General features: G+C 43.9%; 1 protein-coding gene across 3 annotated transcripts; it reads right to left on the minus strand.

The window, feature by feature from the left end:
• Positions 1 to 39,729: 39,729 nt before the first annotated feature.
• Positions 39,730 to 115,499, minus strand: LOC137546876 (mucin-3B-like). Of its 3 annotated transcripts, none has more exons than XM_068269870.1 (10): positions 115,394 to 115,499; positions 79,925 to 80,062; positions 75,227 to 75,313; positions 72,993 to 73,049; positions 66,760 to 66,828; positions 62,453 to 62,509; positions 57,326 to 57,352; positions 51,492 to 51,571; positions 44,272 to 44,334; positions 39,730 to 42,989 (listed from the first exon to the last, which is right to left on the minus strand). In XM_068269870.1, exons 1-9 carry the CDS (start codon positions 115,446 to 115,448, stop codon positions 44,272 to 44,274), a joined length of 633 nt encoding a protein of 210 aa, XP_068125971.1. In that variant the 5' UTR covers positions 115,449 to 115,499; the 3' UTR covers positions 39,730 to 42,989. The 3 variants fall into 3 exon arrangements, with proteins under 3 accessions (XP_068125971.1, XP_068125960.1, XP_068125978.1); XM_068269859.1 differs by having other exon boundaries at positions 62,453 to 62,512; XM_068269877.1 differs by lacking the exon at positions 44,272 to 44,334 and having other exon boundaries at positions 62,453 to 62,512.
• Between the last annotated feature and the right edge of the window lie 28,680 nt (positions 115,500 to 144,179).

Consider the following 144,179-nt stretch of genomic DNA (forward strand, 5'->3'; position numbering starts at 1 on the left):
TGCTTGAGGAGTTTGGGCAGAGTGAGAAGGTGGGAGGGGGCCCCATCCAAAGTTTTGCGGGGGGGCCCCATGTTTTCTAGTTACGCCCCTGGTATAACCTGACAGTCTAGTACCTTTCTACACCCATAACCCCATGGTATAGCCTGGTAGTCGAGTGCCCCCCCCCCCCCAATAATCCCATAATTTAGCCTGATCCATATCCCCCCTTCCAAAATGCTACTTTCTTACTCTGGCTGTTCGGATCTTACCTAGTTACAAAAGTTATTTGGGTTGAAAAAAGACATACGTCCATCGAGTTCAACCAGAGAACAAAGTACAACACCAGCCTGCTCCCTCACATATCCCTGTTGATCCAGAGGAAGGAGAAAAACCCTTACAAGGCACGATCCAATTAGCCCCAAAAGGGAAAAATTCCTTTCTGACTCCAGATGGCAATCAGATAAAATCCCTGGATCAACATCATTAGGCATTACCTAGTAATTGAAGCCATGGATGTCTTTCAACGCAAGGAAAGCATATAGGCCCCTTTAAATGAAGGTATAGAGTTTGCCATAACTACTTCCTGTGGCAATGCATTCCACATCTTAATCACTCTTCCTGTAAAGAACCCTTTCCTAAATAAATGGCTAAAACGTTTTTCCTCCATGCGCAGATCATGTCCTCTAGTGCTTTGTGACAAAAAGCTCATCCGCCAAGCTTTTATATTGCTCTCTGATGTATTTATACATATTAATTAGATCCCCTCTAAGGTGTCTTTTCTTTAGACGAAAAAAACCCAGTTTATCTAACCTTTCTTGGTAAGCGAGACCTTCCATCCCACGTATCAATTTTGTTGCTCGTCTTCTGCACCTGCTCTAAAACTGCAATATCTTTCCTGTAATGTGGTGCCCCGAACTGAATTCCATATTCCAGATGTGGCCTTACTAGAGAGTTACTATTGTAAACAGGAAGAAAAAAGAGAGGACATCCGGGCACCTTCCGTCTTCTATTTTATTGCCAAGTGATCACATCTAATCGGGTAACATACCACTGGTGCGTTCAACTGGTGGTCAGTTTGGTGGTGGTGAACAGGAGGTGAGGGTGCCGGGCATCAGATGGGGCTTGCGACGGCCGTTTCGCGTCTTGCTAGACGCTTGGTCACGCTGTGCTCCAGTGAAAAGGGCGGCGCGCAGACTTCCGGTATATGCGGCGGAAAACCCCGCCTCTTCCGGACGCTGCGTGCGCCTATTCGTGAGAACCAATGAGAGAGGCCGCTGGAAGCCGGATGTCTGTCTCCGGGCAGAAAAACTACATTACCCATGAGGCAATGCGGGTGGAGGGCTGTGGGAGGACGGTATGTCTCCGCCTCCCATATTTACACCAATGGCAAGCAGCGAACGCTGCTGTCTCCATCCTATGGGCAGTAGCCTCGCCGTCCTGCATAAATTTTAGCAGGACTTATCAATAAGGGATGCTTATGTATTTTGTTTTTTGCTTTTAGTTTTTTGCAAATATCCACTCCGGAGTGGGAACATCCGGACCAGCGTATCTCTCGGTGTTGTGTGTTGGGTAACTGTGAATAACAGCATGTTAATTAAAAGCACATACGTTTAAAAACACACAAGACCTGGGGAATTAAGACCTAGCTGCAGCCAACAAAGCGAATTAAGCTACAGAACACCAATTTCAAATATATACATATTAGATAATTTTCTACTGGATAGATCTCAGGGCCACAATAATGATTTAATCTAAACAAACACCGAGGTGGACAGGGGGACCTCAGGAATCTTGGGGAATGCTTATTTAACGGAATCCCCAATTCCAGCGCACCACCACCTTCAATTTAAGCATATAATACACATAAATATCAGAAAGTGACATCATTCTTATCTTACAGATATCAAAGGGGCTGAGCTAATGTTTGATCATCGTTAGGGATACCGTGAAGATAAACAATTTGTGGAAGACTGGACAGAGGCACACCTAGACCTTGCCAAAAGATTGCAAAATATAGTTTTGGCACGCACCACCCTAGAATATAACAAGGTACGTATCAGCAGAACTTAACGATACGAAACATAGATACGAGATTTCTGTTACTAAAGAGAAGTTTATATCAGTGACCTCTAAAATCGAGGAGAGAATAATAAAGATTCAGAACGAAATTAAAACAAGGAAACTGAAAAAATTCCTTCGTGATAAAGAGGACTTTGAAAAAGGCAAGATCTTTAATTGGAACCCACCCTCCATTCCTAGAAATCCAAAGGGCCGGGGTTACTGGACCACTGACTCGGGCACAGATAGTGACCCGGATCAGGGGAAACAACCGAGAAAGCCCCCAAAGAGAAAACCTAAAAAGATTCCCAAAACCCCCAAGAAGGAGGAGAGGGAAGGTCCTTCAGATCCATCATGTGCAGGAGCAGTGGTCCCTTTAGATCAAAAATCAGACGAGGAAGAGGTTACACACGGAGGGAGCTCCTCAAAGGCAGTACATTGGGAAGGGATCAAAGATGTCAAGCAACCTTAGAAAAAGCGGAAAGCCACTGCATAGTGGACAATACACAGCAAGATACGCTACAAGTAGTAAATATTTCAGGGGAATCCATCCCGCAGGCCTGTATTTCCCTTCTCAGTCGAGGACTGAACTTTTGCCCCACACAAGACTTTGATATCGTGGCCTTTACCATCGACCTCTACAAATCAGTACGCAAACTGGTCATCTGCCAGAAGTTTGGCAAGTTGCATAATGAGGCCCAAAACTTAGAGACTATAACGTCTTTAAATTTGAATGAACACCCCATGACAACAGCCAATAAGACAGGTGAGCCGGAGATCTCTCCAAGAGCAAGCAGTCAGGCAGTTGAGGGTGGTATACATCATTTCCCTCAAATGACACAGGGCCTAGCCACTAGCAATTCGGACTCAGGTCCTTTAATGCAGTGGGACCCTACGGATGAGGAGATAGAAAGTTTACTGACAGAACTCTGGGAGGAAGGTGGGAGGATGGATTAATCTAATACCTTAACCACAGATGAATTGGCACTGGGGGAAATCCATTCCTTCAGAGCATGTAGATCGGTACAACCCTTCCCAGTGAGCCCAGGGTCCAGTTTGGACCACTTTTTCGATGCCGTCTTGAAAGATATGAAAGCCCAAATCTATGAACAAACCATCCCAAATCTGAGTAGACAGGAGAAAAAAGCATTGGACTGGTTGAGGAAAAATGACAGGTTGATCATAAGAAATGCGGACAAGGGTGGCAATTTAGTCATAATGTCTGTTCAACAGTATAAAATGGAAGCCGAACGGCAACTTAATGATAGAGACACCTATCGTCCGCTCTCTGGTGATCCAACCAACCAATATCAGTTAGGGCTTAAAGCATTGTTAAATGGGGGGGCTGCAAGGGGGTTCCTGCCAAAAAAGTTGGCGGGGGACCTCATTCCGGCCTTCCCCAGACGACCAGTGTGGTACCACATCCTAAAACTACACAAATCTATGGCTGCACCGCTGGGACATCCCATAGTTTCAGGCTGTGGGTCTCTCACTGAGAGGCTGTCCAGCACCTGGACCATCTTCTCCGTCCCCTACTTGCAGGAGTGCCCTCTTACCTGAGGGACACCCTGGAGGTTCTGCAGGAGGTGGAGCGCGCCACTTGGGTCCCAGGGGACAGACTGGCCACCATAGATGTGGTCAGTCTGTACAGCAGGATTCCCCAAGACCTGGGGGTACAGGCCGTCAAAAATTTTTTACAACGCACAAACAAAGACGAAGAATGTATTGAATTTATTTGTGAGTGTTTGCACTCCGTGTTAACACACAATGCTTTTATGTTCGATGGCCGATGGTACCAGCAGGTTGCGGGGACAGCTATGGGGACCCCAGTGGCGTGCTCCTTTGCGAATCTCTTTTTGGGTGCGTGGGAGGAGTCTGCTGTGCACTCGGATTCCAATCCTTTCCGGGGGCACATCAGACGATGGTCCAGGTACGTGGACGACGTCCTGGTGGTGTGGTCGGGAACCCAAGTAGAATTTGGAAATTTTGTTGACTATTTGAATGTTAACCAAATCAATATGCAATTTACTTCCAAGATGATAGGAGATGAAGTGGTGTTTCTCGATTTGAGACTCAAGGTAGTGGATGGTAGGTTGATCAGTGAGGGATTCCGCAAGCCAACCGCAACCAATTCAGTCCTCCATGCGAAAAGCTTCCACCCAAAGCATGTGGTGGATGCGATTCCATATGGCCAATTTTTACGCCTTAGGAGGAACAACCAGTTGCGTACGACTTTCGAAAAACAGGCGACAGAGTTAGCTGCCAGATTCACGAAGAGAGGCTATGACCCACAATCATTGATAAAAGCTAGAGGCCAGGCCGCTGAGAAAGATAGAGCTACCTTGCTGAGGGGCAGAACCACACGAGGAGAGAAGGATAATAGAATGGTTTTCACTTTCGACTATAACCCAATGGCCAGTAGAATTAGAGAGAGCATTTTCAAACATTGGGGAATGATCCAACAGGACCCAGAATTGATGGGAAAGCTAAAGTAACCCCCTAGGGTAGCGTTCAGAAGAGCCCCAACCCTGGTCAATTTTTTGACCAAAAGTGAATTTGTGTCGCCTAGAATCAAACATTAGCTCAGCCCCTTTGATATCTGTAAGATAAGAATGATGTCACTTTCTGATATTTATGTGTATTATATGCTTAAATTGAAGGTGGTGGTGCGCTGGAATTGGGGATTCCGTTAAATAAGCATTCCCCAAGATTCCTTAGGTCCCCCTGTCCACCTCGGTGTTTGTTTAGATTAAATCATTATTGTGGCCCTGAGATCTATCCAGTAGAAAATCATCTAATATGTATATATTTGAAATTGGTGTTCTGTAGCTTAATTCGCTTTGTTGGCTGCAGCTAGGTCTTAATTCCCCAGGTCTTGTGTGTTTTTAAACGTATGTGCTTTTAATTAACATGCTGTTATTCACAGTTACCCAACACACAACACCGAGAGATACGCTGGTCCGGATGTTCCCACTCCGGAGTGGATATTTGCAAAAAACTAAAAGCAAAAAAACAAAATACATAAGCATCCCTTATTGATAAGTCCTGCTAAAATGTATGCAGGACGGCGAGCCTACTGCCCATAGGATGGAGACAGCAGTGTTCGCTGCTTGCCATTGGTGTAAATATGGGAGGCGGAGACATACCGTCCTCCCACAGCCCTCCACCCGCATTGCCTCATGGGTAATGTAGTTTTTCCGCCCGGAGACAGACATCCGGCTTCCAGCGGCCTCTCTCATTGGTTCTCACGAATAGGCGCACGCAGCGTCCGGAAGAGGCCATGTTTTCCGCCGCATATACTGGAAGTCTGCGCGCCGCCCTTTTCACTGGAGCACAGCGTGACCAAGCGTCTAGCAAGACGCGAAACGGCCGTCGCAAGCCCCATCTGATGCCCGGCACCCTCACCTCCTGTTCACCACCACCAAACTGACCACCAGTTGAACGCACCAGTGGTATGTTACCCGATTAGATGTGATCACTTGGCAATAAAATAGAAGACGGAAGGTGCCCGGATGTCCTCTCTTTTTTCTTCCTGTTTACAATAGTAGCTGTTGCCTCTTCTTCAAGTTGTTGATCCGACGTGCACACATCAGAGCCTTAAAGCATCAAGGGGATACCGGTGGAAGGGTGAGAGAAACGTCTTATTTGCCTGTCAATCTCCACATTTACACCTGCAGTTACATGATAGGGAGTGCCACTCCACAAACGCTGTATCTATATGTGTGAACTTACTAGAGAGTTAAACAGGGGCAATATTATGCTAGCATCTCGAGTTTTTATTTCCCTTATAATGCATCCCAAAATATTGTTAGCTTTAGCTGCAGCGGCTTGGCATTGAGTGCGATTATTTAACTTGTTGTTGATGAGTACTCCTAAGTCCTTCTCTAAGTTTGATGTCCCCAACTGTATCCCATTTATTTTGTATGGATCTGTCTCTAGCAGATGATTCTTAGAAACTAGAGGGTGATGCCTGCTACAGAAAATGGGCCCAGACTCCAAAAACTGAGCAGCCAGAGGAGGTGAGTATTTCTTCGCACTGCGCAACTCTTCCATTGGCTACCTGGGGCAGAGAGGCACCCAAAATCTGGAGCACCCCAAGCATAGGTTTAGGTCTGGGCCCACAATTTATGTTTATGTGTATACAGTCCTTCATTCTCTTGAGGTTGTGACCTTAGTCCCCATTTAGTTAGGGATTCGTCCTATGAGCTTTTTCTGTCTTTATATTTTGGGTACAAGGCTTCCAAATTGGTTGAATCACTCTTATCTTTACTTTTGCTTTTGCTCATTTTCCTATACACAGCAAGAATAAAATAAATATTTACTCAATATAACAATGTGTATTGGTAACTCTGGTATGGGGTCTACTCTTTTATGTAAACGTACTCTTCGTACATCCACTAAAATCAGTGTACCTATTATACAGCCGCCGGGAGATTTGGGCACAGGACCTGGTGGCGCCCAAATTACCGAGAGCCACTATAACTGTAATTCCTATTACAGCCTATGGTGGCTCCAGCTGCGCCCGAAATTTTAATGATAGGTGAAAATTTACTTCCTGCTTTCCTTAGCCAATCACACAAGCAGAGAGATGAAAAAGTTTTTTCTTTTAACACTGAAGGGTTAACCAATGCTACAAGAAAAATAACTTAGAATCATTTGGCTTCTCTAGAACATTATAACTCGCTGCAGATTTAAGCAGAAAGTTAATTTATAATAACACTCAATCGCGGCTTTTGTTTTGAAATGATAGATGCCATACTAATGTTTTAACAAACACCCAGGTTCCCCTTTATCGGCAATCTGCTATTACATTTACTATCATGCCACCAAATTTGAAGTGGTAAAAGTAATTTCACAACAGTGCGCCTAAATTACTATGTTCCCAGTAGTTTCTTTGCTGCGACATGTAATCATTCTGTTGGGAAAATTTGTATTAAGAATTTTGTTCTTACTTGGCTTGTCTGGAAGCTTTAATTTTTTTTTCTACTTACGGTACTTTCCCCCCCCCCCCTAAACAAAGCAAAAAGAAGTGTAGAATGTTGGTGTTCCGCAGTGGAACAAACATGGAGTGTGATCAGCTAGCTGCAGTCCACAAATAAACACAGGGACTCCTGCCAGAAGGCTAAACTGAAAATCATGTTAGTGTTCTTAGATTTAAAACCTGCGGCTCCCAATATGTTATCCTTGGTCTTAAAATATAATAGACCTGTAATGTCTCTCTCATTTGGAGTATTTATATCCGAATGACAGTATTATACTTTGCTTGAAAACATTTATTCTCAGAGGTACCATGCTGGATGATTAATTTGAGGAGGTTGGGTAAATAAAAAATACAAGAAATGAGGTAGAACAAACAGAAGGGATTCGCAGCCCCAGTTGGAATAAAAATGATTCATCACTATGTTGGACTTTTTTCCTGGAAAGCTTTCAGAGAATAATCAAGTTGCCGGATTCGGGAAGATATATTGGTATCACGTGACCACTTGTCATTTGGGTGACTATGTAGTGAGAATTCAGAAAACTGTGAGCATGAGCTGATTTATTTCACAAGGGTTTATCTAGCTAAATGCAAGCACATTCAGGCAAAACTATTATTTCAAGACGACCATGTGCACCTACTGCACGCTTTTTGCTGTTTTACTTTTAGCTAACATGGTGGGATTCCTGTTTGTTTGAAAAGCAACATTGAGCTCTTTTAGATTGCCTATAAAAATAACTTAAAGCCCAACTTCAGCCTCAACTATTTTTTTTCAATTTAAAGAAAATCTATAGTGAAAGAGATATGGGGGCTGATATCTTCATTGCCTCACTCTGCATCGCTTAAAGGGAGGGATTCCATATTATGTTTTCTCAACCCTATTCCCCAAGAAGAAAGATTGTGCATATTGTCTAGGACTTTCAATAAAAATGTTGTAACTTTTCACAGTATTAAATGGTTGATAAAACCACCTAATTCGTTGATAAAAAAGGCCATCTTTTTTCACCAAATGGATGCATTTTAATTCATTCCACTTTGTTATTTTGTGAAAAATCATTTATTGTCACAAAAAATGAGGAAACAGAATGATGATTCCTGTGCAAGAGAAAGGAAATGGTCCAAGAACAGAGCTTTGTGGTATGCCAACAGACAGCAGGTGAGTGGTGACAGTAATGTGGGACTTGGGTAGAAGGTGATACAAGAATATGCTAAGTGTCAGACACATAGGCCTCGATTCATAAAAGTGCCTGCGAGCGGGGAAAGTCGAGCGGGGAAACACCGCTGTCGGTATTTCCGCCTTCAAAGTGAAGAGAGAGTCTGAAGAAACACAGAATTATGGTTCATGACAATGGCTGGGTAAGAGAGAGGAAATGGTTTCTTAATTTTACAGTCAAGAGATCTCTGGCAGCTTTGATGAAGGTTGTTCCAGTGTATTCAAGCAAGAGTATTCAGTCTTACATTAGCTTTGATTTCCAACATTTCAAGACCTTGCAGAGTCTCTAACATTGTGTAGTAGTTGTCTACCAATATCTTTATTCCCATCTTCGACAATCCAGCAGGAGAGTTCACTATCTGTGGACTGCTATTTTCCCGAGGGCTCTTCAAATGGAATGTCGCTTACTTGTTCTTTCCACTCTCCCCCTTTCCACTCTTTCCACTCTCTAAACCAGCATTTGAAGCAATAAAGGATAATCATTTCAGGCAATAATTCTCCATACAGCTCCCTGTATGTGCGGTGGCTGGATAATGTACTGGTTAAGGGCTCTGCTTCTAACACAGGGGACCATGGTGAGAATCTCGTCTCTCCCTGTTCAGTAAGCCAGCACCTATTCAGTAAGGAGATCTTGGGCAAGGCTCACTCACAATGCTACTGCCTACTGAGCGCGTTCTAGTGGCTGCTGCTCTGGCCCTTTATGTCCGCCAGGAGAAAAGTACTGGAGAAATGTTCTGTGTCATGTCTGTGTAACATGGTCAGAGGCATCAATCTCTGTTCAAAAACTGACAGACAGCTTCTATTCTATGGGAGATGATGGGTAAAAGCCAAGACTGCTTCAGACACTCACCGTGCAGCAATGTGTCTCTTACCAGCAGCTGCTGTGTAATGGCATAATGGCATTCATTATTAGGTTCTATAAGGGGCAAGAGGACCTATTTCAGTCCCCAGTTGCCAAATCTGGCATTTTGATTTTGTAACATGAATGGTTTTTTAACTCCAAAACACTCCAAACTACCAGTCACTAAAACAAGCATTATAAATTCCATATAAATATATATACCATCTTTTGCATTGATTTCTTTACATGGTGTTACGTAGAACAGGCAGCTCAACAACAACAATCATACCACCGACTCATATCAACTGCTTTCCGTAAGGAGCTTTGTGTACTGTAGAAGACGTTCTTCTTAAACACTGAGATAGAGTCATCTGGCAAAGCATGCTCTAATAGATGCACGTTCTACAACAAAAAGACTGATTAACGTGTTTTAAACCATAGATAGAAATGCTGCCAGGACTGTAGATAAGATATATAAACACTGAGCAGGAAAACATAGCAACAGAAAAACACATCTGCCTTGTTTGGTGATATGTTGTGTTCGTCATTATTAGCGGCAGAGTAAGTCAAGCACCCCCAGCACAAAAACAATTGTGGATAGAAGAAATTCCAGTCATTACAATGACTTCAAGTATCTCCATGCTGAAGTAAACACTTGAGTTTATTAATCTATGACAATCTGGGTGGGAGTCATTTAAGAAATGCAAACAACAAGAGCGCTAATCTAAAGATGTTATAGGCTTTGTGGGTTTTTTGTACTTTTGCAGCATCAGCTTATTTTTTTTCCTGTAATTTTACATATGCATGTTTATTCAAAAGTCAGATTTTTAGTCATTCTAGTTTGGTATGTTTGGAATACAGCAACCAACAAAACTTGTGCTTTTGGACTGGCTGTTAAGAAACAACTTTACTTGGAACAAAAATGATATCACGATTGAAATGAGAAATGTTAGCTAGAACAGGAGCAGCAGTGGCAACACTTGAATCGGAACCCCAGCCAAATTTTTCTTTCATTGCTGGAAAATGTTAAAGGACCACTCCAGTGAAAAAAATGAAGCAGTTAAAATATGTCAGAACAGACAGGTTTTGGAGTAGCCCATCTCCTCATGGGGTATTCTCTGAGTTTACTTTTAAAAGCATTTCCTGCATGGCAGTTGCTAAGTCTAACTGCCAGAATAGTGTGCAAGTGAGTAAGGAGGCTGGCTGCTATCTTGCCATTTTGGCAGTTAAACTGCCATTCAGGAAATGCTTTTGAAAGCAAAGAAGATCCCAGGAATCCTCCAAGAGGAGATAGACTAGTCCAAAACCTGTCAGTTCTGTCAGATTTTAACTGCTTACTTTTTTTCAATGGATTGGTCCTTTAACTCTATCAAACATTATTAATTCTGAAAGAAGATCCAAAAAACACCATAAATCTGTGTATTATTATTATTGTTTTATATAGTGATATCATCTTCTATGGTGCTGTACAGAATAAAAGCAAACATGGGTGCATAAAGATGCAGACAATGGTGTACAACATTTGGCACAAAATATAGAAAGGGTAGATATTATTAAGCTATGGTGACGGTTGTATAGTGATTAAATGTCCAACAACCTTCCGAGTAATGGGTGAGAATTCTGCCCTTGCAAGCATGCAATCTAAAGGAATAGGGAGAAAACAAGAGGTAGGTTGACACATAAGGTTCTCAACCAGGGCTGATGTATCAGATTATTGTCAGATTATTGTCAGGAGCTCAGTTTAGCCCAAGGCTGAAAATGGAATGGCCCATATTAGGTTGCATATTTGTCTGAAAACATGCTTTTTTTAGGGTACTGAGCATGTCGGATGTGTTGAGGAAGATAATTCTAAAGGAGGGGAGAAGCTCGTGAGGATTCTGTAAATGTGAGTGCGGGTGGGGGGTGATTCTAGAGAAAGAAATTAATGTGCAGAGGTGGAGGTTATGGTTTGGATGGTATTTGGAGACTAGTTGTGGAGAGCTTTGAAGGTTAGAAATACCAAAATTGGCATATGCACATTAACTGAGCAAAAGCCAGCCGCACACATTCACAGAGCATGGCCGACAATAGCTGTATAGGAAATTCCCTAAGGTGAATACTGGCTGTTGGCAATGGTACAACATTTGCCTGCTCAATAGCGAGCAAAGCTGCTGGGTTGATGCATTTACATTGACCGGGGATACATTTTCCACATTTTCCCTGACATTTTTGTAAGCAAAAGGTTTATAAAAAAAATCATATGGTATGATTATTTTTTTAGTAAATTGTATATCTAAAGTAAAACTTATTTCTATTTTTTTTTTTACATCTAGCGATTATGCTGTACGATCGACCATTCGATTCAATCATTTTATTGAATTGAGAGAGAATTGAGATGGAATCAAGTGTGCTCCGGTATGCCCAATCAATGAAAAGTGGCTGATATCATGTTGAATCAACCAGCTTAGTCGATCGAGCAGGATGCAAGATATCGATCGCACAGGAATCGGCTACTGTTTACGTATTATTCAATCGACTCTGAATCGATTTTTGCAATCAGAGTTTTGAGACACAACATTAGTCAGATCAATTAGTGAAGGTCAATCGCATAGGATATCGCTTGTAGTGTGTGGTTGACTAGTTGATCGACCATACTGAAGTTGATTCCCCAACAAAGTTGATGACTTTGTTGATTGAATCAGAATTAAACAACAAGTGTCAGCTCCAAGGCAGAAGGCGACAGCAGCCGAGAAGGACATTGTCCAAAAGTCCACACCAGATTCCAACAACCCACATTATAAGGTTGTAAACGAGTTTGATAGATGTACACAGCAAGGAAATTAACAGCGCTACTTAAAAACAGGCAAGTGCCTACCTGCAAAAGAGTGCAAGCCCCACTTGTGGGGTATAATACACACCTAGCATACACATGACCTGTCTACCACTGGAGGATGTTGGTTTCCTGTAACAGCTTGCATGCAACCTAATAAGTACTCGTCCCTCCCACTGCGAAGAAGTCAATCCTCCATGGGAGGGGCCTAACACTAACTAATACCTAACCTATGTATATGCATAGCCTGGGTGCGGCTAATCAAGTAAAATCGAAAATTGAAAATTGCGCAAAAGGTAGATCAGCGCAACACCAGGCCGCCTCCGAATGGCCTCCATCAGAGATGCGCTGAGCCCCCTCCAGGAACTACAAACGCACCTTGAACCCAAACAGAAGCTCTGCATATACACCAAAAGCATGGCTGTTAAGTGGGAGCAGCTGACCAAGAACGAATTAAATTAGTACATAGCAAGGAAATGAACAGCGCTACTTAAAAACAGGCAAGTGCCTACCTGCAAAAGAGTGCAAGCCCCACTTGTGGGATATAATACACACCTAGCATACACATGACCTGTCTACCACTGGAGGATGTTGGTTTCCTGTAACATCTTGCATGCAACCTATTAAGTACTCGTCCCTCCCACTGCGAAGAATTCAATCCTCCATGGGAGGGGCCTAACACTAACTAAATCCTAACCTATGTATATGCATAGCCTGGGTGCGGCTAATCAAGTAAAATCGAAAATTGAAAATTGCGCAAAAGGTGGATCAGCACAACACCAGGCCGCCTCCGAATGGCCTCCATCAGAGATGCGCTGAGCCCCCCCAGGAACTACAAACGCACCTTGAACCCAAACAGAAGCTCTGCATATACACCAAAAGCATGGCTGTTAAGTGGGAGCAGCCATGGAGGATTGACTTCTTCGCAGTGGGAGGGACGAGTACTTAATAGGTTGCATGCAAGCTGTTACAGGAAACCAACATCCTCCAGTGGTAGACAGGTCATGTGTATGCTCGGTGTGTATTATATCCCACAATGACCAATCGACTGATTTGCGATCGATTTCGATCGATTTCAATTGATCTGGCAGGCTGGAAAATCTAGGTCGATCTGATGAGATTGCTTATCATTTTGCATTGGCCCTAATGGAAATCTGATGGCAAAAAAATGGCATCAGATTGATTTTCAATAGATTTCAAACTGAAATCTATTGGAAATCTGTTCCTAGTAAAACATGTTCCTAAACACATCAGATAGCTCAGAAATCTATCTGATGATCTATCTGCTGCTAATCTAATGAGTGTATGGCCACCTTTAATGCCCATACACACGTCCATTTTTTGTGAACGATGGGTCGTTTGAATGTCCCGTCGTTCAGTCGTTCGCCCGCTAAAACGGGCGTGTGTACAGAATGTCGTTCGCGTGATAAGAGTGAGTTTGAGCGATCCGCATCAACTCAAGTGAGGGTTACATTTTTTGCCACTTAGTAGCGGACTACATGGGCTATTTATAAAAAAAGGGGGGGGGGAGATAACCACTTTAGTTCTTAATTTTTTTCAAAATCTGATATTCACTTAATTAATATCATATATTTGAAAATACAAGCAGGTTTTATTTCCTGACAATGCAGTGTTAAAATATGGAGCCCTAATGACTTATAAAAGTGGGGGTCAGTTAGATCTCCACCAGTAGACCAATAGCCATATCAATTCATGCCGTGGTGATGAAGGACAGCACCACAACGTAAAACCTTGCTCCCCATCGGCCCAGAAACGATCAGCCATCGTGCGAAGGAAACCGGCAATAGGATTTGCTGGTAATCCTCATGCCATGGCAAGGTGATAAGTAGCTCACATCTGCAAGCTACTTATCACCTTTAATAGTAGTAGGGGTAGTAGCAGTAGGGTACCTTTAATAGGATATGGTCCGCAGTCTAAAACTATGCAGGGATCTAAAGCCATATGCACCCTGTGGTGGAGCTCTAGTGGCTCCAGCTCTGGTGGATTTGAGTCCATCAGGAGAGAAGAGCGATAATAGTATTCTGTGTCTTGTTTTAAAGCAAACCAGTGGGGAAAAGAAGAAAAAGTTAGATATTTACCTCAACAGATGATGCAGAGGATTCTCTGATTCTCATTAATCCTACCAAAGCTCGCTGGGTGCCTTTTTCGTATCACATCTGCACTCCCAAGCATGTACAAGTGTGGCGGCACTGCAAAGGTGCAAGGACAGCCTGTGCCTCTGCAGCAACACAAAGAGCTATCTGTTAGTGGGGTCTGATCGCTCCCCAGATGTTAGGTTTTATTTAAATAAATATTTGATTTTTTTTTTTTTTTAGTAAAAAAGCCTATTTTTTATTTGTTTTTTAAATCCTCCCTCCCTCCCTCTGTCAGCCAATCAGCATGATTGTCTGTCATAGGCTTCAGCCTATGACAGCAGATCACCTTTAACCCTGCCAGGGAGACAGCCATGTCACACAGCTGTCCTCAGTACAGCGCTGCTGCAGATCGCAGCAGCACTGTACAATGTTTATAGACGGCGGTTTCGCTGTCTAACAGACTCATAAGTGTCGATTGGCGATTGGAGACTGAAAGCGGAGCTCTGCCTTCCAAAGGGAGATGCACGCTAATCACCGTGCGCGATCTCCTGCAAGCCCCATAGCAGGCCGTTCACACCAATCGGGCTGGAGTGGTCCTGGGGCTGCAACCCCGCTCACGCTAATTGGCGTGGAGCGGTCGGCAAGGCATTAAGCCACCAGCAAGCTAGAAAACATTCTGAATAATTTTGACAGTACTTGTTCTTCTACTTTTTGGTACTTTTTGAATTGCAAAGTGCTGAAAAGTTATTTTAAACAGAAGTTGAAAAATTATCTCCTAGGAGAAAACTTAGGAGAAAAAGTGAATTGAATAAGAGCCAAGGGGTGAAAACTTGTATGAAATGTTTAGTGCATCAAGGCCAAGAAGTAAAAGCTTGTGAGGAAAGTTCAGTACAGCGGGGTACACAGAGATTAATTTATTAAAAGCCAGAATGCTGCGCTGGGAAAATGAAGCATGGAATCTGTTTTACTTTGCTCCAGTTTCCATGCTCCAGTTTCCATATGTTATCCCCTGAATTCGGCACTGCACTGCACTTGCCAACTGCAGTACGATAGGAAAACCACAAACCTATTAAAGAAACCACTGAAAACAATTATGAACCCTCGCAAGACATTTGTCCTCGTCCATGTCATCGAAATCACGAAGCCCGCACTCACACGTTTCAAAGTATCCACAATCCCTTCTCCAGAAGAGATTGATTTACTGGCTTTGGAAGCAGCCACTTGCTGATTTTTATCATCTGAATGTGTTTCTCTCCCAAAGCCAAAATAACCTTTTATATTGTTTGTTTAGTGCACTTAGGAAAATGCAGCCTTGTCAGTCATCCTGAAGGATTTCATTTAGCAGGCAGCGAAATGTGTTTGAAATGTTTCATTAATAACATGTGTTTACTATTGGGAGAACAGGCTTAGTGTGCGAAGATTTTGTTTGTCTATCATTTACTGTAACCCCACTGTTAATAACATACAATGGTTTGTGGTTATGCCACAATCTAACTCAGGTTTGAATATATAAACTACACTCACGGTGGTCTGCACAGAACAGTGGCATAGAGGCATTGCTTAACCTGCTATATGAGCCTCTGACCTGGAAGGCGCTGTGATCTAATCATATTTTTGGACTGGAAATAAAACAAAAAAAGCATACTTTGGTTTTCACTCATGTGAGAAACACATTTCTATACTTTTTCCTTTTTTTTCCTTCAGAAAAAGAAAGAAACAAGTATTTGACATTCTTTCTTTGGGCAAATTAAATGCAGAAATCACTAAGGTTTTAATTTTCAACAGAACAAGATATTTTCCTATGTGCTCTGCGCTGTATGTAGTGCCTGGGTAAACAGCACAAACTCCAGAAATCCTCTCTCGTTCATATATGGAAGAAATGTTTTAGATGTTAATCGGGCCCTGTGAAAATGGTGGAAAATTAGCCTTGTACTTTCACAAATGGAAAGAATACCTCCCGGAGAAATGAGGAAATAGCCAAGTGCAGAACGGCATGCAATTCAATTTGACACTAGCTATACCTGAAGCTGGGCCACTCTTAGATAAAACAGGTAGCCGTACTATTAACATTGCTGGCAAAAATATTGGTAGAAAAGGTTAGACGGCGGATGGGGTGTTTCTTTAGGGTTAGGTGCTGGCAGGAGGGGTTCTTAGTGTTAGGCATCAGCGGGTGGGTTTTAAGAATAGGCACTGCCAGGGGAGGTTTAGGGCTAGGCATCACCGGGGGGGGGGAAAAGGGGTGGCGTCATTTAAGGTTAGGCATCGCCGGTGGAGTTTAGGATTAGGCATTGCCAAGGGGGGTCCTTAGGGTTGGGCATCATAAAGGAGACCTGGTTTGTGTTAGGCACTGAGAGGGAGGGCTTGTGTTAGGGTAAGGTTCAGTCATAGTAAAATATTAGTAAAGATTATAGATATTTTACTATCAGAATTATCTAGAATATTGGTGATTTTACCAATATTTTACTAACGGCTATCTCTAGCACCCTTTTTACATGTACACCTGGTACTGGAGTACTATCTGAACCCCCTGATGGCCACCGTGCTTCAGCAGAATCTTCATGCTACTATTATAACCGGTTCAGCCTACAGGTGTTTTCACCTCAGGGATGGAAGCAATTTTCCACTGTCAGCGCTCCTCCCATTCAATCACAAATAACTTGATCACTACTCATTACATGTAAATGAGCTATATCTTGTTTTTTTCGCCACAAATTAAGCTTTTTGTGGGTGATACTTGTTTTCAGTAATTCTTTTATTTTCTATGCATTTAATATGCAAATCCCCTCAAAAAGAAAAAATACACTATTTCTCCAATTCCATCCCCTATAGTTTAAAAATAAGCAATGCTACTATAAACAAAACCCACCCATTTATCTGCCCATTAGTCCAAGCTATGACAACATTTAATATTATTTGGAAATAAAAGTGTATTTTTTCTGTTTAGGGTTTTTTTGTGTGTCCTGTCAATTGTAAGCCCTTATGTACTAAAATAACAGTAACATACCCTCATAACCTACATATTTAAAAAAAAAAAGCTAAGTCCCTAAGGAAACTATTTATGGACTTTTTTTTTACTGTTTATTTTTTTTTTAAACAAAAACATCTGCTTGGTTACTGGGGTGGGGGGAAGGTATTGATTATATTATTTTATATTATTTTTTTAATTAAAAATATGTGGTGTGTGTAATTTATTTTTTTGCCACTAGATGGTGATAGAAACACTCCCTGGATTACCAGGAAGTGTTTAATTTTTTTTTTTTTTTACATTTTCATTCAGGATCTTTATTATGAATGGACATGGACCCTGAACGGGGTCATGTCCATTCATTACACACAATGCGATTGGTACAGGGAAGCCATGCTTCCCTTCCCCAACCGCTGACACAGAAAACCACCATGGTGTGCAGGGCTGCGGCCTCACGCACGCACCGCCGCTCAAACACTGGATGGGGATATGCGTCCAGATAGACTTGAGCGGTGCCTATCTGGACGAGAATACTCGTCCAGATAGGCTGAACTGGTTAAATTAATTACAATATGCCTTATGGATGGAACCATAGAACCTACAAAACATGGCAAGGACACACAAGAGTAATGGTGTTGGTGCAGATTTTGCATTCATGTAAAACAAGTTGGAAAGTGTTGTTTAGTTAGTAAAACTGTTAGCAGTTCTAATGCTTGGACTGCCTCAGTGTGGTATTAGCAGGCCCGGATTTACCTCACAGGAGCCTATAGGCACATATGCCCCTCCATAAACCTACAAACCCCCCACCGAACCGCACCGCAAGTGGGCTGGCTGGCCCAGCTGTCACTTCTCCCTTACTTCCCTTGCCTGGTAGGTAGCTACAGGTGTCCCTTAGCATTAAGTAGCTCAAGGTACCCTCTTGGGTAGGGGAGTGAGTCACTTCTTCATCATCAAGTGCCATATGATAAATCCGGCCCTGGGTATTAGATAGAATGTGTGATTTACAGAGTATGTTTGTCTAGCCTCATGATAAATAAATGATATAAAACAGGAATTTGCCCCATGATCTAAATTTTGAAGTGTCTCCCACTTAAAATGAAACCAAAGTCAGTGTATTTTTACTTTAGTTCCCATGAGAGCACAGTTAGCATATTGTTCCAATGAGTTAAAGACCCGACGCAAGGAGAATAAAAAACAATTATAAATGGGCGTTCGAAACCACTTTTGCTGTGCACAACAGATCACCAAGCAATACCTCATCCTTACCGCTAACACCACCACTAGTATTGGAACAAACACCCTTCAAAGAACAGACAAAGCGCCTTGATCTACTACGTCAGATGAAAACTGATGTCACTAACTGTCTCTTTGGATATAGTGGTACTGGAGATGAATAATACAGGATTGAAAATCACTGCTTGCACAACCTGATTTCCTAGGTCTATATTTAGAAAAATTCTATCTTTTTATGGCTATTCTTTTCTTCTTTTTATATTTTTAAACCTTATTACTTTAACGAAAAATACCAGAAAAAGGTCTAATAACTTCATCACAAGTGACTTTCAATCATATATACTACACAGTCCCACCAGCAACATCAGGGCCGGATTTAGGCCAAGGCCCCCTAGGCCACCACAGGAGCAAGGGCATCAAAGCAGCAGGCAAAACTGGTGCAGCATTTGCAAACTTGTAAATGCTGCAATGCAGGGAGATCAGATGAGCGCCTGACCGTGGTACTCTGCTGCTAACCACCTGTGTAGCAACCATCTTGCTCTCTGTGCACGTTTGCATTGTGGCTGGCAGCTATGGACTTGGGCAGCATTGGAGATGGAGAGGAAGAGGAAGCTTCTGCACTGGAGACAAGTGGAGAAATGAGTGACACTGATGGCTGCTGCAGTGTGAAGGCGAGCTGGCTACCTATACTGAAAGAAAGGGGGGGGGGAGGAGGGATTAATGGAGTAATCTGGCTACCTATACTGTAGGGAAGGGGGGAGGGGTCATCTGACTACCTATACTGGAGGGGAGGGGGGAGGGGTCATCTCGCTACCTATAACGACGAGGGGGGCTGGTGACAGTGGCCTTGGGCAGTAAAGAGTACAAATCCAGCCCAGAGCAACATACTTGTGCTCTGAGAAAAGGCCATCTGATATGGCTGGTATTACGACAATAGAGAGCCAACACTTTTCATAAAACGTTAAAGAAATAATCTTATTTTAAGTCAAATACAGCTGTAATGATAGCAAAATGGGTCATCAACGCTTGAGGTAATAAAGCTCTTTATTTCATAGATAAAACGACAGGCAGCAGTGACAGACTGCTGTTTCGAGCTTCAGTGCCCTTTATCAAACTGCATCAGCCAAAACTGTAACACACAGTGCACCTTGTATACAAACTGTAACGATTGGTGTAGCAAACAGAAGTCTGGTTATTGTGTGATCTGCAGTATCACCAATAAATCAGACACTATACCTGATTATATGGTGATCTGCAGAATGACCAATAATGCAAGTATAGCTAACAAGGTAATTGCAAGTGTATAGTGCTTGGTGCAACAGTAATACTTATTAGTTTTGGCAGAACCTCACCAGAGAAGCTGGTGGGTACTATCAGTAATGAACCTCACCAGTGACAAGGGCTCACTGGTGAGTGGAGTGGTCAGACAGATCGGTTCGGCAACAGACAGGAGGATACAGTACAAAATCGGCAGGCAAAAGGATAGAGATATTTCAGGCAGAGTCAGCAACAGGATCAGATGGGTTAAAGTACAGAATCGTTTAGCGTAAGAGTAGTCAGAAGAGAGCCAGAGTCATATACAGGTAATCAAGCAATAACAACAGTAGTAATAATAATTCCTAGTCTTGTGTAAAATTCCCTGGTTTCCTCCCAGATCAAAGCACACCAGAACTATCTAAGGTCTGAGTGCTCACACGAAGCATTCGCAACAGCAGACAGTTTGCAAGTGATTCTCGGAGGCTTAAGAAGAGGAGGAGACCCCTCGGCTACGCCCACACCCATCAGCCAATCAGAACTGCCGAGAGTCTCCTCTGATGTCAGCCGACCGGCAGGTCAGCTGACGCGCCTCCTCCCTGCATAAAGGTCCTGTCTGTGCGCGCGCGACAAAGCCACCCTATGAGCCACTGACAATCCCCTCCTCGGCGTGCTAGACGCCGGAGGGACAGGGGAAATGCCCGGCAGGGAAACCGAAGCAGCTGCGGGAGCATCCTGACTGCCCGCAGCTGCATTTCCAGAGAATGTTACACAAACTCACCGCAGTGTTGCCCAACCAACAACAACAAGATGGGTGGAGCCAGCAGCGGACCTGATGGGAAACTTCTCAGTCCCTATGCAAATATACACTGTGTGAGTGACATAGTACTCTGTCCAGTAATCACAGTGCTATACTCTGCATATCAGCTTCTCATGCATGGCCTGAATGTCCAGGTACACCTCCACGCTGAGCAGTACAGTGACCACCATCATCAGGTGATGTCATCGAAGATCAGCCAATCAGTATTAGCCTTTATAGGGTGATATCATCGATCAGGGTTTGTGTCAATATTTGAGAGAGGATCATCCCCCTCCCTTTACATTCATCCAAAAGACTTTAGATTGGTGTTGGTTCAATTTTGGTCCTTTTAGCCAAATTTATTGACTGTACCGTTTAAACTATACTTCAAGCGGTTCCCTCATACATCCGTGACACCAATATGTTTCTAGAAAAGTTGCAGATGTTGGTCCTGCCCCATGATGACATCTTGTCAGTCACCCTGGACGTTGGAAGCATCTACACCTCCATCGCTAATGATGGGGGTGTAGATGCGGTTGACTGGTGTCTTATGACCTGCACAGATTTGTATGAAACACAGAGTAAATTTATTCTCATGTTTGAAGTGGTACTCAAGTATAACTATTTTTCTTACAAGAGGGCTTATTATCTGCAACGCTGTGACACAGCAATGGGTTCTAGTGTGGCCCCTTCCTATGCCAATCTATACATGGGCCTCTATGAAGAGGCCTTTGTGTATACACATTTTCTCTTTCACCAGCTTGTGGCATTTTATATGCAAAATATTTTGTGTATGAAGTGGGCCACAAAGCTAATTGCTCTATTTTGTTCCCCGTCTACTTGTTCTCATACACTTATATCCGATTGAGTATCCACTGTGATGCCAATGACATTGCTTATTTGGACACTTGAATATCAAGGGTGGGTGATACATTGAACATAGATTTCTATACTAAGGAGACTGATAGAATTTTTTTGCCCCATTACAATGGTTTCTACCCTGCCAGCACCAAGGACAGTATTCTCCTGAGTCAGCTGGCAAGGGTGGCCAGAATAGTCAGTTCAAGGTGTGAGAGAACATGAGATGGTAAACAAGTTTAGTTGTTTTCAGCCTAAAACCAGAGTGCAGGGTGGTTGTGTTGGCCAGAGAATTCCATTCATCTCCACGTTCAATGTCTGCAGTGATCTTATTTCTAGGATCATAGGCAGCAGGCATTAATGTGCATGGGAAAATGGCTTCCCCTCTGTCCTTGAACTCATTACCACCCCCCACCCTCCCTCCATGTTCTTCAAAAGGGTCCCAATGGTCCGTGATAACATTTCTGTTAAACGTGGTCCCTAAGATGGTGCACAGAAGGGTATGTACTCCTGTTTATTTTACCACATGTGTTACAGTGTAATTCGTGGTGACACTTTCAGACATCGCTTAATATCCTTAGGACCCCTTTCAAAGTTTATAATTTTTATACAAGTGATTCTACTTATGTGGTGTATATGCTTCAGTGCCCATGTGGTCTTGCCTATATTAATTCCATCAGGTTACAGTAAGGGGGAGAACCTCTACTAGAACTATTGCATCCTGGATTCGTAAAGTGATCTGCAGAGCATACAAGGCTAGATGGCTTATTCTGCCTGGTCAAACTTCAGTACATTTCACCAGACGTCTCTCTTTATTTTGGGCTTCTTACAAGGGATTGTCATTAGATGCAGGGGTGCTCGGATACCCCTTTTTAAAATCCGAATTGATTCGGATCCGGATACCCAGATATTGAATCCGAATCGGATATCCGAATCCGAACTTTTTAGTATCCGTGTGAACTCGGATATCTGAACCCAATATCCGTCCGGATTCGGATATCCAGATAGAAAACCGGAAGTGACCTGAAAATGGCTTAAAATGCCTCCAAAAGTCTCTTGAAATGGCAAAAATCCCCTTCGGAGGTCTCTCTCTCTCTCTCTCTCTCTCTCTCTCTCTCTCTCTCTCTCTCTCTCTCTCTCTCTCTCTCTCTCTCTCTCTCTCTCTCTCTCTCTCTCTTTCTCTCTCTCTCTCTCTCTCTCTCTCTCTAGGTCTGGATGCCTTTGAAAGGGATTTTTGCCATATTGCTATTCAAAGTTCGGATAGTGGAAAAAGTTCAGATTATCTGGGTAGTTCGGATATCCAAAATCTTTCTGAGCACCACTGATTAGATTTGATTTATAAGCTATTTTGTACATTATTAATTACTGAGCAGACCCTCCTGTTCTTAGATCTATTCAAGTTGGAAATGCCGTCATTGATTATATTGGTTTATTCCCTGTTAATAGTTTTTGTTTTTTTCTGGTAATTTTGTTTTTAAGGTGTCAAAAGAATTGGAACCAGGAAACTACAGCTTATATGCTTCACATCAGTTGTGTGTAAACTGATCCTAAGGAACACTTTACAAAGTTAGACTGTAAGTTCACAAAAGCATGTCTCTCTCACCCTTGTGTGTCTAGGAATTTGTTATCCCCTTGTACATTGCACTCTGTTATACATTTTATTCATCATGTGACATTTGTCATTGTAATCACCAATTCTTTATTCTGTACCAATGACCATATTTGATGTATATCATTGTCTGTATAATTATGTACTCTGTTTGTTTTCTTACTTTGTACAGCACCACGGAATATGTTGGTGCTTCATCCTACCTAATAAAACCTAAGTGTCTCTGCGTCCCATGTCCCTGTGTGTGTGTTTTTTCACTCTGTGCATGTGCAGGGACGCAGAGACACTGACGCTTGCAGGGGAGGACAGGTCCAGGAGGGGCGGGCGTTTGCACGGCGGTGGCAGGTGTGCGCTCGCATGCGCGCTGACATGCGGCAGTGACAGACCTAGAGCTCATTTTTAAATCGGCTTAGGTCGCCTAGTAAATCAATAATAAGGGCCTGTCTCCACTTGTCAGTTTTTCTGTGCATTTTCTGCACAGGAAAACTGCAACCAATGTTAATTGATGGGCTATTTCACACTTGAATGCGTTTTTCACATGCAGAAAAACAATTGACAACTGATAGCAATGCGAAACTGTCAGACAACTCATGCAGAAAAACTGATTTACAGAAAAACTACTAGTGGAGACAGACCCTTGTAGTAAAAAAAGTTATATAGCACAGAAAAATTGAATTTCAAATGATCAACATGGGCTTACTAAAGAATGGTCTTGTCTGACCAAGTGCTCAGTTTTTATGACATGGTATATGCAAATCTAAAACTCAGGAAAACTATAAATGTAGTCTACTTTGATTTTGCAAAGGCTTTTGACACTGCTCCCCACAAAAGCCTGGTGAAAGCTGAAGAGACTGGGGAAAAATGTATGTCCTTGGATAGAGAGCTTGCTTTTCTGCTAGGAAAGTGTTTTATGGTTGTAATTGCTTATCACTGAGGGTTACGCTGTAATCTGACCCAGACATGACCCAGACAGAAACTGTCACTTGCATACCTGATGTTTAACTCTTTCAGGCAGAGATATAAAAAACGAACAAAGCATAGTTATTTGTATGCTTGGCACTGTCTCTCATCATGTCACATGTCACCTTGTGTATCTTCAAAACCAATTGACCACTAAGGGGTTTTTCCCCTTAAGGACCAAAGCAATTTTCAACGTTCAACGGTCCTCCCATTCATTTGCCAATAACTTTATTACTACGTATTATATATCTATATCTTGGGTTTTTTTGCCACCAGTTAGGCTTTCTTTGGGTGGTACGTTTTGCTAAGAATAATTTTAAGATTTTTATTTTAATTTACCAAATTTTTCTTTCCATACAAAATTATTCAGCAAGCACATATATTGCTTTTAGTACAACAAACAACTATATATTTATGCAGGAAACACTCACTAAGATATATCACCTATTACTCAAATGTAGTTAGTCTAGCTATTATCTCAACTTGCAAAGTGCAAATAACCAAAAATATTCACCTCCATATTACTACTTAATAAAAGTTCTCTCAATGTAAAACAGATCAATTTGCCTCATTCTACAGATTCCAGCTTCAAGCCAAGAATTTAGCCTTTATCCTCCCCACCCACTAGATGGGGTCTAATAATCTCTGGACAGTGGACAGTACTTTCCACACCACACTCAAACAAACAATACAAAATAAACAAAACAAACAAAACAAAACAAAACAAAAAAAGAAAAGAAAAAAGGAGGGAATCCCCCCCCCCCCCAGGGACCAGTGATGACCAGCAACTGTTGTCTAGAATGGTCACAGCAAGAGCCTACTGGGAAAAGGGGGAGCCGGAGGAATGGGGGGCTGACGCCACCATACACCCACCACTAGAAAAACCCACCACAGTGAGAAGCCCCTTCTTAACTCCGTGGACCCAATATTTAGCCTTATCCTTTTATTCTACTGTCATATTCACATATTATTCTGTAGACTCCTCCCATTTATCCCACGTTTGCCTATGCTGTAAGTTTGTGGTATCTTGTGTCAATAATTATTTTACTCTAAATGCATTTTAACAGGAATAATAAGAAAAAAAATAGAGAAAAGAAATCATTATTTCTCAGCTTTCGTCCATTATAGTTTTAGAATAAAATGTGCTACTGTGGCTAAATCCCACACATTTTATTAGCACATTTGTCCCGGTTATTACAACATTTAAAATATGTCCCTAGTACAATGTATGGCAACAATATTTTATTTTGAAATAATGGTGTATTTTTTCAGTTTTGCATCTGTCACTAATTACAAGCCCTTACTTGCAAAGATAAAAGTAATATACACTCATGACATACATATTAAAAACGTTGAGTCCCTAAGGTAACTATTGTTTTTTTTTTAATGTCGCTTTTTTTATTACAAGTGTGTGGTAATTATGGGAAAGGTGTTAATTAATGGATTATTTTATGCATTTTTATTTAATTTTATGTATGTACATCTAATTTTAATATTTGGCCACTAGATGTGAACAGTACACAGGAAATGCTTTGTGTGTGATTTTACTTTCATTTTGTCAATGACCACTGGCATCATATTAATGCTGGTGATCATTGATCAAAAGCACTTTGATCAGTGAATGGAAACGTGCAATTTCATTAATCAATCAGTCTACTAACGGGTGGCGAGTGGGAGCCTGCACAGCGGCAATCGCTGCGAGTTATGTATATATAGGCCCCTGGAGCTATGATGAAGTCTCTGGGGGCATAGATATACTGTACCATATCCATTAACTGGTTAAAGCCAATGGGTACCGGTAAAAAAAAGAAAAAGTCAGATACTCACCTAAGGAGAGGGAAGGCTCGGTCCTAATGAGCCTTCCCTCTCCTCTCCCGGTGCCTTCGGTGCTGCGCTGGCTCCCCCGTTCGCGTCCACCGCCGCAGGGACTTCGGAGGTCTTCGGAAGCACTCGGGCTTTCCGAAGACGGGCCGCTCCATACTACGTACGCGCGAGTGCGTCATAGAGGGTGCTCGCGCATGCGTAGTATGGAGCGGCCGCGTCATCGGGAGCCTGAGTGCTCCCGAAGGCTTCCGAAAGCTCCCGAAGGCATGCGGAAGTGGCAGTATTTGACCGAACTGGTCGAATACTGCCATGGGGGATCCTGCGCAGGACCGGGCACCGGGAGAGGAGAGGGAAGGCTCATTAGGACCGAGCCTTCCCTCTCCTTAGGTGAGTATCTGACTTTTTCTCGTTTTTACCGGTAAACATTCACTTTAAAGAGGCCCATTAATGATTCAATAACTAATCTTCCAGTAAATTGATGGTTTGTTTCAATTGGCATTATCAACACTATTTAATCTGATCCATTGGAAGGTCCATCATTCTCTAAAATTGCATAGTAAACTAGCACCTTATTTGCAAATTTCTGAAACATCTTGTTGCCACTGTTCTCCAAATCGTATCTAGCAAATTTGGTGGTTCTAACATGTGTCGGGGCTGTGCTATGAATTAATGAATTGACAAACATTTGCAGAACTATCTGAACTTTGATTACATTTTCGTAAGACTGCCAGAGGCAATCGCAATCATTCCTAATACTGGTTGTTAGTAGGTTGAGCAGCTGTATTCAATGCCAAGCAGCAGCAGCAAAAGCAAATAATTTGTGAAGCCACATCTAGAGCATGGGATACAGTTTTGGGCACCACACTATAAAAAGAACGTTGAAGTTTTAGAACAAGTACAGAATGAGTAGGGATGATCATTGACATGCAAATATGTCCGTGTTAATGCAGAATTATGTACATTTTGTATGCAACTACTGTATATACTGTTTGAAAATGAACCAATCAAGTTCCACCAAGGTTTAAATTGATTGGTCCACTTTCAAGCCCTATATGTTTGCATACAAAATTTACACAATCCTGTATGATCTTGGAAATAATTGCATCTCATTGATCATCCTTAGAAATGAGCAACTAATAATTGAAGGGATGGAAGGTCTCACTTACCAAGAAGGGTTAGGCAAACTGGGCTTATTTACTTGGAAAAGAGGTTACTCAGGGATGATCTAAATAAAATATTCAAATACATCCTAGGGTAATACAAAAATATAAAAGTCTGGCAAATTAGCTTTTAATTATTTGGTCTGTGAAAAGGACAAGAGGCCATGAACCTATGAATAGAAAAAAGGAGATTTTACCACATTAAGAAGTAATCTTCACAATAAGGGCTGGCTCACACCGGGGGGGACGATTGTGATGCGCTTGCCGATCGTCAGTGCTAGTGCACTGTCACCCTATGAGGGTCTTTCCACAGCAGTGTTGTGATTTGGTCTAAATTGAAAATGTACTGCTTGTAGCATTATTTGGAGTGACTCTGCTTACACTAAAAAATCACTTTGAAAATCACAAGCGATTGTGTTTTGAAGTGTGAACTAAGCCTAAGGCCTGGGACCCACTAGAAAGCACAAAGCCCTATCGCAATCGATAGCGATTTGTGATAGCACTTTGCAAGCGATTTTGGGAGTGATTTCCATGCTCCTATACCATGCATTAGAATGGAAATGCTCCCAAAATGCTGCATGTCCTGCAATTGCGATTTGCCTTATCGTAATCACTCTAGTGGAAGCTGTCCTATCCATTTACATTGGCAGAGAGTTTAGGGAAATCGCTAGCAACTGAAAGCAATCCCTAAATGCTAAAGAAAATGCATCTGAGCGTTTTGCCGGCGATTTTGGCAAAACACTCAGGCGCTAGCGCTTTTTAAAGTGCTAGTGCCACAATACCCTATGGGCCCGTTCTCACTTGGGTGGTTTGCGTTAATCGCCGGCGATTAACGCAAATCGCCAAACGCAAATTTGTATCCTGCACCATTTTCAGGCGATTTCCCCGCAATCGCAATTAGTGCTATAGAAGCGTTAAAAACGTGATCGCAAAGAAATCGACAAGTGTGAATGGCAATTTTTTTCGCGTTAATTGCAAAAAAATCGCCTGAGCAAATGCTAGCAAAAGCACTAGCCTTTTGCAAGTGTGAATGGGCCCTGAGTCTCTGCCCTCAGGGTGGTTTAGGCATAGAATATCTGAACCCAGAAAATAGGGATGGCAAATTAAATACTTGCATTTAAAGAGGGTTGTATGTTTGCCTTCGGGCCACAGCACTTGTTTCTTAAGCGCTGTCTATTCAAATGAAGGGACGGTGCTGGTATCGTCGTGTACAGTTGTTTGCGCAAATGTCATGCTCCTATATATATATATATATATATATATATATATATATATATATATACAGTGGTGTGAAAAACTATTTGCCCCCCTCCTGATTTCTTATTCTTTTGCATGTTTGTCAGACTTAAATGTTTCTGTTAATAAAAAACCGTTAACTACCAGCCAAAGATAACATAATTGAACACAAAATGCAGTTTTAAATGATGGTTTTTATTATTTAGTTAGATAAAAAACTCAAAACCTACATGGCCCTGTGTGAAAAAGAAATTGCCCCCTGAACCTAATAACTGGTTGGGCCACCCTTAGCAGCAATAACTGCAATCAAGCGTTTGCGATAACTTGCAACGAGTCTTTTACAGCGCTCTGGAGGAATTTTGGCCCACTCATCTTTGCAGAATTGTTGTAATTCAGCTTTATTTGAGGGTTTTCTAGCATGAACCGCCTTTTTAAGGTCATGCCACAACATCTCAATAGAATTCAAGTCAGGACTTTGACTAGGCCACTCCAAAGTCTTCATTTTGTTTTTCTTCAGCCATTCAGAGGTGGATTTGCTGGTGTGTTTTGGGTCATTGTCCTGCTGCAGCACCCAAGATAGCTTCAGATTGAGTTGACGAACAGATGGCTGGACATTCTCCTTCAGGATTTTTTGGTAGACAGTAGAATTCATGGTTCCATCTATCACAGCAAGCCTTCCAGGTCCTGAAGCAGCAAAACAACCCCAGACCATCACACTGCCACCACCATATTTTTCTGTTGGTATGATGTTTTTTTGCTGAAATGCTGTGTTACTTCTACGCCAGATGTAACGGGACACGCACCTTCCAAAAAGTAGACCTTTTGTCTCGTCGGTCCACAAGGTATTTTCCCAAAAGTCTTGGCAATCATTGAGATGTTTTTTAGCAAAATTGAGTCGAGCCTTAATGTTATTTTTGCTTAAAAGTGGTTTGCGCCTTGGATATCTGCCATGCAGGCCGTTTTTGCCCAGTCTCTTTCTTATGGTGGAGTCGTGAACACTGACCTTAATTGAGGCAAGTGAGGCCTGCAGTTCTTTAGATGTTGTCCTGGGGTCTTTTGTGGCCTCTCGGATGAGTTTTCTCTGCGCTCTTGGGGTAATTTTGGTCGGCCGGCCACTCCTGGGAAGGTTCATCACTGTTCCATGTTTTTGCCATTTGTGGATAATGGCTCTCACTTTGGTTCGCTGGAGTCCCAAAGCTTTAGAAATGGATTTATAACCTTTACCAGACTGATAGATCTCAGTTACAGTACTTTTGTTCTCATTTGTTCCTGAATTTCTTTGGATCTTGGCATGATGTCTAGCTTTTGAGGTGCTTTTGGTCTACTTCTCTGTGTCAGATAGCTCCTAATTAAGTGATTTCTTGATTGAAACAGGTGTGGCAGTAATCAGGCCTGGGGGTGACTACAGAAATTGAACTCAGGTGTGATAAACCACAGATAAGTTATTTTTTAACAAGGGGGGCAATCACCTTTTTACACAGGGCCATGTAGATTTGGAGTTTTTTTTCTCACTAAATAATAAAAACCATCATTTAAAACTGCATTTTGTGTTCAATTATGTTATCTTTGACTAATAGTTAACGGTTTTTGATGAGCAGAAAGAAACATTTAAGTGTGACAAACATGCAAAAGAATAAGAAATCAGGAAGGGGGCAAATAGTTTTTCACACCACTATATATATATATATATATATATATATATATATATATATATATATATGTGTGTGTGTGTAATTTTGTACAAACGTGCGCTGAAAAAGAGAGACAAACAATCCCGCCTCCCCCACCCATAACATATCTATACCATAAAATCATTAATACATACATCATAATTACAAAAAGGGCAAAACATGCTTCCTGACACTTTCTGTAACTGTTTATATATAAAAATTCACCTTCCAGTAAGGCAGGGTTCATACTCGCAGGACTCATACCCATACTACTTACAATTCGCATGCATTTTACTAATGTGCAAAAACATGTTTGCCACAAATCCAGTGAAAGTCAATGGAAAATCGCACGTCTAAAATCTGTGATCTAAAAAATGTACTTCTTGTAGCATATTTGCACATCGCATGCAAATTCCCATTTAATTGCATTAGCCATTTGTGAAAAAAACATTCAGTTTTCCACAATGATCAGTGTGAACCTTGCCTAAATGAATAAAAAAGATGTAATGGTCTGAACTGAAAGAGAAGCAGCATACTTGTATTGTTCCAAGATCTCTTTGGAGCGTTTGATAGCATAGGATAAGTTTTACACCACTGACCTCTAGTGTTGATTTTTTATATTACTCACACAATTCAATGAAGGGAATTTCCACTGTACTTATAAAATTGCCATAGATATAGTCTGACTTGCACACAGTTTTGCTATTTCAGTTGTATTGAGAATATATTATACATGTTTATTTTCAGCCAGCTTTGGATTTTCAAAACAGTCAGTACTGGACAAACTGTTCAAACTGTTCTCTTTGCAAGTTTGACAATAGTCCTCTGTCTACTCTGTTTAGAGGACGATTGCCAAAGACTGTCCAGGAAATTACACTTTGTTGCACAGAGCAGGTGCCTTGGAGTCTTTGATACTCATTTTTAACAACTGGACTAATCCACTGACTTGCCAAAAACATTATTTCAGACTTTCACCTTCTGAATATTAAAATACCAACACTAGAACTAACAAATTATGTATGCAAATGTATTTGGCTTCAAATTGGAATTTCCAAAATCAAATTACACCTTAGAGGGGTTTGACTGTTCCATTTTCAAGTTGAATACATTTGCACAAAGAATTTACATATCTATTCAGGACAAGTTACCTAACATTGGCAGCTGTTAGGCTGTGGTGCACACCAATAGCGCTTCTGAGCGCTTTTTAAAACACCTGCTAAAAGCGCTTGGCTAATGTATTTGTATAAGATGGATCACACCAAAGTGATTTGATTTTTTTCCGAAAAACGCAGGTCCTGCAGCATTTTGGAGGCAATTCAGCCTCAATGTTAAGTATAAGAAAAGTGGAAAATTGCTCTAAAAATGCTACAACAGAGCAATTTTCCACGTTTTTTTTTTCAAAATCTGTTCACTTCCAGCTCAAACTGTACAAAAAATAAAACATCTCTACACCAAAACGCTCCAAACATCGCTAGGCATAACTAGGAAATCGCTAGGCACATGAGAGCTGAGAGCTTTCTGAGAGCTTTTATGACCATGAGAGCTTTCTGAGCATCAACTTGCATTCAAATCTTGGTAAAATTGCAGCTATTGCGATTTTAAAATGATTTTAATGCAAGTCAATGGGAGCGTTTTTAATTCAGTCCCAGGTAAAAAAAATACATTTATAAACAGGGTTTCTTGCTCTATGCTGCACATCGCTTTTATGGAATTCTTAAAATTTGGAAGTGCTCTTTACAGCGAACAATCTACTGTTCCCATGGTTTCAGAGAGGGGTCACACTTGAGAGGATTGCACCTGGTTTTCCCACATGCAGAATAACACCAGGGCCTATATGCAATTAACTTTTTCTCCCGAGTTTTCTCCTAGGAGATAATTATTAAATTTCTTTTTAGAATAACTTTTCAGCACTTTGCAATTGAAAAAAATACCCCAAAATAGTAATAGTAATAGCAAAAATATTTGGAATATTTTCTTGCATGTTGGTTGTTTAAGGCCTGGAACCCACTAGGAATCGCTGCAGCACTTTTAAAATTGCCGTAGCTCTGTGTGCAGTGATTCCTAGTGCTATTGCGATCGCGATTCTCCGACGCTTGGAAGCACTGTACAGTAACCTGTACAGCGCTTTTGATTAGCGATTTGCCTGGGTTTTTTCTTTAAATAAACTTTACTATACTTACCAGGTGTCGGATGTCCGGCTTCTGTCCGTAGCCCTGTCCCCTAAAGGAAGTGGTCATAGGTGCTTTTCTAGGACCAATCAGAAAAGCACTTTTTAAATTTATTTTTTTTTACTTTCTTTTCAGAAAAGCACTTTTGACCTCTTCCTCTAAGGAGCGGGACTACGGACAGAAGCAAGAAATCTGGACAGCTTGTAAATAAAATACATTTTGTTTAAAGCACAATCACTTGGCCCCCCAAAGTGCTGCAAAATCGCTTTGAAAAGCTATATACTTAACATTGAGTGCAAACGCGCTCAAAACGCTACTGCGATTGCGATTACCCCTAGTCGTAGTCGCACTAGTGGGTTCAGTCCCATTAAAATCGAATCCAGTTGAATCTACCTTTTTTATATATCCCATGACCTGGATAAGGGCCTTGGCTTAGTCTACTTTGGGGAGCCAGCAGGAAACCTGATGGGGACAGTCAGCTAACATGATAGGGTAGTTGGCAATAACATCGCTTTGTGCTTTAGATGGTGCAGTGATTTGAGAACTGTTCTCAATGAGGTTTCTTGCTGGGTCCCCAAAAGCAGACTAATGCCAGGGCCCTTTCACTTTGAGCAAGATGTGTTGCGATGATATTACATCACAACCATACAGTGAGGCAAACAGTACAATGAAAGTATTTCTCACTGCCACTGTAAAAGGCACGCGTTACCCGGTTAATGCACAGCATGCTGTGTGCTACTGCGTCGGAACCCACCGCACTGCAATCAATGTGAAAGCCTCATAGGAATATCATAGCATTGTAATGATATTGTCTATTGGGAAGCTATGGACACAATGTGAAATGTCCCTTAATGAGAAGTTTCACATGCATGTAGAAAACATTGTATTTAGGATAAGCTCCATTGTCAGTTTCTTCATGTATTCCAGTACTGTGTTTAGATTTGTTTGTAGCAGGTCGGGGTGGGGAAGATTTGGGAGTAAGTGAGCACAGCTGCTTCCTGGTGACTTTGCAGTGGGTGTTACATAGTTAAGTAGACTGCAGCTGTTCACAGGAAATTAGACATTACTGCACACCTTTTGTAATGGATTAGTTCAAATGATTCTCATTAAAACTGTTCCCAAGGCTGACCGCTCTATAGAACAGGTGTCTAATGCATCTGTGCAACATGCAGTGTAGAAATAGGCAGTAAGAATTCGGCAGATTACCCCCAATCTTATCCAAGCACAATATACTACCAGCATCCTATTTGTTGACACTGAATTAGTAATAGATTTATTTTTTTTTACGGTTTAGTACTAAAAGAAAATTGTCTTTTGGGAAAGAGTTACTAATAACATTCATGAATATATTAAAGTATTCATATCTACAGACAGCAAAATGAGAAGCTTTACATTTCTATAATACTGCTTCTTGTTTACTTCCATTCTTGACTACAAGAGGCTCGTGGCTAATGGCAGGTGTCCAAATTTCTGTATGATTTTTATAGAATTACTATATATGGCGCTAATCATAGGTAAACCAACCTGTAATTTGGGTTTAATGGCTATTTAAAGCTCTATTTTGTTAACGTTTTTTGAACTACTCCATGCCCTGAATCATCCTTCTCCCAACCCCCCCCCCCCCCCCTCCCATAATTGGCTGTAGGGGGTCCTCAACTATCTGGCTGATTTTCAATCATTTTCCACCAATCAGGCAAAAAATAAGGCTAGGTTCAGAGTGGGCGTTGGGTTCCCTGTAACAGCAGGAACGCAACCCATTGAGGAAGCAGTAATAGGAAGGGGGGATGCAGAGGTTGTGATCACACCGGGGCCTTGGACCAGAGGCGCCCAGTAGGGGCCCTCCGTCAACCGCAGTATTAGCCCTTCAGTGGTCCTATGCTGGTAATGATCACTTCTATATATGCTTTGAATAGTGGTAATCATTAACAAACTGTTCCCTTCTCTGCTTATACCTCTCATACTGTGTATGTATTTGGCAGGTTTTGTGGCACCATATGAACTGCTATGTATAAAATGCATGGGGGGCCCAATGAAAAACTTGTACTGGGGCCCAAAGCTCCATAGCTACGCCACTGGCTGTACGTTATCCGAGCTTTGTGTAGCATACAGGGAAGCTTACAGTCAATAACAAAGTATGCTTCACTATTCCTGTTAATGCACTCTATTTCGGGAGTGCACAGCATGCAGTGCATTATGATGCTGCACTGCACCAGCCACGCTGTGAGTGTCACATATGTGTTGCATTGCCGTGTGGCAAGTCATGTTACAAAGTGGCCGTTTTAGTGCACCGGTGCACGCCACTGTGAACATAGACTAAAAAAGAGATGTAAAAAGTGACTCTGACAGAGCCTGCTTAGTATAATGGTGCAACATGAAGAAAGGAAGCTCTCATAATGGCAGGGGTGTTGCTAGGATCCTAAGACATTCGGGGCACTTTTGGGCATTCCAGACGAAAAATGGGTGCGGCCATGTAATGGAACGTGGGTGTGGTCATGGGTGGAGCCAAATTTACATGAACTTGGTCTAAATAGGCCTGCCAAAATGTTGGATGAAGCTCCCTCTCCATTAATTGAAAAAAAATGCAGCATATCTCATAAATAGGTCACCTAAGCATGCTGGGTACTGTGTGCGCCATGCTGGGTTCTGTGGTGCCTCTTCTCTACCTGGGGACATCTGGGGCACCCCCAATTGATCCGGGGCATGTGCCACTGATCTTTGGGGCTAGCAACGCCCCTGCATAACGGTATGATATGTACTAAGGGAACTCTTTTCTACAGGAGGCTGAAGGCAGTAAACTCATTCACTGTCAGCTGCTTTTATTCACCATTGTGTTGCTTGCTAGAGCTCGGCACAGGTGGTGGCCCCTTCCAAATTCTAAATTCTATTGATTTTTGTAATCCAATATATGGATATATTTAAAATATATAAATTATTTACATGGTTAGTTCTAGACCTTTTGCTGCCTGAAGCAAACTTGTGAGGATGCCCCCCCAAATTGGAATGATTGCAGCACCCAACAATTGCACCACACGTTGTAGCTGCGGGGAGCCCCCCCAAAAAACTCCCTCAGTATAGATAGGTAGCTAGGTATAGGTGCCCCCAGTATTGGTACCTAGGTACAGTTACACCCAGTATAGGTTGGCCAGGCACTCTCTTCATTTCCTGTTTCTGCCTAGTGCTGTCCCCAGACTTCTGCCGCCTGAGGAAGTCGCCTCACTTGGCATCATAGGCGGACCGGGCCTGATTATTTATTTACGTAAATATTTTAAGGTACCTAATACTCACACACAACATAGAAGTACCTTTTCATCCATTCTTTACATATTAACAAGGATGACTATCCTGACTCATTCAATGCAAGAAATGTAGGAACTGTATAATAAGGAATTTGTTCCTTACTATTGTAACCCTCTAAAAGAGGGTCCCAAAAGTTTTGCCAATGTATTTCTATGTGTGAGGTAACTTTAGCATCTAGGGCTAAGTTTTGCCTTAGATGTTAGCTGATGGAACCAAAATGGCGCATGGGAGAGGAGAGGAGGCGCTGTAATGGTTGCATCGACTGTTGCTAGGTGACCAAAGCACACAGAGCAGTGGAACTTTCCAGAAGCCCCGCGCGGCCTTTCGGAAGCTACAGCGCAGGCGTGGGAGGGCCAGAGCTAGAAGGGTGTAGCCGGAGGGAACTGGCTGGAGCCTGCCAGAGCGCGCCAGAGAGCGAAAGAGAGCGGAACTTAGGAGACAGGAACAGCGGTGAGGAGCGGGAAAGGAGGCCAAGAGTGGAGGAAGGCTGCAGCAGTCACCCCGGAGATTAAGAAGGGACCCGGCTGCCACGCAGAGACTACAGTGGAGCAAGTAAGGCAGAGGCAACCCGACCAGACAGTGACCGGAGACGAGAGGCAGCATGCACAGAGTCCATCTGAGCTAGTCCGGACAGAAAGGACACCAGCAGCCAGATGAGTATTAGGCCTGAGAGACAACTTCAAGTTACAGTGTGTGTTCAGTTAGTAGCCAGTGTTCAACGGTGGCTTGCTGAGATAGAAATATAGCAACCCAGAACCTGAAGAGACCAGTTCTGTTCAAAGTGCTGTTACTAGAGACTGTTTGTGTGCAAAAGCTTTAAAGATACAGAGACCTTGTGTTGATGATACAGTTGTTGATGCAAGATAGAGCTGCCCAGCTAAAGTGCAGAAATCTTCTGCCGCTTATATAAAGTGTATTGAAAGTAAAGGCCTTGCTCTTACCAAACACACAGGAGATACTCACTTCCCAGACAGTTCTCTGCTGCTTATATAAAGCCTGCAGGCTGCTTGTAAGCCAATCAAGAAGTGCACATACACATGACACCTAGTCTGCAGTGATTAATTCAAACAGAAGCTGAGCTACTCAGCTAGTAATTGGAGAGGGTTTCAGTTGCATATAGACAATGGCTATATGGCCAGCAGGGGGCACCAGCGTGCAGGATATACCCTCTCATCTGCCCCCCTCCTAACTAAACTGCATGGGATACTACAATAATTAAAAACAATGGTGCATGAGCCAGCCTGGGGCCCCGGGAACTCTCACTGCCCGGGGCCCCAGAACCAGCATCTAACAAAGGCCTTGCTGTCACTAAGAGACATTAACAGCCTCCAGAAGTACATCAGAGAGCTGACACAGCCCCCCGCTTGCATTAAGTCCTGTTATAGAGACATTGTTCCTCTCATGTCCGTTTCAAGTCAAGAGTTAAAGTTCATGGGTTCTTCGGTGCTATGTTCTGAAGTGTTACTAAGAGTTTGATGCAAGAAGTGAACCAAAGTGTGATTTATGCATATTACTTAAGTACACAGTCCTAAAGAAACCGGAAATTAGTAAGGCAGTGAGAGTAAAAAGAACATTTCAGTATTAAAAAAAGATAAGTGAAAAGAGGAGGAGTTGCATTGCGTCTTGTGATACTAAAAGTGTGCTACAGTAAGAAGTGAACTGACATCTGACCAAGATACAGAGTTAACTTCTTTGGAGTACAAGTTTTGCAACAACTCTAAATTAGAGCTTATTCAGCCTAAAAGTCAAAGTGCAGTTATATTGTGGGATAGTGATTTGGGTGGCATAGCTGGGTGCATTGGTCACTTTATATTTTATTTTGTTTACTTTTATTTTCCTAACCTTTTTGCTTATTTGATTTATATTTTATTTTGTTTGTTATTTTGGGAGGCCCCGTCTAGAGAGGTGTGTTAAGTGTAAAGTGGGTTTATGGTAGATTATCAAGGGTAAAGAGTCTAAGAGATCTTTGAGCAAGGTGAACATTCTTTTTGGGATCAACCAACGAACTGTGCAACTATACAGTACCTTAAGAACTGTCACGAGTTTCCCCAAGGTTTTGCTGAGCAATATAGCTTGGACTTGGTTCATTGATTTGATGAATGTCATGTATCCGCTGCAGGGGCAGACCTTAACCCAGGATTTTTAAGGGGGGGAGGGGATTCCTTAAAGGTCACCCTCAGCCACGCACAGTACAGTATATGATGGTGGGACATCATGCTGGGTACAAACAATGCAATTTCGGACTGACAGGATCTGACGTTTATTTCCGACATGTCCGATCTGCTCCCTATTGACAACGGAATTGATCAGGAGCAGTTTGAATACAGATAATGATAAGGACAGCAGACATTGATAATGAAGGGTAAAGTGTGTGAAGCATTCATACAGCAGGGTACACGGCTGTGCTCATACCTGACCCTGTCAAGTTCCCCATAGCTGCTACACGCTCTGTACACATGCTGCTGTTCCATGCTCTGTTGCTGCTGCTGCTACATCTAAAGTCAAATATGGGCCAGTGCACACCAAAAACCTCTAGCAGATCCGCAAAACACTAGAGGTTTTTGAAGCAGATTTTCAGAGCAATTCTAGGCATGTTTAGACATGCCTAGCATTTTTTGGAGCGTTTTTGTGTAGCAGATTTCATATATTGTTACAGTAAAAGCTGTTACTGAACAGCTATTGTAACAAAAACGCCTGGAAAACCGCTCTGATCTAGCGTTTTTCAGAGTTTCTTATACTTTACATTGAGGCAGAAACGCATCTGCAAACAGCAAAAATGCTGCATGAGCTGCTGGTGTACACCATCCCATTGAGATAAATTAGCCAAGCATTTTCACAGGCAGCAGCGGTTTTCAAAACGCTACCAAAAATGCTTGGTGTGCACCAGGCCTATAGCAGGGAAAGAAAGGGGGCAGTGCTATGAGCTGCAGGATGCCTGCAGATATTCTGGTGTCTCATCTTGTGCCTGTCCCCAGCCACTGCACCGGCCCTGGTCTGAGGGGGGATTCGGGGCAGCTGTAATCCCCCCTGAACTTGCCTATGCGGTACCAGGCTGCAACTTAGTAGCGCGCCACAAACTATTTACATTGTACCGATTTGTATGTCAGAGCTTTTCAGATATCTGAAAGGGTCCTAAGGCCCAAACACACGATAACAATTATGAGTTGCCGATGGTCCAACAGGTGTATGGCAACACATGATGCTCTGTTTTTGGTGTGTTTGTATGCATTTCGAGTTTGAGTTTTTATTTAATTTCCCTAATCTATGGAGTAAAATACAATATCCTATTTAAAAAAAAACACACACAAAAACCGCAGGTATGCATTCCTCTGCATCTCCATTGAGATACATTAGGTGCATTTTATATGCGATTTTGAAAATTATGCAGCAAGTTCTGCGTTTTCAAAAACGCACAATGTAAAATGTACATATATGTGTTCTTACATGCGGCCCATAGACTTTCATTAGTGGCAAAAACGCTAACATTTCTTCCTAGTGTGTTCCTAGCCTCAGTGTATCAGGCAATGACACAAACATGGAAACACACACATATGCTCATTTTTTAAACAAATATTTTATTGGAAATGATACAGTTCTCTAAAAATACAAATATGCCACAACTTGATTACAACAAAAATTTGAAAAACTGTAAGCTAATGTATTGCAGGTAACAATTGCACCAGTTACTAATTTTCTAAGGTGCATACACATCCAATTTTGATTGGCTACTCACTGACCAATTTTACCACCTCCATGTAGCATGAGGGCCAACAGACTGAGAATACTATGAAATGATTGAGTAGGTAAGCTCTCCTACCACATGGAAGTGGTACAATTGGCCAATCAAAATTGGATGTGTGTAAAAGGCTTTATAGGCAGAGCAGACAGCAAGCCTTCTTTTGGCGTACGAGAGATATCGGTGCGGGAGACTTGGGTGCAGGATACAGCTGGTATATGGCTGATCCTGCTGCTGCACAAGTTCCCGGCCGTGTTAACCCTTTCACCTCCAAGGGTTTTTAAAAATAATTAACATGTATTTCATATTTCTATGGGAAGGTGTATAATAAGGTATTTGGATGTGGTTTTACTTTTTCGCCACAAGATGGAGATATAGAGTCAGTGTGTTCTAAAAATAGAAACAGAACCATCTGTTTATATTTGTTTGTATTTGTGTACATACAGGGACGTAGATACTTGTGCTGGGGGAGGTGAAAATTCCCCCTCTAGGCCACCATGGATAGTGGGAAATGAAATAATTGCTGGAAGCCGAATTATTGTGTTTTAAAAGTAACTTCAGCTCCCTCTTCTGACACACCGAAGTTACTCCCTGTGCGCTGCTATAGCCGTAATTCCTATTACGGCCTATGGTGGCGCCGGCTGCGCCCAAGTCTCCTGCACTGTATTAACAGTGTTTGTTCTTTTTTACCTGTTTCTGCAGAAAAGTGGAGCATTTGCTGCACATCTGGAAAAACAACGTATGTAATCAGAAATAATACTATACTAAAGGACTTCAGATGCGAATATGATTAAAAAGATTTAACTCACCTGGGGCTTCTTCCAGCCCCTTGCCGCAGCCTCAGTCCCTGTTGTACGGCTGGCAGCTGGTAAAGATCGCGACCCCGCCGGTGGGTCAGCTCTGCTGCGCCTGCGCAGACATTCATGCCTGTGTGTCCACGTCATCTGGTGAGTACTGCACCTGCACAGTAGTTGTGCGCAGGTACAGTATGTGCCAGATGATGTGGACACGCAGGCACGAATGCCCGCGCAGGCAGAAGAGCTGACCCACCGGCAGGGTCGCGATCTTTACCAGCGGCCAGCAGGACAACACTGAGGACAGGGGCTGCAGCAAGGAACTGAGTGAGTAGGTGAGTAAAATCTTTTTAATCATATTTGCATTGTAAGTCCTTTAAAGGGAACCAGAGATGAACAATACTAAAAAAATTAAAAAGCCTTTATACATACCTGGGGCTTCCTCCAGCCCCATAAGCCTGGATCTCTCCCACGCCGCCATCCTCCGCTTCCTCTATCGCCGGTAGCGGGTCTCGTCACTTCCGGCGGACACGACCACTTTTCCGCATGCACAGGGGCTCCCTCCATACCCTTACGCATGCGGCTGCGCAGTATGCGCCCGCACGCGTAAGCATATGGAGGGAGCCCCTGTGATGTGGACAATTGGCCGCGCCCGCCGGCCGACTGGCCGACTTTCGGTAATGACGGGAACCGGTACCGGCGGATCCAGGCAGCAGAGGACGGCGTGGGAGCGACCCGTGCCTTTGGGGCTGGAGGAAGCCCCAGGTATGTATAAAAGCTTTCAATTAGTTTGTCTCTGGTTCTCTTTAAGCAATCAGAAAGGCATTATAGTGATGCTGAAACTTTAAAATGGCAAAAGGTTGAGCATATTAGCAATAGGTTCTGAAAATTGTCATTTATCATAGCTTTTTGCAGCACCATGCTAAATAATACCATTAACATCCTAAAAAGAAGAAACACTACCAAACGGATCCCACAGGCAAAGGATGCACATGCGATTCTGCACTGGGAGAGTGTGCAGGTTTCTGCATTGAGCAGGGTGCCTAGTAACAATAACCACAGCAGTCATGGTGACTAAATACTAGAGTACAGATACAAGTGAGCCCAATCAGGCCTCCCATCCTCATATCACGTACTGCTAATGCCCTAATGATCTACTAGTGATCATGGATCAAAGAGGGGTGCTTTGTAAGAGAAGGCCTTGGGTAGTAAAATGTACAGATCCATCCCTGGTGACATATTGCATTGCAGCTCCTTGATTTATAGTCATGCCCCTGGTAATTGGATTTTTATCTAACCAAGCAAGGGATTAATATGCTGCAGTATCAGCTCTTGTGTATGCATTGGATGTGAAATTATACATTGAAAAATGAAAGACGCTGTGCACTACATTATTTGTCAACTTAGAAACCACAGAATTAAAACCAGAATTACAAAGTTGCATTTTTCACTACTGTGTCAATCACAAATATGTAGAATAATCACAAATACTGTATAACCACGTGTAAGTACTGAAAGCATCTTCTAAAATCAAAAACTTGAAAGCATTGGCAGATCTGAGTGTAAAGATGCATTAAAGGAATACTTTATTTTCCGATTTCCCAGCCGCTATATCACCCTTTATGCTGCTATAGCGTATATGTTATATGCTATAGCAGCATAGAGGGTGGTATAGCGGCTTGGAACGCGGAAAATCACTCGCGTTCCCAGCCTGTCGGTGGCTGTCGCCGAACCCGGAAGTAGCCGCCGACGGGGACAGGACGATTGGAGCTGGGCTGTGAGGGCACCATCCAGCTTCAGGGGGCTGAGGGATGCCCCGGGTGAGTAAATATCATTTTTTTTTTTAAACATAAGTATTCCTTTAAGCAAATGAATATAACTAATTTCAACTTTACATAAAAGGACAGAAACTAAATGAAAATAAGACCGTTTCAGTTTTGGCAAAGATTACTCGTGGAGCAGAGTAAAAATGTATTCAATTCACTTTTTCTCCTAAATTTTCTCCTAGGTTAAGATATTTCACATCCTATCAATGAAATGCCAGCAAGCAAGAAAATACTTAAAATAATTATGACTGTAATTTTCACCTACTTTTTGGTACTTTTTCAATTGCAGAGTTCTGAAAAGTTATTTTAAACAAGAAATGATAATTACCTTCAAGAAGAAATTATAGACGAAAAAGTGAATTGGATCGGGCCCAAGGTTCTTATTCGATTCAAGCTTTTTCCTAGGAGATCATTTTTCATCATCTGTTAAAAACTTCTCAGCACTGCAATTGAAAAAGTACCAAAAAGTAGGTGAAAATCACTGTCCAAATTATTTGTATTATTTGTATTGAGTATTTTTTTGCTTACTGGTGGCGTAAAAGGCATTTTATTAATTTGGAGTGAAATATCACCTAGGAGAGAAATAGAGTTGAATAAGGGCCAAAAGATCAGCTGCATAGCCAGGAAACAGGCATAGTTTAAATGGGGAAAAAATATGGCCACCTTCATTTCCCTCTCACTACACAGCTTCTAGGAGTCTTATGGCACCAGGGCATTTTTACTCCTCAGCAGCATGGTCAGCTGTGGTGAATCCCCAAAGTGCTTGCGTTTGTTGGCATCGTTAGCAGTGAAGCAAGGTGCTGCTCCACCAGTTGCCGAATGTTGCAGATATTTAGTTGCATTGCTCCATTGATAACATTGTTGTGCTTGTAAAGCAAAGCTCTCTGCATCATGTGACATGTGCCTCAGAACAAGGGGGCAAATATGTAAAGATAGATCCAAGGAAAGCTGCAGCAAAACAGTATCTGTAACAAAGCACAAGTGTTCTATCCATACAATTTTTTAAATATCCGATACATTTAAGAATTCTAATCAATTTTTCTGACTGATTGTAACATTTCAAAAATATGACCAATGCACCACACACATATGTTACATTTTTCCCCAATTATGATAAAAAATGATTGGAAACTGAGAAAATTGCTAGGGTGTGTATATTAATAAATTGGCAATCTAACATACACCATACAATCTTCAGAAAAATTGAAGAAAATTTCCAGCATTCTGGATCGATCAAAATTGAAAAAAAACGGGAAATCCAATCATATTTTTCATTAAAATGAAAATGGAATTGCCGTAAAATCGGATCATTTTATTGTACCGTGTGTGGCCATGTTTAGGCCTGAATGATTAGTTGCTCAAGAGGGCAACTGCTCTGCTCTACTTTTGCTCCAATTTGCTTTATACCCGCCCTAATAAATCTTTCCCTATACTTCTGTACAGATCATAGTTCACACTTTTGGCAAATATCCGGGTTGTTGCTATAAATGAATGAGGGTATGTAATATTATGCCACAGATGTATTACTCAGGGTCATTACAGTAAATTATATCCATCACCAGGATGGAACTTCATCAGGCTGTTTTCTCTGGCATGATGAGCAGTGGATGATGTTCATATAATCACCTAAGAGAAACAAAAAATAAATTAATAACGTAGTTTTTGGGAGAAACATTACTTTATTTGATGTTTAAAGGAGAACTGTAGTGAGAGGTATATAGAGGCTGCCATATTGATTTCCTTTTAAAGTGGACCTGAATGCTTGCACAGGACAGAAGGAAATCATATAAGAATGCACCCTGTATGTATTTAGAGAGTTTAGCCTGGCTAATTCCCCCTCATCTGTGACTAATCACAAGTGTAATTTGATCTTTCAGCTATGTCATGTTATACAGAGGAACAGAATGAGAGCACATTACACATGAGGACAGAATGGCCTATGTGTAGCACCACTAGTTGGGTGCTGAGTGGTGCCTCTAGTAAACATATTGGTAACTTACATTGCCATTATTTTACTACAGACTAACTCAGCTTCCAATCTCACAGCTAGCCCTCTCCTAGTGCCTAACACTGATCTACCCCTTGTCATATCGAACACTAATTCTGATGCCCAAATGACTGCTATTTGTAGCTGATTATAACAAATAAATGATCGTCTGCAATGACTATTCCCAAAGATGGATTAATAATACATGGGCCCTGGTAAAGGTAGTAGCTTTTGCTCACCTTTATGATCCTTTTGGTAATCTGAGGTTGAAGAGTGGTCAGGGACAGTGGCAGTTGGGCCCCTTGACACCCACTGGGCCCCATGCATCTGCCTAGGTTGCCAGGTGTATGATCCTACTCTGACTATTCCCCAGGTAATAGCCAGTTGCCTACTATTCACCGCCTGGGTGCCCCATTACCAATAATTTCAATAATTTGCATTGGTGTCCATGTTATACAGGGGAACAGAATGGAGCACATGTGCAGAATGGATGAATGTTTCAAAGTGTCACAGAATGGGGCATAGCGGTACAGGAGAACAGAATATGGCACATTATACAGGGGGTCACACAGAGGTGCATGTTATGCAAGGAGACAACATGGAACAAACATAGAGGAGGACCGATTATGTGTATATACAGGAGCTATGGGGAGGAGAAAGAGAATTGCAAAACATGGCTCTGACAAACAAAATGAAATGGGTCGCCCTTATTAATCCCATGATCAGAGTTCATGCCAGGTAGTGGAGCAATGACCCACACGCAATGCAAGAAGTATGCCATGGCAATGAAGGAGAGTTTCTCCCATATTGGCTTAATGCAGCCTATGCTGTGCCCAACAGGCACATATTTGCCAGTACACATTCCACAGTATATATTACAAACAGTATAATAATTCAGGTGTAATAAAAGTAATTTTTTACCTATACTTTGAGATTGGTTAGTGGAATGTTTGAATCCTTAAAGGCCAAAGAATAACTCATTTTCTGTAAAAGAAACAATGTATCATTAGGCAAAAAAATCTTGAATGCATTTCAAGTAATTACTTGTGTTAAAGCCCTAATTTACCTTCCCCTTTTAAAGCGCACCTAAGATGTTGGCAAAGCTGTAAAAAAAAAAAACCATAGTAGCTGATCCAGGAGACAAGCCGGATCAGGTAGTGCAACTAACCGCTGCTCCCTACCGCCCCCGAACCATGCCTTAGTTTCAGCCCCGGGTTTACAACACTGCAGCTCCGCTGTGCTTTTCTCGAAGAGGACAACAGAAGAGCACAGAGAGGAGGGCAAGAGGCAAGGGAGAGGCAGTAAATGGGCAGAAAAAAGCGGGGAAGGGGGTTTTAGATGCTGGAGACAGCATCCCTCTCCCGCAAAGAACGCCCCTTCCTTTGTGTGAGCTGCAGACAAGCTCCTTGTCAGCAATTTTGGGTGGGGCGGGGGGGGGGGGGGGGGGGCGGTCGGACAGCACGGCAGCTGGAGGGACAGAGTAAAGAGCAGAAATGTCACATTCATTGCATTTGTTCGTATTTTTATGTTTAGTACATGTTATTTCTGTTCTTTTATCTAATATATATATATATATATATATATATATATATATATATATATATATATATATATATATATATATATATATATATATATTTAAATTATCTGGCTACTGTCCTCTGCTGCTAAAAAACATTAAGTCTATGTGTTAGTACAGAAGCCTTGAAAGTGTCTTATAATGATAAGAATCTGTTGAGCCCCTAAATTTTTAGCCATAGACCTTGCATTTTATCCATAGACCCCCTATGCTGTTAACAGATTAACTCTTTGTGGCCAGCAGTATTTCCTTTGAACAGTGGCGTAGCTAAGGACCAATGGGCCCCGGTGCATGTTTTACAATGGAGCCCCCCAAGCACTCTTTACATAACAATTGATATGGCGCACCAAAATCTGCCAAGGACAACCACAGTGTCAGAGGTGCAAGAAGGGGATGGGAAACAGTTTGTTAATGATTACTACTATTTAAAGCATATATATAAATGATTATTATCTGCACAGGACCAATAAAGAGCCAATACTGCAGTTGAGGGAGGACCCCTCGGGCCCCTCTGGCCCAAGGGCCCCGATGCGATCGTAACAGCCTATTGCTACGCCCCTGCCTTTTAAATAAAACCAGTTGCCTGGGAGTCCTGCTGATCATTCTGACATCTGTAGTGTCTGAATCACACACCTGAAACAAGCATGCAGCTTATCTTGTCAGATTTTTGTCAGAAACATCTGATTTGCATGATTGATCAGCGCCTATGGCCAGTGGCGGCGCCAGGGGGGTGCTTTGGGGTGCTGAAGCACCCCCTAAATTTGTCCAATTTAGCACCCCCCAGTGTGAAATGACTTTCGGCGTTTAATAGACGTTGCGTCAGTTCACCGGCAGCAGCAGCCCGCAGCTCCGGCAGCGGCAGAGCAGGGCTATGGTAAATTGGCGTCCAAAGCCCTGCTCTGGAGACTTTGAGTCTGCAGTTCAGGGCTTCGGGCGGCAATTTCCCGTAGCCCTGCTCTCAGCGCAGGAGTTTCAGTTGCTGGCTGGCAGAGGATAGTGGGAGCTGCGCACCGGACGGAGGCCGGGACAGGAGTTCCTCAGCAGTTTTTTTTTTAAATTTATTAACAGATGTTTTTTCTGGGCAAGTCTGCCACATGATTGAAGTGTTTTCTGGGCAAGTCTGCTACATGATTGAAGTGTTTTCTGGGCAAGTCTGCCACATGATTGAAGTGTTTTCTGGGCAAGTCTGCCACATGATTGAAGTGTTTTCTGGTCAAATCTGCAACATGATTGCACGTATTTTCTGGTCAAATCTGCCGACATGATTGAAGTGTTTTCTGGACAAATCTGCCACATGATTGAATGTATTTTCTGGTCAAATCTGCCACATGATTGAACGTGTTTTTTGGTCAAATCTGCCGACCTGATTGAACGTATTTTCTGAGCAAATCTGCTCACATTACGTGTATTTTCTTGAGAAAACCTGCACAATTATGTGAATTTTCTGGGGAAAGGGCCACCAAAACTTGGGCCCACTGTCTTTGCGTTGCACTTTTAAAGGGAACCCAGGGTGAGAATAATATTGAGGCTGCCATATTTATCTCCTTTTAAGCAATACCAGTTGCCTAGCTGCCGTGCTGGTTCTCTGCCTCCAATTCTTTCAACCATAGACCCTGAACAAGCATGCAGCAGGTCAGGGATTTCTGACAATATTGTCAGAACTGACAGGATTAGCTACATGCTTGTTTCTGGTGTAATTCAGTTCACTACTGCACAGGGGAGGACTGGGACCTTTTGGCCTGGGGGGACAACACAAACTAGAGGCCCGTTTCACGGCATCCCCAGCCCAAAGCCATATCTTTCTTGTGTGCAAATCTTCAAATTGTGATGACTAACAGCCCCAGCCCCAGACACACACACACACACACTATGTACCTGATGCCTAACCCCATTTCTCCGCACAATCTACCTGTCTGTGTCTTATGCCTAACCAGGAGTTATCAGGCTTTTTTTTTTTTATGAAAATAAGTGCTACTTACCCAGGGCTCGTCCAGCCCCAAGCTCCCAGCATGTCCCTTGCCGCTGCTCTGCAGTCAGCTGTTCGCTGCTGCTGCCTCCCAGCCCCCGGCGATGACGTCAGGCCAACTGCGCCTGTGCGAGCTGCGCTGTCAATCACCGCCACATGGACCAGAGCGTACTGTGCAGACACAGAACTACTGCACCTGCGCAGTACACTCCGGTCTATGTGGCGGTGATTGACAGTGCTGCTTGAACAGGCGCAGTACAGGCCGACATCCAGGTCGGACTGGTGCCATCGCCGGGGACTGGGAGGCAGCGGCAGCGAATGGCTGACTGCAGAGCTGCGGCGAAGGACATGCTGGGAGCGTGGGGCTGGAGGAAGCCCCGGGTAAGTAGCACTTATTTCATTAAAAATGCCTGATAACTCCTTTAAACAACCCCCCCCCCCCCACACACACACACACACACACAAACCTACCTACCTGGTGATGCCTAACCCCACTCCTGCCCATCCACCGTACAAACTACTTGTCTGACACCTAACCCCCCCCCCCCTTCCAACTACCTGTTTGACAGTGCCTAACTGCCTGCCTCCCCCCTCCCCTGCCGCCAATCACACCACAAGAAGAAAAAACGTTCCCCCTCAGGCCAGGGTCAGAATGGGGATGATTATCACACAAAAAACTGGCCTGGGCAGAGAATTGAATTTGACAGCAGTAGCAGGCAGGCAGCAAAGTGTGAGTAACTCAGTGACAAGAAGGGAGAAGAAGTACAGAAACAAAATTTATAAAAACCACCTTCTCCTCTGGCGACCTGGACCCGACCTCCTCTATCCTCCTGTCTCCTCAGTCCTACACCTCCTCCTCCACAGCAGCAAGCAGCTATAGGTGGCATCTCCGACTCCCAGCCCCCAGAGTGTCCGACTCCTCCAGCCAAGACAGCCAGCCAGCCAGCCACTCGAAGCCGCAGCTCCAGGCCCCCAGCCCCCCCAGCACAGAAAGCTGAAGAGTGAGACAGCTCACTCCGATGACACCGCAGGCACAGCAGCACGTTGCGGGCGGCAATGGCTCCAGGCGGGGGGTGGAGTCAAGCAGGGTCAACCCACCGGGCCGGAGAGGACCTAAGCTATTTGTGTCCTTGTGCCGCTCACATCCACCGCAGGTGCAGCCACGCACAAGGGCACACCACAGCCGGCCGCCTAAGCCCCTTCTCTGATTGGATACTTCAACTTGCCGGGAAATATCGCGCGAGGTTGCGATCCCCACTGCGAACCTGTCACTTGTGGTATGTCTGCAGCCGCTGCATATAGCAGCGGCTGGCCCTAATTACTTAAGATTCGGGCGGCCCGGGGGGCAGTTGCCCCCCGTCCCCCTGGGCCAGTCCTCCCCTGCTACTGCAGCCAAATAGATCAGCAGGGCTGCCAGGCAACTGGTATTGTTTAAAAGGAAATAAATATGACAGTCTTCATATCACTCTCACCTCGGGATCACTTTAAATTACAGTTAGCTCCGCCCTCATCTGGTCACGCCCATTTTCCCACGTCGCAGGTTATAGCCACACCCATTTTTTTCTGCGGCGTGCTTCGCCTCAGCTACCCCAGAAGTTGGTCCAGCACCTGCATAGCACCCCCCCCCCCAAAAAAAATATCCTGCAGCCGCCACTGCTTATGGCTAAAAATTAAGGGGCACTTTTCCACTAGCTGCAATTTAGCAATGTTTCTTCAGCATTTCCTTTGCGATTGCGTTTGAAAAAAACTCATTCACATTCACTTGAATAAGAATCATGGAAAAATCACGCTCGATTTGACCACGATTTTGCCGCAATTCTCACTCAAGTGAATGAAAATGCATTTTTCTAAGGAAACGGAGTAGAATCACAGCTAGTGGAAAAGGGCCCTTAGAGGCAGAAGATCAGAAGGACAGCCAGGCAATTAGAATTGTTAAAATATGAATATGAATTTGAACAGGAAATAAATATGCCAGTCTCCATATCACTCTCACTTCGGGTTTCCTTTAAAAGTAATAGGTATGGATTATAATGATATGTACATATAATGCTATTTATGCAATATACTTGATTTTCTGATTTAAACTTCATTTTATAATTCTTACAAGTCTCCCCCTGCATGTAGTACAAGCAATTACTGAGTATATTTACAGCATGCTACAAAGGTCTGTTATCAATGAGGATATACTAAATAAGATTCAGCTTGGGGGAGGGGGGGGGACTAATTAGCAATGAAACAATATCACAAGCACATCACTGCAAGGCATTATCTCCCTTTTCCACTAGGCACTTTTCAATTGAAAAATTGGATGGCCCCGTTTTGCCGATCGCAACAGCACCGCTACTAACATGTAAATCATGTTTGTTTTTCCACTAGTATGATCCGTTTTCCCCCGAAATGCGATTTTCAGTGCATTTGTGCTCATACCCTATTGATCATGATCACAGTGCAATTGTATTAAAATTGCAGTCCTGGAAAAGAATTGCGATTTCAGATGCGATCAAGTTTCCTAGTGGAAAAGGATCCTTGAGGTGCGTACACACATGCGACTATAGTCGTTTGTAACGATCGTTCCCCGATCTTTACCAACGACGATCGTTACAAAAAACGAACCACCGACTATTAAGTCTAACGACGAACGAGCCAAATCGCTACAAAAGAAAGTTCTGTCTCGGCGGATTTTAACCAACGACGATCGTTTGCAAAAGTAGTACATCGTTGGAAACGATCGTTTGTACCAGGCTGGACATGCGCATTTCACTTTTTCTCCAGGGAACTTTACAATTTTATGCACAGGCGCATTAAGTGCTTTTACGTGGTGTAACGTTCGTTCTAACGATGTGATCGTTACACACTTTTTAGAACTAACTTTACTCCGGTCGTTCTTTCGTCAATTAAAAGATTGTTCGTCGTTAACAACGAACGATCGTAGTCGCATGTGTGTACGTAGCATTGCTCCTTTTATAATTATGTATAAGCTCTGATTATACAAGAACAACTGAGTGTATGCAGATGGGGAGTGTGGCGCCCCTGCCTGATACCAGTAGCTAAGCACCTGTACTTGAAGAATGGAGAGATTACAGTCATTTTGATCTCTACATGGTTGCATAGAGAGAAATTAACTTCGCATGAGTTTACTTCAAATATCCAGTATGGTTCAAGAGAAATTATAAAAGTGACATATTATAAAACTGACATTTTCAGAAATGCAGTTAGTTTTCTAAAAAATAGTCCAATGATGCTTTTACTTTTATTTTTAGTTTTTTTAAGCATCACAGCCAAAGCTTTACATGGGTGGACTAAAGGTGCCCATACACTCGTCAGATTGGCAGCAGATAGATAAGAAATGCATCTGATGATCTATCTGATGCGTTTTTAGAACATTTTTTACCAGGATAGAATTCCAGAATTCCAGTTTGAAATCTATTGGAATTCTATCTGATGGCATTTTTTTGCCATCAGATTTCCATTAAGGCCAATGTAAACTAATAAGCAATCTCATCAGATCGACCTAAATTTTCCATCCTGCCAGCTCGATGGAAATCCATCGAAATCGATCGAAATCGGCCATCGATCGGTCGATTGGCCAACCGATTTGCAAACGATCAATCGATCGATTGGGATCGATCGATCGGCCAGAAAATCGGCTGAGTGTATGGGCCCCTTTATGCTTCTTCCATCCACTTTAGCTGAGCTGAAGCCCAAGGTAGATAGTCTCTTGGTCTCCCCCAGAATGTCAATCACCCCGTGACAACCGCCAAGTAAAATAAATAACCAGGTTTGGACTGAGCACTGTGCATAATCTGCAATGCTTATCAGGAATAGATAAGCTGGCTGAAAAGGAGGATGTGAGCAGAAAAGTAGCCATACACTGGTCGATTTGCCATCAGATTCGACCAACAGATAGATCCCTCTCTGATCAAATCTGATCAGAGAGGGATCGTATGGCTGCCTTTACTGCAAACAGATTATGAATCGATTTCAGCCTGAAAACCAATCACAATCTGTGGTAGTGGTGGTGCTGCCGCCGCTCCCCCCCCCCCCCCCCGCCCCGCATACATTACCTGCTCCGTCGGCGCGACTCCTCAGGTCTCAGCTGTCTTCTTCTCCGCTCTGGTCTGGTCTCCGGGTCCGGCATGCTTCAGTTCTTCCTGTCTGGGGGAAGTTTAAACAGTATAGCGCCCTCTACTGTTTAAACTTCCAGTCCCGGCAGGAAGTTCAGTGAAGCATGCCGGACCCGGAGACTAGACCAGAGCGGAGAAGACAGCGGAGACCTGAGGAGTCGCGACGACGGAGAAGGTAATGTATTGCAGCTGTATTGCATCGGTCGCCGGGCACTCGAACGCCGCTAGCGACGCGCTCCCTACCCGCGTGCGATCGATGGTAATTTCCGGCACGGAGCAATCGACAGGATCAATCTATTTTGGGACGAAATAGATCGGAATTTAGCGTGTAGCGTGAACGATGTGACAGCAGATTCGATCCCAGTGATCGAATCTGCTGTCGATCGGCGGGGAATCGGCCTAGTGTATGGCCAGCTTAAGACTGGGTACTATAGCATAATGTTTACCTGATAATTAATATCCACATACTTACTTTTTTCTTTCTCAGAATCAGTACCAAACAAATCAAAATGATTACGATGAACAGAAACACGAAACAACCGATGATAGCGCCTTGAAGGGAAAAAATATAAAAATGATAAAATATTTAAATAAATAATATTATATAAATAAGTATATATATATATATATATATATATATATATATATATATATATATATATATATATATATATATATATATATATATATATATATAAATTATATCAAATAATATGGCACAATGATATAAATTAGTATAAATACATTTTAATAAATGTCAAATTGGTTTCCTCCCAAAGTCCAGCAAAACATTGTTAGGTTATTATCTTTTATTTATATATTGCTAAAATCTTCCATAGCACTGTATATACTACAAAACAAATATTGGGGAATATACTGTAAATATGTGAGAAGCTCATAACACTGGACGATCATGACATCCAGCAATACAAGTACATATACATGATGTGTGGTTTAAGATTTTATTATCGTTAGTATTTATATAGCGCTGAGTTCATCCACAGCGCTGTTCAACGCTGTATATTGCCTTGTCACTAACTGTCCCTCAGAGGAGCTCCCAATCTAATCCCGTCGATTCCCGTCCGTGTGGAAGATTTTTATCGATCGCCGGTGGGTCGGAAGTGCGTCGACAGCGGCGTTCGAATGCCCGACGACCAACGCAATACAGCGGGTATACATTACCTGTTCCAGCCGGCGCGAGTCCCCTGGTCTCTGCTGTCTTCTCCACTCTGCTTCACTTCTTCCTGCCCGGCAGGAAGTTTAAACAGTAGAGGGCGCTCTACTGTTTAAACTTCCTGCCGGGCAGGAAGAAGTGAAGCATGCCGGAGACCAGACCAGACCAGAGCGGAGAAGAAGACAGCAGAGACCTGGGGATTCGCGCCGGCGGAAGGAAGGGGGTTTGAGCGGCAGCAGCAGCACCACCACCACCACAGATTGTGAACAATTTCAGGCTGAAATCGGTTCACAATCTGTTTGCAGTAAGGCAGCCATACAATCCCTCTCTGATCAGATTCGATCAGAGAGGGATCTATCTGTTGGTCGAATCTGAGGGCAAATCGACCAGTGTATGGCCACCTTTAGTCTAATAGCAATCAGTGTGTGACGGCTGGGGTAGAAGGAGTGGAGGGGCGCACTTTGGTGTCTCAGCCTGGGGTGCTGGAGCAGGCTAAAGCACACTTCACTAACTGATCCCTTTTATGTTATCCCTCAACTCTCCTTTTCTTTCATTCCTGCCTTAACAACACTTTTTAGCCTCTCCATCTCTAATGGCATTTTCCCTTCTTCATTTAAACAAGCAATCATAACACCACCAATCACAAAAAAAAAACCTTCCTTGGACCCTCCTCAATTACCATCCAGTCTCACTTCTTCCCTTTGCTTCCAAACTGCTGGAACTCCACATTTATTCAGACCTGTCTGACTTTTTCTATGCTAACTCCCTATTTGACCCCCTCCAGTCTGGATTCTGTCCTCAGCATTCCACAGAAACTGTCCTCAGTTACGAAGGTTGCTAAGGGCTCTTTCACATCAGAGCTTGCGTTGGAGAACGCTCAAAGCATACGTTTTGTTGTATGCCTTTTACTGCGTTTTGATATGCGTTGCACTGCAGTGAGTGTGCGTTTTTAATCCGTTTTCAATGCGTTACTGCACATAGAAAAACGCAGGTAATTTTTTTTTCTTTTAGTTGTCAACTTTCTACATTGTTCCTCTGTTGCATTCTGGGACTGATTGCCTGCGTTAACGGATTAAAAACGCGCATAGTGTGCGTTTTACATTGACTAACATTGTAACGCATAAAGCTAGCGTTGGCCGAAAAACTGCGCCTGGGTGCAGTGTAACGCAACGCACAAAAACGCAGCGTTATATGTGAAAGCTAAAATGAAAGTCTATGGACTTTCATTTCACCTTGGGTAACGCAAACTTTACCCTTTGCGTTGAAACGCAGAAAATCTGCCCTAATGTGAAAGAGCCCTAATGTCCTCCTAGTTGCAAAATCCGAAGGCAAATTTTCTGTACTAATACTACTCGATCTTTCCTCTGCGCTTGACACTGTTGATCATCCTCTGCTTCTCCAGACCCTCTTGACATTGGGGATCAAGAGCCTAGCACATTCCTGGATCCACTCATATCTGTCTGGATGCTCCTTCACTGTCTCCTATTCCAATACCAACTCCTCCCCACGCCTGCTGTCTGTTGGAGTACCACAATGCTCCATCCTTGGACCTCTCCTCTGCTTAATTTACACTCATGGCTTGGGACTAATAATAAGCTCTTTTATTTTTCAGTATTACCTCTATGCTGAGGATCTCCAAATCTATTTTGATCCCCTCTCTATTATGTCAAGTCTTTGAATGTCTATCCCCTGTATCTATATGCATGCCCTCGCATTTCTCTAGCTTGATCACCTCCACTTACTCCCACATCCAGGGCATCTCATGAGCATCCCCATCCCCCTGTCCTTAGGAACTCTCTCCCACAGGCTGTGTGTCATGCCCCGAGCCTGGAAACCTTCAAATGTACTCTCAAAACACACCTTTTCAGACAAGCCTATAATTTGCTGTAGGTCACAATGGAGGCTTACTGCTTCATCCACTAACTCCTGTGTCTCCCTGCCTATTGTTTCCACCCCACTACCCTCTAGGCTGTAAGCTTGCAGGGTCAGTGACCTCCTCCTATTGATTCTTATGTAATTTACCATATGAACGTGTACCAATTTTAGTGATATCTGGGCAGCATGGTGGCCTAGTGGTTAGCACTCTTGCCTTGCAACGCTGGGTCCCCGGTTCAAAACCCAGCCAAGTCAACATCTGCAAGGAGTTTGTATGTTCTCCCTGCATCTGCGTGGGTTTCCTCCAGCAATCTGGTTTCACGTCTGTCAGCGGTGTGCGCGGCGATTTCACAGCGGATTCGATCACTGTGATCGAATCGGCCGTATATCGGCCGGAAAATCGTTAGGTGTATGGGCCCCTTAAGAGCTAAGAGGTGCCCTAGGGCCCCATTACCTTATTCTCTAGTTATCTGGCTTGCAGTCACTGCCATGTATCCCCTTATCCTTTATATTTATCTCCGCTTCAAACATAATAAGGGAATGATAGCTGAGTGAGTTGTGTGCCCCCTCCTACACTGCAAACTGAGGCTGGAGCCTCCCTCGCCTCTGCCTCGGCCCGGCCCTGGCTAGAGAGAAGAGAAGATGGTAGGAGAGAAGGAGTGATGTAAATGTGAATGAAGTGATCTAGGGTAAGGATTTTAAACAAAATGGCAGACAGAATAACGGTGGTAAAAACTTTATTGATCATTTTGGCGGCAGGGCAGTTTATGTATGAGTGAAAAATGTTGTATGTGACAAACTTAAAGGATGTAATGTAAATTATCAGAATGTATCTGGTGTATGTTAAAGGTGGTAGTAAGAGAATAACTAGGGTAAATAGATATGAACTGATAGATTGCAGCAGACAATATGAAGATGGGAGTCAAAGCAAAAGAATAAGACAAGTCATACCAAAGTATAAGAAAATCAGCAAATTACAGCAGTAGAGTTTTGTGCTAGTTCTCCTCTGTTCTCCCCTGCCAGTATAGACAGGAGTAAGGACATTAGATAGTGTATGAATCCTGAACAACCACTAGTGTCGCTGTTCAATGCTGATTGATGTACTCTGTAATGTTCTGTGCAAAATACATCAAATAATAATGTTCTAACAACTAGTCAAATAAAAATGATCTAACAATTGTATGTAACGGTGTCCAGTCTGCTATATCAGTTGCATGAAGGATGATTGGTAGCATTCTAGAATTGCTTGATTCTTTGTTGATTATACATTTATGCATGGGACTACTGATAAGGCAGGGCTTTCAATCTCTATCTTGATATTTCTATATACCGGTATATCCTATCTTATCTTTACATTTACAAAACCGAATGTTCTTTACAACTGAGTTTAATTTCAATTTGTTCATGTTTTATTGTTGTAAAAAATAATTCACAGTTTGTTGTCACCATATGAATGAATAGTAATAACAGCGATTGTACACAAAAATATGCACTTCACAAATTCTCCTGATTATTATTATTTATGATTCTTATATAATGCTGACTTCTTCCATAGCATTTTAGAGTATATAGTCTTGTCAGTAGTGTCCCTCAGAGGAACTCACAGTCCAATCCCTGCCATAGTCATTTGTCCATTGTAGTCTAAGGTCAATTTTAGGGGGAAGCCAGTTATATTCTGTATGTTTTTGGGATGTTGTAACGATTGTGGAACTTTCCCCGTGATCAGCGCACAACGCGTGCGCTGACACGGCGGAAATCCTCCACAAGCGTATAATTTGCAGGAACCCAGCAAAAGGTGCTACGCACCCGTAGAGGGAAAATTCCTGTCGGCAGATGGCGCTGGGGAGTGCAGAGGAACCAATCCTCTGTACCTCCACAAATGCCAGACAGGAATTGTACAAAACGCAGAACGCAATCGCAAGAGAGGCGATTGCGAATGAGAATGAGCAAAGGGACAGGTTGTATGTGTGTGTGCCAATCCAGTCGCCACCCCGCAACCGCACACACACACAACAGCAGATATGAAATAGGAACGCGATCGCCAGAGGTGCGATCGCCAGACAAGACACAAGGCAGATCAGAACAGAATACGAGGTTAGCAAAGGCACAGCAAATAATACAATGAGGAGATACGGAAAATAACAAATGCTAGCTAACCGCGAACACCGCACTCATTCGCAACAGTGCACGCGGTTATGCGCGGTCTCCACGTGATAAGCACAATAGAGACAAGCACGCCTAACTAACCATTAACAGACAAACATGAAACAGAGGACGCGAGCGCTTGCTTAACGGTTACCTCACCGAGCCTCCAGCAAGCGTAGCAGACAGACACACGAAAAACAGGGACAAGCGAGAGATAGGATCCACAGCACTAGCGAAAAGTGGCTAGCGCGATCCAAGTACAGAGTAGCAGAACAGAAGGATCCCCAGCGCCAGCGAAAAGTGGCCAGCGCGATCCCAGAAGACAGAACAGAAGGATCCCCAGCGCTAGCGAAAAGTAGCTAGCGCGATCCCAGGAAACAGAACAGAAGGATCCCCAGCGCTAGCAAAAAGTAGCTAGTGCGATCCCAGGAGACAGAACAGAAGAGATAGCTGGTAGCAACCGCTGCACCAGCTATACTCCAAGAACAGAGATCAGAACCATTTCCTGTCAACCACCAAGGGACAGGACAATGGCAAACAGGCAAGACAAGACAGAACAGGCAATACAGATAATACAATCCTAACAGCACTAGGGAAATCTGCCTAGCGCAGACTTAGGAATCACTCTAAGCTGATGTTCAAACAGAGAGCAAGGCTGACACCCCACCAGGAGTGTTACATAGGACGAAATCCTTATGAACAGCGAAGCATTGTGGGAAAGACATAGTACTTATAGTACACGCCTCCAATGAATGTGGCCAGGCAATTTGCATGACAACGTATGCAAATTCCTCTGCAAGCACAAGCTGCAAAACTGACAGAAGCTGTTCTTTCCAGAGTCCTGCAGCATGCAAACCTACACAATGGTCAAAAGGATGGCTGCCTGCACAGGCAGCTGAGCAAATCATCACAGATGTGGGAAGAAACTGGAGTGCCTGGAGAAAACCCACGCACACACGGGGATAACATACAATCTCTGTGCAGATAGTGCCCTGGCTGTGACTCCAACTAGGAACCCAGTCATAACTGTTATAATATGTAGCTGCTGGATTTTATCAAAAGATTAAAATTAAATAATAATAATACAAAAATTGGGAATGATCTTGGCTTACCTGTAGAATCTTTTTCAGTAACAGCGCCTGTACAAAGAGAAAAACATGACTGTAACGCTTGGAAAACTGTTGGAGGCACAAAAAAATATGTGAAGCTTTATGAATTGAATAACTACAAAATAATTTTCTGGAACTCCAGGAAATGACCCTAAATGTGAGGTGAGGGCCACAAAGTTACCACTGTCACCACCAAGGGGAGGAGTTGGAGATACATCTCCTGGGAGGGAGGTGGGCGCAATCACATACAAATGTGTTTTCCCTGTGAATCCACATAAGACAATAAAAGGCTGACAGTGGCTTAAAGTGAACCTCCAGACTAAAAATCTACTCAGCCGCACTGAAAAGACTTGGTGTTTCTTTAACCGTTTCACAGCATGAGAACTTTATTTTTCTTACCCAAGCCTCATTTTGAGCTGCACAGAAGAAATCTGCCCGGGCATGTTTCCCCTGATGCTGTGTAAAGCATGATGGGATTTCTGATGTTGTTGTTCTCGTTCTGCTGTTTTGGTGTAATTTCTTTTTTTATTTTCTTTATTTTGAATTTGAGATTTGAAGCCTAGCGCACGCAGCTGGGAGGGGTGATCAGGACACAAGACAGTTGGAACTGTGTCTCATGCTCCCTGTCACCAGCTTTCAACCAAAAAGATGGCTGCCCCAAATAGTTATATTTTTATGAAGACTGAAAGGTTTCACAAAAATATTATTTCACAAAACTGAAAGGCACTGCAGCCAATGGGGGGAAACAAAAAACACTTTAAGTGGCCACTGATAGATGAAACAGCAGTTTCCACTATTTTTCTGTGTATAAAAGTGCACCAAATAAATTATTTATAATTTGGGACTCCTTTCCAGAAGGTAAGTATTGGTAATTGATCAGGTTACAAATGGTCAAGGATGGTTAGCATTAAGCCCTTGGTCTGCATTAGGAGCAGGCTAGGTTTACTAAGTAGAGCTAGGGAAGTTATCAGGTAAGGTTGGAGTAACAATAGATTATTGTACAGTTGATTAGAGTTTTGGACACTGTTTAAAGGAGAAATAGTAGTGCCTAATAGTACTTGTAGCCACAAACAAGGTGCCTTATTTGTGGCTACAAGCACTATTAGGTACTACTATTTGGCCTGAGGAAGTGGGTATGCACCCAAGAAACGTGTTGCCAGTGCAATAAAATTCTATTAATACGTGAATTTGTCTTCATTGAGGTAAGCCACCTCACTTTTTTCATTTTATTTGTTTTTAATGCATTTTATCTTCTCTGGGCGCCTCTTTCCCCTTTATCCTGTGCCTTAACCCTCCTTTTGGAGAGGGATCAACTCTCTTTGACCAATTTAGGTCATTTGAGGTTTTTATCAGGAGTGCGACCATCACCAGCTTTGTCTGGTCACCCCAGTGGAGTCGGGGTTATACATCTCCACCTGCTTCTATCGTCGGTTGCCCTTCTGCAACCCACCCTTGTGAGTATAATTCAGCCGCATATTTTACATACTTTTGGTACTGTGACGTACTGCACCATTTAGGCTCCTGTTGTCTCTGTGTTTTCTTTCTGCAGGGTGCAATTTTTATTATCCCTACTTTTTGTCCATTGTTGGAGGGTTTAGGTTAGGTTTAGGCTTTGGAGAAAGTAAGTGTAAGGTATTGCTTGGAATTTGCATGTAAGGACTAAAGCCTCATCTACACGATGCAATTTTCCATCAGATCCACCGTTGATTTGATAAGAAATTGCATCGTGAGTAGATGTCCAAATTGTTTCAGAATTTTGCAATAGATTTTGCATTGATAAGTACCCAAAATCTATTGCAAAATCTATCACAATCCGAATGGACCTGTTGGAAATTATCTAATAGATTCGTCTAACAGATCTGATCTGACAGAAAATTGTACCGTGTAGATAAGGCTTACAATTGGGAGAAAGTGTAAGTTGTGATTAGGTATTTTTTGAAGGTATAGGTTAGAGTTAGGGTTTGGAAACAGCTTGCATTAAAGTCAGGCACTTGGGGGAGGGAGGTTAATGTAAGCATTGTGGGGGAAACAGTTAACAAATGGTCTGGCTCACTGGTTCACTCTGTCTACTCAAATGCATGGTCAGTGCTGGTACCATCATTCACCATCGTGTGAGCAAACAATGCGCTCAATCCTGATTTTTCCTGTCATCTCATTTATGTCTGGAAGCTATTTGTAGCTTATAGGATCACCTAAGTGCTGCATTTTCCATGTCCCACTGCATGGATAAAAAATTATGAATGACTCGAAGCACCACTGAAAGTTGCCTTTTTTTTTTGTTTGATAGAAGAAAAGAATTTGAGCAAATCACTGGGGGACGCTTGTGTGCATTGGCCCTCAGCTGTAGGCAGAAAAAACAGGGCGTATCAGGGTTAGATGTTGGGTAGAAGCAGTAGCGTAACTAGGGGAAAGTGTCAAGGTGTCACATGGAGGAGGGTGACACCCAGGCTGATTTGCAGTGGCAGCGGCTGGGCAATGTGTTAAGGAGTTGCAAAGGGGGACTGACATCATTCCTCCCTCCCTCCCTCCCTCGCCATGGGCCCCTCTCCTGTGTCCTCCTGTTGCAGGGGCTTCAGTGATGCGGTCATACCTGCTCCCAATCGATGTCTCCATGCAGCCTCGCCACCAGCCGGCTGCTCACCACTTCCTGTTGTCCTGCATGTCGCATGATTACACAGGACATGCAGAGAGCAGCAGGCAGGGAGTGGCTTACTGGAGACGAGGATGCACAGAGACATCGATTGGGAACAGGTAAGGCCATATAATGGAAGACTCTGCAAAAGGGGGACACAGGTAGCATGAAACTGTTTCTTTACTGTCCTGACTGGCATTCAAAACAATGCAGAAGTGCAGCATCAGCATACCTCCCAACATTTTTCCCATCAGAAAGCAGGCCACAGGCCACACCCCTAACCACACCCCCAACACACACCCTAGTCACACTAACTAACAAGATTTTTTTAACCCATTCGCGTTCCGTCGTTTTCACTTGAGAAATGTTCACCTCCCATTCATTAGCCTATATTTTTATCACTACTTATCAGAATGAACTGATCTATATCTTGTTTTTTCCGCCACCAATTAGGCTTTCTTTGGGGGGGTACATTTTGCTAAGAGCCACTTTACTGTAAATGCATTTTAACGGGAAGAATAAGAAAAAAAACGGAAAAAAATCATTATTTCTCAGTTTTCAGCCATTATAGTTTTAAAATAATACATGCCTCCATAATTAAAACTCATGTATTGTATTTGCCTATATGTCCCGGTTATTACACCGTTAAATTTATTTCCCTATCACAATGTATGGCGACAAAATTTTATTTGGAAATAAAGGTGCATTTTTTCCGTTTTGCATCTATCACTATTTACAAGTTTAAAATAAAAAAAAAATATAGAAATATTTCATCTTTACATTGATATTTAAAAAGTTTAGACCCTTAGGTAAATATTTACATGTTTTTTTTTTATTGTAATGTTTTTTGTTTTTTTATATTAAACATTTTATTTGGGTAGTTTTGGGAGGGTGTGATGTAAACAAGAGATTTATAATGTAAATGTGTGTTTAAATTTAATTTTTTTTTTACTTTTAGTTGTAGTTTTACTTTTTGGCCACATGAGTTTGTTTACATGACGTCACTCTAAGCGTAACATACGCTTAGAGGGACGCATGGGGGACGCTACACCCAGAAAAAGCGCAGCTTCCGAGAGAAGCTGTCGCTTTTTCAGCGGGGGAGAGGAATCAGTGATCGGGCACCATAGCCCGATTCACTGATTGCCTGGCTAACGAACCGTGGGCCGGGAGCGCGCGTGCAATCGGCCGCGGGAGCGCACATGGTTCCTGGACGTAGAAACTACGTCCAGGAACTAAAACACGTTAAGTAACTTTTTTTAAAATTATTATTCCCTAAATAACTAATGTGGGGAGGAGGGTGAGGATGCCTGTGGGTGGGGAGGAGGCGAAAACAAAATGATCGAGGCGCCAGCCGCGCCGATGTGGGATGCGGGTCGGCATTACATTCCACCCTCCCTTCCTCCTAATGCAGGGACGGATCTAGACAAAGTTGCTCCTGGGGCAAGGTCAGGTTTTGGCGCCTAAAGGTCAGGTTTTGGCTCCTAAACTGCAATACATTTTGCCGCCTTTTTAAGAATTCAACAAACTGCGCCTGGGGCAAGAGACCCGCCTGCCCCCCCCTAGATCCGTCCCTGTCCTAATGTGCCCCCCAGTGTCCCCCTGCTTGCAGAGTAAAGTGCGCAGTGGAGTGGGCTGTCATCTTACCGTCCATCCTCACGTACCGTCATCTTGCTCTTCTCTGCTTCCTGTGACGTCACAGGAAGTAGAGTGAAGCCAGATGCCGGTACGCGAGGATCAGTAGTAAGATTAGATGACAGCCCGCTCCGCTGCGCACTTTACTCTGCAAGCAGGGGAGCACTAGGGGGCACATTAGGAGGAAGGGAGGGAGGAATGTAATGGCAGCCACCTATCCCGCATACCGCATTGGCGCGGCTGGCGCCTCGATCATTTTCCCCCCCTCTCTGCCCAGCCGACCGGGACACTGGGGGGCTATAACGGGATAGCCCCCCCAAATTGGGACAGTCCCGCAGGATTCGGGACAGTTGGGGGCTTGAGCATGCTTTAATTGAGCAATTAATTATCCTAGCTATGGCTACCTTTTTTTTTAAGATACCAGCTTTTGGCATCCCTCTCTACCTACAATTGACAAGCTGGTTGAGGGTAATCGGAAATACTATTTTTTGTTAGGTACCACTATTTTCACACTGCTGTCTTATGTCAGTGCTTGTACCTATGCTATGGTGCACCCTCTCTCATATCTAGTCTAGGATTATTCTCATTTCTGATTTGGGAGGAAACTTGGATCCACTGCCTTTAAGTTACACTTGTACATTACAGCTAGCTCCACCCAGACTTCCATGGCCACACCTATTTTATTTTTTTTTGTCTGTAAATAATCAGCACTGGGTAGAACTAGAAGGAGAGTTTAGAATTAGGCTGGGGGTTACATTAGCATTCGGTACATGAGGAGTGGCCTGCCAACTCCCAATAAGCAGTATATCAGCAAAGTCATTTTTTCTGGTAGGTATGGTATTTTTGAGAACCTGCATCATACTCACCGCTAGTTGTGAACCCCGATGTGGGTGAAGAAGAGCTGCTGTGCTGTTTACTTGTAGCTGCTTGGGAAAACATAGATTACACCATAAATACTATCTTGTTACAAACAGATCCATCTAACAATGTACAAAACCTTTTCACATAGCATATAAATCTATACGCACAAATAAACATGATAGCCAGAAAGCAATAAGCAGCATTTCAATGAAAAATATTTTGAAATAAGTGATCTCCTTAACATAAACTAGGTCATTTATGCCAAATACTGTGAGATGAACATTCTTTAGTCTCAACTCAAGTTGCATAAACTGATAATTGCTGACCAATAGTTTAAAAAGAATTGTTAAATTTATAAGCAGTGGTTCTGGATGTGTGTCTGGCTTTCAGGGGCCATAAAGAGATGATCTGCATATTCAGGAGTGATGCTTGATGGGAAACCTCACTTAAAGCTGAATTATCGCAAATACCTTCTGGCAAAGTTATATTTAGCTTTGCTTTTTGAGGACTCTTTAAGCCTCTTACCCTTTCCTAGCGGCTCTGGGTTATCATTAGCTATCTGGGTATTCTGTAGATGGGTAAGGTAGGCAGCACAGGAGAGATGTGGAGGTTTATATCACAAAGTTGGTTACCTGGCAGATCCCTCATTGGCAACATATTGTTTGTGAGGAATTGCTGACATTTATGGTGGAAAGTAACATGAGATGCGTGCGAGAAAAAAGGGCGCAGTGAAAAATAGACTTGGCACCGAAATGGTGCAGGTGGATAACGAAATCTGATAACGAAAAACATCATTGTCAAACTTGGTTAACGATAAATACCATTGTATTTACAGACGGGGAATTTTAATGAAAAGATAGTAACATTAAAAATCGTTACGTAATTCAACAATACGGCTACTCTCACACAGAACCCTCCCATGGTGGTGTCTAAAACGAACCACTCCCCTGGTGGCGCCTAACTCTAATTACCCCCCTCCCAGTGGTGCCTAACCCTAATTAACCCCCCGGTGGTGCCTAACCCTATTTACCTCCCTACCTCCGGTGGTGCCTAACCCTAACCCCCACTGTGGTGCCTAACCCTTAACCCCCCCCCCTGGTGGTGCTTAACCCTAACCATCACCCCTGGTGTTGCCTAAGACTAACCACCGCCCAGGTAGTGCCTAACCCTAACCACTCCCCCTGGTGTTGCCTAACCTTAACCACTCCCTCTGCAGAAACATCCTTTTACACATAGAAACGATAATATTTTTGAGAACGTAAAATCTGTACATATAAACAAAATAATATGACAAAAACTATAACGTTGCAAGCTTCTAAAATGATAATTACTTCAAAAACTATAATGTTCTAATGTAGTTAACGATATTTTTCGCTGCACGCTTTTTTCTGCTTTTTTCGCCATATTAACGATAATTGCATTAAAGTCTATGGCGGCGCCATTTTCGTCCACCCTCGTCCTGCGTCCTTTTTTCCTGCTACCCATGAGATCATTGGTTTCTAACAAGCAGTTGGAGCGTGTCAGGGAACGACCATAATAGGGATAATCAATGAAACACAAATAATTCCGAGTTGATACAGGATTATGCAAATTCTGCATGCAAATTAATGCAGCTTGAAAAAGGAACAATTAGGTTGCATTTTGGCAGGATTTTATTTGTTTATTTTCAAGCTGAATCTCATTGACCATCTTTAATTATTACAAATTTTGCACATACTCCTGAAATGGTCATGAATGACTTGTTTTAGGCAACTGACATTGCGTACATGCAAGAAGGGCATCTGGAAAAAAAAGGATGCGGGATATAGACGAAATTATAAGTTTTTATATAAAACAATATTTTTCGATTCTATATTATAAACAAAAATCAAGTGCTGAATATGTTGAATCAACGGTAATGAAATGGCAAACTACCATCTATCACAAAAACCGCTATTTACACTTGTATGAAGCATAGTAATACAATTGTAGATATTACAGGTATTTTACTGCAACTATACCTAACTGTACTCTCACACAGAGCTCTCCTTATACCTATCCCTAACCCCTAGGTGGTATTAAGCATAGTTTAATAAATTGAATATTACAAATAGTGTACTGGAACTATACCTAACCCTACTCTCACACAGAACCCTACCTGTATCTATCCCTAACCCCTAGATCCCCCCCCTGGTGGTGCCTAACCTTAAAACCCCCCTGGTGGTGCCTAATCCTAAAACCCCCCTGGTGGTGCCTAACCCTAAAAACCCCCTGGTGGTGCCTAACCACCACCCCCGGTGGTGCCTAACCCTAACCACCCACTTGGTGGTGCCTAACCCTAACCAATCCCCTGGTGATGCCTAAACCTAACCATCCCCCTGGTGGTGCCTATCCCTAACCAGCCCCTGGTGGTGCCTAATCCTAACTATCCCCACTGCACAAACACCTTTACACACATAGAAACAATAATATATTTCATACCGTAAAATACTTCACTTCAAATAACATGAATAGAATAATTTATATATATTTTTAATACAATAAATAGCCTTACAATCAAGTGCACATTAAAATATTTTAAATAGTAAAAGTTATAAATTTGGAATAGAATAAATAGCCTTACAATCACGTACGCATTAAAAATCTTAAAATAATGGTAATATTAAAAGTTATATATTAGTAAGATAATAAATCTGAAAACTATAATTTACGCATTATAATTCTGAAAACAAGGTTAATACCAAAAGCTATACATTTGTAATACAATAAGCGTGAAAACGATGTTTAACCGCTTGAGGACCATGGTGTTAAACCCCCCTACTGACCAGACTATTTTTTCCTAGCACAAGTGATTCCCCCCCCCCCCCTTCTTTTCTCCCCATCAACAGAGCTCTCTGTTGGTGGGGTCAAATCCCCCTCCCCCCCCCCTTCGATGTTTATTTATAAATAAATATTTGTCTTTATTTTTTACTAAATTTCCTTATTTTTTAAATTATTTTAATTCCCCCCCCCCCCCCGTCTGCCTATCACAGCGATCGGCTTACTGCTCAATCGCTCCTGTGTCCCATGGATTTCCCCGGTACAGCGCTGCTGTAGATCGCAGCGCTGTACTACCTAAATAGACGTTTCGCCGTCTAACAATCTGCGAGCGGCGATCACCGATGGGAGACTGAAGGTGGAGCAGAGCTCCACCTTCCAAGAAGAGGTGCGCACGCATCTGCATGCGCGATCTCCTGTAAAACCTAGTCCCAGGACTTCATGCCAATCGGTGTTAGGCGGTCTTGGGGCTGCCGCCGCGGTCACGCCCTTTGGCGTGACACGGTCGTTATGTAGTTAAGCATTATACTTATGAAAACGATTTTAAAACAATAAAATAAGTGAAAACGAAAATTTACTCACACTCCTGAAAGTGAAATTTAAAAACGATAAAATAAGTTAAACAGAGAGTCAAAACGAATTTGTAAACGATATTTGTCATTAACCTTATCCTGTAAACAAAAGCTGCTATTTGTTGGGCTCCCTAATTCCTTCTCTGGTGCTCAATAGCCGATATTTTGCATTGCAGCCTATGGTGCACCCTTTTTGTCTATTAGCCATATATGCCCTTTTTTCCTGCTTCCACTGAAGTTGACAGTGTGTATGAGTCCTAAATTGTACTTTAGAATACCTCACAATTTCTAGTCTAGTCTAAAAGCTACATACACAATTGGATTTGTACAGTGGAAGATCAGGAAAATTACAGATATTTTTATATCTATATCTAAAATCTAATTGAAATCTAATCTGTATCAATCGCACCACTACTAGCTTTTATACTGCTTGATACACACATGACCCTGCCGCTCGGCAGAGGTAACTTATGTTGATTGGTTGTTTTTAATTTAAGTATTGTATTCTGATTGGTTCATAGATGTTATTTAAAGGCGATGGTGTTTTAGTACTAGTGAGTGCACAATTTTGGCTTGAAAAGGGGCATCTTTGCCTGAAACAGCTTGTGGCCTATATCTGTTGCCTGATTGGATCTAATGAACAATTGGACTCATTAGCCACCACATGTATCTTGCAAGGTAGGTTTGGTATGATTGATGGACTGTAGGCTATAATTTATTGGTAACTAACTATCTATTTGCCAGTACTGTCAAAATTATTCAGATTATTTTCTTGCTTGTTGGTGGCTTAAAATACATCTTATTGATAAATTGAGAAAATATTGTCTAGGAAAAAAAACTTTCTTTAAGTGGGAACACAGTAAGTAAGATCCAACTGAGGACTTGTAGAACAGAACATCTTATATCACTAGAATCGTACTATGTTAGGTACATTTTGTACATACTTTCTTCTTCCGATGTTACAAGAGGCGACTTGTGTGTGCTCTTATCTGAAGGCCTTTCTGTACCATGATCTAAAAGGAAAAATCAAATTCTAAGCAAATGCAACACAAAATATTCTTATTTATACGAGAAAATAAAAAACATAAAACACACAGATGCCCGAGAGACATACATAATTGTGGATCTTCATGAATCATTAGAACTTAAGAGGGTAAAGAGAAGGGCCAATCTGTTAGACTCAGTCCATACTATGATGAATTTCTGCCTTGCACAGTGAGAGCAGATGCATTGTCACCAAACCTTTGTGCCCAGAGTCTGTTGCATTGGACATATCATATATAGCATTGCTATTATGACATGTCCGACTTTTGACCGGTATCCGTAATTACCGAACAAAAGCTGCTTTCCACTCATCGCAAGGCAGACAGCATGTGGAAATGGATCCTGTAGAGAAAATAGGAACCATCAATATGTCCGATTATGGAAAACAATCGTCATTACATTTTATGGAAAAACCTGGAGTTTAACTTGGTTTTCCTTTTATATGGTGTATTCACAGCTGCAACAGGTTAATCTGGCAAAATAAACGCAGAGCATAGAGAAATACATTTCTTGAGCAACTATATGTGGAATAAAGGCTTTTCCTTGTGTTCTGTGTAAGAGCTTGTGTCCATTTTAAAAGATACCGGAACCGATATGTGACATGATGAGCACTAAAATCTTATCAACATTGTTTCATCAACCAGATAAAACTGTTTTGGCTTATATTTCTTTTCAGGGCATTCTGGTTGACAGCCTCGTTTGGATAGATAACAGAACTTACCTCAGAAGAAGGAAGCCTCTGAATCCTAATGAGGCTTCCTTCAGCCTCCATAGCTAGCCCAATCTAGCTCTGGCACCCCCAAACAAATGTCAACAATTCTAACATTCACGAGGGGCGTAACTAGAAATCACCGGGCCCCTCTGCAAACATTTGGAAGCCCCCCCCGAGCCCGCTCAGGGCTGTTTTGGGGGGCAGGAGGGGTCACAGCATGAGGGGAGACCATGGCCATACATAGGAGGGGAGGGGGACAGTCCTTCCCCCTCCCTCACCTCGGGCTCTCCCCTCCAGCATCGAAATCAGTGGCAGCAGGTGGAAGAGAGGAACACATACCTCCATCCACCGCGGAGGTCCGATCTTTAAGTGCCTCACGCTACTTTCGGTTTAAACAGGAAGTAGCATCAGACACTTAGAGAGCGGAACCTCTGGCGTGTGGAACGCATGAAGGTATGTGTTCTTGTTGGCCACCTGCTGCCACTGATTTCGATGCTGGAAGGGATCGCTGAGGGAAGAGCACAAGGTGAGGGAGAAGGGAACGTCCCCCCTCCCCGCCGATGTGTGGCCATGTTCTCCTCTCATGCTGTGACCCCTCCTGCCCCCCAAAATGGCCCCACAGGTGCAGGGGCTACCGCCCCTATTGTTAGACCACTGACATTCACCACTGCGCGCAGGTGCACTAGAAGCTTCCTATTCATGCTCTGGCAAAATAACCAAGCTGATCAGGTCTGTTCTATGACACGTTTGATGGCACAGTCCCTGCTTGCAGTGGCGATAAGTGCTGACAAGCAGACTTTTGGGGGTCCCACAGCTGGATCGCCTCTGCTAAGGAGGACGGGGAAAGCCTCTTTAGGATCCAGAAGCTTCCCCCTCCCAAGATAAATTTTCCCTATCGGCACCTTTCTTCCCTTCAGGTTCACTTTAAACAATGCACATTTCCAGGCTATCCTGCTGATCCTGTGCCTCTAATACCTTATTAAATCTGATGGTACTTTTCTGCATGAGCAAAAAGCAATACACATGCACATGATTCCCTTATGCCTTCAAAAGCCATAATAGCTTGTGTGTAACATGCCTGATGATGAGCCAGTAAGTAATATATTTACGTTATTAGCTAGATTTGTGGTACTCAGGTAGCATGACCGTTACTACAGTAACACGTAACTCATGGTAACACTCGTTAGGTTACACGCAGCACCATAGTACTGTACCATATTACCGTGAGTCGCGCTAATAGCGTACTTACTGGTGTTAGTAAGGGTAATATTCCCATGTGCTGTGTGTGCACGCTAATATTACTGCTGTTAGGTGAATTAACCCACAGGGCCGGCCCGCTCGAGGCGGGGTGAAACTTTTGCCTCAGGTGGCAAATTTCTAGGGGCGGCATCCGCCCATTGGTGGGTGCGGGGAGCCGGCCGCCCAGCTGGAGGGGTAGCGGGCAGGACGGGGGTATCGGACCCCCCCTCCCTCGCCTGGGTCCCCCGTCCTTCGCTCCCCTCCAGCCTTAAATAGATAAGAAGTGCAACTCGTAAGAGGCAGTGGGCGGGGAGGACTCACCTCTTCCTCGCTCGATCCAGCGTGCGCTCCACTGACGGCGCTGCAGGAAGGGATGTCAGTGGAGCGCACGCTGGATCGAGCGAGGAAGAGGTGAGTCCTCCCCGCCCACTGCCTCTTACGAGTTGCGCTTCTTATCTATTTAAGGCTGGAGAGGAGTGGAGGACGGGGGACCCAGGCAAGGGAGGGGGGGGTCCGACCCCCCTCCCCGCCGCTAGGCCCAATACCCCCGCCCGCTACCCCTCCAGCTCGGCGGCGGTGGTCCCCCCCACGGGGGGGGGGGGGGGGGCGGCGGCTGCAATCATTTGTTCCTCAGGCGGCAAAAAGTCTAGGGCCGGCCCTGGCTACACAACATATTACTCCTGGCTGATGACCTAAATTGCCTGTGACAGCCAGTCAGTGTCCATTAAACATCCACTGGAGTTATCAGATTGGTTGTTGTGGACATCAGACACTTTACAATACACATTAGGCTTAACAAACTCCATGCAGATAGTGTCTTGGGTGAGGTTTGACCACTTAGCCAATGTGTAGCCCAGTGAAAACAGCCCTTGTGCAGAGCCTGAATTATACCCTGGGGAACTATAAGTTCCAAGTGATACTGCCGTGAATAAATATATAGCATGCTTGTAACGTGTAGTTTATTAATAATGACATGCTGGCAGTTGCAGTGCCCAAGTTCTGTAGAAGGGCATATATTTTGCTTAATGGTTTTAGAAGCAGTCTGGTGACTTTACTGGGAAACTGGAACACAATATAGGAAACTGGGATTCTCTATGTATTCATTTGGAAGCTGGGACATGCTATGAGGAACACTAGGAAAGGTGACACACTATGGGGACACTAGGAAGTTGGGATATACTATTCAGACACTGGGAAGCTAGGACACACTATGCTAAACTTCTGGAACTGTGAAACAGCCACCAGAGTTAAGAACTAAAGAAACCTTGCGTTGCATATGGCAGCCATTCATTGCCAAAAAGACGCTCCTTCTAACAGTCTTATAACATAATGCATGCTGAATGACTGTCAACCTTGTGTACTACCCCGGAAAGTGCATATAGATTACTTTTGGACATTAATGTTGTTAACAGTATTTTAACAGGAAGGCAGTCAAAAGGACTGGTTAGCACACTTCTCAAAAGAGCATTAAGTAACTTTATTCTTCCATTCATGTGTCAAAACACCATTAACGTTATGCAGGGCCAGCTTTACCATAAGGCACTGTAGGCACGTGCCTACAGGCACCTGGTGATGGAAAGGCAGCTCAATCCCCTCCCTTAGTGCCTCCCTCCTACCCTATGCATAGTCTCGAGCAGGGCATAAATGAGAGGTTACTCACCCAGCTCTCAGCATTCCACTGACAGGATCTTGCTTCAGTCAGGGGCACCTCTGGCTACTTAATACTGAGGGTACCTCTGGCTACCTAATACTAAGGGGCACCTGTAGCTAACTATGACGGACAACGGACCTAAGGGAGAAGTGGCAGCTGGGCCAGCCAGCACACTTAAAGTGCAGTTCAGCTGAGGTTTGTAGGTTCATGGAGGGTGAAATCTAAGGTGCCAGGAGATCTGTGCCTATAGGCTCCTGTGAGGTAAATCCTGACCTGACGTTATGGTGTTTTGACACATGAATTGAAGAATAAAGTTATGTTATGCACTTTTGAGAAGCCGGTGTGATAACCAGTCCTTTCCTCTGCCTGATTGACACAGGATGTGGCTTTACATCCATGCTTATGCACCCAACTGAAATGGTAAGGTGTGCCACTCCTCACCCTCCCACTTCTATTTCAACAGGAAAGGAACAGGAGAAGCAGTGAACATGGCCTTCCTCATCACTGCAGGCAGGTCTGGACTGTCTTCCCTGCACTTCTTTGAGTTAGGTGGTACCAGAATTCCCTGATTCTTTAAAAAGAATCTGCACCAACCTGCCCCCCGCAGCGTGCTGCACATGCATCCTCCCATCTTCCTTCCATGCCATGAGCGCATTAGGCAATAGGCAGCAGTTTTAATGCTCACACAGCACTGCGTCATTACACAACTGTCATTACACAACTGTCAATTAGATATATAGAATATTACCTCTCGTTATTCTAATGTTGCTATACATTTTTGAACAGACTGGTGATACTTAGTTCCATGATGGTAATATAAATTCTTGGACTGCTTCATTGTGACTCTCCAATCTGGGTGCTTTCACACATATTTTAATATAATAATAAGTTCTTGTTGTCCACCATTACTGAGCCTCTGATAAAGTGGTCTTAAAATGCAGGTCAGGCAATTACTATTACCGGTATTTGCATTACCTGAGAACTATGTGTAATTAGTGGCTGTTATATGTATTATCTGCATCCAAGTTCTTATGAATTAATTTGGGAGTTTTATTGATAGTATTTTTTTTTCTTTTAGGGCCCTTTTACACTTAATGCGTTGGTATGCATTAGTACGTGCTGGCATGCTGTTGCTCCATAGCAGTGCATCGTGAAAAAGCCTTTAGTTAAAACTCGTATAGTGGGAACTGAGCCATAGGAAAACATGGACATTACCATTACTTTCAAAATCAAGTTTTTTCAGTTATAACTGAGAGCAATTGATTAAAGGGGCACTATGGCAAACATTGTAAAATTTAAAATATGTGCAAACATATACAAATAAGAAGTATGTTTTTTTCCAGAGTAAAATGAGCCATAAATTACTTTTCTCCTATGTTGCTGTCACTTACTGTAGCTAGTAGAAATCTGACAGAAGTGACAGGTTTTCGACTAGTCCATCTCTTCATGGGGGATTCTCAGGGATTTACTTATTTTCAATAGCACTTAGTGAATGGCAGTTGCTCTGTCCAACTGCCAAAAAACTGTGTATCGAGCAGAGAAGCTGGCCAGCATTGTTATTTAGATCCTTTTTAGGGAATATCTTTATAAAGAATAAAAGCCTTGCTGAGAGTCCCCTCTGAAGAGATGGACTATTCCAAAACCTGTCGCTTCTGTCAGAGAGTAGTCATAATCCAGGCACACATCGGTGCAGGCAGCAGGCAGAGAGTAGTCAAAATCCAGGCAGACGTCGGAGCAGGTGGCAGACAGAGAGTAGTCAAAATCAAGTCCCACTGACCAGCTCTGATCGTGCGCGGGACCCAGGAAAACAAAAGGTTTTGACCAGCCCGAACTGAGCTTGGGCTTACCATTCTAAGCAGCTGAACCTTGCCAAATCGGTATCTAGTTGCGCTCCAGCGTGCAGCTCACGGAGTTTGACCGACGTCATTCGGATTGTACTGTGCCTGTGCAGTACAGTCCTGCTGACGTCAGCGCGACTACATGAGCTGCACCTTGGAGCGCAAGTAGGCCTCTTGTACCAGAGAGGACCTCGCGCCACCAGTGGGGAGCAGAGGGCACAGGACGGCTGCAAGGGGCTGGAGGAAGCCCCAGGTAAGTGGATTTTTTTTATTTTTAGTCTTCCTGGACATGTCCTTTAAGAATTGGAGGCCTAAAATTCTTGAAAAAAATTTACTGCTTTTAGACTCATAAAATCCAGACAGAAATGCACTGCCAGGGAGATTAAAATAAATTTTCAGCATTCTGCAACTGAAAAAGTACCAAACTACTATTGTTTAAAAGCAAGTAAATATAGCAGCCTCCATATTCATTTCACTTTGTTTCTCTTTTAAACGAAATTTTATTGATAAGTTGAGAAAACATCACCTAGTAAAAAATTTTTTGGAGAAAAAGCAAATTGAATAAGGGCTTTTAAATGGGAACAAAGAAGTAAGATCCAGCTGAGGACTGATCCCTTAAGGCACTACTGACTTTTAGAACAGAACATCTTATATCACCAGAAATTGTAGTATGTTAGGTAGATTTGTACATACGTTCTTCCTTCGGTGTTACAAGTGGCGACTTGAATGTGCTCTTATCTGAAGAACCATCTAAAAAGTAAAATCAAATTCTAAACAAATGCAACACAAAAGATTCTTACTTACACTTAAAAAACACACGAGAGAGAGAGAGAGAGAGAGAGAGAGAGAGAGAGAGAGAGAGAGAGAGAGAGAGAGAGAGAGAGTACATAATTGTTAACCTTGATGAATTATTAGGAAAAGAAGGGGTACAGAGAAGGGCCAAAAGTGTTAGACTTAGTCCACACTATGATGGCTTTCTGCCATGCACAATGACAGCAGCAGATGCACTGTCATCGTACATGGCACGAAACCCTTGTGGACATTACTATATTTTGTTAGCTCCCTTGTGAGTTTAGTTTGATGCACTATCTGTCCCAGGAGATGATGTCAGGATATGTTTTCCTAATCTTTTAGATAGGTTTGGTGCAATGAATGTTTGCATGTCTGCACTATGCATGTTACAGGGCCAGAGTTAGGGCACCTACAAATACCTGTGTACTTCTGCGGTTTGTAGGTGACTATGCAAGGAAATACATTCTTATGTACAGTAATTAAGACACCGGCTTTTAACTTAGCTGTAGGGATAGCAGTGGTGCCCGGATGATTAATTCCTGTGAATGCATTTGTTTGAACATTTGCATGTGGAAAGGGTTGAGGCTTTGTTTACATCTAAAATTGAAATCACTGACCCCAGCGATTTACGATTTTTGCGGGCGATTTTTTTTTTCTTCTCCCGGCGCTTGAGTGGGCACAGCGTTTTTTGTAAAGCGCTTTTAAGGGGGGAGGTGAAACAGGACTTCTTGCCTGTGGTGACAAAAATGCTAGAAATGGCCTTGTGGCATATGCTTCTCCCATAGTAACAGTGCTTAATTGTTTCTAAATGGTTACTTTATTGCACTAAAATCTATGAGCCATCACTTGGGCAGCTGAAATATTAAAGCAAATCTAATTTTATGACAGTAGATGCACTGTCAGCAGGCAACGCACGAAACCCTTGTGCCCAGACAGCCCTGTTTCTAGGTACAAGCAAGCTGGGTGTTTTGTCCTGGGCGCAGTTACGGAGGTGGGTGCAGCGATGGTGGGAGAAGCAGCGGGCACACTGGGACTCAGCTACGGGAAGGGGGGCCTGAGGAGAGGGAGGGAGGGAGGAATAGTAATGATAATAAAAAACCTTTCCTGCAATCTCATATTCTTATTTTACATTTTAGGGGTTACATTTTAAAGGGGAACTAAAGAGAGAGGTATATGGAGGCTGTCATGTTTATTTCCTTTTAGACCATACCAGTTGCCTGGCAGCCCTGCTGATCCTCTGCCTCTAATACTATTAGCCATAGCCCCTGAACAAGGATGCAGCAGATCAGGTGTTTCAGTGGTTCAGACTTATAAGTCTGATCTGACAAGACTAGCTGCATGCTTGTTTCTGGTTTTAATAAGATACTACTGCAGAGAAATAGACCAGCAGGGCTGCCAGGCAACTGGTATTGATTAAAAGGAAATAAACATGACAGCCTCCATATACCTCTCCCTTCAGTTCCCCTTTAAGTCTGGAGTTTACACAACAGCCATTTCACTGTGAGGTAAAATCTGGTTCATTCAGCTCCCAACAAAACAGAAGCAATTACCTTTTGAACTTTTCAGCAATGTCATCTTATCAGTATCAATGTCTGTTGTGTTTTGACTTCTAGTGTATTTAGTTTTCAGGAGAGCAGTACTGCATTCCAATGCAATTTGACTACCTGATTTGCACACTTAAAGTGCTGGTGTTGTTAAACCTTACAATGATTATATATCAGAAACTTACGCCCACCTTTCCTCAACTGACCGAATTGTTGTCACGTCCCGCCCCCAGCTCCGTAGCCACCTTTTAGGGGTGGGTTGCGGCAACTCAGGTGGGGGTGACAACAAAACTTCAAAACACTTTGGGCAAAAACTGCCATGCCGGATGTGCCAAGGGGAGGGGCGGAGTTAAAGACCTATAATGATTTATGGGCAAGCAAGTGAATTACTAACCCTAGCAGCCACTGATCCTTGCAGCGCTATAACAGAGCTTTACATGAACTCTTTTAACATCTTAACATGATTGGAAAATAAACCTTTTATTTTCATATATAAATACAGAATATATATTTTCTCTTGTCCTAAAAGCTGTAAAAAACGATGTAGTCAGTCTTAGTTATCATTATCTTATCGGTGCAATACAAACTTACGGTGACTCTCAGTTGTTTTAATACTTGGGAGTGCTGTTGTTGCAGCATTAGCAGTTGGGTGATGTGTTGAGTGATCTGTTGACTGATCTGTTGAATGATATAAGACCAATTCAGTTTTACCTGTTTTTATCTCTTGGTTACAGTCAATGAGGTGGTATGCAAAAATTACAATATAACAACTGGCCATGAGCTGGCCATACACTTATAGATCGCCACCCGATGTAGCAGAATGTTTGATTCCTCTCTGATAGGAATCAGTTCAGGTACCATTGCTTCAGTTCTAATGACGTGACACATGCATATGCACTGTGCTTGTATGGCGAGACATTACTTGCTAACCAAAATTTCATTTAAAAAAATGTTGCTTGTATTGCAAAGTGCTTGCAAACCAAGTTACTTGCAATCCAAGGCTTTACTGTATACAGTATATACTATTAAAACCACAGTATATTGCAACACAATACTGTATTTGTTTGATAGAAAAGTGACAATGCTGACATCTAAAAGGCCAATATAAAAACTACAAGAACTAAAGATGTATTTAACTACAAATATTTATTTCACTTTCTTGAAAAAGGCGGTATAAAAGAACAATGGGCAATGCACTTTATTAAAATTAAAGCTCTGACCCGGAATGTTAATAAATAATTTCAATAAATTATATTAATTTCAACTCGATATTGATACCTTGAGGGACCAATATCTCTAAATGAAATCTTACAATAGTTTCTGGCCTGGAAAATTCTTTAATGAGACACTGAAGTCCCCCAAAATGCCTGTTTCTATTTTAAAATCCTCTTTAATATCAATGCCCTCATTGAAACGCCGCATCCTCGTGGCTGAACATTCCACAAATCACCCCAAACTCCCTGGGGCACATTGTGGGGAGTGCTTCCATATAGAGGCTGAGTTTTGGGCTGTAGCTCTGCCTCTACACACGCCCATCTGCGCGGATCTCCGCCTCCTCCCACCCCTCTGTCTTTTTTCACTGAGAGGGGCGGGGGAGAGGCGGAGATACGCGCGGATTGACGCGCATGGAGGCAGAACTAAAGCCCAAAGCGCTGCCTCCCAAGAAAGTTGTGGATTTTTGCCCCAGGAGTTTGGGGGATTTATTTAGTGTTCAGCCGCGGAGATTCAGCGTTTCAGTTAGGGCATTGATGTTAAAGAGGTTTTTAAAAGAATAACCTGTATTTTGAGAGACTTCAGAGTCTTATTAAGGGCTTGTTCACACTAAGGACGTTTTTGCCCTTTTTTCAAGCGCAGGCAATTTTCAAAATCTCTCATAAAACGCTTGTGCAATGAATCTCTATGAGAAGGTTCATGTGCCTGTACCATTTTTGCTATAATGGAAGGTATAGGAAAAACGCAAACGCTCAAAAAATCGCTTTGTGCATCGATTGCATTTGCGTTTTTAAGAATAAATGCATTGTATTTATTATTTTCCGAGTCAAAGGGCCGATGCACACCAAAAACCGCTAGCAGATCCGCAAAATGCTAGCAGATTTTGAAACGCTTTTTTTTATTTTTCTATGGCGTTTTGCTAGCGTTTTGCGGATTGCTGCTGCAGTTTTCAGTATAGTAGATTTCATATATTGTTACAGTAAAGCTGTTACTGAACAGCTTCTGTAACAAAAACGCCGGCAAAACCGATCTGAACAGGCGTTTTTCAGAGCGGTTTGCGTTTTTCCTATACTTAACATTGAGGCAGAAACGCATCCGAAATCCAAAAAATGCCTCACCCAGGCATTTTTCGTTTCTGCAAAATGCCTCCCGCTCTGGTGTGCACCACCCCATTGAGATACATTGACCAAGCGGATCCGCTGAAAAAGCCGCTCGGTGTGCACCAGCCCAAAGAGTTCACTTACTGACTAGCGTCAGGGAGTGAATTACAAAACCGCTCTGGAAAAGCGCTTAGAAAGCGATTTTACCAGAAACGCAGCGCACAGTGGAGCGCCGAGAGGGGGGGGACACACAAAAACACAAAACACTTGCGTTTGCAATTTTAGGTGTGAATGAGGCCTCATTGTGTTAATAACTCTCCAGTTAAAATAGGCTCCTCTATTAGCTCAAAATTTAGTAAAGTAGAATCTCTAATGGGGTTGTCACAAATGTGCACATATGTCTTGAAATCTGAGTGCCCTTTCAGCCCTGCCAACATAATGCAGGCCACAATGGCAAACAAACAAAATAGGATGATATTTTTATATAGGCCAGTTTTTTTTTAAGAATATGGAAGAAGTATTTAAATTGAGGATTACCTTTGATCAGCAATGCATTTACCCACAGGATATGCCATATTAGCTGATACTGATCTATATACCATGGGCAGTCTTTGTTTCTTCAGACCCTTTTGGTCACAATACACTGGCCAAGATCCCCGCTTCCCATAACTGCTAATCAGAGCCTCCATTTTAGGCCCCGTTTCCACTATCGCGAATCCGCATGCGTCTTGCGTATGCGGATTCACATAGACAATATAAGTGAATGGGCCTGTTTCCACTTCTGCGTCTGCGGGAGCGTTTTATTGTGCAGAGAAAATCTGCACGGAAAACCCTGCAGAATTCGCCTGCGTGTGGAATGCAGGCGAATCGCACACAATGTATTTAATAGTGAAATCGCATGCGTTTTTCCCATGCGTTTTTTGCCGCGAATTCGCATGCGAATTCGCATAGGTACCAATGTAAATTTACACAGGCAGTGACATGGTTAAAATCGCATATACCCTCACCTATGCGAATTCGCATGCGAATTCGCGGCAAGAAACGCATGCGGAATCGCATCCGCATGCGATTTCATCAGCGGTGGAATCCAGGCGATTCCGCACCGCAATAGTGGAAACGAGCCCTAAATGTTTCAGTGCAGTTAGGAAAATAGGAAGGGTTCAGGTAAAACAAACCTGGACTGAAAAAAGATAAACTAATGAGAAAACATTTGTATCTAATCTCCTGCTCTTAAAGGACCAACCCAGTGAAAAAAGTAAGCAGTTAAAAACTGACAGAACCAACAGGTTTTGGACCAGTCCATCTCTTCACGGGGGATTCTCAGGACTTTCTTTGTTTTCAAAAGCATTTCCTCAATGGCAGTTACTCAGTCTAAATGTATTTTTAAAAATGATGTGGGTCCCCCTCCCAAGCCTCGTTAACCCCTTGTCACCCATGCAGGCTGAGATAGCCAGAATGCGGAGCCCAGACTATACTGTACTATACCAGCCTGCATGGTCCATAGTAGGGGGGGATGGTCAAGCCTCCCCTCTCCTCCAGAGCCCTTTTTCAATCCATAGACAAGGGGCTCTTCCCCACCTCCGGTGCCCAGAAGGAGGTGGGGGCCGTCGATGCTCTGTGGAGGGTTCATGGTCGCATTTGGGAGTCCCCTTTAAGAAGGGGACCCCAGATGCCTGCCCTTTCCCCAGGTGAAATTAGTATAGGGGTGCTGGCGTTCCTCTTATCCATTTCCAGAAAGAGTTAAGATGAAATAAAAACAAGCAAAGCCTTTTATTAATCTTAATTAACCATAAATACTTACCTTTCATTTCTCCTACGGCAGTATTATCATAAATGATCCAACGCCATATCCTCCCAATACACGATGAACGACAAAGAATGCCACATGCCTCAATCCCTATCCTGATTACCGATGCCTCATGCATCGAACCATACTATACTAAGAACAGCAAGCCCCAGAGCATTTATAAAATTCCCTCCAGTGCTCTTTATTGTTCTTTTACCAGACCGCTGAGGATTTCCACTGGTCTGTTAAAACAGGGGTCATGGCCCACTGCCTGGCTGCAGGCTGTGCTGAGGCGGGCCGTGCACGTCTGACTTCAAAGTGCACAGAAGCTGCGAGTAGCATCATGGCCATTGTTACTGCTGCCTCCTGGTGTCTGTTATTTGTAATGCAGCATACTTTCTGTCTGTACGGACACTGGGTGGCAGCAGTGCTGCAAGATAGTGTGGGAAGAATGGTAAGCTTGGGGAAGGGTGACGTGAGTATGGGGAGGAGTGAAGTGAATGTGGGGAGGAAGGAAGGGTGACCGCAGAATTAAACTACCAATAGGTCTGTTAAAAGACCAATAGGAGGCACTGGAGGGGATTTCAAAGATGCTCCTCATGCTCCTCCTCACCTCGTGCCCCTCCTCTGCTGTACCTATTGTGACACTGTGGGTATGCTGTGTGTGCCCTGGGTGACAAAAGAGGCAGCAGCAGGGGAGGAGTGCAGAGAGATCGGCAGTTGCCACTGTTCTGAACTTGCTATACTAAGTATAGCAAGCCCAAAACATCTTTGAATTTCCCTCCAATGCCCCCTGTTGGACCTCTAATAGACAAACGGACAGCTATTGACTTCAATGTTAAATGCGAACGCAAATTTTAGACAAACATTTGCGGTAAAAACCAACAGCCAATGGTCCTTATTCGGCAAATGTGTTCGGCCATCACTACCTGTGTGCTGTCTCTGCAGAATGAGAAGTGGTGGAAGTGAGGGTCTCACAGCACCAAACCAGAAATGACTCTGCCTGCTTCCACTATCTGAGATGGCATGTGAGAAAATAACAACGCATTGATCATACAAAAACAGCATCTAAAACAATGTATTTCCTCAAGATCTTAAGGCTGCCTCATTGGATCCTATTTTATGCTAATACAAAACATACTGCGTTATACATTTTATAAATCAATATAAATACAGTGTTTCATAACCTACATGCATGTGTTGGTGCAGACTTGGTTGGGTTCTGGTGATCATCATGTGGCCGTACAGTGGCAGGAACAGTGACAGGTGAATGCGTTGTGACATCTGCTGCTTCCACCAAAAGTATTTGGGAAACTCCTGTAAGAAGGCCTGCAGAAGATTGAAAGGAGAAGATCAGTTCGCTATAATAATAAGGATGGTCAATGACTCAATGAGATGCAAATCATTTTAAGTTGATGCACCATTCTGCAAATTTTGTATGCAACTTCAGGGCTGGAACCCACTAGAGCGATTTTTTTTTAGCGTTTAGGGCCCTTTCACACTTGCTGATCGCAAAATGCTAGTGTTCTGCTCTGGCGTTTTTTGGCGATTATCGCCCAAAAAATCACCATTCACACCTGGTGATTTTTTAGCGATTGCGTTTTGCGCTTGTATAGCACTAAAACGCGATTGCCTGAAAATGGTGCAGGCTCCAAGTTTGCTTTTAGCGTTTTGGGCGATTTGCGGTGATTAGCGCAAATCGCCCAAATGAGAACGGGCCCATAGACTTTTATTAACCTAGCGCTTTGAAAAGCGCTACCGTTTGAGCGTTTTGCCGAAATCGCTGGCAAAATGCTCAAGTGTGAATGGGCCCTTAGGGAGGTTTTCAAAACGCTAGCGATTTCCCTAAAAAACTCAGCTAATGTTAATGGATGGGCCAAATTCCACTGAAACATTTTGCGATTACCAAAATCGCAAACGCAGGACATGCAGCATTTTTGAGCGTTAGCGTTTCTGCAAAGTAAAGTACATAAACGCTGGCCTAATCGCTAATGAATCGCTATACAGAGTGATTTGCTAGCATTTTTTTAATTACTGTAACACCCTCACAGGTTTGTGTAATGGTAATGTTTAATGCTAAACCTTTTTATTTCCCTCATGGGTTGCAGTACACAGTTATGCCCACTAAGGGGTGCACTTAGGAAAGAATACTGTGCCACCTAGGAACCAAGTTTTCAGAGGACAGTTCCCGAGGAGAGGGGAAGTTTTGGCGCAATAATCCTGGAGGAGGAGAGAGAAGGAACAGAGGATTGACTTGTGTCCTGTGTGTGCTGTTAAAGACAGAGTTACTGGATTGTCTGGCCGGACAGAAGATCAAGCTGTATGACTGCTGCACTGGGACCAGAGAGAGTGGACTGTTTCCTTGAATGAGTGAGCCCAAGGACTTCATCATAGTGAGTTGCTGGTATTTCTGCCCTCAGAGGTAACAGATCTGCACACCATTCTACAGTGTTTTGAACAGTGCATCCAGGACAGGAGAGTGAGATCAACACACATCAATGTCCTGCATTCACCCCAGATGCATTGTTACTAGCTGTCTGCTGGAGGACACTGTGCTAACTCTCCTAGTGCACATTTCTCATGCTGATATTGAAATACTCACAAGGTAAATGCTTAGAGCCTAGGAACCCTGTTCTGGATCATATAACTCAGTAAAGTGCAGGAATCATAGACTGTGGACTCAGACAATAGTTAGGGATCTTCCTGCACAAGTGAACTATACTGTCCACCACTGTTATAAATATTCAACTGAGAGACGGGCCCCAACACATGCAGCTGCCAACTTTTTCTTCTTTTTGCTACCACCAGGACTATATTTTTCTCCCTTTTTGGTATATTTAAGTATTGGAAGCCATTTACAGGGATTAAGATATTCGGCTGCTGTATTTTCATGTGATTAGCCTCAATATCTAACTTTCATTGTATTCTCAGCATAGTTTAACTTTATAGTGAAACTCGTTATAGCGACACCCTGTGGAGAAAAGTGTAATCGATTGAAATGACTGTTTAAGGAACTGTTTGACCTTGCTTTACATTCCATATTGCAGTATTATTTTATAACTAGTAATATTGTGTGCAAGATTGTGTGCTTATCATTATTTTGTTTAGGGTCTTACTGTTGAAAATAAACAGGCCTATTGTTCATATAAACTGTGTCTGAGCATTGGGGAAGAAAAAGGGGAGTTCACCGGAGCAAAGGAGGTCTGAACCTACTATCCCACTTCTAAGACACACCCACGGGTGCGCTACATTTTGGGGGCTCGTCCGGGATTTATTTCAGACCATAACTCCGCCCCTTTTCACCCTTTTGAAGCACAATAAAGACAAAAAAAATGGACTCAAAATCAGTCACTGAGTGGTGTCAGACCTGTAGAGTGGACTTAGACAAAGCACTGGCATTGATAGTCCCTAGTACTAAATTATCCCGCCGTCAGCTTTATGATTTGATGGAAGACATTATCCCAGGAGAACATTGTCTAATTAGAGATATAAAAGTGAATAGGGACACAGAAGAGGAGAGGACAGATGTTCTGCTTCAGTGGGAGACACCAGTGTCAGCGTTAGATTTCCCTGAGGACTTTGAATTTGGGAAAGAGGGACTTAAAGCTAGATTGGTCCGAACAGAGTTTTCGCCTGAAAACAAGTCAGTAGATACAAATGATATGGTCACCACCTCTGAGTTAGTACAAGCTTTGACCGAAGTAATGAGTAAATGTGCGACTCTGGGCCAGGAATCTTTAGCATCTGAATACCGAAAATTAAAGTTCTTTTCAGGGACTCAGCCCACACCAAATGGGGAGGAGGAGTTTGAACCCTGGCTGGATCAAGTACTTCAAGTAATAGAAGAATGGAGTGTTTCGGAAGCTGTTAAGAAACAGCGAGTGGCTGAAAGTCTCAAAGGGGCGGCCGCAGAAGTGATCAGAAATCTAAGATTGAGCAAAAGGGACTGCTCAGCTAGAGACTACCTGAACGCTTTACAAGACGTTTTTGGCCGAACTGAGACAGTGGAAGAGCTTCAATACAAGTTCACTCATACCTATCAGATGGAGGGGGAGAAATTGTCCCAGTATATTAGGCGGTTGGATCGAATACTTCATCAACTAATGCTCAAGAAGGGGATAGACTCAGACCAAGTAGATCAGAAAAGACTTCAGCAGATATTTCAGGGTGCATTACCCCTAGATCCCATCATGATAAAGATGCGGACACAAACAAAACAGACAACTTTAATGTATCATCAGTTGGTGAAAGCTGTCAGAGAGGAAGAAGCAGTGTTGGAAGAAAGGAGCACTGCTCAGGTACAAACAGGAGCAATGGTTCACAGTGCCGTTAGTTTCGAAGCATCACAGATACAGTCACAAGTAGCTACACTAGCAGATTCAATAACACAGATTGTCAAGACAGTAGAGGGGCTGCAGAAGACAGTCAAGACACTAGCAGAAGAGAAGCAAACAGATGCAGCATCTGCAGGTATGGCAGTCAGAAAAGAATTAAATGGAGTCAGATCAAGACCATTCGTTGGATTCTGTTACCGATGTGGAGAGACAGGACACATGAGACGGGGATGTCCAAATCCTGAGAATCTGAGGAGAGTAAATGAAATGTTCTTGGTGAACTCGATGCAGGGAAACTTCAGAGGGCCTCAGTGAAGGAGCCAACTGTGTGCCCAAGTTCAAAGCGCTCCATAAATAACACCATGAAGGAAAGAATCCCTGCCTCAAATTCTTCACCCATTTTCACTTCAGATGACAGAAGACGAACACAGCCAGACCTACGCCCTTCAGAGCAGTTCAGAGTCTCACCCATCAAGCCTGCTCCATTGAAAGAGACAGCAAAAGCTTCAAGACGACCATCTACCGCTCATCAGCATGCCAACTGTAAGGCAGTGGAAAGAACAAGGAATGAGAAGCTGCCAGCTGGTCTAATTGGGCCTTCCCCCCTAGTGCCAATTAAGATAGAAGGAATCTATAGCAAGGCTTTGTTGGACACTGGGGCTCAAGTTACTATTTTATTCAGAGACTTTTATCAGAAGCACCTGAAACACTTGCCACTACAAAGACTGGAAGATCTGGAGATCTGGGGACTGAGCGACACAAAGTTCCCATATGATGGCTATGTCTCACTCAAGTTAGAGTTCCCTACCCCAGTGGTGGGGATCAGCGAAGAAGTTGACACTCTAGCTGTTGTGTGCCCAAGACCTAAAGAGAAGGGAGAAGCTGCCATGTTGGTTGGGACAAATACAGACTTTATTCGGAGATTGTTGAGACTGCAATTGGCTGAGAACTGTCCCTCGCTTCACCCATTCTTAAAACCAGTGTACTATGCTTTGAAAAAAGAGAAGATCAACCAAAAAGAAGAGATTGGGCATGTCTGGTCTCCTCCTGGGAGAGAATATGTCATTGAACCGGGAAGAATAACCTGTCTAAGGGCAAAAGTGAGGATGTGTGGAAAGGCAGTTACTTCCCACTTCATGATGGAAATGGGCTCAGAAGTAGAATTGCCACCTGGTCTGGAGTTAATACCAGAGGTCTGGCCAGCCGACAAATTGAAACACCCACATGATACCTTGCCAGTGGGGTTGAAGAACAAAGGGAGCACACCCATTATTCTTCGCTCCCAAGTCCGTCTGGGAAATGTATATGCTGCCACACCTTTGTCTCCAAGTGATAACACCAATATAAATGAACTGAATCTGGAAGATGTTGACTTAGGAGGTGGTATCTTGTCACCAGAATGGGTGGCTCGAATTAAAGAGATGCTGAAGCAAAAAAAAGAACTGTTTTTCTACAAGTGAATATGACATAGGTCGTTCTAAGAGTGAAATGCATAGCATCAGGCTGAAGGAAGATCGGCCCTTTAGGGAACGCTCAAGAAGAGTTGCTCCAGGAGATCTGGAGGACCTGCGACAGCACTTGATGGAATTGAAAACCGCTGGGGTGATTCAGGAGTCCAGAAGCCCTTATGCCTCCCCCATTGTGGTTGTCAGGAAAAAAAATGGATCAATACGCATGTGCATTGACTACCGCACTTTGAATCAGCGAACCATCCCTGATCAATACACCACCCCACGGATAGAGGATGCACTTAATTGTTTGGTGGGCAGCAAATGGTTCAGCGTGTTAGATATGAGGAGTGGATACTACCAAATTCCAATGGACCCTAGAGACAGAGAAAAGACTGCGTTCATCACTCCTCTGGGGTTCTTCGAGTTTAATGACATGCCTCAAGGTCTATCAAATGCTCCAGCAACTTTTCAGCGGCTCATGGAAAGAACAGTTGGAGATATGCATCTTCTTGAAGTACTTGTCTACCTGGATGACATCATTGTCTTCGGGAAAACATTAGAAGAGCATGAGACAAGGCTAAGGAAAGTGTTGAATAGGATTGAAAAAGAAGGATTGAAACTATCCTTGGACAAATGCAAGTTTTTCCAGCCTTCAGTGACATATGTCGGACATGTGGTGTCTGCAGAGGGTATAGCAACAGATCCCAGCAAAGTTGAAGCAGTGACATCTTGGCCTAAGCCCCGTACCATCACAGAGTTGCGCTCATTTCTTTTGTTCTGCAGCTATTACAGAAGATTTGTACAAGGGTTTGCCAAGACAGCCCGTCCACTAAACCAACTGCTTCAAAGTGATGTGGATGTCACTGAACCAGATGAAGGCTTCAAGTTGAAGAACATGAAGGGACCAAGAGGGCCTAAAGAGTGTATTGAGGACCGCTGGACCTCTGAGTGTGATGAAGCATTTGAAAAGCTCAAGCATTGTCTTACCCATGCTCCAGTGCTAGCCTATGCTGACTCAACTAAACCCTATACACTCCATGTAGATGCTAGCAGAGAAGGTCTGGGAGGAGTTCTCTATCAGGAGCAAGATCAGGGGTTGAGGCCTGTGGCTTTCATTAGCCGAAGTTTATCTCCAACTGAAAAGAACTATCCAGCCCACAAATTGGAATTTCTTGCCCTGAAATGGGCTGTAGTGGACAAACTGCATGACTACCTTTATGGAGCTGAGTTCGAAGTTCAGACTGACAATAATCCTTTGACATACATACAGACTACTGCAAAGTTGGATGCCACTGGACACAGATGGATGGCTGCCCTGTCTAACTACAATTTCAGTCTGAAGTACCGTCCAGGCACCCAGAATGGAGATGCTGATGGTCTATCCCGTAGACCTCATGAAGACTTACACCCTGATGATGAATGGGTAGAAATACCTGCACCAGGAGTGAGAGCTATGTGCCAATTTTCAACAGTCCAGCAGAGAAGTGAATGTTGGGCCCAGAACCTAGCGCTACCAGCCGAAAGCCTACCTTCATCCTATTGCAATCTAGTCACTCTGCAGGCTTCTTCATTACCAGCGTTGAGCAACAGTGATCTCAGAAGAGATCAGACGGAAGATCCTTTAGGAAAATTAGCAGTGACAGCCTTAGGGAAGAATCAAGTTGACATTCTTCGTACAGATGTTCACCCAATGGCAAGGCTGTTGATCAAAGAGTGGGACCGGCTTCAGATACGAAATGGACTTGTATACAGAAGGGCTCCAAGTGCCGTCAACAGTGAAAATGGCAGTTATTACTTCCTCAGAAATACAAGGAGACAGTACTTTGTGCATTGCATGATAAACATGGCCATCTGGGTTATGACAGAACTTTGGGGCTCGTGAGAGACAGATTTTATTGGCCATGTATGAAGCAAGACATAGAGGACTATTGCCGTTCCTGTTTGTGCTGTATTCAAAGAAAGACTTTGCCCACAAGAGCTGCTCACTTGGGACAGTTACAGAGTGGAGGACCACTAGAACTTGTATGCATAGACTTTCTCAGTATTGAACCTGACGAAGGGGGAATCAGCAACGTGTTGGTTGTGACAGACCATTATACAAGATACGCTCAGGCATTTCCTGCTCGTGATCAGAAAGCCCTCACAGTTGCTAAACTGCTTGTTGAAAAGTTCTTTGTTCATTATGGACTACCAAAGAGAATTCATTCTGACCAGGGGCGTGATTGTGAGAGCAAGCTTGTAAGAGAACTACTGACACTTTTGGGAGTGCAGAAGAGTCGCACCACCCCATATCATCCACAAGGGGATGCCCAGCCCGAACGCTTCAACAGGACTTTACTTGACATGCTGGGGACTTTGTCTATTGAAAAAAAGAGTCATTGGAGTAGACATGTGGCCACAGTGGTGCATGCCTATAACAGCACAAAAAATGATGCCACAGGATTCTCACCTTACTTTTTAATGTTTGGCCGAGAAGCTCGTCTCCCTGTTGATCTGACATTTGGAGTTTCTGCTGATGACACCCCGGTGAACTCTCACACCAGCTATGTGGAGAGACTCAAGAAAGGCCTTAAGCAAGCTTATGAGTTGGCTGAAATCTCTTCAGGACAGAGACATCAACAGAATAAGGCCCGCTATGACAAGAAAGTGAAAGTACATGATCTTCAACCAGGGGACCGAGTTCTTTTGAGGAATGTGGGCTTTCAAGGCAAGCACAAATTAGCAAATCGTTGGGGCTCTGATCCCTACATCATCTGTTCCCAACTGCCAAACATTCCAGTCTACCAAGTCCGCCCTGAAGGGAAGGAAGGGCCAACCAAGACTTGGCATCGTAACAACTTGATGCCCCTAGCAGAAACTGTGAGGATGATAAATTCTGAACCCAAACGGGCACAAGGAAAATCAAATTCCAGGCGATCCAAAAGATTGCAGAGAAGAGGAGGGGCTACCCAGTTAGCTGAAGAACCAGTGACCACCTTTGATGGAGAAGAAGACAGTGATAGTGAATGGGGTATAGATGGACTTTTCTATGATAGTGTGCACAACAACCCCATTGAAAGTGATCTGAATGCTAATGCTCTAGAGTTCATCCCTTGTCAAATTGACCAATCCAAAACAGACATCTGTATAGATGGTTCTTTGGCTCTGAACGAACAACAAAATGAGAGTTTTCCCCTGCCTACTATGGACAATGACCTCTTGTTTGCAGTTAATCCAAGTGTAGGTGACTCCCGGGTCACTCCAGAACTAGAGGATGTGACTACTACAGAAATAAAGTGTGTCAATGATGCACCACCTGTTGAAGCATGCTCCCCGGTCAACACCTCTGAACTAAGGCCACCCAGACAGATTAGGCCTCCACAGAGACTCACATATGACACTATGGGAAATAGTACTCAAGAGCCTGTGAGCACTGCACATCGAGGAATCTACGCCCATGTTCCCTTTGCCCTTTGCTCCAAAGGTGACACCCTCCCCACAATAATGTGTGTTGATGATGCTCCATGGTGGAATGTCCCATTTGACTACAGCACTAATGTTCAGTTAGTTAAACATTAAATGTTGTTTGAAATAATGTTAGATCTAAGCCATTTCTTGGGAGGACCCAAGCCTTTTTAAGTGGGGGGAGAGTGTAACACCCTCACAGGTTTGTGTAATGGTAATGTTTAATGCTAAACCTTTTTATTTCCCTCATGGGTTGCAGTACACAGTTATGCCCACTAAGGGGTGCACTTAGGAAAGAATACTGTGCCACCTAGGAACCAAGTTTTCAGAGGACAGTTCCCGAGGAGAGGGGAAGTTTTGGCGCAATAATCCTGGAGGAGGAGAGAGAAGGAACAGAGGATTGACTTGTGTCCTGTGTGTGCTGTTAAAGACAGAGTTACTGGATTGTCTGGCCGGACAGAAGATCAAGCTGTATGACTGCTGCACTGGGACCAGAGAGAGTGGACTGTTTCCTTGAATGAGTGAGCCCAAGGACTTCATCATAGTGAGTTGCTGGTATTTCTGCCCTCAGAGGTAACAGATCTGCACACCATTCTACAGTGTTTTGAACAGTGCATCCAGGACAGGAGAGTGAGATCAACACACATCAATGTCCTGCATTCACCCCAGATGCATTGTTACTAGCTGTCTGCTGGAGGACACTGTGCTAACTCTCCTAGTGCACATTTCTCATGCTGATATTGAAATACTCACAAGGTAAATGCTTAGAGCCTAGGAACCCTGTTCTGGATCATATAACTCAGTAAAGTGCAGGAATCATAGACTGTGGACTCAGACAATAGTTAGGGATCTTCCTGCACAAGTGAACTATACTGTCCACCACTGTTATAAATATTCAACTGAGAGACGGGCCCCAACACATGCAGCTGCCAACTTTTTCTTCTTTTTGCTACCACCAGGACTATATTTTTCTCCCTTTTTGGTATATTTAAGTATTGGAAGCCATTTACAGGGATTAAGATATTCGGCTGCTGTATTTTCATGTGATTAGCCTCAATATCTAACTTTCATTGTATTCTCAGCATAGTTTAACTTTATAGTGAAACTCGTTATAGCGACACCCTGTGGAGAAAAGTGTAATCGATTGAAATGACTGTTTAAGGAACTGTTTGACCTTGCTTTACATTCCATATTGCAGTATTATTTTATAACTAGTAATATTGTGTGCAAGATTGTGTGCTTATCATTATTTTGTTTAGGGTCTTACTGTTGAAAATAAACAGGCCTATTGTTCATATAAACTGTGTCTGAGCATTGGGGAAGAAAAAGGGGAGTTCACCGGAGCAAAGGAGGTCTGAACCTACTATCCCACTTCTAAGACACACCCACGGGTGCGCTACATTACTATACACTGAAATTAAAATCAATTGAAAGGACCAATCAGAATGAAAAAAAAAACGCTAATCGCAATTCGCTACACAATTGCTGGCAAAAAGCTTACACTTTTTAAAATCGCTACCAAAATCGCCAGAAAACACTCATGAAATCGCTTACAAAATGCTCATTCAAAATGCTAGCGATTCCAATTAGCGATACCGCTTTGTAGTGGGTTCAAGGCCTTATGCAGTTTGAAAATGAACCAATTAAATCCTGCTGAGGTCTATTTTCAAGATGCATACATTTGCATACAAAATTAGCATAATCCTGCATCAACTCAAAATTATTTGCATCTCATTGACCATCCCTAATAGCTAGAGGTGCGTACACACATGCGACTATGGTCGTTTGAAACGATCGTTCCCTGATAGTTTCAAACGACGATCGTTTTAAAAAAAAGCAGCCAACGACCATTAAGTCTAACGACGGACGAGCTAGATCATTAAAAACGAACGATCTAGCTTGGCGGATTTTTTCCAACGACGATCGTTTGCAAAAGTAGTTAATCATTGGAAACGGTCGTTCGTACTAGGCTTGACATGCGCATTTCGCTATTTCTCCATGGAACTTTTCATTTTGATGCGCAAGGGCAATAGTTGCTTTACTTGATGTAACGTTCGTTCTAACGATCAGATCGGTACACACTTTTAAAAGCTAACTTTACTTAGATCGTTCTTTCCACAATTGAAAGATCGTTCGTCGTTCACAACGAACGATCGTTGTCGCATGTGTGTACGTAGCTTAAGAATCATCTTGTATATTTATAACTATTGCAAGATGTTTTTGATGTTTTGAAACATGACTACTACAATATATTACTGTCATAAATTGCAGAAGATTCGAATTTAGCTCTTGCCAGTTTATACGTATTCAGTGTAGCTAAAGATGCACATCATCTATATTGTTTCAATTATATTAATTATTAGTATTTTTTTTTTATAATGTGAGTAATACAAAGTGCATTGAGGAAGATGGAATATGGGAAGAAACAATGTTGTTATTATTATTATTATTATGCATTTATTCTGTATTGTGCTAACAAATTACACACTGCTTAAGGCCTGGAACCCACTGAAATCAGCAAACGCAAAACGTAACCGCTAGCGTTTTGTCTGAGCGGTTTGCAAGCGGATTCATGCGCGTTTTTGGTCGTGTTTTGCAACATTGTATTTTTTTGCCCAGCGGGTGCGTAGCGTTTTGCGTTTTGCGTTTTTATCCTGATTGGTCCTGTGAATTATTTTTCATTTTGTTACAGTGTGCTGAACCGCAAAACGCTAGCAAAACCGCTCAGTTTCGGTTTTGCTGATCGTTTCTGCTAGCGTTTCAATACTTTACATTGAAGCGATAACGCTCCCAAAATGCTGCAGGTCCTGCGTTTGCGTTTCTGGGAAACGCAAACACTCCTGTGGAAGTTGCCCCATCCATTAACATTAGCCCAGCGTTTTGGCAAACTGCTAGCGTATCGCAGTGCTGCCAAAACGCTGCCAAAAGCGCTCCTGTGGGTTCCAGCCCTTACAGAGTAAATATACAATTATATCAATATTAACCATTCCTCAGAGGAGCTCACAGTGTAAAACATAACATAATCACAGTCTAATGTACTGACCATAGTTTCAAGTGTATCTGGGACAATGAAAGCAAAAGGATTTATACTTACCTGTGGCTTCCTCCAGCCCCCCTGTAGTCCGTCTGCTCCCTTGCTATCTTCTGTGGCCCCTCTGTTGCGCCGCTGTCAGCTCAGGTAAAGTCCCCAACTGAGCCAGTCGGAGACTATTGCACACCTCCAATCATGCTCCTCCTGTAGCTGATAGTGTTCTGCGCATACAAGACTGTAGGCACAGAATGCTGTTTGCTATGGGAACGTAATCGAAGGTGCGCATGGCCAGGACCATACACTACACAGTTGACCACAACCAGAGCAGCACCCGAGGCTGACACACTAAAGTGCGCCCCTCCATCCCTCCCACCCCAGCCATTACACACTGATTTATATTTGCATAAGATTCGCCCCAGCGCCCCTAAACCCCCCCCCCCAACACCTTAAAGTGACCAAGAGATGAAGAAAGGTGCCGTTTTTAACTTACCCGGGGCTTCCTCCAGCTGTGTCTCTTGCCATCCTCCTACAATGTCCCGTTCAGCCACGGTGATCCCCGGTAAGTGGCTCAGTGACATCAGCAGCGGACCTTCTGCGCATACGCGGACCTTCTGAGAAAACGCAGAAGGCCCTGGCTGAAGTCACTCAGATTGAGTCCGACTGAGCCGCTTGCCGGGAGTTGACTGCGGCTGAACGGAAGATTTCAGGAGGACTGCAGAAAGACTTTGGGAGGACGGCGAGGGGCACATCCATACTTCTGATGCTGGAGGAAGCCCCGGGTAAGTAAAAAATGTCAGTTTTCTTCATCTATGGGTCACTTTAATCTCTAGTTATCAGGCTTGCAGTCACTGCCATGTATCCCCTTTTCTTATTTCTCTCTGCTTCAAGCACAATAGGGGACTGATAGCTGAGTGAGTTGTGCTCTCCCTCCCACACTGCACCCTGAGGCTGGAGCCTCTCTCGCCTCTGCCTCGGCACGGCCCTGACCATAACCCAGCTGGATCGACGACTGCAATTTGGCAGAATGAAGGGGACTGGATGGACACTGAGGGAGCTAATGGATTACAGAAGGCTGGAGGAAGCCCCAGGTATGTATCAAGCCTTGTGCTATCATTGTTTCAGGTTTACTTTAAGGCCAATTGTTTTAGGCAAGCAGATAGTGTCCTTGGCTGAGATTTAGATCTGGGACACCAGCGATAGTGCTATATACTATGTCAACCTGCCAATCAGACATAAAAGAGGGTTTGTGTAAAAAAAAAAATGTAGTTACATCAGGAAATCCTATACTTTGTGTCTCTTCCTTTTTTTCTGCCCTGCAGAGAGTCCTCAACAGACATCCTCCTGTGTTGCATAACATCACAATCTGCTCTGCCTCAGATAATAACCGAATGCCTGATTTTCCCCACCACATCCTGGCTGATCTGTTTTGATATTAGAAGCAATCAGCTAAGTTGACATTTCCCGGCTGATATCACTTGTTTGTCTCTGAGACAAGGTGCTCTTTGTGTAACCATAGATGTGAAGCTTAGAATACAGGTAGGCTGACAACCAACATTTGTTGTGCTACTGTTTTCAAACTGTCTCATAGGACTAATAATGAGTTGTAAAGTGGGTTAATAAACCACCCAAAGCAGTGGAGTAACTAAAGGTGCGTACACATGCCATACTTCTTCAAACGACGGGTCCGTCAGACCCTCCCGCACTGGTCGTTCTGCCGACAGTTGCACATGAGTACAAGCAGTCGGCAGACTGATAAGACTGTTTTTGACTGATCCGCAGAGCGGATCAGTCAAAAACAGCCCGAGGCCCCATTCACACTTAGAAGCGCAAAACGCTTAGAAGCGCAAAACGCGGGCGATTTTTACCGGCGTTTTGCGGGAGTGATTTTTCCGAGATTGCACATGGAAAAATCACTGGACAGTGCAGCAATTTCTCAGCGATCGCGTTTAGCGTTTATATAGCACTGAAACGCGATCGCCGGGAAATCGCCTGAAAATGGTGTAGGCTATGCGTTTGCGTTTCGCAATTTTGGGCGATTTGTGGCAATTAGCGCAAATGTCCAAGTAAGAACATGCCCATAGGGTTTTATTACACTAGCGCTTTCAAAAGCGCCAGCGTTTGAGCTTTTTGCAGAAATCGCCGGCAAAACGCTCAAGTGTGAATGGGGCCTTATCAGTCTGCCGACAGCTTGTACTCACGTTCAACTATCGGCAGAACAACCGCACTGCGGGAGGGTCTGACGGACCCGTCGTTTGAAGAAGAAGTACGGCGTGTGTACGCGCCTTAAGGAGAATGGGCCCCAGTGCGAGTTTATCATGGGGTCCCAAGCACTCTATGGTGCCCCAAATCCTATCAAGGACAGCTGCAAAGTCAGAAAAGTGTATTTAGAGAAAGGAAACAGTTTGTTAAGGATTACCACCATGCAATGCACATATAGAGGTGTTCATTACCAGCATAGCACCAACGTAAAGCTAATAAGATGGATGACGGAGGGCCTCTCTAGTTCAGGGGCCCTGGTGCGATTGCAACCTCAGCATCCCCTATTGCTACTACTAATCCAAAGATACCAACTGTGGAACTGTAGTCCAGTGCAATTACAGAAGTCGAAACCTAAACTGCTGTCTCTAATTTAAAGTAATCCTGAAACAGAAAATTAAGGAAATGTTAGGTACGTAACTAGATGGATCCTAACGGAGGGGGGGCATTGTATTTATGCCCCTGGTACAGCCCACCATTGGAGTGCAGGGCCTCTTTATACCTATCTGACTCAGCAAGTCAAATAGTTTTCTTCTGGCCGCGAGTGCATCTGCATTGGGCATGTGCGGGTATAGTTCACACATGCCCAGTAAAGGCCAGAACTTATGCAAGGAGCTGCATAAAATTTAAAGGCATAGTGGAATTATTTGTCATTTTATTGGCCATCTCTACTCACGAGTTACCTCTAGAAACAGCAGGCAAGCCCTGCAGTCCAACACCACTAGAGTCACCACCCACTGCTGAATGCCAAGAAATGGCACATTAACCTCTTCAAAAGAAGAAAATAGCTAGTTATTGAAGTTAAATGGAACCTTAACTGAGAGGGATGTGGAGGTTTCCTTTTAAACAATACCATTTGCTTCTCAGTCCTGCTTATCTCTTCTGCTGCAGTAGTGGTTGAATCACACACCCGAAACAAGCATGCAGCTAATCCAGTCTGACTTCAGGCAGAGCACCTGATGTGCATACTTGTTGAGGGGCTGTAGCTGAAAGTATTAGGGCTTGTTTCCACTGTTGCGACGCGATTTCGGCCGCATTCTGACGCTTGTAAAAACGCATGCGGATGAGTTTCCGCATGCGTTTTTACCCGCGATTTCGCATGCGATTTCGCATGGCAGGGTGCCATGCGAAATTAACCATGACACTGCCAGGGCTAAATAAAATTGAAAAAGGTGCGAAATCGCACGCGAAATCGCGGGTAAAAACGCATGTAACAAACGCATGCGTTTTTACTATTAAATACATTAGCGGCGATTCGCACGGATTCCCGACGCAGGCGAAATCGTTGGCTCTTTTGTGCGTTTTTTTCACGCTGAAAAAAACGCACCTCAACAACGCTACAGTGGAAACAGGCCCATCCACTTGCATTACATGTGCGGATCTGCATGCGTTGGACGCATGCAGATTCGCGATAGTGGGAACGAGCCCTCCGAGACACAGGATCAGCAGGCGAGTCAGGCAACTGGTATTATTTTAAAAGAAAAAATCCATATCCTTCTCAGTTTAGGTTCCCTTTAAGGAGTTCTTTTATTGAAATTAAGCAGTTCTTGGCTAATGAAGACAGACACAGACAGTATAATTAGGAAACAGGCACCATATAGATTGTAAGCCTCTGGCAGGGTCCTCCCTTCCCTAGCGTAATCTACAGAATCGTGTGCTCCTGTCCTATGACAGCCTTGTACTTGTATTACTGGGCCTACCTAAGCAGCCCATATTGCATGATCATTCATTTTGTACAATTTGCCTTGTATAACTTTGTTCTATGTTGTATAACCTTGTTATGTCTGTCTTCCTTGTATCATTGTATATATTTATTGTCCAGCGCTGCGTAATATGTTGGTGCTTTATAAATACAATAAATAATAATATTACTTTTTATATTACAGACAGGAATGTGGGTTCTAATTCCTGCTGTTCTGGGGTACAATTCCATTTGCTGATCCCGCCTTACCACTTTTCTCATTCGTGTGTTTACTTTTAAGCATGCTCAGTAACATTTTTCACTCTTTATACAAAAAAAGTTTGTGTACCACATGTACATAATCATACCTTCCAACATTTTGAGATAAGAAAGAGAGACTTCCTTCAAAGTGTACCTGAGCCAAAGCTCAGGTACAAAATGAGATACTTTCCTATTGAGGCTTCCCTCGCTGCTCTGATGTCCCTCGTCCCTGAGTGCGGACCCCCGACGTTTAGCAACAAGACATTGTCGCTAATCACATTGGGGCCGCTCCTCTTCTTGCACCCCCCCCCCCCACACACACACACACACACACACATGCGCTATGTGCTGGAACCACAGGCTCCGTTCTACTGCGCATATGCGGACGGGTTTGCACAGCTACTGCGTAGCCATGATCTGGGAAGAAGAGCTCTGCGGCCTTGATGTAGAAGGGGCCACGCTCAGCAATGGGGAGATTGGGACCACCGTAGGAAGCCTCAATAGGATCCTGAGGCTTCCCTCTTTTCAGGGAAAAGTGTTATTTTGTACCCAAACTTTGGCTCGGGATTACTTTAAGACACACTCCTGCCACATCTCTAATCATGACCCACCACACTTCTGGCCATATATACCACAAAGAATTCATAAGCAAGACATAGCTTTATTGTTCAAATGACACTGCTCCTTTTTTTATAATTGTTAGTTTTACTTTATATTAACATTTGAAAATTAGAAATATAATATACAATTCTATATGCTTTATATCAGGGGAGGACTGGGACCTTTTGGCCTGGAGGGAAAACAAAAACTAGAGGCCTGGTTTCACGGCAGCCCCAGCCCAAATGACGTCACATGCGCCCCATGTGCTACATACCGGTAGTCACATGGTCATGCCAATGCAGAAATACAGCAAGGATACTCGAGGGACAGCGTGACAGGTAAAGTATAAATGCACAGGCACCGTTGGGTGCATAACGGATTTTGAAGGAAAACGACGGGGTTTCCATCGTTTGTTATTAACGCACTTAACGAATACATCGTCCCGAGATTTCCCAGCATCTCAGATTGATACATTCAACTACTTTCCACCCGAAATAAGTCAAATTGTTGATTGGGCATGCTTGTGGCGGCACAGATTTTCATCCGATTGGTTAATTATCGAAGCAGTTGGTGGATCAGCAAGCCCTAAATCATTAATGGAGAGGCAGCCTGGGGGGAAATCTCCCCCCTTCCCCCCTGGCCAGTCCTCCCCTGCTTTATATAGATGTGTTCAACAGTCTTAAAAAAGGGACAAATGATGAAGAAAGCGGATCTGGTTGCAGAAAGGGATTGTCCATCCTAGAGAGAGTGCTATGTAAAACATAATGTTCTCCATAGCCGGCCTTTGACCTGAGTGACCGGAGCGGTCGCTCAGGGCGCCGGCTTCCAAAGGGGCGCCTATAGCTGGTTACGTATACTGAAACCTAAGGCCAGCCCTGATGTTCTCAATTTATATGTCAGAATTCTATAGATGCTGACATTCAACTTGAAATTGAAAAATTCCAATGCAAAAGTTGGAATTCAGAATTCCACCAAGTCCATCTGCTCATTCCGATAAATCAGATAAAATATTGCTAGCATTATTACAGTGTGCAAAAAAACACCTCCTGATCTAATGCTGTTTGCAGTAGATACTTGAGTCTCTGTAAAGTTGTCAGACATGAATGCATATAACACCCATAGTGCATTCCATAGCTAATTGTATCCTAACCATTCCACAGCTGATAACTTTTTCTCCTAAGTTTTCTCCTAGGAGATCATTTTTCATATTCTGTTAAAAATATATGTTCAACACTCTGCAATTGAAAAAGTACCAAAAAGTAGGAAAAGAAGTGTAAAAATTATTCAGAGTGTTTTCTTGTTCACAATGCATTTTATTGTTATGAATTATCACCCAGGAGAAAATTTAAGAGAATAAGTGAATTGGATAATGGCCATACTCTTTATTTGTAACCAGCAGACAGTCTATTGGTAGATCAAATATGATTGCAAGCTCCCAGGCCAACTTCAAAGCCACCCATTTACAGTGGCAACAGTAATGTTGAAGGGTCGCGATGAAGCCGCTGTCGCTACTATTATCACTGTTCTGCATTTACGTACAAGTCTACAAATAGAACTGCCCAATCGTAGCAGCTCCAACATGTAAATGTTTGACTAGCCCCTAAGCCCAGCTGGTTGATGCTCCTGGCAGATATGAATATCTATGTGCAGCAGAATGTCAGTGTACTACATTCTGCACATTCTGCAATCCATTGATATGCATTTTCAACATGCTGGGAAATTCATGTGATTGAAGCTGTTAGGCCTTTTTTTTTTGTTACTTCTCAGTGTGGTACATTTTTTTCTGGTGTTGCTATCCTCCTAATGAGAAATTTTAATTTTAAAATGTACTGGTTTATAAACTGGAGTTTTATTAAGGTTACAATTATTTGTGGTACAATTTTGTTTCACAAATAAACTATTAATATTTAGGTTGCTACCTCGAAGTAAGATTTTTTGACTACTTTAAACTAATAGGGCTATTAGGCCTTGTATTCAATTGAGACTACTGTCGCCCGGTATAGATGGACGTGATCCCTCAGGTGACAGTTTGTTGCCAAGGATGTACAGACACGTCGCTAGTCTGCAGGCTAGCAGTGCTTCCAATCACTTTGGAGGGCAGCAGAAGGATGATATGCAAAGCACGACAGAGGAGGTGGAGCAAAGGATAGAATAAAACCGTTGGGCTGCATACGGGCTGCTGGAGGCACACTAGGCTTTCATTCAATGGAGTCTTTAGTGGCTGCCAAAGTGTGTAAAAATCTTTTGCTTTATCATTCTGTCCATACATATTTGATATAGTGCTCTAAAAATGTGCTAGTTGAGTGAACACATGAACATCACAGATTTATCATTCAGGCCTATATACAGGGGCGGTCCACCCATAACACCGCCTGAATGACTTGCGTCACGCGGCATCTTCCAAGGGGCAGCATCTCGCTCCCTACTTTTCAGGCCGTTGCTCAATTACCTTTTCGAGTTGGCAGCCCCCTCCTCCACTATAGTCCCCAGTCCCCCTCGCTAGACCTCAGATCAGCGGTGACCCAGAAACAGGCATTGAAGAGACACGAGATCAGTTCCCATAGCAGCGCATATACAGGAAGTACTTACTTCATGTATATGCGCTGTTACCAGCGGAACCACTCAAGAAGGTAATCGAGCGGTGGCTGGGGAGGGAAGAGGGGGTCAGACTAGCTACCTATACAGGGGGAACCTACCTGACTAACCTATAGGGGGGGGGGGCAACTATACCTGGCTACCTATACTGTGGGCAACTCTACCTGGGTAACTTATACTAAGGGCAATTATACCTGGCTATCTATACTGGGGACACCTATACTCGGCTGCCTATACTGGGGGCAAATGCACCTGGCTAGTGGCTAACCTATATTGGGGGCAACTATACCTGGCTAACTATAATGGAGTCAAATGTATGTGGCTAACTTATACTGGGGAAACTATACCTAGCTAACCTATACTTGGGGCAACTACATCTCGCTATCTATACTAGGGGCACCTATAGCTGGTTGGGGCACGCATTCTCACAAGTTTGCTTTAGGCAGCAAAAAGTCTACAACCGACCCTGTATACACAGTACATGACTTTTTTATATGCTCGAGTTCTGGGATGTTTGGAAAATTTGCCCAGAAATGAAATAATCAAAGTCCCGCTAGGAAATGAAAAATACTGGTCAGCAGCTGGTGACTTTCATTCTCTAGCATGAATTCCATTTAACGGGTAGACACTTAGCGGGTTTTTAAAGAACAGCTATAGCAAGATAGATATGGAGGCTGCCATATTTATTTCCTTTTAGGCAATACCAGTTGCCTGACTGTCCTGCTGATCCTCTGCAGCCAAATAGATCAGCAGGACTACAGCAGGCAATTGGTATTGTCTAGATGGAAATAAATATGGCAGCCTCAGCAGTGGCGGACACAGGCAGCAGTGGGCCCCTGTGCAAAATATCAATTGTGGGCCCCCCTGACCTGCGGCGCGCGAAGCGCGCTGCGCCCAAAGATGGGTGCAGCTATAACCTGCGGCGCGCGAAGCGCGCCGCGGCAAAAAATGGGCGCGGATAGAACCTGCGGCGCGTAGCGCCGCGGCAAAAAATGGGCGTGGCAATGACCGGATAAGGGCGGAGCTAACTGTAATTTAAAGTGATCCCGGGGTGAGAGTGATATGGAGGCTGCCATATTTATTTCCTTTTAAACAATACTAGTTGCCTGGCGGCCCTGCTGATCTATTTGGCTGCAGTAATAAACTGAATTACACCAGCAACAAGCATGCAGCTTAATCTTCTCAGTTCTGACAATATTGTCAGAAACCCCTGACCTGCTGCATGCTTGTTCAGGGTCTATGGTTGAAAGAATAAGAGGCAGAGGACCAGAACGGCAACCAGGCAACTGGTATTGCTTAAAAGGAGAGAAATATGGCAGCCTCAATATTATTCTCACCTCAGGTTCCCTTGAAAAGTGCAACGCAAAGACAGTGGGCCCAAGTTTTGGTGACCCTTTCCCCAGAAAATTCACATAATTGTGCAGGTTTTCTCAAGAAAATACACATAATGTGAGCAGATTTGCCCAGAAAATACATTCAATCATGTCGGCAGATTTGCCCAGAAAATACGTGCAATGATGTCGGCAGATATGCCCAGAAAATACGTGCAATGATGTCGGCAGATATGCCCAGAAAATACGTGCAATGATGTCGGCAGATATGCCCAGAAAATACGTGCAATCATGTCGGCAGATATGCCCAGAAAATACGTGCAATCATGTCGGCAGATATGCCCAGAAAATACGTGCAATCATGTCGGCAGATATGCCCAGAAAATACGTGCAATCATGTCGGCAGATATGCCCAGAAAATACGTGCAATCATGTCGGCAGATATGCCCAGAAAATACGTGCAATCATGTCGGCAGATATGCCCAGAAAATACGTGCAATCATGTCGGCAGATATGCCCAGAAAATACGTGCAATCATGTCGGCAGATATGCCCAGAAAATACCTGCAATCATGTCGGCAGATATGCCCAGAAAATACCTGCAATCATGTCGGCAGATATGCCCAGAAAATACCTGCAATCATGTCGGCAGATATGCCCAGAAAATACGTGCAATCATGTCGGCAGATTTGCCCAGAAAACACATGCAATCATGTAGCAAATTTGCCCAGAACATACATGCAATCATGTGGCAGACCTGCCCAGAACATACACGCAATCATGTGGCAGACCTGCCCAGAACATACACGCAATCATGTGGCAGACCTGCCCAGAACATACACCTGCTAAAATAAATAATAAAAAAAAAACATTTACTCACCTGCAGCAGCAGACCTCCTGTCCCAGCCTCCATCCGGCGCGCAGCTCCCATGGGTGGTTGGGTGGATAGGTAGCCTGGTGGGTAGGTAGGCAGCCGGGTGGGTAGGTAGGTAGCCCTTAGCCGGGTGGGTAAGTAGCCTGGTGGGTGGCTGGGTAGCCGGGTGGGTAGCCTGGTGGGTGGCTGGGTAGGCGGGTGGGTAGGTAGCCTGGTGGGTGGGTAGGTGGGTGGTTAGGTAGCTGGGTGGGTGGGTAGGTAGCCTGGTGGGTTGGTAGGTAGCCGGGTGGGTAGGTAGGTAGGTAGCCTGGTGGGTAGGTAGGTAGCCGGGTGGGTGTGTAGGTAGCCGGGTGGGTGGTTAGGTAGCCGGGTGGGTAGGTAGCCGGGTGGGTGGGTAGGTAGCCGGGTGGGTAGGTAGGTATCCGGGTGGGTAGGTAGCCGGGTGGGTGGGTAGGTAGCCGGGTGGGTAGGTAGCCAGGTAGATAGCCGGCAGGGTGGTTAGGTAGCCGGGTGGGTAGGTAGCCAGGTAGATAGCCGGCAGGGTGGTTAGGTAGCCGGGTGGGTAGGTAGCCAGGTAGATAGCCGGCAGGGTGGTTAGGTAGCCGGGTGGGTAGGTAGCCGGGTGGGTGGGTAGGTAGCCGGGTGGGTAGGTAGGTATCCGGGTGGGTAGGTAGCCGGGTGGGTGGGTAGGTAGCCGGGTGGGTGGGTAGGTAGCCGGGTGGGTAGGTAGCCAGCAGGGTGGGTAGGTAGCCGGGTGGGTAGGTAGCCAGGTAGATAGCCGGCAGGGTGGTTAGGTAGCCGGGTGGGTAGCTAGGTAGCCGGGTGGGTAGGTAGCCAGGTAGATAGCCGGCAGGGTGGTTAGGTAGCCGGGTGGGTAGCTAGGTAGCCGGGTGGGTAGGTAGCCGGCAGGGTGGTTAGGTAGCCGGGTGGGTAGCTAGGTAGCCGGGTGGGTAGGTAGCCGGGTGGGTAGGTAGCCAGGTAGATAGCCGGCAGGGTGGTTAGGTAGCCGGGTGGGTAGCTAGGTAGCCGGGTGGGTAGGTAGCCAGGTAGATAGCCGGCAGGGTGGTCAGGTAGCCGGGTGGGTAGCTAGGTAGCCGGGTGGGTAGGTAGCCAGGTAGGTAGCCGGCAGGGTGGTTAGGTAGCCGGGTGGGTAGCTAGGTAGCCGGGTGGGTAGGTAGCCGGGTGGGTAGGTAGCCAGGTAGATAGCCGGCAGGGTGGTTAGGTAGCCGGGTGGGTAGGTAGCCAGGTAGATAGCCGGCAGGGTGGTTAGGTAGCCGGGTGGGTAGCTAGGTAGCCGGGTGGGTGGGTAGGTAGCCGGGTAGGTAGCCGGGTGGATGGTTAGGTAGCGGGGTAGGTAGCCGGGTGGGTGGGTAAGGTAGCCGGGTGGGTAGCTATCCGGGTGGGGGGCCCGACTCCTATCCTCCCTCACTCACCTCGGGGCCCCCCTCCCGGTATGCGCTGCAGCCGGCGGGAGAGCAGAAAATACAGGAAGTCTCCGGCCGGGGCTGCAGCAGACGCTAGAGGCAGCTGCTGCTTAGTTTCCGATATGTCTCCAAAGTTGGAGACCAAGCGGCAGCTGCCGCCCCGGCCGGAGACTTCTTGTATTTTCCGCTCTCCCGCCGCATGAGGGGGGGGGGGGCGAGGTGAGGGGGGAGGACAGGAGTTGGGCCCCCCAGGTTAAAAAAATAAAATAAAATAAATAAATAAAAAAAAAAAAAAAAAACCTGCAATACTTAATGGGCCCCTGAAGCAGCAGAACTTCAGGGGCCCTCGTGCGGCGGCACGGCCTGCACGGCCCTATGTCCGCCACTGAGCCTCAGTATTCTTCTTACTTAAAATGTCCTTTCAGTCTAGAAGAAAAAAGTAATTTCTACCGCAACTGTAGCTAATTCAGTGTAACACTCTTTTTTAATGTATTCCTTTCTGCTGTTACATCTCTTATGTGCAGAGCATTCCGCAGCACATATTTACAACAAACCTGTATAAAAATATGCTTTCCAAATGAAATGCATTTACAGAGATAAGTGGCATTATGGATTGTTCTGCTCTTTGTTTTGCGGCCAGTAGGTTTTTTTCTTATGTATGTTTAACCACTTGCCGACCGCACACTCATACCGTGCGGCGGCAAAGTGGTAGCTGGAGGACCGGCGACGCAGATCTGCGTCGCCAGGTGCCTCCCTAATTAATCAGGAATTAGATCACGGAGCGGGTCTCCGTGAATAGCCTGCGAGCCGCTAATCGCGGCTCGCAGACTAAATGTAAACGTAGGAGACGTATGTCTCCTTTGTTTACATTGTACGGCGCTGCTGCGCAGCAGCGCCGTAAGGCAGATTGGCGATCCCCGGCCAATCAACGGCCGGGGATCGCCGCCATGTGACAGGGGACAGCCTGTCACTGGCTGCACAGGACGGATAGCGTCCTGTGCAGCCCCGATCACCGGGGGGGAGCAGGTAGGAGAGGGAGGGGGGAATTTCACCGCGGAGGGGGGCTTTGAGGTGCCCCCAATCAGTGGCCGGGGATCGCCGCCATGTGACAGGGGACAGCCTGTCACTGCCTGCACAGGACAGATAGCGTCCTGTGCAGCCCCGATCACCGGGGGGGAGCAGGTAGGAGAGGGAGGGGGGAATTTTGCCGCGGAGGGGGGCTTTGAGGTGCCCCCCCCCCCGCAACATGCCTGCAGACCGGAGCGATCAGACCCCCCCTGCACATTATCCCCATGGGGGGGGAAAGGGGGGCGATCTGATTGCTCTGTATGTAACATGATCTGTGCTGGGGGCTGCAGAGCCCACCCAGCACAGATCATAAAAAGTAGCGCTGGTCCTTAAGGGGGGGTAAAGGCTGGGTCCTCAAGTGGTTAAATCTCTCATTGGCATACATAGGCGCAGGAAGTTAATCCTCTGAATTTGACTTCCTCAAAGTATGTGAGAATGACTATTGGTTCCCATGAATTATTTTCCTGCTTTCAACTGTCATTTTATTATGTACGGGTCTTTCACTTTCCTCTGGATCAACTGACAGAGGCTGGTTGAGCCAGATGGACTTTTCCAGCCCAAATAACTACCGTATCTAACTGTGTCACTATGTAGCTATGTATTTGTGGATATTAAAAAATGTGACAGGATGCTATGTGCTCAAATACTTTTCTCACATGAGGCTGGGGGATAAAGGTTTAAGGTGGCCATACACTGGCCCGATTCCCGGCCGTTTCGACAGCAGATTCGATCCTGGGATCGAATCTGCTGCCAATCGTTCGCGGTAAACGCCGCCGACGATCCGATTTCCTCCCGAAATCGGATCGGTCCGTCGATCGCGCCGTGCGGGAAATTACCCTCGATCGCCCGCGGGTAAAGTGCGCGTCGCTAGCGGCGGCCGATCCGATGAAAAATACATTACCTGATGCGGGCTCCCGGGCGTCTTCTCTGCATCTTCTCAGCGCTGCACCCGCTCCATCCCGGCGCTTCCTGGGTCACTGCAGTGACCCAGGAAGTTCAAATAGAGGGCGCTCTATTTGAACTTCCTGGTCACGGAGTGACACAGGAAGCGCCGGGATGGAGCGGGTGCAGCGCTGAGAAGATGCCGAGAAGACGCCCGGGAGCCCGCATCAGGTAATGTATACGGGGGGGGGGGACAGGCGGCAGGAGCAGCTGAACAGATTGTGATCGGTTTCAGGCTGAAATCGATTCTCAATCTGTTTGCAGTAAAGGCAGCCATACGATCCCTATCTGATCAGATTCGATCAGATAGGGATCTGTCAGCTGGTCGATCTGATGGCACATCGACCAGTGTATGGCGTATGTCTGTCTCACAGATAGCTATTCAGGGAGAGCAAAAGACTAGACTAGCGCCCACTAATCCTGTCACCAATGTCATGTGATCAGAGATGGTGATAGATAGCTACTGGGAGCAGAATAGCGAGGAAGGAAGTTGTGGGCACAATTTCTGACGCAGAGAAGAATTATGATGCTTTTGCAAGTTTACTCTATGCAGCAAAATGTAGAGACAGGTTCACTTTTTCAAGTTGTTTTTGTATCATTGCCACTCTCATACCATGAAATGTGACATGGCTCATATAGGTTTCCTAATGTACAGCAATTGGTGCTTCCTAAGTAACTAATTAAAAGCTGTTACGGCATCATATGCACAATTTACAGTTTGATCCTCAATATCAAGTCCCCTGCCTAGGACGTGCTGTCTATGCACTGTATTGCTTCTTCAAAGTTATACAAATGAGTGACTGGACATTCTTTCATCTGAGGTCAGCCTTTTGCTGACATTACATTGCTCTGCATCCTTGCTACAGGATTTCTACTTGGAACTGCTCCAATGTGTTACACCATTACATGCAATACATGATACCTCATGTTTTGGATCACTACAAGAACTTAATGCATGGTGTACAACAGACAATGTGTGCTGTATTTTATGGCTTCAAGCTCATGCTCTGCGTATAGGTTTGCCTTATTATACTCACATTTTACTATTTAATTGTGGGATTTGTCCTCTTTTCCTCCAGCTGCCCGGTCATTCAGACCTCTCCAATTTATTGTTTTTTAATATATATTAATAAATGTGTATTTTTTACTTCGTACTGTGGTCATGACTCATTGAGTTGTGTTTGGGTACAGATGGGTTCTATTCTACTTTGAATTAATTAAAAGCCACCTATTTCCACCCCTACATTGCATAGGCCCACTTTTCTACACAGTTCTGTGCTTGAGCATGGTCTACCGTACCATTATTCTTCAGTTATATGGTAATTTCTCCAGCCTTCTTTAAATGCTTTGCAAACATTAAATATAAAACAGAGGGGTTTATTGGACTGTCAGGGGAGCAACAGATGAGTTGGGGGAGACACCTTGGGGGCCTCTGCAGAGTGTCTGGTCCATCAGAATCCAGGGCCACAGACACAAGGAGAATCAGGTCCATCTTTTCAATCCTGCATTTAACATATGGTCTGTGCTAACATTCATGCAGGTTGATATGAAACTTAAAAAAAATAAGAAAAAGTGCATTGAGTTACAACCTTTGCCTTTTTTACATCAGTTTTCTGCTTTCAGGTTTTTGGGTTCTTTATTGTACACATTTTATATATATGTAAACATTTTATATTTAATAATCTTATTATGCTGAAAGAAGGGCAATAATAATAGTAATAACAATGATAAGAATTATACTGATAATTAGTGAAGTTACTTCAGGAAGACACTCTTTACTCCATGATGCTTTTATGCATTTTGTACAATTCCTGCAGTGCCAGGAATTAAATTCAGCATTTTCATCTGACATCAATATTCATGTTAAAAGTTACACAACTATTACATGTATCTGCCCACCCCAAATACCACAGGTTAATGATGTGCACGTTAGTTCCCCACCCTCTGCGGGAATAGATTAGGTTTGTGTCATTAACCCTTTAGTAGTCAATTTATTTAGAGGCTTGCAAGTGCTCCAGGCCAATTTATTTTAACACATTTTTTTTATTTCTTATGTGTCACATTTGCTTGGTACTAAATTGTACGACTGTAATGTGTATGTATGGCCACTTGTCACTAGGGGGCAGTGTGAGACAATAACAGAGGTCTTCTGCTTTCAGTTTTTTTTTCTGCTAGTAGAGAGAGATCAAAGCATTTCAAGAATTTACAGAACAACGAGATCTGCCAACTGGTGTCAAAAGTAGTGCACTTATCTCAAAGGAGATAACGCTATTGAAGCTGACAATGGGTTAATAGAGATAAAGATAATCAATGAGATACTAGTTCTTCTGGCATAATGCAAATTATAGATATTGAAATTGGCCCAATCAGCTGCAACTGCATTTGATTGATCCAGTTTTAATCTGTGTACAAATTTTGCACAAAAAAAAAATCGCATCAAGTTGAAAAAAGTCTGTGAGGAATTGATTACGTATCTGTGGTGATTAATATGTATACATGGATGAATGGAGCAAGAGACTCATCAATCACATGACTTTGCAGTCGTCTGAGAACTAAACCCAGAGACCAGTGTCTTGGTAAGTAAAACACAAGTACATGGGGTTGGCTAGTCCTGATCTAAAAAAAATTCCCTGGAAGTAACATAAAAAAAACTTAGCATGCTATAAAACCACAAAATAGTTTTTATTTTTTTCCTAAATGCTGCAGTTTAAAAAATAAATATTCAGTATTACCAACTACAACCACAGCATACTCCTCAAAAGACTTTTAAAGAAATAACAAATATGATTGGCAATGTACCATGAGCAAGTCACATTCACTCAATATATTCATATGGACTATTTGTTTATTTAAGGCTTCTTTCACACTAAGACGTTGCGTTAGATGCTACGTTAAGGTCGCATAACATGCACCTAACGCAACGCATAGTGGGATTAGAAGGTGGACGTCAGATCGAGCCGCGTTAAGCAGCTCTTCACGCTTCCTGTGATGCCGTGATGCGTACTCTTGGACGCATGCGGCATCACATGGTCCCGCCAGCCGCGGCGCTCCAGGAAGTAAACACTGCACGTCACCCCGTGCAGTGAATATTAATTAGCCATGTGCCTGGCCGCGGAGGAGGAGGGGAGAGCTCCTCCTCCAACACTACTGAGCATGTGCAAACAGTTTAATGCGGCTTAGCCGCTTATAACGCAAAGCACGCAGCACTTTGTTTTTGCTTGCTGCGTTACAGTGTAACGCAACGTGGGCACTGTGAATAGCCCATTGATTTTTCATTGCTGTGCGGTGGGCTGCATTACAGGCTGCACTAACGTGCGCCTGTAACGTCTCACTGTGAAAGCAGCCTAAAGGTCCAAATGGTGTGAAAAATATGTGTAACTACAAACCATGCAGCTCTAAAGCAAAACATTGAAACTGGACTGTCAGCTCCCTATCTAAAAGCAGTGGTACTTTTCCCCTTCCTCCACCCCATGGAGATGGCAGCAGATATCACACACAATGTGCAGTCTATAAAATACTTGGATGTAGATTTTTCTCCACTCCCTAAACACACACATATGGAAACATATAGAAACTGCCATCATGGATAGTGTGTCTCCTCAATACACTCTTTGAAATACCACTATGGTATCTCTCCAGCAGTGATGTCATTTCCTGAACAGAGTACACTCCACACTGTTTAGTCAGTGTTCTGGAAACACATTGCAATATCCATTACCGTTTTCCCTTCAACTTTGCTCATTCACTTACCACTACATTAAAGCTCTTCCCACACCTCTGACCCTGATTTTCATTGCAGGATTTAAAGTGACCCTGTAGTAAGAGAAATATGAAGGCTGCCATATGTATTTCCTTTTAAACAATGCCTATTTCCTGTCTGTCCTGCTGATCTTCTGCCTCTGCCGCAGGCCCTGAACAAGTATGTAGATCTGGTGCTCTAAAGGCCGACTACACTATTCTCATGCGTTTTTCCTTGTTTCAGATGGCAATTCAGACACTATTGAAATCAAGTAGATTAGCAGGACAGCCATTCTTCAAAAGGAATTACATATAGCATCATCATAGTTTCAATACAGGGTCACTTTAACCTCCCTAGCGGTATGGACAGAAATGTCCGTTCAAAAAAACATGCTGTGAACAGTATAAACATGCGTACACATCAATACTCTCCTGCACTGTATACTAGACCCTTGCTTGACACATTTTGGCAAGTTACAGGAAAAAAAAAGTTTTAAAAATAAATTTTATCACTGTTTGCACAGAAATCCTGGGGAAATTGAACGCTGGGAAGGTTAAGACAGGCCCTATTTACACTTAATGCATTGCATTGATTTGCGTAACATTGCCTCCCATTGCCAAAATGACGCAACTCAACGCAACCCATTAATTGTAAATAGGGCCTAAAAGTGTCTGGTGGTTAAAGTGTGGAGTAACATTAAAGGAAACCTAAACCCAGTTGAAAAAAATGAGTTTCACTTACCTGGGGCTTCTACCAGCCCCTTGCAGCCATCCTGTGCCCGCGATGTTATTCCTGGATCCTCTGGTCCCCCGCTGTCAGCTAGTTTCATTTTTGCCAACTCGTGTTGACACCCGCTATAGCCTCCTGTAACCGTGGTAATGTGTGTAATGATACATGTGGTGGCCCGCCGACTTCGAGTCGGCAAAAATGAAACTAGCTGACAGTGGGGGACCAGAGGATCCGGGAGTGACTGCGAGGGCACAGGATGGTTGCAGGGGGCTGGTAGAAGCCCCAGGTAAGTGCAACTCATTTTTTTCAATTGGGTTTAGGTTTCCTTTTAGGCCCTATTTCATCTAATGTGTTGCATTGAGTTGTGTCGCATTGTGTCCCATTTTGGCAAATGGGATGCAGCATGATACAACTCAACGCAATATATTAAGTGTAAATAGTGCCTAAACAACATTAAAAGGGACAGTGAATGAGGGAAAGACAAGACATTCCCCTTGTGCTCCTCAGCTCCTGTATCTCATACCAGCTGCTACGGCTTTTATGCCCCTGGTGTAGAAGACATATTCAATTACATTTGTGCTTTACAAACTAGATAAAGCTTTTAAATATTAGCTCATGCATCTTCAAACACACACTTTATAAGATCATTATACTGTCCTGTACTGAAAGTGGAAAGACATTTATCACAGTACTGATGCACAGACATGACTGAAATGACAGTAGAGTGATGTAAACTAAGAAATGAAAGTCAGACTTTGGGACATTTTTATCTTCATCTTTCAGCAGGGAAAACGCCCTCGTCTTCAGCAGCTCTGATAATATACTTAAGCAAAATAAGAAAACTGGAAACCAGGTTCCCACAACTGGCATTTAAGGTTTTATGATATTCTTAACTGGAAAAACAGAATTTGTAAGCCTAAAGACCAAATAAACAAAAAATTAAACAAGGCAAACTTTGAAAGTGATCATGTTACATGTAAATTATAAATGTGACCTCTGGAACTGAACTTTTGATGGTAGTAAAATCCTGCTTGCCTGAAGTGTATCTGCTCCTATAGGCAGGGGCACTTTTAGGAAAATGGGGCTGTGTGCAAAAATGAATATGGGGCTGCTGACATTTTCATACTGTACTGACAGTAGACGTGTGACCTCTACAGTGCCTGACTTGCCCAGGTTGACCCTCTGGAAGCATCAGTCCTGCCTTCAGGCTTACAATCTCTCCACTCTGGTATTTTCCTTGTAGAAGACTGAAGTCTTCTTTTTACTTCTTGTGAAATAAAAAGTATTCTCTCCTCATGTAGAGGACACAAGGGTCCTGCAATCTGGTGTCTATTGTTCTCTTACTTTGGTTGTTACATGGTCACCCCTGGTTGGCACACCCATGAACTGTTTCCAGTTAAGTGAGGAAGCAAGTTTCAAGCACATTTGGCCCATGAAAAGGTATTTTCTCCACCAAGTTGTTTCTGTACACTGTTTATATTCACTTATTATCCTGATTGCTATTCTAATAGAATGGGCCTTGTTTATCTATGGGTTTAATATCTGTCAGGTTGTTACTGTTATTTGTGCCCCCACTTGGGGAGAGGGGTGAAATTCTTGTGTCATTAATCAGCCCACTAACTATGGTGGTTACTGGGAAAAGAAGGCAGGAACACAATAAAACCTTAACGAGGAACTCCAGCCTAAACAAACACACTGTCATTAAGTTACATTAGTTATGTTAATTAAAATAGATAGGTAATATAATCTCTTACCCGCCTGTTTTAAAAGAACAGGCAAATGTTTGATTTCATGAGGGCAGCCATATTTTTGGTTGAAAGGAGGTGACAGGGAGCATGAGACACAGTTCCAACTCTCCTGTGTCCTGAACACCTCTCCCAGTTGCTAGGCAACGTGAATAACAACATAGGAAATCCCATCATGCTCTGCACAGCATCAGGGAAAAAAAGCCTGGGCTTTTTTTCTTTGATGGGTGGAGCTTAGTTAAAAATGCAACTAAAAATGATGCCTTGGTAACAAAGTTCTGATGCTGTGAAACTGTGAAAGAAACACCAAGCCTTTTCAGTTCTGCTGAGTAGATTTTTAGTCCGGAGGTTCACGTTAAAGAGGAAATTGAATACAGGAGTGAACTGTGTACCAGTCGGTAGCCAATACCCACTTTCCCATGAGAAATCTTAACCTCTTTTTGAATAGATCAGAAGGGAGGTCTGTATGGCTGATATTGTGGTGAAACCCCTCCCACAGTGTGATGTCTAGTCGCATTGTGGGAAATAACTACTGTTTCCAACTGCCAAGCAACCAGTATATTCCTCTGTGCATATATATATGGGTTCAAATCCTGGCTCTTCCTACTCAGTAAGCCAGCACCTATTCAGTAAGGAGTTCATTGGGCAAGACTCCCTAACACTGCTACTGCCTACTGAGTGCGCTCTTGTGGCTCCCTCACAAGCGCTTTGAGTCCGACAGGAGAAAGGCGCTATAAAAAAAAGGAATTTTTATATATATATATATATATATATATATATATATATATATATATATATATACTGTGTATATATTCCCTTTAGCCTATTATAGATAATGGCAGTTGGTACTGTCTGGTCCTCGCTTTGCAATATAATAATTTTTTCCCCCACTACTACTAGTAAAGTCCCTCTTTAACTGCATCCAGCCTAGAGATGACTTTTAAAGAATGACAGAATGACTATGAGACTCTCTTATCTCTCCAACATAGCTACCCTAATAGGCTATTACTAAACTTTATTAAAACCTAACTATACCCAAAATTGAACAAATTAAATTCTAATAGTAATCAAGTTGAGAACTGAATCCGCGCCAAAGTCAAATTAGCCTGTGAGTACACTACAGTTTTTGATTTGCCCTCTGTACATTCAACTGGTGAGCTGGTCAATCCAGAGTAATGATGCTACTGCCAAAGTAGGAAGAACAATACAGGCCAGACTACATTTCCCAGCATTACAGAAGAAAACAAATAGTTGAAAGAGTTGCCACTGGTTGGTGACACAGGCAGTGGCAAGGTTGGAGCATAGTTTACAGCCCACCTCATCAATATTCAGTTCTACTGTATGCCCAACAGAAGAGCAGTGTCAGCCACTATGCTAGCTCAGTCTACTGTAGACTTGTATTCCACAGAAAGTGGGATTTCAGCATTCCTCTAAAACCACCCATCAGCATCTGGCCCATAATCCAACATGCTCAGCATGTGGAAGGGGCTGGGGCTAAACATGACTTTTCAGGCTAAGTCACAAATTGCATCCTGGGTTTTTGGTCTGCTGGGGTGATCTAAACACACCCATGGTGCATGGTAAACGTTTGATTTATTAGTGCATCTCCAGACCAGAGATGAGAAGTGACAATGCAGAGTTGGTCTATTTTAATTAAACACATGTAGGATTGCTGCAACCATCACTTCACTAACATTTCACAAGCCCTCTCTATGGCCTGAACCAGTTGAAAAACCCCTGCCAGCAAACAATAGCAGATTATTTTTTTAATAAATCCATGCCAGTACTTAAATAGACTCAGAGCTGAATAATATACAAGATTTATACATAACTGGGGCTACCTCCAGCCCCATCTGCAGGGATCGATCCCACGCTGCCGTCCTCAGCCTTCTCCGCCTTCTTTACTGAGTCTCGTAACTTCCGCCAGGCGGGGCCAGTCTAAGCAAGCATAGTGCACTCCCTCCGTACTGCGCAGGTGCATGCGTAAGGCAGGTGCCAGAGAGATAGAGGGAGTCACTTCGCATGCGTAAAACTGGCCACATCTGGGGGAAGTTAAGAGACCCGGTAAAGAAGAGGGAGAAAGTTGAAGACTGTGGCTTGGGAGCACCCCGCTCAGATACCCTCTGATATCGGATATCCGGATCCAAACTTTTGGGTATCCGAATAGAATCGGATATCCGACCCCAGTATCCGGGATATCCGGGCGGATTTGGATATCTGGATAGAAAAACCAGAAGTGGCCTTTAAATTGCTTTAAGAACGTTTTTTAGGGTAAATGAAGCATGTAGCATCCTTATTTTTTAAAGGGAAACACTAATTGATGATGTGGGGACTTAAAATCCCCCAGCCAAAAAAAATGGCTGTCAATTAACATCAGGACTAGGTTCCAGACAGCGGTCGTGCAGCCCACATTGGGCTTGATACACAAAGTGGTGCTAACTGTTAGCACGCCTGTGAAAACACCCTTAGCACATCTAAACGAGCTTTTCGCGCACAAAACTTAATGCGCGCAAAACTTTATGCACGCAAAACTTTACGCGCGCACTGCACAGAGCGCAGGGCGCTCCGCACGAAGTGCCCATTAAAGCCTCTGGGACTTAGCGCGTGCATAGGACTTTGCTTTTGCGCGCGGTACTTAGCGCGCGATCTGATTGAGAAATCCGGTGCTAACTTACTTAGTACCCTGGTTAGCACGTCTAAAGACTTTAGACGTGCTAAGTAGGTTAGCACCGCATAGTGAATCAAGCCCCTTGTGTCCAAAGTCCAAACGCACAACTGGGACATGGCAGTTTTCAGCCCAGATACCTCCAAAAAATTACGCAGCAATTGTGTTTTGGGTTAAATATAGGTGGTATCAGCACAGCAGCAGTGGCCTGTGGCACCCTGGCAGTGGGAGCAGCAAAGGCAGCAGGAGCAGGGAAATGCAGCAGCAGCAGCAGCAGGTGTAACGTCTGCCAGGAGCATGCTGGACGTGGCACTTGGCAGTGGGACATGGCATGTGGCACTTGGCACTTGGCACGTGGCATTTGGCATGTGGCACTTGCCACGTGTTACTTGGCACGTGGCACTTTGCACTTGGCATGTGGCACTTCGCACGTGGCACTTTGCACGTGGTACTTTGCACTTGGCACGTTGCACTTTGCATGTGGCACTTTGCACGTGGCACTTTGCACGTGGCACTTTGCACCTGACATGTGCCAAGTGCCACCTGCCACATGCAATCTGCCACGTGCGATGCCACATGCAAAGTGCCACCTGCCACGTGCAAAGTGCCACGTGCCACGGCTAAGTGCCATGTGCCAAGTGCCACATGCCAAGTGCCAAGAGCTACGTGCCACGTTACACGTGCCAAGTGCCAAGGGCCACGTGCCAAGTGCCAAGTGCTAAGTGCCAAGTGCCGCGTGCCAAGTGCCACGTGCAAAGTGCTGAGTGCCAGGTTACACGTGCCAAGGGCCACGTGCCAAGTGCCGAGTGACAATCAGACAGCAGAGGAGAAGACACTAACTGTCACACTGGCACTGCTCAGCAGCACAGCAGTTCTGTAGAAAGCTAACACAGTAGTACTACTACTCTAACAACTACTAGCACTGACAGCAGTACTACAGTACTAACTACACAATAACACAGTAATCCTATTCCCTAATCCCTAACCTAACCTATACTGTAGCTAGCTAAGGTATATAATATCACTGTATACAGCACTTGCTAGGCCAGCAGCACTGGAGCATGTCTCTCAGTGAGCATTCACAAGCAAGGACGGGATTTCTGATCATGGAAGCCCTCCTTACTATACAGGGGGGCTGGCCAGGGTTCCTTTCTGTGATTGGGTGCCAGGGTTTAGGCTGGGAGCCCTCTGATTGGCTCAATGAGGTCAGGTGGGGCTAGCCAGGGTTCCCCTCAGTGATTGGTTGCTAGGGCTTCTGCTGGGAGCCCTCTGATTGGCTCAATGACATCCTGGATGTCATCCACCCAGTTACAGTATCTCAATAGTCGGGTTTCTGTGGATATCTGCGGATATCTGCATTGCCAGCCAACTATCCGCAGATAGCTATCCAGATTTCCGCAGAAATCCAGAATCTGAATCCGAATCGGATAGCTGAAAAAAGGTCGGATGTCCAGGTTACCCGGATATCCGGAATCCAGATGAGCACCACTGCTTGGGAGCGATCCGTGCGGATGGAGGAAGCCCCAGGTATGTACAGGGCCGGATTTGTACTCTTTACCACCCAAGGCCACTGTCACCAGGCGCCCCCCTTCAGTATGGATAGAGAGATGACCCCTCCCCCCTTCCCTCCAGTATAGGTAGCTGGATGTCCCCTCTCCCCCTTCCCTCTAGTATAGGTAGCCTGATGACCCCACCAGTATAGGTGGCCAGATGACCCCTCCCCCCTTTCTCTCCTTTCCCCACCCTCCCTTTCTGTATAGGTAGCCAGCTTCACACCGCAGCAGCCATCAGCTCATCTCCAGTGCAGAAGCTTCCTCTTCCTTTCCGTCTCCAATGCTGCCCAAGTCCTTAGCCACCAGCCATAATGCAAGCGTGCACAGAGAGCATGGTGGCTGCTGCACAGGCGGCTAGCAGCAGAGTACCCTGGACAGGTGCTTGCCTAATCTTCATGCATTGTAGCAAGCTTGCAAATGCTGCATCAGTTTAGCCTGCTGCCCTTGCTCCTGTGGTGCCCTAGGCCATGGCTTAGGTGGCCTTGGCCTGAATACGCCCCTGGGTATGTATAAATCTTGTATAATTATTCACCTGAGTCTCTTTAAGGACTATTTATGCTCTATAATGATCTCTGTCCTAAAGACACCTTACTGTACTTGGGCTAAACAGTGTGATTTGCAAAAAAAAAAAAAAAAGTAAAACTTTTGGCTGCACATATCCAGTCTTGCAAAAAAGTTCAATTTTTTTTTTAAATCCCAGTAAACATAATTAAGTATTTGAAGTGAGCAATTAAATCTTGCTGCTCTATAACCACTTACATATATGATATTGAATATGGCTATTAAAAGAAAAAAACTGTAATATTGATAATATCAACAACAGCAACGATAATATTCTTGCATGGATAAACATTACGTTACTAAAATAAACTGATCGTATATAATATATTTACATCAGATATTTCATCTCAGAGTAAAAAAATTCTACAATTGCTTACCTAAACACAAAAACAGAATATGCATAGCCCGACACACCCTGCACTGAAGAATCATGTTTGTAGGTCTGGTAGAAAGATAAGCCACAGCACTTCCTTCACCAAATGATGAGAGGCAAACACTGAGTGCTTTTCAAACCTAAACTTTTCTTCTTTTAAACACACGAGGCACTGAGACCTGTCAGCCAATAAGGAGTTACGTGCGCAACCACAGAGATCAGAGAGGGGTGTGCATGCTCTGCAGCAGAATGTGTGCTGGTAGATGTAACAGAATAGATACAGATATGTTTTCTATCCGCTCCTAGTCACTGCTTAGGATGTTAAAGTGCAAATAAAGTCTGGGGAGAAAACTTTAATACTGGTCATGCTTTAATCACACTTAGGGAACGCCTGGATTAGTTGTTGGAACTTAGAGGGGGGAGTACAGCAACCACCTACTAATTGTCTACTCACTATTTAATTATGCTTGTCATTATCACTTGCCACCTTCCCACTAATATTACCTGCTTTAGCACTAGTATCGACCAGTCACTGCCTGCCTGCCACTAGAATCGACTGATCGCTACCAGCTGCCAACTAGTTGATCAAGGCAATCGAGTCAGGTAAGTAGTTATAATCCGTCTGAATCTGATTTGTAACATGTACGCAGTAGTGGAATAGCCTCTGCTAATGCTACCTTTACAATTGGTGCGGTGCGACCTTTAATAATTGCACTGCGCCCAAGAAGTGGCATCATGTGTCCAGTAATGCACTGCATACAGAGCGTTACCATGCCAGGACCCACTGCACTGCGATCACTGTCATAGCCGCATAGGGTTATCATTGCACATGAATCCATTTCATACAATGCACGTAGTGTAAAAGGGGCCTTAAAGGGAAGGTTCAGGGAGGGTGGTTAAAAAATAAAAATCAATTTCCACTTACCTGGGGCTTCCTCCAGTCCGTGGCAGGCAGGAGGTGCCCTCGCCGCCGCTCCACAGGCTCCCGGTGGTCTCCGGTGGCCGACCCGACCTGGCCAGGCCGGCTGCCAGGTCGGGCTCTTCTGCGCTCCAAGGCCCGGCACTTCTGCGTCCCACGCCGGCGTGCTGACGTCATCGGACGTCCTCCGGGCTGTACTGCGCAGTAGTGGAAATTGATTTTTATTTTTTAACCACCCTCCCTGAACCTTCCCTTTAAGCTACATGTGGTTTTGATTTTTCTCACAAAAAGAAGAATGAGAAGTTTTCCGAGGAACTTCTTTCATTGGTGGATGTATCCAAACATCCGCATACATCAACATATAGCTGTGGACTTCAGAGATGTAGCGGAGGATCGAGGCGGCCTGGAAGGATGGCATGGGAGCAATTGGCCTGAAGGGAGTTGGAGGAAGCCCCATGTATGTATAATATTTTTCTTTCCCCACCTCATACACAAGAGGAGGTGACTATGTGGCCAACATGTCCAGGTGGTAGAGATGGCCCGAACGGTTCGCCGGAGAACTTGTTTGCGCAAACTTAGCTGGTTCGAGTTCAAACACTTAGCGAGTTCGACCCGCCCCCTATACTACATCATTGGGCTAAACTTTGACCCACTACATCACAGTCAGCAGACACATGGCAGCCAATCAGGCTGCACTCCCTCCTGGAGCCCCCTCCCCCTTATAAAAGGCAGCAGCGTCGGCCATGTTCCCACTCTGTGTGCTGCTGTATTAGTGACAGAAGGGAGAGACATTGGAGAGATAGGGAAAGCGAAAGTTAGGAGGTCTGTTAGGTTGCTCCTTGCTAATATTTGTTGATGAAAAGCACCGCAAAACTGCTCTTTTGAGAGCTAAAGTTCTTCTGATGTTTTTTTGTGTGTGTGTGTGTGCCACTGACACTGCATATACAGCCCTGTCTGTCGCAGCTGGCCCTTGCTAATTGCTGTACTGTGCCAGGCCCAGCACGTTCAGTGCATACCTTTCACTGCCTCTGTGTGACTGCACTTTGTATTATACCACCAGCAGTCAGTTTAAAAAAGTGTTCAGTACCTCACCTTTATCAAAATGAATGAGGCATGGATCCCGGAGGGCTACTGCCTGCCCCAAGACTAAGTCAGTCCTCACACAGCATCTCTGCCTGCCGGCCGCTGCTGCCTGCCCCAAGACTAAGTCGGTCCCCACACAGCATCTCTGCCTGCAGGCCACTTGACTGCCTTCTCCGCCACCACCAACAGGGTTCAGACCAGGACTCCAGGTGGATTCCTGAATTTTTAAGCAGCGGCCACTAACAAAAACAATAATAATTTTTTTTCTGGTGCGTGTACATGCCTGCCTAATTTTTCCTACTGCACTGCGGCTGCAACAACAAAACAAAAGGCAATGTGTCAATTCCCCTTCGTGATCGTTACTTTGCCGCGGTGAAGGGGCTTGCGTATCACAATAAACCAATGACCGGCTATATGAGTGTGTTGGGGGGCACACCTGACCCAAGATAATAAGGTCGTTGCTTCATTGTGGACAGTTGTTCTGTCATTGAGCTACCTTAGCCCGACCATATGGGCTTGAAAACCGCCATCGCCTGCACTCTCGCCATGGTGCGCACCAGTCCAGCATGGCGATCGCTACACAAACAGCTGTTTGTGGTGCGTTACACAGTGAGTTTGGTCTGTCAGTGTGAAGCAGTACACTACTTACACTAACTGCTGATCCATGTATACACACGCAAGATATTTTCAAGCACTTTATACCTCCAATTTAGCAAAGCAATGTGATTTCTGCCTTTTAGGGATTATAACCCTGCTGTGCAGCAAATCCGTAATTTTCTTTTGGCATGTATCCCACTCCGCCATGCCCCCTCCAGGTGTTAGACCCCTTGAAACATCTTTTCCATCACTTTTGTGGCCAGAAACACTGTTTTTAGCTTTTCAAGTTCGCCTGCCCATTGAAGTCTATTGTGGTTCGAAAAGTTTGCAGGTTTGCAAACTTTTTCGGAAGTTCGAGTTCGAGGTTCGCGAACCGAAAATCGGAGATTCGAGCCATCTCTACCAGGAGGTAGAGTCAATGGATATTTGACCTGGACACCATGGCACCTTTTGGTCTGAATGAAGACATAGAGATTTTGGCTTTTTTTTTTTTAGGTGATCTAGTAATATAGCCACCTGGTGACCCTGGAGCACCTGCTGACCCCTGGTAGGGGGAAATAAAGGGGGAAGAATGTGGGAGAGATGTGGGATGAGTCCCACTCACTTGATTAGACATACACATCGATCAAAGTGTAGGTTGCCCTGCGGACGTAATGTATATATAGGAAGGTGGACTTGGATACATGGAATGGATATTTCTAAATGACTATAACTACCTTGGAGAACTTCTCTAAACTATCCTAGGATTGGCCAAGGAATATAAATAACGGGACATTTGGTAAATTTGAGTAAAAACAACTTAAATCTGCATCGACAATAATTGTTTTAATACGAGAGGCATTCCCCTTTAAGGTCTGAAGCAGGGTGGTCTGATGGGTGCATCTAATGATGGCGTGGATAATTAAAACCGACATATAAAAGGCGATGGCGGTTGACTGGCTGATTGATCCTGAGGAAGACAGCCGAGACCTGTTGAAAGTTGAAACATGTCTATCTAAGCAAAGTGGGGTGGTCTTAGCGTCTAGGGGCCCTAAACAGCGTCTTCAGCGTCCACAGCACGACCTGTCACTTAGCGACTGTGTGGAACGCAAGGAAGTGGACCCAGCCACCATCACACGAATTTACGTCATGGGCCAGGAAGCTGCCGCACACAGGAGTCTAGTGCTTGAATTGGCGTGGGCACGCGAGCTCCACCATTGCAAACAAACTCACTGGCCGGGACTCTGCAACAAAGAATTAGCCCCAAACCGCTGGGGATTTGAACAACCAGCCCAAGGAAGCAAGCGATTTGGGGAATCATCACTATTTTTTATCTTTTTACCTTTTTATTATAAAGGGGACACCAGGTGGCTCATTTGGTATGTAAGATGTTGTGGATGCATGAATGAATATGTACCTATAATAGTGCAATATTTTGGATGAAGCCACAATCTCTCTAAAGCTGTATTAACCTGAACAGTGATTTACTCTATTAATGAAGCAAATTGTATTTTTATTATTAATTCAGCACTCCCTATCAGTTTTTTTTCATGTCTTTTATGCTTTTGGGTGGGGGAAGGGGATACCCACCTGTAGGAGGAAGCAGCTGGTGATAAATACATATTGATTCATTTTTTGATGTAAGCAGCGCCCACAGGTCTCTTAAACATGTACTTTTTTTGTAGAGTAACTAACTTTTGCCATCGCTAATCCATCTTCACCTCCGTCTTAAAACTATTTTAAAAATGTTTAATCAACTTAAGCTTTATGTGATGTTCTACCTTTCTGAAATCGCAACCACTTCCTTCCTGTTATTTATGGCACACTCTGTCATCATGCCATGTCATTTTTACCCAGTAGATGCCAAAGCATGTGACTCATAAGGAAACAAACTTTTGAGTCATTTTGATGAAATGGAATTCTAATAACTTTCATTTACTCTTTTTTCCCCCCAGATTAGGGCTTACGTTGGACACAGGTCCAACGTAAGTGGCTATTTTGCTGGAATATGGTGGATTCAAGCTAGATTACGGTGGATTCACCGGAATACGGTGGATTCAAGATAGCTTTTCTGCACATAGTGTATTTCTACCAGTTAACTGTGAATTCACAGCAGCAAACTAGAATCTCATTCTCTCAAGTACAATAAATTTCCCAAAAATAAGAGCTTTATCAAAGGAATTTGTAAGCTTAGAACTGTACCATGTTCGGTAATAATACAGATTTCATTATGATAAACATTACTATTGGCCTATCAGCAAGATGAGTGACTTCAATAACTAATAGTGAGGCATAGGAGGTGAGAGAAGTCAAGTCAGATCTCTTGGATCCAAGAAGTTTGCAGTTCATCTCCACATTTGGTTCTCATTGGCAACAACTGGGGAGGTACTTGGTAGCAAGGCAGAGACACTTTAACCCATAGACAGTCCAGGGGGTGGCTTGGAGGGAACTATGGGGAAGGTACAGTAAATTAATGTCAGTCCATGGGAGGAAAAAAAAAACAGGCTGTCCTGAAAGACCGATGTAAGGGTCTTTAGAGAAATAGCCCTCTGCTCTCTTCCCAGTTGTTCTAATGAATTCATCTGCTCAGCTACAGATAAATAATCATTCAGATTTGTAGACTGTCCCTAAGCAGAAGGTCTGGTCTGGTTTATAGCTATTCTCTGCCTCTCCAGAGGTGTTTCAAAACACAGAGCTGATTAAGACAAAAAAAAAAGTTTATTTTTAGGTCCTGAGTGTCTGACGGAGGAGTCTACAGTGCAGAGAGGGACAAGCAGGAAGCATTTTGTTCAAAGCTGAAGCATGGTAAACTTTACAGAAAGCCATCTGTCAGGCACTGCACTGTGATTGCCATGACAAGCCACCCAGAGGTACGATCCTCTCCTTTCACTGGGAAACACAGGCTGAACTTTTACCTGAATTCGCAAGGACAGTGTTTGAAGTGTGAAGTGGGCACAGTGGGGGATGCAGGTTTTGTCTTTCACTGTGAGGAATTTTTCCCTTTAGGGGCTAATTGGACCATGCCTTGTAAGGGTTTTTTCGCCTTCCTCTGGATCAACAGGGATATGTGAGGGAGCAGGCTGGTGTTGTACTTTATACTGGTTGAACTCGATGGACGTATGTCTTTTTTCAACCAAAATAACTATGTAACTATGTAACTATGTAACTATGTGAGTGAGTGAATAGGAGGGCAAGCAGCTCAAACAATGCTAGTGGACATGTAAGCAATGTGTGCAATTACATCCATCACTACTCATAATTAAGGCAGGTATAATGTAAAGGCCCATACACACGTCGGATTTTAGCGAACGACCCGTCGTTTGAACGTTCCGTCGTTCGGACGTTTTCGCGTCAAATCCGACGTGTGTACAGACTATCGTTCGGGTGATAAGACTGGTTACCAGCGATCCGCCCGGCACAATGTTCAAAACAATCTACACTACTCTCGGAGCACACTACAAGGAAGCCAGTAGCATTTGGAACTATTATTGTAATGTATTTATGTAGCACTGACATCTTCAGCACTTTACAGAGTACGTAGTTATGTCACTGACTGTTTTCAGAGGAGTTCACAATCTAATCCCTACCATAGACACAGTGTAATGTCCCACCGATTTATTATTATGTATTTATATACCACTGACATCTTCTGCAGCACTTTACAAAGTACATAGTCATGTCACTTACTGTCCTCAGTGGAACTCACAATCTAATGCCGACCATAGTTATAGTCTAATATTTTCAATATAGGATTGTTTTGGGATAAACTAGTTGACTTATCAGTATGTTTTTGGGATGTATGGAGAAGTGTGTAAAAACAGAAAATCCATGCAGATTTTGCCATGGCCAATGTTCAAACCTAGGACTCAGCACTAAAATACAATAGTGCTATCCAGTACGCCTCTATTTTGCTCATATCTTCTTCCTCCCACCATTCTACTTGTCTTCTTTTGTCTCACTTACACTACAAACATACTGTGCTTATCTCCAGAATGGTTTATGAATAGAGATGGCTCGAACCTCTGATTTTTTCTGTGAATGAGGAAATTCACGGCCGTGATCACGGAAAAGCGTTTTAGCTAATAGCAAGGCCCCCATACATGCTGCGATCCCCCAAATTGCATGGATTATAAAGGTGATAAGGGGCTACAACAAAAAATTCAAAAAACGTTTAGTTTTTGAGAAAAAATGGAAAATGGAAAAATATTCTGTGATCATCACCCACCGACTTTAGCGGGTCGGCGGGAATTGTCATTAACGCAGTTAAATGTATATTTTTTTCCTTTGAAATTTTAAGATCGATTTTCTCAAAAACGATGTCTTTTTGAAAAAAAATGTTCCTCTTGTTCCCACTGTTCTTCTTAACATATCTAGCAAATTTGGTGTTTCTACCATGTAAGGGGACTTTGCTATGAACCGCTAAAGTCGGCGGGTGATAATCACAGAATTTTTTTTCCCATGATCCTGCGATCCCGACTCGTGATTGCGTTCTGAATACTTTCAATCACGAAATTTCTGTGGCCAATTTCCGTGATCCAGAATCGATCACGGATTCGGATCCAGAAGTCGAATAGTGAAAAAGTGCTCGTGAATCACAGCTATTCTGTGATCACGGAAATTATCTGCCCACCACTGCTCTCCGGTCAAATTTGATCAGTGAGAGATCTGTCTCTTGGTCGATCTGCCCTTACATCATCTGATGTATTGGCATCGATATAAAGATTTAGCATCCCTTGTGTAAATACCTTCAGCACCAGCGGTCCCGGACCACCTTTATCACCTCCGGAAATTCTTACAGCCATTAGCAGATTTTCACAAATCTTGAAAATACCAAAAAGAGAAAAAGCACCCATACTGGTGGAAAAAATAGTAGCAAAAAATGTATATGTCCAAGTTCTTTAGGTGAAAAAAGTGATATTATCTTTATTAACAAACTCTTTCAATAAATAAAAACCAATTAAATATCCCCCTTGCCTGAATGCAATCAGAACTCCCCATCTGTAGCAGGTAACAAGAATCCATGCAACAATGAACAATAGGGGTTTTAAGCTGGGTCTACACGCTGCGATGTTACTTATCAATCGAGCCGCTGATGCGGCTCGATTGATAAGATCCGACAGGTCCGATCTCGCCGTCGCTCGATTCCCCGCGAGCGGACAATAGCGGGGAATCGAGCGGTAGATAAGCGGCGCCGGCGGGGACGAGCGGGTATCGAATCCGACGCACGCGCGGACGAGCGTGGACGCGGCGGGTACGCGCGGGAATGCGGTAGAGGCGATCCGGCGGCTAATCGAGATGGAGCATAACAATTACTGGGCAAGATCCAGTAAGTGTACAATCAAACAATTCAGAACAACATGAGAACTAATGCTGGGGATACACGGTACGTTTCTGTACCGTGTATCGACCAGCTGATCCGGCCAGCTGATAATATTCAGCTGGCCCGATCAAGCCGCTCGACTCCCGCCCGCTCGGTTCCCGCCAGCGGACAATGGCAGGGAATCGAGCAACTGATTAGGAAGCGCCGGCGGGGACGAGCGGCAATCGCGCGGGCGGCGGGGACGCGGCTGGGGTCGATCCGCCGGCTAATCGAGCCGACGGTCGACCCATCTATTCCCAGCATAAAGGCTCATACACAGGCTCAACAAAAGTCTTTTAAATGCATGATTATCAAACGACTTGAAGAAGTTGGACAATCTTAGTCAAGTAAAAGACGTGCAAATGACAAGGCGTTATCACTGATAAAAGGAGTCCGACGACTGATAAGATGCAGCTCAAGTCAATACAACTGTTGGATTGACTTGATGAATGACTGAGAGAAGTTGTGTCCAACATGGCAATGTGTACAGAAGTCTGCTCTCTCACTCGTCGTCCAACAGTTGGATTGACTTGAGCTGCGTCTTATCAGTTATTGGACGCCTCTTATTAGTGATAACGCCTTGTCGTTTGCACGTCTTTTACTTGACAAAAATTGTCCAACTTCTTCAAGTTGTTTGATAATCATGCATTTAAAACACTTTTGCTATGTTTGTGAATGAGCCTTTAAACCAGGGCCTGCTATGCCTACTCCTGGTATCTGAGGCGCAGGTGCATACCAAAAATCCTCAAGCCCCCAAGCAAGATTGGGGCTCCCTGCACACCCCTACATCTGTGGCCAGTCACACACACACACTCTTCACTCTCTCCCCACCTCGCAGAGTAAGCAGAGTTATTTGGACTACAAATATTACTCCTGGTGCACAAGTCATATATTGTGGCAAAAACTCCCCTTTGGGGAGGAGAACAAGGGCTGGATAATACTTCGCAACAAATTAGAACAACCAAGTTCTCTAAAAGCATAACATCTTTATTAAATTGTTATCAAAACCACCAACAATCCCCCCATGTAACCCACCCACTCCCCCCTAAAAAAGCCTATCTAGATATTGGAGCGCTCCTCACACACGCACACCACTCATGCATAGGGCACAATTCTGGCTCTGGCCTGGAAATTTAATCAATGATCCTATGGGACCTCCAAACACTGTGCAGTGATGATGGGTAGAATCCATGCATCTAGCAAAGTTCCAGCAATTCTGCTTAAGCTGCGATGATAGTAACACTACATCCTTTCACAGCTCAGTCCAAACTCTAGTTATTTGTACATCTGGGGCTCAAACACCTCCTTCAACATAACACCAACAACTTTGACTTGGAACCGCTGATACCGATATCTTCTTGTATACATCAACCAATGCATATACAGAGCGTCCTTTTTGGATTACATCCACGCTGCACAGCAGCACTCACCACCTCTTCTGTCCCTTTGAAGGAAACACTTTGCGTTCCAGGACTTGCGACTGCGGCGTCCCGCAGCTCACTCTGCCCATACTTTGTAACCTCCGGGGTATATGCGGGATGTCATTGGGGTGCTTGATCCTTCTCTGGCCGGCCAGACAGCGTGCTACATGATGCGGCGAGCAATGCCTGGGCAAAAACGCTCTCACTCTGTCGGCTTGGTGACCACGCCTGCATACGCGTTACGCCCACCTCATCACGTGGGCTTCGTCAGTGCAAGATGCTGTTAGTCTCCAGACTAACTAACAGCGTCTGCAGACTAACAGCATCTTGCATAAGACCCCCCTGGAACATTTGTAATAACTGTAGTAAAACATTAGTAAATATTACTAAAATTTTACTACAACTACACCTAACCCTATTCTCACACAGAACCCTCCCTCTTCCTAACCCTTAGACCCCCCTGATGGTGCCTAATCCTAAGACCCCATGGTGCCTAACTTTAAGACCCCCCTGGTGGTGCCTAAGCCTAAATATCCCCTGGTGGTGCCTAAGCCTAAATATCCCCTGGTGGTGCCTAACCCTAAATTTCCCCTGGTGGTGCCTAACCCTAAATCTCCCCTGGTGGTGCCTAACCCTAAGACCCCTCTAGTAGTGCCTAACCCTAACATGCCCCTGGTGTTGCCTAACCCTAAGATCCCCCTGGTGGTGCCTAATTTTAAGACCCCCCCTGGTGGTGCCTAACCCCAATTCTCCCGTGGTGGTGCCTAACCCTAAATCTCCCTAAATCACCTGGTGGTGCCTACTGCCTAACCCTAAATCTCCCCTGGTAATGCCTAACCCTAAGACCCCCCTGGTGGTGCCTAACCCTAAGATCCCCCTGGTGGTGCCTAACCCTAAAAACCCCCTGGTGGTGCCTAACCCTAAGACCCACCTGGTGGTGCCTAACCCTAAATCTCCCCTGGTGTGTGCCTAACCCTAAGACCCCCTGGTGTGTGCCTAAACCTAAGACCCACCTGGTGGTGCCTAACCCCAAGACCCCCCTGATGGTGCCTAACCCTAAGACCCCCCTGGTGGTGCCTAACCCTAAGACCCTCCTGGTGGTGCCTAACCCTAAATCTCCCCTGGTGGTGCCTAACCCTAAATCTTCCCTGGTGGTGCCTAACCCTAAGACCCCCCTGGTGGTGCCTAACCCTAAGATTCCCCTGGTGGTGCCTAACCATAAGACCCCCCCTGGTACATTTGTAATAACTGTAGTAAAACATTAGTAAATATTACTAAAATTTTACTACAACTACACCTAACCCTATTCTCACTCAAAACCCTCCCTCTACCTATTCCTAACCCTTAGACCCCCCTGATGGTGCCTAATCCTAAGACCCCATGGTGCTGCCTACCCCTGGTGGTGCCTAACTTTAAGACCCCCCTGGTGGTGCCTAAGCCTAAATATCCCCTGGTGGTGCCTAAGCCTAAATATCCCCTGGTGGTGCCTAAACCTAAATTTCCCCTGGTGGTGGCTAACCCTAAATCTCCCCTGGTGGTGCCTAACCCTAAGACCCCTCTAGTAGTGCCTAACCCTAACATGCCCCTGGTGTTGCCTAACCCTAAGATCACCCTGGTGGTGCCTAACCCTAAATCTCCCCTGGTGGTGCCTAACCCTAAGACCCCCCTGGTGGTGCCTAATTTTAAGACCCCCCCCCTGGTGGTGCCTAACCCCAATTCTCCCATGGTGGTGCCTAACCCTAAATCTCCCCTGGTGGTGCCTAACCCTAAAACCCCCCTGGTGGTGCCTACCCCTGGTGGTGCCTAACTTTATGACCCCCCCTGGTGGTGCCTAACCTCAATTTTCCTGTGGTGGTGCCTAACCATAAATCTCCCCTGGCGGTGCCTAACCCTTAGACCCCCTGGTGGTGCCTAACCCTAAGACCCCCTGGTGGTGCCTAACCCTAACACCCCCCTGGTGGTGCCTAACCCTAAGAACCCCCTGGTGGTGCCTACTGCCTAACCCTAAATCTCCCCTGGTAATGCCTAACCCTAAGACCTCCTGGTGGTGCCTAACCCTAAGATCCCCCTGGTGGTGGCTAACCCTAAATCTCCCCTGGTGGTGCCTAACCTTAAGACCCCTCTAGTAGTGCCTAACCCTAACATGCCCCTGGTGTTGCCTAACCCTAAGATCCCCCTGGTGGTGCCTAACCCTAAATCTCCCCTGGTGGTGCCTAACCCTAAGACCCCCCTGGTGGTGCCTAATTTTAAGACCCCCCTGGTGGTGCCTAACCCCAATTCTCCCGTGGTGGTGCCTAACCCTAAATCTCCCCTGGTGGTGCCTAACCCTAAAACCCCCCTGGTGGTGCCTACCCCTGGTGGTGCCTAACTTTATGACCCCCCCTGGTGGTGCCTAACCTCAATTCTCCTGTGGTGGTGCCTAACCATAAATATCCCCTGGCGGTGCCTAACCCTTAGACCCTCTGGTGGTGCCTAACCCTAAGACCCCCTGGTGATGCCTAACCCTAACACCCCCCTGGTGGTGCCTAACCCTAAGAACCCCCTGGTGGTGCCTACTGCCTAACCCTAAATCTCCCCTGGTAATGCCTAACCCTAAGACCCCCCTGGTGGTGCCTAACCCTAAGATCCCCCTGGTGGTGCCTAACCCTAAAAACCCCCTGGTGGTGCCTAACCCTAAGACCCCCTTGGTGGTGCCTAATTCTAAGATCCCCCTGGTGGTGCCTAACCCTAAGATCCCACTGGTGGTGCCTAACCCTAAAAACCCCTGGTGGTGCCTAACCCTAAGACCCCCTTGGTGGTGCCTATTTCTAAGATCCCCCTGGTGGTGCCTAACCCTAAGATCCCCCTGGTGGTGCCTAAGCCTAAATCCCCCCTTAGTAATCGCTTTATTGTGTGAATAATAATGTTTTACAAATAGTGACTGTAAAAAATATATTCCAATGTACTTACTGATCGCTTGATTATGTGGATAATAATGTTTTACAAAGAGTAAGTGATAACATTTTAAATAACGTTTTAGTTAAATACGATAGATATGTTTAGTATGTTTGTAACCATTATTCGTCAGACTTAGCTATTGCTCGGTTTATCAGATGGATAATAGTGTTTTATAAGTATTAAGAGTGAAAAACGATATATTATGATTTTGTTGTTGCCCAGTTTATTTGGTGGATAATAATGTTTTACAAACTGTTAATTAAAAAACAAAAAGTATATTACGATTTATTTGTAGACAGCATTATAGATTGAAAATAATGAATTATGAAAAGTGATTATTTAAATATTACATTACGATTTAACTCAAAACTATAAATAAGTATTATTTTATGTGTAAACATTACTGGTCTCCGGCGAAGTTGTGAAACATTAATTATCACGGATGAAGTTTGAAAACATAAATTATCATGATCGCCCCTTTTTCCTGTTCGGCGCCTGTTAAACAATGTTTAATATGGGAGTTAATGGCGGCGCCCTTTTTGTCCACCTGCCTCATGCGCCCAAATTTCCTGCTTCCACTTAAAAGATATCTAACTTCAACGTCCAGCTCAAACATAAACCCCTTCCTGACTTTACGTCCTTGCCTAGGCCAGATGTATTAATATTCAGTAAGGCTGCAATTACCAGCACATAAATTATCACCATTTACTGCACCTTACTAAACCCGCCATTCCAGCATGTTTCCCTCAAGTGATTCTAATGGAGTGGGGTTAAAAGTTTTAAAATAACATGAACGGGGTGTCTACCAGGCCCGTTTCTAGGGCCGTGCGGCTCGTGCGGCCGCCCTGAGCGCTATTGGAAGGGGGGTGCTGTAATGGAGGGGAGAGCTGCAGTCGCGGGGAGGGCAGCCCAACCTCTCCCTGCCTTCCTTTCCCTGGGCCTCCCTCCGTGCTCCCCCCTCCAGACTGCAGAGTTAGTGCAGGGAAGCACTCACTGTAAATAGTAAATCACCTCCCAGGTTCCAATCGCCGATCACTCACTCGCTGGCCGGGCTCCTGCATAGACGCTGATACACACGCTGCTTTCTGTTAAACAGGAAGCAGCGTGTGTATCAGCATCTATGCAGAGCAGGAGACCGGCGGCGAGTGAGTGATCGGGGATTGGAACCTGGGAGGTGAGTTACTATTTACAGCGCTTCCCTGCGCTAACTCTGCAGTCTGGAGGGGGGAGCACGGAGGTCAGCCCGGGGACTGCAGAGTTAGCGCAGTCCCCGAGCCGACCTCCCCCCTCCAGACTGCAGTGATCGGCGATTGGAACCTGGGAGGTGAGTTACTATTTACAGTAAGCGCTTCACTGCGCTAACCCTGCAGTCTGGAGGGGGGAGCACGAAGGTCGGCCCAGGGAGAGGAAGGGAGGGAGAGGTTGGGCTGCCCTCCCCGCGGCTGCGGCTTCCACCTCCATTATGGAGGGGGTGCCTACCTACCTAACCTATACTGGGGAGCAGTTACCTATCTAACCTATACTGGGGGGCAGCTACCTAATCTAACCTAATCTAACCTATACTGGGGGGCAGCTTCCTATCTAACCTATACTGGGGGGCACCTACCTAATCTAAACTATACTGGGGGCACCTACCTAATCTAACCTATACTGGGGGGCACCTACTTACCTAACCTACACTGGGGGGGGGCAGCTACCTAATCTAACCTATACTGGGGGGCAGCTACCTATCTAACCTATACTGAGGGGCACCTACCTAGTACAACCTATACTGGGGGCACCTACCTAATCTAACCTATACTGGTGGGCACCTACTTACCTAACCTACACTGGGGGGGCAGCTACCTATCTAACCTATACTGGGGGGCAGCTACCTAATCTAACCTATACTGGGGGGCACCTACCTATCTAACCTATATTGGGGGGCAGCTACCAATGTAACCTATACTGAGGGCACCTACTTATCTAACCTGTATTGGGGGCACCTACCTAGCTAGCCTATACTGGTGGCAACTATACTTGCTACCTATATTGGAGGCACCTACCTATCTAACCTATGCTGGGGGCAACTATTCTGGCTACCTATATTAGAAGCACTCACCTTGCTAAACTGTAGTGGGGGCACCTACCTATCTAACTTATACTGGGGGTGCCTGCCTATCTAATCTATACTGGGGGCAATTATACTGGATACCTATACTGGAGGCACCTACCTGGCTAACCTATACTGGGGACAACTATACTGGGGCACCTATGCCTGGCTACCTATACTGGGGGGACCTATAGCTGGCTACCTATACTGGGGTACCTATTCTAGAGATGAGCGTAATGACCTAATTACGATTTCGCGAAATTTCGCGTAATTAGTGTAATTACGATTATGGCCGTAAGTACATAATCGTAATGAAGAAGGATTTCACGAAATTTCACGTAAGCATAATTTTCGCGTAATTTTCGCATTACAATGGGTATTTGTTCATGCCGTAATTTCGCATTAAACGCTACCGTAATTTCGCGTTAAACCGTAACGCTCCGTATAATATAAAAAAAGACCGCCGACTTTAAGGGTTAATAGCAAAGCCCCCTTAAATGCTAAGAGCCTCAAATTTGGAGAATATATTAAGGAGATCAGGAGGAATAAGAGGAAATTTTTTTTTTCAAAAAGACCTTATAGTTTTTGAGAAAATCGATGTTAAAGTTTCAAAGTAAAAATGTATACATTTAAAAACCCGCCGACTTTAACGGTTAATAGCAAAGCCTGCTTAAAGTTTAGGAACACCAAATTCCTAGGGTATATTAAGGGGATCAGTGGGAATAAGAGGAAAAACATTTTTTTCAAAAAGACCTTATAGTTTTTGAGAAAATCGATTTTTAAGTTTCAAGGGCAAAAATGTCTTTTAAATGCGGAAAATGTCAGTTTTTTTGCACAGGTAACAATAGTGTATTATTTTCATAGATTCCCCCAAGTGGGAAGAGTTTTACTTACTTCGTTCTGAGTGTGGGAAATATAAAAAAAAAACGACGTGGGGTCCCCCCTCCCAGACCTCTTTAACCCCTTGTCCCCCATGCAGGCTGGGATAGCCAGAATGCGGAGCACCAGCCGCGTGGGGCTCCGCACCCTGACTATACCAGCCCGCATGGTCCATGGATTGGGGGGTCTCGGAAGGGGAGGGGCAGCCAAGCTTTCCCCTCCCCCTCCGAGCCCTTGTCCAATCCAAGGACAAGGGGCTCTTCTCCACCTCCGATGGGCGGTGGAGGTGGAGGCCGCGATTTCCTGGGTGGGGGGTTCATGGTGGAATCTGGGAGTCCCCTTTAAAAAGGGGTCCCCCAGATGCCCACCCCCCCTCCCAGGAGAAATGAGTAAAGAGGTACTTGTACCCCTTACCCATTTCCTTTAAGAGTTAAAAGTAAATAAACACACAAACACATAGAAAAGGTATTTTAATTGAACAAAAAACATAACCACGAAAAAAGTCCTTTAATATTCTTAATTAACCATTAATACTTACCTGTCCCTTTAAATAAATGATCCCTCGAAATATCCTCGGAAATGTTCTATCAGTTACAATGTAACAAAGTTATTACAATGTAACAACTTTGTTACATTGTAACTACACCGCACCCGACGTCACTCGCCGCTCACCCGCCGCATACACTTACGCGTCCTTGCAGGACGCTAAGTCCCCGCCGGCTCCCGCTGTCCACCCCGCCCACATCTGGCACCCACATGTCACCCACATGTGGGTGACATGTGGGTGACATGTGGGAGAGGCGGGGAGGGCAGCGGAGCCGGCGGAGACTTAGCGTCCTGCACGGACCCGACAGAGCTCTGCGCTATATAGCTCAGAGCTCTGAGAAGCATCTTTGTATTTGGGCTCCAAGGAGCCCCATTGGTCCTTAGCAGACCAATGGGGTTCTTTCAAATCAGAAGGAACCCCATTGGTCTGCTAAGGACCAATGGGGCTCCTTGGAGCCCAAATACAAAGATGCTTAGAGAGCTCTGAGCTATATAGCTCAGAGCTCTGTCGGGTCCGTGCGGCGGGTGAGCGGCGAGTGACGTCGGGTGCGGCGTAGTTACAATGTAACAAAGTTGTTACATTGTAATAACTTTGTTACATTGTAACTGATAGAACATTTCCGAGGATATTGCGTGGGATCATTTATTTAAATGGACAGGTAAGTATTAATGGTTAATTAAGAATATTAAAGGACTTTTTTCGTGGTTATGTTTTTTGTTCAATTAAAATACTTTTTCTATGTGTTTGTGTGTTTATTTACTTTTAACTCTTAAAGGAAATGGGTAAGGGGTACAAGTACCTCTATACTCATTTCTCCTGGGAGGGGGGGTGGGCATCTGGGGGACCCCTTTTTAAAGGGGACTCCCAGATTCCACCATGAACCCCCCACCCAGGAAATCGCGGCCTCCACCTCCACCGCCCATCGGAGGTGGAGAAGAGCTCCTTGTCCTTGGATTGGACAAGGGCTCGGAGGGGGAGGGGAAGGCTTGGCTGCCCCTCCCCTTCAGAAACCCCCCAATCCATGGACCATGCGGGCTGGTATAGTTAGGGTGCGGAGCCCCACGCGGCCGGTGCTCCGCATTCTGGCTATCCCAGCCTGCATGGGGGACAAGGGGTTAAAGAGGTCTGGGAGGGGGGACCCCACGTCGGTTTTTTTTTATATTTCCCACACTCAGAACGAAGTAAGTAAAACTCTTCCCACTTGGGGGAATCTATGAAAATAATACACTATTGTTACCTGTGCAAAAAAACCTGACATTTTCCGCATTTAAAAGACATTTTTGCCCTTGAAACTTAAAAATCGATTTTCTCAAAAACTATAAGGTCTTTTTGAAAAAAAATTTTTCCTCTTATTCCCACTGATCCCCTTAATATACCCTAGGAATTTGGTGTTCCTAAACTTTAAGCAGGCTTTGCTATTAACCGTTAAAGTCGGCGGGTTTTTAAATGTATACATTTTTACTTTGAAACTTTAACATCGATTTTCTCAAAAACTATAAGGTCTTTTTGAAAAAAAAAATTTCCTCTTATTCCTCCTGATCTCCTTAATATATTCTCCAAATTTGAGGCTCTTAGCATTTAAGGGGGCTTTGCTATTAACCCTTAAAGTCGGCGGCTTTTTTATATTATACGGAGCGTTACGGTTTAACGCGAAATTACGGTAGCGTTTAATGCGAAATTACGGCATGAACAAAACGCGAAATTTCACGTTGAAAATTACGCTTACGGTATTTTCAATTACGATTTTAATGGCAATTTCGCTACGCTAATTTCGCATCGTAATCGCAAATTTCGCATGCGTAATTATAGTAATGCGAAATTACGAAAATTTCGGCTCAACTCTACCTATTCCTGGCTACCTATATTGAAGGGACCTATACTGAGTGCAACTAGACCTGGTTAACCTATACTGCGGGCACCTATATCTGGCTCCGCGGGGGTGGGGGGGGGGGGGTGTGATTTTTACACCCTCACCCTGGATGCATTTTAGCCTAGAAACTGCCCTGGTGTCTACATCCACAGCTCCTCATTAGTATGGTGGCATTAGTTCACCTTGTAAACTTCTAGGGAAATCCAACTACAGTACCCGAAAAGTTGTCAGAAGTGGACCCAGATACGGACTCACTAGCCATTCATTTCCACCCATACAATGATGTTGATCTGCAGTCACTGTCTCTTCACCACAGTGCAGAAACTTTCCAAGGTGGTAAAACATTCAGCTCTGAGGAAAACCACTGGTTCTGCAAAGCTAACCACCTCAGCTAGAATGTGGCCTGATCCACAGTAAATGAACATGCTACTGTTACAGCCTGACCTATGCATGAAGAACTTTCCACAAAATTTGCCACTGATTCATCACTTATTCACGGTGCCCAAATTAATTTGACTTTATTGTCAATTTTACAGTGCAACATTTCACCCAGTACAGTACTTTTATTAGTGTCATTGAATATTTCGTTTACATGTTGATTGATTATGTGTGGAGGTTATGAGTGAATATACCCCTGCGTTGCATGAACTTGCGCCAAGGAGGTTCAAAATGGCGGGCTGTTGCCACACTGCAGCATTTTTAATGTAACTAAGTATGTCTATCCACTTTGATAAAGATTTTTTTTTTATAAAAGAGCTGTGCTGGATTATGCTGGATACTGTTAAAGTCCCATGGGTGAATTCCTGCATGTTCCCACACCCAGGTCACTTGAGTGCTGCTTTATCTTCCTATTGGATTCTCATATGCATGAGGACAGGTATGAGGGCCTACCTAATACTGGGGAAAATCCAGATTCTGAAACTGGAGGGAGAGGCACATCTGCTACCTGTACTGTGGGGAACTGCATAATACTGGAAGCACATCGCCTACCTTTACTGGGTGGCTACATAACACCTGGGGTGGGGTAACATGTGGTTGCCTATACTGCAGGGAGAGGCACATCTGCTACCTGTACTGTGGGGAACTGCATAATACTGGAAGCACATCGCCTACCTTTACTGGGTGGCTACATAACACCTGGGGTGGGGTAACATGTGGCTGCCTATACTGGAGGGAGGGGCACATCTGATACCTAAAGTGGGGTCTACCTGATATTGGGATCACATCTGAGTTAGTACACTGGGGAAGGGGAAGAGGCACATCTGTTACATATGCTGGGGGGAATGAAAAGGCTACCTAATACAGGGTCAAATCTGGCTATCTATGTGTGGGGTACCATCTGCTACTAGGGAAGGGGAAAACTCTGACTTTATATACAAGGGAGTTAACTCTGGTTACCTAATACTGGGGGTGGTACATCTGACTACCTATACTGGGGGAAACTCTAGCTACTGAATACTGGGGGTGTATTTCTGGCTAATACTTATGGGCACCTCTAGCTATCTAATAATTGGGGGTACTTCTAGCTACTTTATATTAAAGGTACCTTTTGATACCTAATAATGGGGGGCATCCTTGGCTACCTACACTAGACCGGGGATGCCAGGGAGAGGTGACAGCCAGGTTCGGTGGGGGTTTGTGGGTTCATGGAGGGCACCAGAGCGTCTGTGACTATAGACTCCAGTCAGGGGCGTAGCAATAGGGGTTGCAGAGGTTGTGACCGCATTGGGGCCCTTGGGCCAGAGGGGCACGAAAGGGCCCTCCCTCAACTACAGTATTAGCTCTCTATTGGCCCTGTGCTCATAATAATCACTTCTATTGATAGTTTGAATTGTGGTAATCATTAACAAGCTGTTCCCCATCCCCTTCTTGCTCTTCTGACACTGTAGTTGCCATCGGCAGGTTTTGGTGCGCTGTATCAATTGTCATGTATAGACTAGAGTGCTTGTGGGGGCCCCATTGTAAAACTTGCATCGGGGCGCACAGCTCCTTAGCTATGCCACTGACTCCAATTATGTTAATCTCGGCCTGTATGCTGGTAATGATCACCTCTATATGTGCTTTGAGTAGTGATAATCATTAACAAACATTTCCTCTCTTCTGCTTAAACCTCTCTGTTACTGCAGCTGTTTCTGCCAGATTTTGGTGCTCATATCGCTTGCTTGAGAGGGGCCCAATATAAAACTTGCACTAGGGCCCCTAGCTCCTTAGCCTCCCCATTGGTGCCAACTACAAGAATCTAATCCAGGGCATTGCCAGTCCTAATATACTGTACTTCATTCTGACATTAGTGACAGAAACAGGTATTATGCAGCTCATAGAGGGACATGGGATGGGGACTAATAGCCACACACTTATTTAGGATATTTTTATCTATCTAATTGATATGGTATACAATATATACTTTGCTGTCAACCATATCGGAAAATGTAAACTGAATCAAATTCATAATTTCATACACTTTATACAAAACTGCAGTTTCCTGTAAAAAAAAAATCTGTAGTGGTTTCCTGTCTCGGTTACTCTGTCTCTTCACAAAACATCTGCAGTGCCTGCTTATTCGTTCTCTGTATTGTGTTCACTATAGGTGATCTGTGTTCTGTAGAAGGGTATTCATTGGGATATGAGCAAGCTGGAAACATACTAATTGCTGCCATTATTAGTTACAACAACATGCCTTCCTTCATCCCAAACCATACTACAAAAGCAAAGCACACATTTCAGGTCCTACCTTACTAACCTAATGGTCCTACCTTACTCCCACATTACACACTGAAAATGAAACTCACATTCACATTGCTACTGTACATTGGCATATCAGTATCACACTGGTACTGCTACTGTACATTGACATATCAGTATCACACTGCTACTGTACATTGACATATCAGTATCACACTGCTACTGTACATTGACATATCAATATCACACTGGTACTGCTACTGTACATTGACATATCAGTATCACACTGCTAATGAAACTGTACATTGACATATCAGTATATCACACTGCTACTGTTACATTGACATATCAGTATATCACACTGCTACTGTATATTGACATATCAGTATCACACTGCTACTGAAACTGTACATTGACATATCAGTATCACACTGCTACTGTACATTGACATATCAGTATCACACAGCTACTGCTACTGTATATTGACATGTCAGTATCACACTGCTACTGCTACTGTACATTGACATATCAGTATCACACTGCTACGGCTACTGTACATTGACATATCAGTATCACCAGGGCCGGATTGCTGGCAAGGCCACCTAGGCCATGGCCTAGGGTGCCTGAAATTAAGCATTGTTTGGGGCGGTTTAGGGACAGTAAAGTGTGTGCAGGCTGCAGGTCAGAGAGTAAATGCCCAGGGTCTGTATGGCCTTGATGCCCACAACCCACCCGGCCGGAAGCTTGTACTCACCCGCCGAATCTTCTCTGCTCTCCTCCTCCCTCACACTCTGCAGCTAGACCTGTTCCACCTGCGGCCACCCTTCTTGGAGCGTGCATTGGCTAGTACTAGTAGCAGGTGGCCGTGGGCAGGCTGGATGGGCAGGGGTCTCTCTCACACCTGGTAGATGATAAAACATTCAGCTGCTCCTACCTCTCCATGTTACACATAGCTGAGCTGGTGGCAAGGTTTGATTGTGTGCACAGTCTGCACACACTGTCAGCAGTCAATCGCAGCGCTCACATCCTCCTGGTGTCCAATAACACGGCTCGAGAAGGAGTGGCTTGGCCAGCACTGCTATTTACACGGGCTGGTGGTGGGCATCATGTGACTTATGGCAGCGATGGGGCACCTTTCAAAGATGGGATGGCTAGGCTCAGGCTGCAATCATCATGGAGAGGCAGGTAAAGGCAAAACAGAAACTCCACACAGGTAATTACAAAACAATGTCCCTTCAGAATGACTTCTAACACGGTCAGGTTAGGTAGCTTCAATATACCGAAGATAAGCTGATTTCCCAGCTGCTGCTGCTGCTGCTGCTGAATGTTTCTCAGCCTACCCTGCCTGATTGATTGCCCATTCTTAGTCACAACACATATGTAACATCTCCTTTCCTCCTCCACTATTTTCTTCCCACCACATACTCCCTCTATTTCTGTCCTATTTAGCTACCCTCTTTCCCATCTTTTTCCCTCTCTTCCTCAGTCTTTTAATCTCCCGTCTTGTGCTCTTTCTCTCCTTCTTTTCTTTCCTTCCCCTCTCTCCCTTTTGCATTTTGACTGTCCTCAGAGGAGCTCACAATCGAATCCCTACCATAGTCATAGTCTCATGTCCTACTATATTATTATTATTATTATGTATTTATATAGCACTGACATTGTCAGTTTACAGAGTACATAGTCATGTCACTGACTGTTCTCAGAGGTGCTCACTATCTAATCCTGCCATAGTCATAGTCTAATGTCCAACAATATTATTATTATTATTATTATTATGTATTTATATAGCACTGACATTGTCAGTTTACAGAGTACATAGTCCTGTCACTGACTGTCCTCAGAGGTGCTCACTATCTAATCCTGCCATAGTCATAGTCCTACCATATTATTACGTATTTAGGTAGCCCTGAGATCTTCTGCAGCAGTTTACAGAATACATAGTCATGTCACTGATTGTCCAAAGAGGAGCTCACAATCTGTGATGGGTGGAGGGAGGTTGGTTTGTTGACTGCTGGCCTAGGGCGGTAAAAAGTACAAATCCGGCCCTGACTGAGTATCACACTGCTACTGTACATTGACATATCAATATCACACTGCTACTGCTACTGTACATTGACACATCAGTATCACACTGCTACTGTACAGTGACATGTCAGTATCACACTGCTACTGCTACTGTACATTGACAGATCAGTATCACACTGCTACTGTACAGTAACATGTCAGTATCACACTGCTACTGCTACTGTACATTGACAGATCAGTATCACACTGCTACTGTACAGTGACATGTCAGTATCACACTGCTACTGCCACTGTACATTGACAGATCAGCATCACGCTGCTACTGTACAGTGACATGTCAGTATCGCACTGCTACTGCTACTGTACATTGACAGATCAGTATCACACTGCTACTGCTACTGTACCTTGACATATCTGTATCATACTGGTACTGCTACTGTACATTGACATATCAGTATCACACTGCTACTGTACATTGACATATCAGTATCACACTGCTACTGCTACTCTATATTGACATGTCAGTATTACACTGCTACTGCTACTGTACATTGACGTATCAGTATCACACTGCTACTGTACATTGACATACCCAGTAAAGGCAGCCAGAAAGGCTCCCAGTATTAGGTTGCATCCCCCAGTATAGGTAGCCTGAAGGACTCCTGAGTCCAAGGTACATAATAATATGCTGGATAGTGTACTGGTAAGGCTTGTTGCCGTTGATGTGGGCTTTGAGCCCTTTACCAGGATTCGAGTACTGGCTCAAACCAGTATCTAAAACAGTAAGGAGTCTTTGGCCAAGGCACTCTAATGAATGTTGTTGCCTGTAGAGTGTGCCCTAAGTGGCTGCAGCCGTGAAGCACTTTGTGCAATATAAATGTTAAATATATGTTAAGTGTCATATATATACAATATACATATATATATGTGTGTGTGTGTATATATATATATATATATATATATATATATATATATATACACACACACCCACCGTGTGTGTGTGTGTGGGGGGGGGGGGTTGTGATGAATCACAGAAGCTTTTATTTATCCTCTGTGTTGCTTAAAAGGTATATGCAACCAATACCACATCATTTCTCTGATTTGCTGTAATACTCCACAATAACCAGCGCTCATGTCATGGCTTGGTATCTGTTTCTATTTTCAAAATACGTTCTCTGCAATGGAAAATACACCACACCGTACAAATTATTTTGTCAGAATACCTCAGCGCGTTTTACCTTATACCTTCATAGAACATTTAAATCAGGCAAGGTTAAAAACAATCAATCAGTAACATAATTATTAAAAGTCATTAAATTTATATTTTATATTTCAATATTTTTATTAAGCAATTACAAGTGTATTACATCCTATCCTACTAATATAATAAATGGGAAAGTTCGGATGTTTGGATGTTTGGATGTTTGGATTTTTTTTACTCGATCACGCAAAAACGGCTGAACGGATTTGAATGAAATTTGGCACACACATAGTACATTACCTGGAATAAAGTATAGGATACTTTTTATTCCCATAACCAAAAAGAGACAAATACAAATTTCACTGGAAAATGTAAACTGCAGACATTCTTACACTGTTACACTGGAGGTGTGTGTAGCTTCTAAGGGTACAATGGTTAATTTGCATATATTCAGCAGTGGTGCTCTGGGAGACATCTCAAGCTCACTTCAACCTGAATTATCGCACATTCTTTCTGTTTTAAGAAAGCAAACTTTTGTTTTTCTTAACATCTTAGTAAGGGGGCTTCTAGGACTATTGTAGTCCCTTACACACTCCAATGAGTTTTGGGTCACTATGAGCTTGCTGGTTAGTCTGTACCTCTCGGTGTTACAAGCCCTACTGCATAGAGCCAAAGTAATCCATGCCATGCACTGATGAGGATCAAACAATCCAAAACAGACTGTATGCATGTTGGATTATTATGGCTCTGTACAAATTAACAAGCTGACACATCATTGCATTCTACCAGTTCTGGAAGTGTGTTTAGCTTTTAAGGGTAACAATGTTTAATTTGCATATATTCAACAGTGATGCACTGGGAGACATTTTAAGCTCACTCCAACCTGAATTATTGCAAATTCTTTCTGTTTTAAGAAAGCAAACTTTTGTTTTTCTTACACTGTTAATGGTAGGGTTCTCAAACTTTGCACAGTTGGTTGATTTTCAAGGGGAATATTTCTGCCATTCTTGCACTGTTAATGGCACAAGCCTCAAACCTGCCATTCTTGCACTGTTAATGGCACAAGCCTCAAACCTGGTATAGTTGATCATTGGGTGACTGGGGTTCAATTTCAGAAAGGGGGTGGAGCCACAAATAGCCAATCAGATTTGTTTCATTCCAATGCAAATTATTGTTGCCAAACACCGCAAAGCTCACAAACTTGGTAATTGAGTAATTGATATATTGTGTGTTAGGGTTAGGAAAGTGGGCACAGCCAACACCAGCCAAATACATAAGCGGGCAATGCAGGGTCATAAGTGGGCGGAGACAAATACAAATTTTACTGGGAAAATGTAAACAGCAGCTATTCTTACACTATTGATGGTAGGGTTCTGAAACTTTGCACAGTTGGTCACTGGGTGACTGAGATTAATATTCAGAAAAGTGGGTGGAGCCTACAAAAGCCAATCAAAATCCACCTATTAATCTTTAAAGGGAATATTTAATTGATGCCATTCTTGCACTGTTAATGGCACAAGCCTCTTGCACTGTTAATCACCTGTACCTGGTACAGTTGGCCATTGGGTGATTGGGGTTCAAATTCAGAAAAGGGGTGGAGCCACAGCCAATCAGATTTATTTTATTTCAATGCAAATTATTGATGCCAAAGACCGCAAAGCTCACAAACTTGGTCATTAAGTAATTTTGTGTTAGGGTTAGAAAAAGTGGGCGGAGCCAACACCAGCCAAATACATACCTGGGCAATGCGGAGACAAACACAAATTTCACTGGGAAAATGTAAACTGCAGCCATTCTTACACTATTAATTGTAGGGTTCTAAAACTTTGCACAGTTGGTCACTGGGTGACTGGGATTAATATTCAGAAAAGTGGGTGGAGCCTATAAAAACCCATCACAATTCACCTATTGATTTTCAAGGCAAATATTTAATTGCTGCCATTTTTGCACTGTTAATGGCACAGGCCTCAAACCTGGTACAGTTGATCATTGGGTGACTGGGGTTAAATATTTAGAAAAGGGGTGGGGCCACAAACAGCGAATCAGATGTGTTTCATTTCAATGAAAATTATTCATGCCAAAGACCACAAATCTCACAAACTTGGTCATTGACTATTGACAATTGTGTGTTGGGGTTAGAAAAAGTGGCCACAGCCAACAGCAGCCAAATACATACCCGGGAAACATTAGGACATCAGTGGGCAGGGCCGGCTTTAGGGGGGGGCGAGAGGGGGCAGAGCCCCCTCAAACAGACTCGTTGCCCCCTCAAATCAGAGCGGCTCTCGCTCTGCCGCTGCGGCTGCTTCCTGGTCCTGCGTGGAGCGCAGAGCGGTCATGTGATCAGTCACATGACCGCTTCTTCCTCCGACGGCTCTCCGAGACGAGTCTCGGCTGTGACGCAGGCAGTGTGGCGACATTAAGAGCCGCCCCGCATAGAGGAGGAGTCGACTCTCTCAGAGAAAGAGGAATTCTCCTCCTCTGAGAGAGTCGACTCCTCCTCTATGCAGGGCGGCCTCTTAAGGTCCCGCTCCCGCCACTGTGCCTGCGTCAGAGCTAGCTGAGACTCCTCTCGGAGAGCAGCACTCGGCAAACTTTTTCAGCCAGCATATTTGTCCGCCCGCCTTCTGCTACCCGCCGCCATCTGACTGCCACCCGCCTCTCCAGACACTGGCTGTGGCAGTGTGGCTGCGCAGTGTGCTGTGCCAATTGCATTGGCATTTGGCAAAATCGATCAGAGTGCTGCAGGTCTGGTGTGCTGTGCCAGTTCAGTTGCCAGTGACCAGTCCAATAGTCAGCCTGGCTGGCAAATCCGATAATTGCCTCATTTAAGGTCAATCAGTGTCACTGCCAGAGTGCACTGCAGCCTTTCTGGCAAATCAATAGTTCAGAGTGCCTCATTTATTTTGTGTGCGTTCTTTGCCATCTGCTGCCACCTCAGGCCCTCTGCACAGCACTGTAATTGTGCTAAAAATAAAAAACACGCAGCATATTAGCATTTGAAGAAAATTATTTCTGACTGTGTTACACCTGAGAACATTTTTTTCAATAATCTGCAGTGCGTGGCAGAACTGTATTTGTGGTTAAAAAAACACGCAATATCAGTATATTAGCATTTGACGAAAAATATTTCTGTGTTTACACCTGAGAACATTTTTTTGATAATCTGCAGTGCGCAGAACTGTATTTGTGGTAAAAAACACCACGCAATACCAGTATATTAGCATTTGACGAAAAATATTTCTGTGTTTACACCTGAGAACATTTTTTTGATAACCTGCAGTGCGCAGAACTGTATTTGTGGTAAAAAACACCACGCAATATCAGTATATTAGCATTTGACGAAAAATATTTCTGTGTTTACACCTGAGAACATTTTTTTGATAATCTGCAGTGCGCAGAACTGTATTTGTGGTAAAAAACACCACGCAATATCAGTATATTAGCATTTGACGAAAAATATTTCTGTGTTTACACCTGAGAAAATTTTTTTGATAACCTGCAGTGCGCAGAACTGTATTTGTGGTAAAAAACACCACGCAATATCAGTATATTAGCATTTGACGAAAAATATTTCTGTGTTTACACCTGAGAACATTTTTTTGATAATCTGCAGTGCGCAGAACTGTATTTGTGGTAAAAAACACCACGCAATACCAGTATATTAGCATTTGACGAAAAATATTTCTGTGTTTACACCTGAGAACATTTTTTTGATAATCTGCAGTGCGCAGAACTGTATTTGTGGTAAAAAACACCACGCAATACCAGTATATTAGCATTTGACGAAAAATATTTCTGTGTTTACACCTGAGAACATTTTTTTGATAATCTGCAGTGCGCAGAACTGTATTTGTGGTAAAAAAAACACCACGCAATATCAGTATATTAGCATTTGACGAAAAATATTTCTGTGTTACACCTGAGAACATTTTTTTGATAATCTGCAGTGCGCAGAACTGTATTTGTGGTAAAAAACACCACGCAATATCAGTATATTAGCATTTGACGAAAAATATTTCTGTGTTTACACCTGAGAACATTTTTTTGATAACCTGCAGTGCGCAGAACTGTATTTGTGGTAAAAAACACCACGCAATATCAGTATATTAGCATTTGACGAAAAATATTTCTGTGTTTACACCTGAGAACATTTTTTTGATAATCTGCAGTGCGCAGAACTGTATTTGTGGTAAAAAACACCACGCAATACCAGTATATTAGCATTTGACGAAAAATATTTCTGTGTTTACACCTGAGAACATTTTTTTGATAATCTGCAGTGCGCAGAACTGTATTTGTGGTAAAAAACACCACGCAATACCAGTATATTAGCATTTGACGAAAAATATTTCTGTGTTTACACCTGAGAACATTTTTTTGATAATCTGCAGTGCGCAGAACTGTATTTGTGGTAAAAAAAACACCACGCAATATCAGTATATTAGCATTTGACGAAAAATATTTCTGTGTTACACCTGAGAACATTTTTTTGATAATCTGCAGTGCGCAGAACTGTATTTGTGGTAAAAAACACCACGCAATATCAGTATATTAGCATTTGACGAAAAATATTTCTGTGTTTACACCTGAGAACATTTTTTTGATAACCTGCAGTGCGCAGAACTGTATTTGTGGTAAAAAACACCACGCAATATCAGTATATTAGCATTTGACGAAAAATATTTCTGTGTTTACACCTGAGAACATTTTTTTGATAATCTGCAGTGCGCAGAACTGTATTTGTGGTAAAAAACACCACGCAATACCAGTATATTAGCATTTGACGAAAAATATTTCTGTGTTTACACCTGAGAACATTTTTTTGATAATCTGCAGTGCGCAGAACTGTATTTGTGGTAAAAAAAACACCACGCAATATCAGTATATTAGCATTTGACGAAAAATATTTCTGTGTTACACCTGAGAACATTTTTTTGATAATCTGCAGTGCGCAGAACTGTATTTGTGGTAAAAAACACCACGCAATACCAGTATATTAGCATTTGACGAAAAATATTTAATGACAGTCATTGAAGGTTTGTCCAAACTTTTGGTCTGTGCTGTAAATTTTTGGGGGATACACTACAGCAGAGCTCAAACTTCCCCGGCAGACCTTTAACACCACTGTAAGGTCATGACATGTATATTTGGCCCCACCCATGACCACGCCCACGGTCTGTTGCATGACCACGCCCATTT

This window comes from Hyperolius riggenbachi, chromosome 1, assembly GCF_040937935.1.
Source record: "Hyperolius riggenbachi isolate aHypRig1 chromosome 1, aHypRig1.pri, whole genome shotgun sequence".
Taxonomy (NCBI): Eukaryota; Metazoa; Chordata; class Amphibia; order Anura; family Hyperoliidae; genus Hyperolius; species Hyperolius riggenbachi.

What these genes read in the sequence shown, in the direction of transcription:
- LOC137546876 (XM_068269859.1), bottom strand. Translation starts at nt 115,448, where the DNA reads ATGATTCTTCAGTGCAGGGTGTGTCGGGCTATGCATATTCTGTTTTTG. An exon ending in TATTCTGTTTTTGTGTTTAG is followed by an intron (nt 80,063 to 115,393) that starts GTAAGCAATTGT and finishes AATCTTCTGCAG; the next exon opens with GCCTTCTTACAGGAGTTTCC. An exon ending in TGTAACATCGGAAGAAGAAA is followed by an intron (nt 62,513 to 66,759) that starts GTATGTACAAAA and finishes TGTTTTCCCAAG; the next exon opens with CAGCTACAAGTAAACAGCAC.